The sequence below is a fragment of the Dryobates pubescens genome, chromosome 31, assembly GCF_014839835.1.
Source record: "Dryobates pubescens isolate bDryPub1 chromosome 31, bDryPub1.pri, whole genome shotgun sequence".
NCBI lineage: Eukaryota > Metazoa > Chordata > Aves > Piciformes > Picidae > Dryobates > Dryobates pubescens.
The window spans coordinates 11,854,255-11,981,957 of NC_071642.1; the positions used below are offsets into that span (position 1 = coordinate 11,854,255).

Sequence of the window (127,703 nt, forward strand, 5' to 3'; positions counted from 1 at the left end):
TGTAAACAAATCATTGACCTTCCTATGAGTGTGCAGCTGTTGACCTGAGGGCTCCTCTGATTGATCCTGGATTTCCTGGCAGCGTGGAGGATGCTTTGAGAGGAGGGCAAACACTTCTGTGCTCAAAGGCTCCCTGTGGAGCAGGGCAGGTTGTGTTTTGTCTATAGAATTGTGGAACAGGTTGGAAAAGACCTCCAAGTCCTTCTAGCCCAACCCTGGCCACTACCCCTCCTCCCCAAGCGCCATTGTCCGTGTGGATGGTGTGGACATCAGTGCCCAGCTCCAGCCCAGGCCACTTGCTGCAGAGCTGGCTGAGGCTGAGCTGCTGCTAGGCAGCCTGTGAGAGTGCCAGGCCCCTGTGCCTAGGCAGGGCTCTGGGTCTGTGCCCTGCCTGGCTGTGCTGGGCCGCTGCAGACAAGCGGTCTTACATCATCTGGCAATTATGATATTCAGATTGCTCTGTGAAGTGCTGCAAGGCCACAGATGAAATGGAAACTGTTATTAACGAGGCAGTAACCACCTCTTGGAGGCAATAAACCTTTTCCCTCTGAATTGGAAGTTGACTTGCCCTTATTAAATTCAGGCAATTCACTGCAGAAGGACAGGCAGCTCTGCTCCACAGTGAAGAGGCTGCAGCAGGACAAACATCCTGGCCTGGCTCAGCAGAGTGTGGGCAGCAGGGGCAGGGACTGAGCCCTTGGACCCTTTTCCAACCCTGGCTGTTCTGTGTTCCCAGGAAAGCACAGCTGAAGCTTTCTGAGTTTCAGGTGATGCCAGTGAGCCTGGGGGGGTCTCAGTGGTGTCATCTGAGCCCCATCCTGGAACAGACCATCGTGAGTGGCTGCTTGTGCCCCTGCTGCCATCTCCTTCACTCAGGCAGCAGCAGAGCAGATTCCCTCAGCCAAGCAGAGCTGCACAGCTGGGACAAGATTCCTGCCTTTGCCTCACTCTGAGGACTTCACCCTCTGTGCTGCATGTGCCTTGAAACTGGGCCAGGTGCCCCTGCAGAGCCCTGAGCACAGCCCTGACTGCCCTGGGGAACTGAGGACTGCTCAGCTTGTCAGCTTCTTGTGCTTGTCCTGCGGCTAGGGAAGGGCAGCAAGAGAAACAGAACTCAGAATCTTCTGACAGCTTCAGTGCAAGTGGCTTTTGTGTGCTGTCTGCCCATGGAGTGCCCACTGCAGACCCTGCCACGTGTCTCTCGTGGCACTGTGGCTGTTCTCAAGGAACAAAACTTCTCCTTTGATGGTCCAAGCAAACACTGACTGCATGAGAGGCTGTGGAGAGCGGCTGAGCCGGGCTAGAAATGAAGGACAAACACTTCCTGCACTGGTTGCACCAAGAAGGTGGCCACAGGCCACCCTCCTTCCTTTGACTGGTAGCCTGTGACAAATTCCTCCCCTCCAAGGTGCAGATTCTCCTGATGCTGGTTGGAGACTCTCCCCTCTGCAGCCTGCTGGCTCCAGAGGCAGCAGTGGCAGTGAGAGGTGTGAGACTCTGTCCTCACCAGCTGCCACCTAACTCTCTGCCTGCCTTTAACTGCAGAGGTTCCTGCTGCTCGCTGGCTCTCCCCTAGGAGACTCTCTGTGTTGCAGCAAGCAGCAGCCATTAGTCACAGCAGTGAGGACAAATGCAGGGCTGAAATGGGAAAGACCAAGCTCCTGCGTTGAAGGCAGTGGAAGGCAATGTGGCCCTGTCAGGGTAATTAGCATGATGAGCAAAAGTGACCTTTCCAACAGGGAACATAATTGCACTGTCATGGCCCTTTATGTGACCTTCTCTAAACCATCCTTCAGTCCTGCTAACGAGAGCTTGGCTCTGCGTGGCGGCAGCCAGGGTGGTGTGGGGGATGAGTGGCAAGAGCTGGAGTGCAGAGGTGCTGCTTGCTGACAGCAGAGTCCTGCTCCTGGGACTGCTCCGTGGGCAGAGCCTCGCAGGACCTCCTCTTCCCCTTCTTGAGGAGTGCTTGCCCAAGGGAACAGAGGCCCTCTGCTCCTGTATCTAGCAGTCCTGAGCAGAATGCCGGGACAGAGCCCAGCAGGAACCTTTGCAGCTGATCCTGACCCCGGCGTGGGGGTTTTCTCCTCCTGCTCACTAATGGCAAGCCCATTCCCTGGGAAAAAGACACTAACAGGGCTGCTGGAGAGCTGCCTCTCTTCTGTTTAGCACCAAGTGGCCTGGAAAAGTCATTAATTTTTCAGTGGGACCTGGGGCTGCGTGGGAGGTGCTGTGGGAATCTCAGTTTCCTCGCCTGGCACTGCCAGTGAGGGCTGGCATTTGAAAGGGGCTCCAGCAGACTCAACAGTTCTTTCCCTCTGCAAGCCAAAGATATTAATTATTGAGCCTGTTTTCAGAAAAGTGGCTTTTAATGGTGGTTTAGAGGCTGGTAAATGGTTTGGCTTTCCTGTCTGGAGAGGATGCCAAAAGAGAAGTTGCTCAAGGCCTGAACATTCAGTGTAATGAGACCACAGGGGATAAATAGCAACAGCCTGAGCACCCCAGAAGCAGACACAGGACAGGGCTGCTGGGGAGGGAGGCCAGCTCTGAATCCTTTGCTGTGCTGTGGCTACTCTGCAGCAGCAACATTCTGCAAGTTGCTGAGGAGCACTCAAGCAAATCACTGCTCCTGCTCGGGGGACTCTGCCTGTCCTCAAAGCTCTCTCTTGAGCACTCAGACTTCTCTTGGTCACAGAACTGTTCCTGGTTGACCAGCAAAGTGCTGCAGACCTGGGGGCCTGGATATATGGCATCAGCTGTGGAGGAGCCAGGGATCTGCAGAGCAGAAGTGCTCTGCTGACAGGACTCTGGCCTGGTCAGGTTGTTATGGAGCAGCTCAGTTTGGAGCTGTGCTTTCCCTCCTGGCAGCTGCAGGGGTTTGTGCTCCTCTCCTGCTCCAGATCTGATGTGCAGCTCTAATAACAGCAACAGGTTTGCCTTTGTCATCAGACTTCCCTGCCTGAAAGCAGCCCAGGCTTTGCTCTTCAGGGATATTCCTCTTTCTGGAGATGAGGTTGGGAGAAAAGAATTGGAAATACTCCTTGCAACAAAAGTATTAAAGAGTTCAATTTATTAAGTTAATCAAAATACTGCTAAAGGGAACTCGATCACAGGCAGCCCCCACGGGGAGAGGCTCTGATTAGGAAGGGCTTCGTGTTCCCAAGAGAGCAAAACCATTTCTGAGAGCTGCAAGCTGTCTGGGAAGGAAAGTCCTTTCTCATGCCAGACAGCAGGAGCAGGACAGCCACTGCCCTGGTGCTGCTGGCCACACCATTGCTGATTCTTGGCCACCTGGGCACACCCTGGCTCATCTTCAGCTGCTGTCAGACAGCACCCCCAGGTCCTTCTCTGCCAAGCAGTTCTCCAGCCGCTTCCAGCAGGCCTTCTGTGTCCTGACACTGAGTGGTGTGGCCAGCACTGCCTGCCCAGAGGGGTTGTGGAGTCTCCTGCTCCAGAGAGATTCCAAACCCACATGGGCACTGTGATGCTGGGCAAGCTGCTGTGGGTGCTCGCTGGATTGGGCTGGATGATCTCCAGAGGGCCCTTCCAGCCCACACTGTGCTGGGATGCTGTGACTCATGCCATGGAGGCAGCTCATGCAGTGTGTGGTCCTGTTGAGCTTGTCCCCAAGCTCAGCTTACGGCTGCTGAATCACTGCTGGAGTTTCTCAGGTGAGTTGCAGGTGGTTTGGTTTGTGCCTAAGGCAACCACTTCTGAACATCTGCAGCCACTTCTGGTGCCCACCGCGGGTTCTGTAGCCTCCATAAGTACATCAGGAGCTCTTTGTCTCTGTTCCTGTGGGTTTGGAGACGAACAGATCCTCTCCTCCTCAGCTGTCTGCCTTCTCTGTGCTTTGCTTAATGTGCTGCTGGAGCCTGGGATTTCCCTGGGACCAGCTCCGTTGGTTTTTCCTGAGAGCAGCCCAGAGCCTGCAAAACTTTGCAGTTGGGGTTTTGCTTGGCTCCCTGTCAAAAACCATGCTCTGATTTTACATGAAAAGCTTCTAGTTAGGCAGGAGGTGATAAAGCAAATTGGAGCTTGGCAGGGCTGCTGGGGCTGTTAAATGCCATCAGCTCTGCTAATGATCCCAGGCGCTGCCAGGGCCAGCCCTGCACCATCCCAGGCCAGGGGGCACAGGGGGCTGTGTGTGCAGGCTGGGACACACCTGGGCCTGGCTGTTGGGACAGATTTGCTCAGGAGTCACTGAAAACCTCACTGCAGCCCAAAGGTACAAATGTAGACACTGCAGCCCCAGGAAGGTGGTGGAGTCCCCACCCCTGGAGGTGTTCAGGCAGCCTGTGGCCATGGCACTGGGGGCCATGGTTTGGTGGCCATGGAGGTGCTGGGTTGATGCTGGAGTGGATGAGCTTGGAGGGCTGCTCCAGCCCAAACAGTTCTGTGGTTCTGTGGCTCTCACAGGGGTGAGAAGCAGCAAGTTGACAGAAGCAGGTAGAGAGCAGCAGATCTTCCCACCCCAAACACAGCTCCTGGATTGTCTGGGTTGGATTTAAGATGATTTAGCACTTTCCAGGAGAGCCTGCAGCAGCTGACAGCAAAGATGCAATGCCCTGTGCTGGCTCTCCTAATGCAAACCCAAGGATGGAGCTCTAAGCTTGTGCCTCCAGCAGAGGCATCAGGAGGGCCACAGTGAGTTAAGTCCCCACACACTCTCCTCACTTGGATCCGAGGGGCTCCAGCTTCCTTTCCAAACCACACATCTTGTTCCTTCCTCCAGGACAGTTTGGGCTCTTTCCTGCCCCTCTCCTCCCCCCAGCCATCACCTTGGCCAGTTCACACTGCACACACTGACAGTCTCTAAATACCAACTGCTTATCCCTGGGAGCCCTCCAGGAGCTGCTTTTTAATGGATTAACTCTGACAGGGGCTGCACTCCCACAGTGTTTAAAATATACAATAAGTATATTACAGACTTTTAAAGCTATAAATAAGATTTATACACAACCCATGGGGATTTTCCATTAAAACTTCATAAATCACATTGTACATTATCCTTTCTAATCCTCAGCCTGGCAGTGGTAGGCACCAGGAAATATCTTTAACCCTGTAGACAATTGCTGATAAGCAGGTGTGAGAATGCTAAGGAGAGCTTTCATGTCCTCTCTGTTGTCTATCCCTACTGCTTTGGGTGGTTTGCTTCTCTCCCTGGCAATTATTTGCAATATTTGCAGCTATCTCCTGGCCCTGCTTCACCAGCTGCAAACCCAGGGGCTCTGCCTGGCACAGGTCCAGTGCAGGCCAGCAGCTCTTTAGCTAGAGCCTGGACTCGATGATCCTGAAGGCCTGTTCCAACCTGGTTAATTCTGTCCTATCCTATCCTATCCTATCCTATCCTATCCTAGAGAGGTCCCTGCTGTCTGGGGCTAGAAGACAACTTTCCCTCTGCACACCTCACTCACTCTCACCCCACTGGTTAAGCTCTTCCTCTGCAGTGGATCCTGTGGAGCCTGCTCTGCCTGAGCCTGCTCTGGCAGAGGGGGGGCACTGGAGGATCTCCAGAGGTCCTTTCCAACCCCTGCCATCCTGTGACTCTCTCATACCAGGAAAAATCTCTTTCCTGCAAGAGTGGTCAGGGGTTGGAACAGGCTGCCCAGGGAGGTGGTGGAGTCCCCATCCCTGGAGATGTCCAAGATGTGTGGCCATGGCACTTGGGGCAGAATGGGTTGGGTTTGAAGGGACCTTAAAGATCATCCAGTTCCAACCCCTTGCCATGGAACCTAGGGTTAGAGTTGGAACCCTGACCCAAACCCTCCACTAGCCCAGGCTGTCCAAGACCTCATCCAACCTGGCCTTGGGCACCTCTAGGGAGGGGACATGCACAGAACCTCGCTGGGCATCCTGTTCCAGAGTCTCAGCACCCTCACAGCAAGGAGCTTCTCCCACACATCCAATTTACTTCTGCCCTCGCTCAGCCTAAAGCCATTACCTTTTATGCCATCACAACCTGCCCTTGTGAAGGTGCCCTCAGAGCTGGTGGTCCTGCACAGTGCCTGTTACCCCAGAAGTCTCTTCCTTAGCTTCACAGAGCTGATGTCAGTTCCTGCTCAAAGGTGAGAAGGTTGCATGGAAGAACCATTGGCAGCTGGCAGCCTGATGGGAGGGTGGCCAGAGGATGTCCCACTGGGGGAACCACTTGAGGAGTGCTGGCATTTGTGCAGCAGCATCTGCTTGTGCAGCCCAGCAGAAGGTGCCAGATGCTGTCTGTGCAGCAAAAGCTTCTCTGCTTTGGCATCTGTGCCCTGCAATTTACAGCTCTGCCTCACAAATGTTGGGAGGGGAAAGTCCCATGCTGCTGAGAAGGGACTCAGCTCAGTGATCTCTGTGGGAGAGGCTCTTGTATGACCTCAGGTAAGCTCTCTCCCCATCTGCAGAGCAGTCTGAGACCTCCAGAGATTCCTGCCAGCACCTCCAGGGCTTCAGGGCAATTCTCTCTTGTTCTGTAGATCTTGGACATAGGAAAGTGGTTTGATTTACAGAAGAGCATCAGGGACCTCTGCCCTGCTTTTGCCTTCAGCATCTTTGGGGCCCCTCACTACAAGTTTTGGGCCTCTGACTCCAAGAAGGACACTGAGAGGCTGGAGCAGGGCCAGAGAAGGGCAAGGAAGCTGGGGAAGGGTCTGGAGAGCAGGGCTGGGGAGGAGCAGCTGAGGGAGCTGGGGGTGTTCTGTCTGGAGGAGGCTGAGGGAGACCTCATTGCTCTCTACAGCTCCCTGAGAGGAGGCTGGAGCCAGATGGGGGTTGGTCTCTTCTCCCTAGTCTCAGGTGATAGAAGGAGAGGAGATGACCTGGAATTGTGCCAGGAGAGGCTTAGGATGGAGATGAGGAAAAATTTCTGTGCTGGAGGAGTGGTCAGGGATTGGCAGAGGCTGCCCAGGTGGTAGAGTCCCCATGCCTGGAGGTGTAGCCAAGGCACCTGGGGACATGGCTCAGAGAGGGGAGAGCAGTGCTGCAAGTTCTGGCTGGGTGTCTGTGCCTGAGAGTGCAACAGAAATATTTCCCCTTTGGGATCTGCTGCAGGAAGCTAATATGGCTAATGAAGAACCTAGAGGGCTAATAGGCCCTAAATCAGGCCTCCCAGCCTGTTAATTATGCTGCATAATTATTGGAGATTTGCCATCATCTTTTTAATCTGGTTGATTAATAGGCAGCTCAGCCAATCACAGCCACCCAGCCACACTCCACTGGTGACTGACTGTCAGCTGGGAAATTGCAGAGGCATTGGCCAGGCAGCAGAGCCCAGCACATTCATCTGCAGAGCTCCACTCTGGGCTCTTGCTCTGAGGAGCTCAGGGGTTGGCTGTTCACAAGCCCAGGGTCTTCAAGGAGAAGGGGCAGGGTAGGACCACAGGATTGCTCTGAGCTCATCCAGTCCAACCATTCTCTAGCTCTGCCAAGGCTGGGGCTAAGCCATGGCCCTGAGCACCACACCTCTCTGGCTCTGCCACCCCTCCGGGGATGGGCACTCAGGTGGTAGCACTCTAGATGAAAGGCCAGAAGCAGGCAGGGGAGCCTGGAGATGTCTAGCCCCAGAGAGGAGCTTCTCCTGCCTTGCCATGGCCATGGTTAAGCAGAGCCAGGGTAAGACCTGAGACTCTCTCCCAATGCAACCAGGATTCCAGCTGACCATAACTGCTCTCCACAATGGGAATCTCTCAAGTGGCAGCCAGCAGGGATTGCAGTTTTAGTCTCTGTGTCATAAACCCCAAGTAGAAGAGGTTGGAGCAGGATTGCTGACAAGCTCTTAGCTGTGGTGGCACCAGGACAAGGACATAATAGAGTGTGACAGAGAAATAGATTTTCCCATGTACAGGATGTGGATGGTGGTGGAATCAGTTGGCCCAAAATCACCACAGAAAATGGATTAGATCATTGTGTAATGAGAACCATAATTTTTGCAGTGGCTTCTTAGCATGCTCTTGACAACATAATTAACCTGGGAGAGGTGAAGGCAATGAAAATAGAAAAGAAACCTGTGTCATTATTGGCAATAAAATACAGACAGAAAGTTACAAGATAATGAAAAGCTTCATCTCTGCCTGCCTGGCACATTACCCCCGCTGCACCCTTCAGTCCAGTGCCCAAATCCCTTTGCTGGCATCAGTTTGAAACCTCCTTCTTAAATTAGTTTTAAATGATTTGTAAGATTCACAGGATGGGAGGGGCTGGAGGGGACCTCCAGAGATCACAGAGCCCAAGCCCCTGCAGAGCAGGGCGCACAGGAAAGCGTCCAGCTGGGGCTTGAAAGCCTCCAGAGAAGGAGATTCCACAACCTGTCTGGGCAGCAAGAGAGAAGGGACGTGAGCCAGACATGAGGAACAATTTCTGCCCCCAGAGGGCTGTCCAGGCCTGGCCCAGACTGCCCAGGGCAGCGGTGGAGTCCCCAGCCCTGGAGGGGTTTGAAAGCTGTGGAGATGTGGTGCCGAGGGCCATGGGTGAGGGGCTGCGGAGCCCTGCCGAGAGCTTCTGCCCCCCCGGCCACGGTGATCCCGGGCAAGCTGTGGGTGCCCTGCTGGAGCTGGGGGTTGGGCTGGGTGGCCTCTGAGCCCCCTTCCCACCCCCACCTTGCTGGGCCTCCGTGACACGTGTCCTGTGAGAGCTGTTCCACCTTGCCAGGAGGGCTCTGACCTTCCTCCTGCCTTGCAGTGCTGTGGTGCGAGCGCAGAAGGCAGAGCAGCTCTTCCCCGGCAGGCTGCAGGGAAGCAGCCCCCCGTGGCTCTGTTTAATCTCCAGCCTCTTTCTAGCCCAGCAGGGAGGGGTAGGCAGGGTGGGGACGGAGGACCGAAGCCATCCCAAGCCCTCACCAAAGGGCTGGGACGAAGCAGCCAATTACTTGGCCTGGATCTGCACTCCTGCAGCCCCAGGCTCTCCTGCTGGGATCCAGCCCTCTGCCTTTGACAGCAGCAGCGGGAGAAAGGCACCTGGGGAGCTGGAAGCAGCATGCAGGCCAATTTCATACCTGTTAGCAGGAAGGAGAGGGTGAGGGGGTGGGAGAGAGACATCACAGAGCCTCTCATTATCTGTTGACAGGAACTTGATCTTGCCGTCAGAAGTGCGGCCGGGGAGAGGCAGCCGACGGAGCAAATGGAAGCCGGGATCGGCACTGGGGAAATGGGGCCAGAACTGCTCCTGTGTAACCAACACTGAGCCATGGAATGTGGAATCTGGAGCTTCTGTTGGATCCCAGCAAGGCTCTGTTGGAAAATAGCGAGTGTCTGTTCCTGAGGAGCAGGCTGGCTGGCTGCACACCGAGGCTGGCAGCTGCCTTCCCCTGCACATGCCGCGGAAAGCCCAAAGGGCTGAGGTGCACTGCAGGGGTCCCAGGCTGCCCTGGGCTCAGCTTCAAGTCTCACAACCCAGGACAAAGCCGACGTGAGCAGAGTGCTGAAAGAAAAGCTCTGTGCTTGGGGGTCCTTGTGAGAGCTCCAAAGCGACCACTTGGGTGGGGTGTCTCGGATGGGGCAATGCCATCCTGGAAGCCCTGCTGCTGGTGGCCAGGAGAGCATAAGGTGAGCCTCATGTGCAGCTTCTTGGGCTGGCACAGGGCTGGGTGGACCCTGTGGACCTCTGGCCTGACAGAGCCTCTTTCATTGTGCTGGTGTAGATGATCCTGCTCTGGCAGGGGGCTTGGACAGGATGATCTTTCAAGGTCCCTTCCAGCCCCTGAAATTCTGTGATTCTGTGAATTGGCAGTGGCTGCCCTGAGGGAGGGCAGAGGCATTGCCACCCCAGCCCTGAGAGGGGACAGAGGCATTGCCACCCCAGCCCTGAGAGGGGACAGAGGCATTGCCACCCAGCCCTGAGGGAGGGCAGAGGCATTGCCACCCAGCCCTGAGGGGGGACAGAGGCATTGCCACCCAGCCCTGAGGGAGGGCAGAGGCATTGCCACCCAGCCCTGCCTGTGCTGATCCGGAGCCTCTGCTCCCTGCGTGGGGGATGTGCAGATGGTGTCTTTTACACCTCCTCTTCACCAGCTTGGGTGTAGCTTAGCACATTCTCCCTTGCCGTCCTCCCTGGCTCTGGCAAGGCTCAGACTCTGGGTTTCAGTGTGTTTGGGTCCTGCAGATGGCTGAACAGCCAGGAGAGGGCAATTAAACCAGGGCTGGTAATGACCGCGGTGATTAGATGGAGCCGGGGAGGCAGCAGGAGTGGGGACAGTGCCTGCTCCACAAGTGACCAGCTTGGGGTTTAACCATCTCTGATTCACTTACAGACATCTTTCCTGCTGCCAAGAGCAGCTGAAGGTCGAGGTGGGAAGTGAGGGAAGATATGCTCGCTCCTGCTGCCTGGCTGGCCCTTCTCTGCCACTCTGTCCCCAGCCTGGAGCCCTCAGGGGGTTGCTGCGACCCAAGTGCAGGACTCGGCCAGAGCCAGAGGCACTGAACCAGGAAGGAGCAAGGAAGAGGAATGTTGGCTTTGTCCTGGGCTTTGAGACTTTAAGCTAAACTTAAACGGAGTTTTCCTGTCTTCCCCTGAAGCCTTGCAGGCCAGCAGTTATCTGAAGAGACAGAGAGGGGCTGGATCCTCACCAGAGCTTTCCCAGGCACCAAGCATGGCTGCACTGAAGTGCCAGGGCAGCTGCTCAGTTTTAGGAGGTCTCAGGTGGACATCAAGAGCAGCAGGGTGGCCTTTGCCCTCAGTGCCTCCTCAGAGTGCCTGCAGCCAGGGCTGCAATTGCACAGCATCTCAGAGAGGCTCTCTCGGGGCCCATCTCTGATCGGGTTGCTTGTCCTCTGTCCTTTTCTAACACAGCACCATCGAAGTTTGCTCTCTCCAGCAGCTTGAGAAGAAAGATCTGCAGGAGCAGCTCACCAGAGGGTCAGCTGTGAGGGTCCAGCGGGGCTCTTCCAACCTCAGCCACTCTGGGGGTGAAGTTGTGAGGTTTGGCCACCCTCATCCTGCTGGGTTCTGCATTATTGGCTGCGTGCAGGTGGCTCAGGACTCTTTTGGGGGCTATATTTAGCAGATTAGATTATCAGAGTCAGGCTGCCCTGAGATGCTGGAGGAGCACAGACATGGAGGGCAGCAGAAATGCTTTTTGTGAGCTTAATTCCTGTCATCAATTTCCTGTGATTATTTCCTTTCCTTGCTGCTGGGGTGGGCATGTAGCTGGGAAGAGGTTGGCTGTGGGTTGTAAGCACTGCTGGGCTGCTGTGGCTTTGGTGTTTTAGAGAGATTGCAAAGAAGGAAGGAAGAAAGAAATGCATCTGGGCTTGCATCCAATTGGATTACTGTCAGCCACGTCCTGCTGAGAAGGGAACAGGCAGAGGTATTGATGGTCACTGAAATGAGATGGAACAAAGGAGACAACCTGAGCAGGGAAGCAAAGGTAGCTCTGAAAGTGCCTGTGGTTTGGTGGGGCATTATTCTGGGCTGTCAGAGCTTCCTGCACACCTCTGTCTGCCAAGTAATCCCCTTCCCTTTTCTTTCCTTCTCCTTTTGCCTCAAGGACTTTCATTATTTCCTTTTTCTTTTTTAATCAGAGTGCAGCTCTGCTTCTTTCCTTCTCCTTTGTGCCTGGGGAGAGGCTGCTGCTCCTCCCCTCTCTACCATCTGCAAGATGCAAAGCCCTAGGCCCTAGGGGGTGTTGGGTGTGTGGAGGTAAAGGCCTCTCAGTTGTGTCCTTTGTCTCTGGCATTACATTTTCTGTTTGTCTCCTGGGTACTTGCCATCTGAGCTCCCAGAGGGGAAATGTGAGGTTTCTTCCCCAGAGCTTGCTCAGTGAGTCACCAGGTCTTGCCTGAGTTAGCTGCCTAGGTGCAAGGGGAGATGGCTCCAGTGCGGTGCCCGAGGGGCTGCCCAGAGCCCAAGCCCACCTGTAGCCAAACCATCCCAAACCACACCAACTCCAACCACACCTCTGCAGGCTTCACTGGGGCTCTGGGCTGATGTCCCTCTGACTGGAGTGGCTCAGGAGCACACATCCAGGCACTTCAGTCAATGAAGGTGCTGTGGAAATCTGTCAGCTGTGGTATTGACCTTGGCTGGTCCCTAGGCTGGGCTTTGATTTCCCTGGTTTTGTGTAATGGGGAAATTGATGCCTTCCTTTCTGATTAAAGCTCAAGGTGTTATTTATGGAAGCTCTCCCCTGAAAGGTGCTGTTCAGGAGTGTAAACTATTATTATTATTTCTCTAAAGCATGTTGCCCATAACTCACAGCCCACAGAGCTCATGAAACATGTTAGCTATGCAGCCTTCATTTTTCATCCTTATTTATTAATGCCTTCTGAGAGCACTTGAGATAAGTGTTTGGAAACCTGCTTAGAGCAGAGTCGTATTTTGCCCATTTCCCTTTAACTGGAGGAACATTGTTTTCTGATTTTAATCATCAAAATGAAATGCTCCTAATAGAGCAGAGAAACCCAATTTCCTCCAGAAGCATTTGCAGCCTGATCTGGCTCAGATATTCCTGAGATCACCAGGGAGTAATATCTTGGGCACGAGGAAATGTTCTGCAGGACACCTGAAACAAATAGAGCTGTGCTGGACAATGATGTGCTTAGCACCATTGACTTTCAGCTGGATGGAGAAGATGCTCTCTAATGTCCAGTGTCAGCCATTAACCTTCACAGCCACAGAGCTCTTCAGTGCTGGGTGCAGAGTGTGCATCAGATGGAGCCCTTGGAAGGAGGCACCTGGAGACCTCTCATCTGGAATCATAAAAGCAAAGAATCTCTAAGCTCATCCAGCCCAGACACCAGCCCAGGACCACCACAGCCCCCAAACCATGGCCGCAGGTGCCATGGCCACAGGTTTCTTGAATGCCTCCAGGGATGAGGACTCCACCACTGCCCTGGGCAGCCTGTGCCAGGCCTTGGCAACCCTTCTGGGGAGGAAACTGTTGTTCATGTCCAACCTAAGCCTCCCCTGCTGCAACCTGAGGCCATTTCCTCTTGTCCTGTCCCTCCTCTTGTGCATTTCCGACAGGCTGAGGCTGCAGTTCAGTGAAGCCTTCTCTCCATGCCTTTGCCCTCTGACCATTCTGTTTGTGCTGGTAATAAACTTGCTGCTGCATTAGCTCAGAGTTAACCTCACCTCCCCGGGCACCTCTGTGTGCACCATGCACAGAGAGAAGGTTTGGAGCGAGCCCAGGAGTCCCCTGCAGTGCTGACCAGCAGGTTGTTCCCCTTCTGGGTTGCAGGCAGCTGAGCTCCTCTCCCCCCTCTGCCCCCACCCCTCTTCTCCACAATCTGAGCCAGCATCTCTTGATTTTTCAATATATATGCAAACAAATCCCAGACAGTGATTTCATGGCCACTGCTGGCAGAGTCCATTTGGAGTCACACAGCAGCAGGCTGGAGAGCAGGGGATCAAACAGAAAATGATGTTGGCAGCTCACAGCCATGGCTGCTGGGGGATTAGGCATGGTGGGATCAGAAGCAAACAGAAGACACTTGAGGCAACGCTTCCCAACCTGCCCAGGTAGCTTTGGGAGCCTTTGGCTTTCCTTAGACCTGTGGAAGGTCCCCCCCTGTGACACTATTTTTTCTGCCATGGAATACAGGTTTGCAGGCACTGAGATGCCTCCTGAGGTCTCCCTGGAGCCTGAACAGCCCCAGCTGTCTCAGCCTGTCCCCACAGGTAAGGTGCTTCAGCCTCTGATCACCTTTGTGGCCTCCTCTGGACCCTCTCCAGCAGCTCAATGTCCTTCTCGTGCTGGAGGCCCCAGAGCAGGACTCAGCACTGCAGTACCCATCCTGACTCCTTCAGGAGCTCACCAGCAGTGTTCCATGAGCAGGTTGGGTTTGCTGTTTGTCCCTCCACTGTCCAAAGGACAATAAAAAGGGCCAGGTTCTAGGTGTTCTGCAGAGGGATTATTTACTGCCCCGTGGTGGCATGCATTAAATGTTAACAGACAATATCTTGCAGATTTACTGTAGGAACCTACTGCTGCTGCACTCTGAGCCACTGGGTGAGAATGAGAATTATTGCTAAGCATGATGAACAGCAACAGCATCTCCTGATAAGTTTGGCCATAACTCAGCATTTACTGCAGGTCACCACTGCAATGATAATGTGAAGGAAATTAATCTCTGGCCCTGGTGGAATGAATGCAGGACTAGCACAGGGGTGCCTGGCACTCAGATGAGGCTCAGCCATTAGGCAATGTGTTGAGACAGAGCTCCTGCAGCCACTGGAGGCTGGGCACCTCCTCTGCAGCTCAGATCGTGGAGCCACAGGATGCTGCAGGCTGGTTTGTGGAGAACTCTGAAGCACAGCTGGGGTTTGAAGGCAGAGAATACGTTTAATAAGTTGGAGAATCACCATCAGCCTTTTTGTCTTTCCCTGGTAAATCTCACAACTGGAAATAGTTAATCAACACCCAAAAAAGTCTCAGCTAAGGCATTATCAATTTCTCCCTATTCCCACTTTTCCCTCTGCAACTTATTTAGAGGAAGGATAAATTTAGCCAGGAAGAGCTGTGCCTAAAATGATCTTGTTCTGTTCCTTTACATCAAGAAGCACAAATATAACCATCACTGCTTATAGGCAATCAAATATAGCCACAATTAGTGATTAAGTGCTAATTGACATGGATAGGCACTCAGTGTGGTCTGGGCCAGGCAGTGGGGAAAGCAGGGAGCTGGAGCAGCTCTTCAAGCTCACCCAGTCCAACCATTCTCTAGCTCTACCAAGGCTGGGGCTAAGCCATGGCCCTCAGGAGCTTTTAAACCCCTCTAGGGGTGGGGATTCAGCCACCTGCCTGGGCAGCCTGTGCCAGTCCCTGAGAAGCCTTCCAGAGAAGATCTCATCCCAGGCTCATTTTTCTAACAACCTTGCTTGTGTCTGCATAAAACTGAACAAGGTGAAACAACCCAGAGCAAGGCCCCTGATAGCCCTGGGAAGGTGATTTGTTACCATCTCAGCCTGTGTGCAGTCCATGTGTAGCTTGCACACTGTGGGTAATTAAAAGGCTTGGAGCTGTAGCACTCCATGATGAATGCCCTGGGCAGGGGCTTCAGCTCCTAATGCTAATAGGAAGTGACTTGCTGTAAGCGGTGAGCAGGGCTGGGGTACCTCAGGAGTAATAAAGGCTGCTCCAGGCACATTGCATGGCTCCTTGACTCATTAATTATAGCTGCCCAAAGTGGAAAGTTTGTAATTAAACATATAGTTTACTCTTCTACTTTTGGATGAAGTAAATGAAGGTAATTAGATTGCTTTGCAATTAGGCATCTGGAGCGCCTTCCAGCCTGCTGAGGTGTGTGGAGCAAGGAGGCTTCCCTGCATGGGATTTTGTCTGGAGCTGCAGTGTGCAGTGCTGGCCTGGGTAGCACTCAGCTTGCTTCCCCTTACAGGTGGATGCTGGCTGCTCAGAAGCAGAGGTGTGGAGGGAGCAGGCAGCTTCCCTTGCTCGGCAGGAGCTGCTGTGGGGAGGAAGCCAGCCCCATTGCCCCCTTCACGGACTGGTGAAGGGAGCTGCAGGGAAGTGCTGGAGCTGAGACTATCAGAACACACAACTGGCAGCACACAAAAAAAGGAGCTGAGGTGTTGCAGTGCAGGTTGGGAAGGCAAAAGAAAAGGTTATTGGAATTGTCTTGGATGGGAAAGATCTTTTCATTGGGGACAACAAGACAGGACTCTCTTTCTTTTTCCCCCTCCCTTTAAGCCATGGAACCACAGAATCACCAAGCCATGGCCCCAGGTGCCATGCCCACACATTTCTTGAACACCTCCCGGGATGGGGACTCCCTCCACCTGCTGCCCATCCTTCCTCTCGCTCTCATGTTCTTGCTGAGCAGTTTTCTACCTGGCAGAGGATGGGAAAGGCTCTCGAAATGCCTCGTTGGAGGGAAGAACCATCCTGGTATGATAAAAAGGAACAGAAAAGGAAGGTTCTGGTGTCTTTTCTTTCTAATTTGCTGACAACTGTGGCAGCCAGGGCTGGTGGTTGAATCACCTCCATGTTTGAACTGCGTTTGGGTTCTATTCCATCAAAGCTGTCCAAGAGAGGGGAGGAGACTTCCCAAGCTGTACACACAGGTAAGACACGCAGGAGCCCCTGGTTTGCAGTGGGAAATGAGCCTTTAGAGGAGGCTTTGTGGCTTTGAAAACCTTGATGTTGTTAGCTTCATGCTGGAAGGAGCCCTGGAGTGGTTTCATCTCTGCTACCTTAATTTGAAGAAGAAAATCCTCCTAAAGGTAACTTCACCATCGTTTGCCACCTCCACGTGGGGAGGCTGTGTCTGATCATTGCAGACTATTGAATCCACCTGACAAAAGCAGAGCAAGACCCAAGAGTGGGAACCTGAAAGCAGCCAAGTTGAGGCTAGAGATGAAATTCCTGTTTTAAGCAGCCTGAGTTGTTAACCCTGGGAATCACTTGGCAGGTTCAGTCTCACTAGGCTCTGCTGATGCCACCAGAGCAGCATGGCTGCTGCACACAGCTCTGCACTAATTATTCCAAGCTGCTACTGGAGAGCTGAAGCTACTGGGCTGGGAGGGAAGGTTGCTCTTCTCCATGCAGATGTGCTGCTCTCTTGGACCTGTCAGCCTCGCCAGGGCTAATTGGGCTGTGTGCAATTGCTCTCTGCAGCTGGTGAAGGTTCAGTTCAAGAGCTGTAGCTTAAAAGGAAGTGGCAGGCATGGCTGGAGAGTTTCTGCCTGCTTCTTAAAATCAGAGAATCTCAGAATCATTTGGCTTTAGATGGTTTTTTGGTGTAGTCACATCAGATTCTCAGTGTCTATTAATACCTTTCACATGGCTGGCCTCAGGCCAGTGAATACACAGCAGCAAGGCTCTGGTCCCTCTCAGGTTCATATCTTCAGCTTTGCCAGGAGGAATGAATCCTCCAAGGAATTGTGCAGAATCAACACAAGGTCCTTGGGTGCCACAGGTTGCCCTGGGCTGTTTGTTGCAGCAAATCTCTTTGCAGGAGCACACTCTGGCAGTTGGCTCTCTCTGGATACCACAGCAACCTTTGCCAGTGTCTCACCACCCTCATGGTGCAGGACTTCCTCCTGATACCCAACCTCAATCTGTCCTGCTCCAGTTTCAAGCCTCTTGTCCTATCCCCACAGGCCCTTCTGAACAGCCCCTCCCCAGCCTTCATATAGGTCCCCTTCAGATACTGAAATGCAGCTCTGAGGTCTCCCTGGAGCCTTCTCTTCTCCAGGCTGAACAGCCCCAACTCTCCCAGCCTGGCCCCAGCGCTGCTTTTCTATGCTCTGAGCAAATCTTAGCCATCGAATCTTCTACCTGCAGATGGCTCCTGCCATGGAGCAGAGCCACCTCAAGCCAATGAAACCTCTTGTCAAAGGGCAGAGCTAACATCCCCCTGCACGTGGTCTGCTCACAGCTCCCTGGCTGCTCCTGGAGGTCACAAATCACAGTAACTGTTCTGGTGAAGTTGTAAAAGAGAAGCTGGAAATCCTGCTCAACTCAATGAGCCATTAAATAGTTGACAATATTCTTTATAGGAACCTAGAATAGTTAATTAGTCCCCAAATACAAATGGTGAGCATGAATAATTACCATCATAGATCCCAATCAAGACAGCCAAGGCTAGATGTGCAGCTGGCATAAAGAGACCTGGCTTCAGGAGCAGCTCCAGCTCATACCAGTGGAGACTGGCCCTGAGAGGTTGAGTTTGTGCTTAAGCTACAGAGATCCTAGACAAGGACACCTTGGATCCTGCCCCAGTGCTGTCACTGACTTCCCATAAAATCTTCAAGCTTCTCTCTATCAGTTTCCATTGAACACCAGGAAAAACATCTCTGGGGGTGCTGGAGCCCTGGAGCAGGCTGCTCAGAGAGGTTGTGGAGTCTCCTTCTGTGGAGTGATCCCAACCCCCCCTGTCCGCTGTGATCTGGGGCAAGCTGCTGTGGGTGCCCTGCTTTGGCTGAGGGGCTGGACTGGGCAGTCTCCAGAGCTCCCTTCCAACCCCACCATGCTGGGATTCTTTTAGGATATCCACAGCAAGGTCTTCATTCCCTAAAAGCTTCCAAGTGAGGGCACAGCTGAGGTCTGTCTGCACCTCTGAGCAGCTGTTCTTTGAACTCCAGTGTGTGACAGAGATGGGGAATGGAATGGAGCCTCCAGCAGCGATGAGGCTGCTGAGGAGCTCTGTCTGTCTGGAGCACTACAAGATTAGTTAAGGAGAAGTATTTTCCTGTACCAAAGCCATTGTTGTTATAGCAAATCTAATATCCTGAAATGAAGAGAGAGCCACAAGCAGCTGCAATGGAGCAGCAGTGAATTGAGAGGCAGCAGAGGCTGGGAGCTTTGTATTGCATTTCAAAGAGCTGACTTTAAGTGAGGGATAATTTGACTAAGACACCGTGAGGATTTTTTTCTGCATTAATTTTAGAGCCAGGTCTGAAATGGTTGGGAAATGGAAGCATCTGCAGAGATTTGTACCAGCAGAGAACCTGAGCAGCAGCCCCAGGGGCTTGGTTCTGCCTCACCCTGAGCCAGCAGCCCCAGCCCTGGCACTGCCCATTCCCCCTGCCCAGCAACAGGCTGCAGGATGCCCTGGCAGTTCCATGCAATCCCCAAGGCCAACTCAGGAGGGTAAATGAAGGCTTCATTAAAAGCTGACATAGGAATGGAATTTAAATGAATGCCCTCATTAATGCTTTTGGTTTGGCCCAAACAGGAACCTTACTGATCCTCCTCCCCCCTTTGCAGCACTGCACTCACCTCAGCAGTGACCAGTTTTGGCTCCTGTGGCCCCAGGCCTGGAAAACATCCTCACTGAAAGCTGCATGGAAGCCCACACCCAGCTCTGCTGCTGCCACGCTGCATCCTGGCCTGGGTAAGGGATGGAGTTAAGGATTTGATCAAATAAGGTGCAGCTATGGGGGAAAGTTTGCTTCAAACAGCTTCACTTAACCTCCTGCTGGAGTGAGCATTAGCTCATTCTCCTGGAATCCTGCTGGAATGAGCTCTCATCAGTGTTGGGAGGTCTCTCTTATGGCAGCAGTCTTGGTGGGGTTGGTTTCTTTGCAGCCATCTCTTCCTCACGGTCAGGAAGAGCCAAAAGGCTACCAGAGCAGCAAGCTGTCTGCAGAGGAAGAGGAGAGCAGGAGCAGTGTTGGAAGGCTTGAGCAGCACCTGCAGAAGGAGCTCAGCTGCTCACCTAACACCCTGGCTCCTGCAGATGCCTTTGAGAACGCAAAGAGGTTTAGCAGTTATTAAGAGAAAAATGCCCTGGGCCTGAGGAGTCATCACAGGAGGTGGCTTGGAGGTGGATTCAGGCTTTGGCTGAGTGAGATTCCTGCTGCAATCCATGAGGGTCCTGAGCCTGCTGCAGCTCGGCCGTTATTGATCAGGGGCTGATAGATGAGCCCGGAGCTTTGCAGCAGCAGCAGCTCCTGTCTGTGGATGCAGCTTTCTCTCTCCAGGGGGGTTGAACTGGATGACCTTGAAAGGTCCCATCCCTCCCAAGCCATGCCGTGACTCTGCAGTGGTCAGGAAGCCACCTTGCCAGGCAGCACCTGGGGGCATCCTCACCTCACTATGCCTGGCAGCCACCGAGAGGGAAAAGCTCCTGGCCTGCAAAGCTCTGGCTAAATATGGCAGCAGGCAGGAGCAGGAGGAGGAAGGGAGCTGAAGGAGCTCACTCACAGTTGGCATCAGTGCTCAGAGGTGGAGCTGAGAAGGGGCCCTGGCCCCCAGGCTCTCTCCCTGGCTGTCACTCCTTCAGCCAAGCTGTCACCATCCTGCTCCAGGCCAAGGTGGGAGGCACATCAGACATGCTTGGAAGACTCACACCCATCCAAGGTGACAGAAAGCCAGGGGCAGCATCCTGCCTGGAAAAGAAACCCAAAAAGCTACTCCAGATCTGTCTCAAAACCATCAGCTGCACAGGGCAGGAGTGATCGTTCCACCAGCAGAAAAGCCTCCAGGAGAGTCCTGGGGTGTCAGCTCTGCAGCCCAGCCTGGGTCTTGGGCATCCTTTGTGGGCAGTGTTGCTCAGTTAAGCTGTGACAAATTGACCAGGAAGCTGAGCCCTTAAAGCTGTTGTGGGGCTGGGAGGTTAGAGCAGGCAATAAATACCCTGGACCCAACGTTGTGGTCTTGCTTCCCTTCAGCTTCTGCTTCTATCTCTCCTGATGCAGCTCATAAACCCAAAGGCTCCAAGCACCCACAAAGGCAACTCTCAGGTGAGAGAGCCTGCAGAGCACCGAGGAGATGACAGCAAACAAAAGAATTAGGCTGTATCACCAGCGAGAGCACAAGGAAGTGAGGTCTGAGATGGCCTCCCCTGGGACCTGGAGCCGACATGGACATACAGAATGCTCCTGAGAGCCTTCCCTCCCTGCAAGGAGCCAGGCTGCAGACAGCCAGCTCTGAGAGATCTTCTCCATCATTGCTATGAGTCAGGATGGCCAGGGGCTGTCAGAAGCACTCAGCAGCATTGCTCCCGGCCAGACACCTGTGAGCAGTCTGCAGCAGCGAGCAATGGGTGGTGTGAGTTCACTGACAGCTCACAAGGTGCATGGAGGCTGAGCACATTTGTCAGCCTTGGCTGAGCCTCTGCCCAGGCACGACTCAGGCACCTTTGTCACTTTAAGGGAGTTTATTACTTTTTAGTGAACAGCAAGGAGAGAAATAGGATGGAAGGAGACTCATCAGGCACTGCAAACCCAGCTGAGGTAAGCAGAGCAGCAGAGGCACTTTGGAGCTGTGGCTTCAAGTCGTTGCTGCTCTGCAGGCACAGATGCAGAGAAAGCTCCTGGGAAGGGCCAGGAGCACCACCAGGAGCTGTGGGGGGCAGCTGCCAGGTGTTAACTCTTCCTGTGGCACTCAGTCACTTGTCACTATCAACTCAAACTTTTGTCAGTGTTTCCAAGTGGAAAAGAGACAAAAAGCTGGATGGGAGTTTGGGCAATCTCAGACTGACTTAGAGCACTTGACTGGTGCCTTGCTCCATGCTTTGGGTGAGCCCATGAGGCAGCTCCATCAGATGCTGGTTGCTGAAGGCGGTTAGGAGATGGAGAAGGGCCAGGAAAAAGTTCCTGCTGCAGCCTGTGGGAAGCTCTGTGAGGCAGAGCAGCCTCTTGTCCTGAACCAAGCCACGACCTCCCCAGTGTCTGCCCACCCTCAGAGCAAAGAACCATTCCAGGTCAGGTTGGTTGGGCTCTGCGCAACCTGCTGCAGTTGGGAACGTCCCTGCCGACCGCAGGGGGTTGGCCTAGAGGAGGGCTAAAGGACCCTTCCAAACTCTGCCATGAGTCTCTGATTCTGGGATGATTTAAACCCCAACTGCCATCAACTTTGGCTGAAAGCTGCCTGTTGGCTGGGCCTGCAGCTCTGCCTGCTCACACAACAGAAGCCTTGGTGTGGGAAAGAAAAATTAATGTGCTGCATCATCTGCTGAAGAGGGAGAACAGCTCTGAGGTGCAGACATAGCAGGCTCATTATGAGCACTGTTAGTTAACCATAAAACTCTGACTGTGAAAGCCAGCAGACATCTGCCTCGTGTCCAGACCATCTCCTCACGGGCTGTAGACAACCCACCCAGGCTGTAGACTCCTGGTCTGCCTCCAGTGCTGCTGCAGACGATATGATGGAATCATAGGATGGGTTGGGTTGGGAGGGACCTTAAAGATCATCCAGTTCCAGCCCCCCTGCCACGGGCAGGGACACCTCCTGCTAGCCCAGGTTGCTCAAGGCTTTCAGCCTGAGCCCCCAGGGGAGGTGCTCCAGCTTCTGATCATCTTCATGGCCTCCTCTGGACCCTCTCCAACAGTTCCCTGTCCTCCTTGTGCTGAGGGGCCCAGAACTGGACCCAGCCCTTCCATAAATATGTAACTCCCTGGCACACCAAAGCTCTTCAGGCTGTGAGAAGAGAAGGCAGATCACCCAAACTCTGCGGTCCTGAACTCCTGCCCTGCCCTTAGTGGCTGCAGACATCTCCTGTCCTTGAGGATGGAGCAGCCTGCAGCAGTATAAAATATTCATTTCCCTCCCTCCTTTGACTCTCTCCTGTATGAATTCTTTAGAGCCAAGGATTATCTCTGGCCGTGTTCTGCAGCACAGAGCCCAGCAGCTGCTGTAATAAATGTTTGTGACATTCTCAGACACTTTAGTCAGACAACTCCTCCAGTTGGGGACATTTGTACGTTTTAAGGCAAGCACAAATTTACTTCTCAGAGGTTTCTGTGCTTCTCATGTTAATTCCTGGGTCCCCTTGGGGCTGGATGAAGCTTTAAGTAATCCCCAGGGTGCAGTGCAGGCTCCTGCATGCTGATGCTGGCAGAAGTGTGCCCTTCCTGCTCCTGCTGTGGCAAGATGTGGTGCTGGACCCAGGACCTCTACTTGATATTATCCTTCAGAGGTGAGGGAGGCAACAGCCTTGGCAGAAACCTGGGCTGAGCCAAGATTTCAGGACTCTTTCCTCAGCACTTTGAAGTGCCAGCATCAGCCCAGCACCCCTCAGCTTGGCATGGAGGCCTGGGCTGGTTTGAGGTGGAAGGGATCATCCAGTTCCAACCCCTGCCATGGGCAGGGACACCTCCCACCAGCCCAGGTTCCTCAAGGCCTCATCCAGCCTTGAGCACTTGCAGGGAGGGGACATCCATCACTCACCATCATTGGAAGTGTTTAAGAAGAGACTGGATGAGGCACTTGGTGCCATGGTGCTGGGTGATAGGTTGGACTTGATGATCTCAAAAGTCTTTTCCAACCTGGTCTGGTCTGGTCTGGTCTGGTCTATTCTATTCTATTCTATTCTATTCCCTATCCTATCCTACCCTATCCTATCCTATCCTGTCAGTGCTGGTTTTCCTGAGGCAGACCTGGGTCACTTCAAGGTCTGTGCCTTCCCCTGCACAACTCTTCTCAATTTGCAGGTCATAGAGTCCCAGCATGGTGAGGGTTGGAAGGGACCTCTGCAGGTCACAGAGTCCCAGCATGGTGAGGGTTGGAAGGGACCTCTGCAGGTCACCCAGTCCAGCCCCCTGCTCCAGCAGCTTGCCTGGGATCACAGTGTCCTCAAGATGCTTCTCCTGCTCGTTTGTCTGCAGGGAGGGTACAGAACAGGAGCACTGAAGTGTGTCCTGTACACAGGCTCCACTTTCATCCACAGCAGCTACATTTAGCCCTATCTTAAATCAAGCCCAAACAGCCTTGAGAATTTTGCCAGCACATCATCTGCCAGAGGTCTTTCTGCCCCAATAAATCTGTGCACACCCAGAGCACGCCAAGGGAAGGATCCCACCCCTTGACTTCTCCTTCTAACAAAACATTGGTTTGCAACAGGGCCCCAGAGCCATCACCTGACACAAATCATCTCTTCCCTTCCCCTGGTCCTGCCTCCCCACCCCGTGGTGGAAGGGAGGACAGAGGCACCCTTCAGGCTGTGCCATTGTCTCCGGTGCAACGGTGACATCTCAGCACCTCCTGCTTCCCAGGGCCATTGAATTTTCACCATGTCTCTGAGTCAGCCCAGAGCAAACTCCATCAGATGGATGCCTTGGCTGCCGCATTTCCAGCCCCCCTTAAAGAACAGTGAAGGATTTAGGTGTCTGTGGTCCAGACAGAGGTAGACAACACATTTGTTCTGCTCTCTTTGTACCAGTGGTGTCCCAAGGACCCGACTGGAAGAGAGGAGAGGCAGATGGAAGGGGAGTGGTGATGAAATGCAGCCATCCACAGGTCAGCTGTGGCTGAAAACACGAAGAAGTGTTTGATTCCGTGAGAGAACCTGCAAAGGTCTGCTCTGCTCTGCTGTCACCTCACCAGGAGTCCAGCTCTGGAGCCCTCAGCAAAGGAAGGACATGGACCTGTTGGAGTGGTGCCAGAGGAGGCCACCAAAAAGATCCCTGTGAGGCCAGGCCGAGGGAGTTGGGATCCTTCAGCCTGGAGAAGAGCAAGCTCCAGGGAGCCCCAAAGCATTCCATGATTCCATGGCTCTATGCCTGTGGATTGGAATGGATTTTGGAATAGATCACCTAAAAGCTCCCAGCAGCCTCGTGGGGTGCTGGGGTGGGAGGTGTCTGTGTGGCAGCACCGTCAAGCTGGAGCTGAGGAAGCAAAGCCAAGTCTAAACCCATGCCAAGGATTTCAGCTCCCCAGAAATGGCTCCTTACACCTCCGGTCTCTGGGGAGAGAGGAAAGAGAAATGAGGAAGGCAGGAGGCAAGAGCAGCACAGACAGATTGCCTTCAGCTGCTCTTTTTCCCTCTGCTTTCTGCCCGAGAAAATGGAGGTGGAACAGCTCCAAAGGCAGAGCTCAGATGAGCCTTGGTGCTGCCAGGAGAGGCCTTGGGCACTGAGCACACAGGGGCAGGAGGACCTCATGTCTGGGGTAGCCTGGGCTGGTGGGAGGTGTTCCTACCTGTGTCAGGGGGCTGGCACTGGGTGATCTTGAAGGTCCCTCCCAACCCGCCCCATGCTGTGGTTTGCTGTTGCTAGGGGAAGGCTCTCAAAGGTTCAAGGCTGTGTCCAGCTCCCACAGTGCAGTGAGGCTGACTCCAAGGGACCTCTTTTTCCTCCCTTGCATTCAGCATTTTCCCAGAGGCTGATGTTAGCCACAAATTCCTCTTTCCTGGAGCCTGGGATTGGTCAGGACTGGCAGAGGGTCTAATGGTGTGGATGGGGAGTGATGCATCAGACCACACCTGGCCAGCTGTTCCCAGGGTGGTTTATTGTTACCCTGACCCTCGATTGCTGCACTTCCCTCGGTGCTGCTGCAGCTTCTCCTCCACTCCCTGGCAGCAGATAGCAGAACAACAGTCTCCAGGGATTCCTTTCTTTTTTCCCTCCCCAAGAACTAACTTCTGGGAAGAAATATAGTTCCTAATGAATCATTTATCCACTTCATTAGGTGTTGTCAGCAATGGAATACGAAACAGAGCTGCTGAGATGGTGCAGGCTTGCAGCAGGCCTTCGCCACCAGCAATGACTTCTTGCCCCAGAAATGCTGCTCCAGGCTCTCCCCACCCTCACTGGAAAGAATTTCTTCCTCATCCCCAGTCTCAGTCTCCCCTCTCCCAGCTCAGAGCCATTGTCTCTCATCCTGGCACTCCCAGCCCTTGTCAAAAGTCCATCCCCAGCTCTCCTGTAGCCTTCAGGTACTGGAAGGCTGCTCCAAGGTCTCCCTGGAGCTCTTGGTGGCAGATGGAGTTGGTTTAGCCTGTCCCACTCTCTGGGCAATCATTATGAGGCCAATAATTTGTGATGAGCAGGTTGTAGGAAGTGGTGTCAATGGTAACTGTGCAGGACTTTGTTATTTCAGTCCATTACCTGTAAATGAGTTATTCAGGAACAAGAAGTTCAATTGATAAAAGGCAAAAAATCAATAGGTGAGATTGTTGAGATTAATTCCTAATGGATTTCCCCCCACTGAGGTTTCCAAAAGCTTTTGTAGGCTACCTGGCTTCAACTTCAGTTTCAGTTTCTTGGAGCCAAATCCATAACTGAACTCAAGCAAAACTTCTGGAGTGCTGTGTCCAGCACAAGAAGGACATGGACCCACTGAAGCAGCTCCAGAGGAGGCCACAAGGATGATCAGAGGGCTGGAGAACCTCTCCTATGAAGACAGGGAGTTGGGGTTGTTCAGCCTGGGGAAGAGAAGGCTCCAGGGAGACCATTGCTGGCTCATGGGCAGCTTGTCCCCCAGCACTCCCAGCTCCTTCTCCATGGAGATGCTTCCCAGCAGGTCCCCCCTCACCTGTGCTGGTGCTGGGGGTTGCTCCTCCCCAGGGGCAGGACCTAACTCTGACTCCAGTGACACCCCAGCTCCTCATTTCCTTTTGCCTTTTCCTGCTGAGCCAACACTTCTTGGCTCTCCATCCTCCCACCTTTGGTTGGAGGCTCAGAGCTATCATCTGCATCCCCAAGCCCATCAATTAGCTTCTGTTTTAATCAAGGGATGATATCTTTCTCCTCGGGCCCATCAATCATCTCTGGCTTGCTGTGAGCAGCAGCCATCCATCCTTCACCTGCCTCATTACTCAGAGGGAGGTTGTGCTGCTGTGCCAGCACTGGCAGGAGATTGCAGCCCGCAGGGCGTTCCCCTCCAGCAGCCAGCACCTCGGCACAGCTTCCCTTCTTCCTCTCCTTCTTCAGGGCACTCAGGGCCACACTGGGGTCAGCTTCTTTCCTCTGCAGCAGCTCATCTCCTTCCTGCTCAGGCTGGGCAGCACCTCTTGGAGGAGGGTTTGGCATCACAGAGATTGAAATTAGATCTTAGGAAGGAATCCTTCGCAGTGAGGGTGGTGAGCCCCTGGCCTGGCTGCCCAGAGAGGTGGTGGATGCCCCAGCCCTGGACACATTCCAATCCTTTTCTAGGGTGCAGGAGGCTCAGTGGATGCTGCTGTCTGCTCCCCTGGCTGGGTGTCCCAGCACCAGGAAGCAAAGACTCCAGAGATGTGTGCCCCAGCGTGGGGGGGGTTGGATGGGGCCTCTGGAGATCATCTCAGCAGCCCCCCTGAGCCTCAGGGGCCCTCAAGCCTCTCGTGTTGAGGAGGGCTCAGGCTGCATGGGAGCTTTCCCTGCTGCAAGCAGAGGCAGGGCTGTGGTGCTGCTGGAGCACAGGAGGGTTAAGCAAGAGCTTCTCCTCAGCCATGGGAGCTGAGTGGAGAAGCAAAGATGACAAGCGTGGTGAGGCATATTTCTCATTAAAATAGCAACTGGAAACACAGCTCCTGGAGAAGAGAGCTCATTTATCATATCTCATGGCTGACACTGTGCTTTATTACCTCTGGGGCTGTAGGTAAACTTCTGTCTTGCTGGGGAGCAGAAGGAATCAGAGTGTTGGAGTTACCAAGGCTTCAGCTCCTGCTTTAATATTTCCTGACTGCTCCACTGCAGCTCCTCTTAATTGTGTGCTGGAATGGCCATGGAATCATCAAATACAATCAGAGAATCATTAGGGTTGGAAAAAGCCTCCAAGATCATCCAGTCCAAGCAGCAACCCAGCTCCACCATGGCCACCAAAGCATGGCCCCAAGTGCCATGGCCACAGGGTTCTGGAACACCTCCAGGCCTGGGGACCCCACCACCTCCCTGGGCAGCCTGTGCCAGTCCCTGACCACTCCTGCAGCAAAGGATTTTTCCTAATCTCCAACTGAGACCTCCCCTGGTGCAGCTTGGGGCCATAGCCTCTGGTCCTGTCACCTGATCCTAGGGAGAGGAGACCAAGCCTCTGGAGGCTCTGCCCTGTGCTGTGGGTGAGCTCCCATTAGCCTGCAGTGCTGCACTCCAGTCAGCCCTTTGCAAACAGCAATCAGCAGCCAGAGGCAGGCAGCAGGCTGCGGGGGGTGAGCTGGGATGCTCCTCTCCTATGCTAATCTCTTTGCTAATTATGTTTTATTGATATCATGATGCAGATGCTCCCCGCTCTCCTTGCCACTCCTGGTGCCCAGTTGCAAATGAAGGAGTCCCACCTTGGACTGAGTGACCTGAGCCTGTTGACTTCCACGGCGCTCAGCAGCACCCCCACAGCCGTCCCAGAGCTGGGTGAGTTTCTTCTTGTTCCATCACTATTACTTTATTGTCTCTCCTCCCCGGTTTGGAAGCCCTCTGTGGGTGACACTGACATTTGTGTTATGATCAATTGGCTGAGTCGTTATCATGGGGAGAGGGCCGGGGGTTCTCGTGTGTGTAACCAGGTGTTTGTCACCGCAGAATGCAGGGGGGAGCAGCAGCCCTCTTTGTTTCAGACGGCTAACGGCGCAGCTGCTCTGTCGGAACCGCCGGTAGGTGATGTCGCATTCTCCCCTTGTGATTCTTCGGGGATGCTTTCAAAGGCCTCATCAAAAAGCAATTGGAGCCTTGAGCTTGGCTGTTATCTGCAGATGAGCAAGGCTTTGAAGTTGAAGGCTGCAATCCAGGCTCTTCTAGGTGTGTGGAATCCACAACAGGTAGCACAGGTTGGTGCTGTTATGGGGGTGTGTGGCAGGAGCCAGCCTCTTGTGCAGGGTGCTGCCCAAACCCCACCGTGTTTCGTGCAGGAGCCACTGCTGGTGGCAGAGGGAACCTCATGGAGTTCAGCCAGGGCAAGGGTTAGGGTCCTGCCCCTGGGGAGGAGCAACCCCTCCAGCAGCACAGGTGAGGGGGGACCTGCTGGGAAGCAGCTGCATGGAGAAGGAGCTGGGAGTGCTGGGGGACAGCAAGGAGCCCAGGAGCCAGCAATGTGCCCTGCTGGAGCAGGGGACTTGGACTGGATGAGCTCCAGAGGTCCCTTCCCACCCCAACCATGCTGGGGTTGGGGGATTCTGTGATTTGGCTTTGGGAGGGCTGAGTGATGACCACGGCCTGGCAGGGCCCTGCTGTGCCTGAACCTTTGTTGCTTTGGTATGGCTCAGGTGCAGCAAGGGAGCAGCAGCGCTGGTGCCAGGCTGGGCTTGGACTCTGCTGCTCAAGATCTGCTTCGAGGGAAGTGCCAGCTGCTGGCAGCTGAGTTTCTTTCAGGTGGCTCCTGCACAGCCTCCCTCTGGCTTGGCCATCTGCTGGTGCTGATGGTTGGTAATTTGGGGGAGGGTTGTTGTGGAGAAGTGAGGGAGTGAGGATAGCCCTCAGCACCTGGGGTACCCCTCCCCACAAGGGACACCCCTCCCCACAAGGGACACCCCTCCCCACAAGGGACACCCTTCCTCACCAGGGGTACCCCTCCTCACCAGGGACACCCCTCTCCACCAGGGACACCCCTCCTCACCAGGGGTACCCCTCCCCAGCTGGGACACCCCTCCCCAGCAGGGACACCTCTCCCCCAGCAGGGACACCCCTCCCCACCAGGGACACCCCTCTCCACCAGGGACACCCCTCCTCACCAGGGGTACCCCTCCCCACCAGGGACACCCCTCCCCACAAGGGACACCCCTCTCCACAAGGGACACCCCTTCTCACCAGGGACACCCCTCCCCACCAGGGACACCCCTCTCCACCAGGGACACCCCTCCCCACCAGGGGTACCCCTCCCCAGCTGGGACACCCCTCCCCAGCAGGGACACCTCTCCCCCAGCAGGGACACCCCTCCCCCAGCAGGGACACCCCTCCCCCAGCAGGAACACCCCCAGCAGGGACAGCTCTGCAGCCCTGGAGGGAAATGCCCAGCCCTGGAGTTTGCTTCTTTCCCAGGAGCAGCAAAATAATGCCTCGAGCAGAGAAAATATTTCTTGGTTGACAGAAACTATTTAAATGCATAATTAGCACTGGGAGGGAGTCATTAAGAGGATCTTTATTTATTTATTTAGCTCTGATGAAGGTACTGAGTTATGGGTTGCACCAGAGCCCCGTGGAGGTGCAGCTGGGAGGTGCAGCTCGGAGGCGGTGGCGGCGCCGGAGCCGGTGTCCCCTCGCAGCCGCTGGGGGATGAGTGAAGAGCTCCCTGCAGAGCCTGCAGCTCCCAAAGCTGGCTGTGAATTCCTCAGCACTCAGAGGCTTCTCCTGCATTTCCCCAGATGTTATCCAGAGGTTAGCACCAGACTTGGTAAATCACAGAATGCATTGGGTTGGAAGGGACCCTCGAAGGTCATCTTGTCCAACCCCCCTGGAGCAGATGACCCTTGGAGGTCCCTTCCAGCCTAAAGCATTCTGTGATTCTGTTTCTTCATGGCGAGGGAGGAGTTCAGGGCCTGGATCCCAAGGGTTTGTACAGCTAAGTCTGGCTCTGGTATCCCACCTTGGCCTTTCCCAGCTGTCCAGGAACGGGAAACGTGCCTGGGTTTGCAGGAAATGGAGGAGCTTTGCTTTTTGGTAGAGAAGGTCCAGATGAAAGGTCTGAAATGCCAATGTGTCACCCCTGAGGTGGAACCCTGAGTCTGAAGCACCACAGCTACACCTCTGCTGCTCCTTTGTGGTGCCTCTCACCCTCAGGACCATGGGAAGCTCAGTGTGACTCCGATCAAGGCTGACTGGAGCCCATGAGCCCTCCCAGGGGAGCCCGGCCCAGCTCAAGTCCTCCAGCACTTACAGGCTGAACCAGATGATCCTTGGGGTCCCTTCCAACCTGGCATTCTCTGATTGTGTGATTCTGTGATCGCTGTCACCCAGGGCCTGGGTCCTCCCCTGGCTCTCCAGGCAGTAGCTGCCAGCCTCTGGTTTGTGGTCTGTTTACTCTTTTCCCATCTCTCACGTTCATGAATATTGATGGAGAGCTCCAAAATAGCCAAGAGCACTTTAATCAGAGGACTATCTGCAGCCTAATCAGGATCAGACTAATCAGGAAGTTCAGAGCAGGCTTTGACACTTACTGCAGGAGGGGAAAGTTTACTCCCAGCTCCCAAGTGGAGTCTGGTGATGCCTCTTCTGCTTCTGCCCAGTCACCAGAGGAGAAACCAGAGATTTACTGTTTGCATCTGGTGGCTTCAAGCTTCTCAGCAGGAGCAGTGAGATGCTGGATGTGGCACAGGAGGAGCTGACACTGCTGTGAGGAAGCTGTGCCAACAGCTCCATGCTGCTTTAATCCAAGGTCTGCTGCAGCTCCAGCCTTCAGGATCTCACTTTTCAAGCCAATCCTTTACAATCTCATCTCTTTTTCCTTTCATCACCTGGCTGGGGTTGGACAGATGCTGCACCCAGCTTGCAGGAGGGTGATTTGAGTGCAGAGAAGCTGCTGTGAGCTGCTTTCCATCACTGCCATCTTGTTCCAGCAGAGATTGAGTTGAAAAGGGAAGCAAGCAAGCTCCAAAATAAATCAAGGCAGAAGTTTTTGAGGTTCATCAACCTTAAAATCAGAGCTCCTGAGGGTTTCAGACCTGCCAGGCAGTGCTGTGCTTCTGTTCAGCGTGGTGCTCTGGCTGGGGCTGAGGTTTTTGCTTCCACTGTCCCTCAGGGTTTGCAGCAAATCCTTTGATAAAGTCTTCAGCAGTGGCAAAAGCTCACAGCACAGCCTTGGGTTGCAGCTGCATCTCCATGGGTCAAGCAACCAGGATGCTGCTGGGTTGTGGCTCCTGGCTTCTGCCAAGGTTTGGTGTTTCTGCAGCACTGCTCTGTAGACTTCAGAAATCAATCAATCAATCAATCAGCAACCAGGTCATGATCCTGCTTCCCCTGCAGCCAGAGGAAGGGTCCTGAGGCCACTGTTCTTCTCTCCTCTGTGTCTCTGTTTGCTGGGTGCCAGAGGATCCCAGCCTGGCGTGGGGTGGCAGGGACCTCCCAGATCACCAAGCCCCCTGCCACGGGCAGGTACACCTCCCCCTAGCCCTTCATCCTCCCCCCTGTGCTTTGCTCCTGGCTCAGCAGGGCTCACCAGTGCCTCTCCATGATACTTTCACCAAGTTTTATGTGTTTTAATTTTCTTTTATGCCTTTGTAGCCCATTTCCAACTGCTTCACAAGAGAAGTCAATGAGACAGAGCTCCTAATAAACCTGCATTCATCAATGCCTTGTTTCACTCCCTTTCATCTCTAACTACTACCCAATCCCTTGGACAACTGATGCTGGCAATTAGACCTCTGCTTTCTGCTCCTGATGAAGGATTAATTAAATCAGAGCTTTTCAAGACTAGAACAAATGCAGGAACATTTTTTGGCAGTTTCCTCCTTTTTTCAACCTGGATCCTATTAAATCAAGACACCTGGCAGAGAACTAACATCTTGCCCTGAGAGAAAACAATAAACTGAGAGTTATACACTGGAGCCCTATGGAAAAGCTTCTTTTGCCTTCCCAAAACGCAAATTGTGGAACAAAACATTGAGAGAGTTTGTTACTCTCCACCCAGTGCAGAGTGTGCAGTCGTGGAATCAGAGAATGGGTTGGGTTGGAAGGGACCTTAAAGATGATCCAGTTCCAAACCCCTGCCATGGGCAGGGACACTCCTACCAGCCCAGGCTGCTCAAGGCCTCATCCAGCCTGGCCTTGAACACTCCTGGAAGAGGGCAGCATCACCAGGGCTGTGTCTCAGGAGCTCAGCTTTGGGACCTGCTTAGCTTGTCTTGAAATATGCAAAGTCTCCGCTGGTGTAGCAGATGCTGGGGGAGACCTTCTGGCTCTCTACAGCTCCCTGAAAGGAGGCTGGAGCCAGGGCTGTGTTGGTCTCCCCTCCCTGCCCCTGCTGCCCACACTGTTGGGGTTCAGCCCAGGACAAGCTGGCTCTGGGCTGGCAGCACTCGGTGGCAGCTCATCTCCAACCTTTCACCCTCCAGCATCCCCAAGTCCTTCTCCTCAGGGCTGCTCTTCATCCCCAGCCTGGACTGATGCTGGGGGCTGTCCCAACCCAGCAGGGCCTTGCACGTGGCCTTGTTGCACCTCGTGAGGTCATGAGGCTCAGCCTCATAGATCTCAAGCATTAAAAACTTCCTTTCAGTCCCTGACTCCCTGCCCCATCCCTGTAAGTGGATCTCTGCAGGGTCTGGAGGTGCCTCTTGCTCTGCACTCTGCTGCTGTTTATCCTCAGAGGCCCTGGAGTCTGCTTCAGCATCGCTGCTCTCTAAATATAGCCACAGCAAAGTGTGTCAGCAGCAGGAGCCACCCTTGGCTGCAGGTAAGGCATCTCCCAGGGCTCAGAGGGCAGAGCTTCCCAGTGCCAAGCGTGGCTGCTACTGGGAGCCACTTCTAGTGGGGTTTTGCTCAGTTTCAGACCATTGGGACTGTCCTCTGTGGTCTTCTGGCTAATACATAGAATACATAGAATAAGCCAGGTTGGAAGAGACCTTCAAGATCATCACATCCAACCCATCAACCAATCCAACACCACCCAAACAACTAACCCACAGCACCAAGCACCCCATCAAGTCTTCTCCTGAAAACCTCCAGTGATGGCGACTCCACCACCTCCCCAGGCAGCCCATTCCAATGGGCAATCACTCTTTCTGTATAGAACTTTTTCCTAACATCTAGCCTGAACCTCCCCTGGCGCAGCCTGAGACTGTGTCCTCTTGTTCTGGTACTGGCCGCCTGGGAGAAGAGACCAACATCCGTCTGTCTACAACCTCCCTTCAGGTAGTTGTAGAGAGTAATAAGGTCACCCCTGAGCCTCCTCTTCTCCAGGCTAAGCAACCCCAGCTCCCTCAGCCTCTCCTTGTAGGGCTTATGTTCCAAACCCCTCACCAACTTTGTTGCCCTTCTCTGGACTCATTCCAGCAAGTCAACCTCCTTCCTAAACTGAGGGGCCCAGAACTGGACACAGGACTCGAGGTGCAGCAATGTTGCACCTGGACTTGAAGATGAGACACAGATAGCTGACTCTTGCCACAGGTTGTGACTTACAGGAGGCTGTGACACTGCTCTATGGTTTCCTCAAAGCCTTCTCCTCAGAGTCTTGCTCTGCACATGCAAAACCAGAGTCTAGAATTGTTCAGGCTGGAAAGGACCTTTAGAGCATCAAGTCCAACACCACCAAGTCTACTCCTAACCCTTGTCCAACAGGTCCATGTCTCTCCTGGGCTGGTATCACCCAGCGTTCCAGCACCCCTGCTGGGTTCAGGGTCTGCTTGGCCCCATTCAGAGTAATGCCAGGAGTGACTCTTGGCCACTCATCACCAGACCAGCCCCAGACCACCTCACAAAGAGAGCTCTGGTGCTTTGCAAGGCCTCATGTTTCCACAGTACAGCAAAAGCAGCCTTGCAGGTCAGGGGTAGCAGAAATGACCACAGCAAATCCTGTGGAAGGTTGTTCAGCTGTGGGGGGTGGAGGGAAGAGACAAGTCCCTGCTCTGCTCCTGTCCCAGCTCACCCAGCCCTTGACAGGCCAGGGGGTGATGGCTTTAAACTGAAGGAGGGAGATTCACACTGGAGAGAAAGAAGAAATTCTTCACTGTGAGGGTGGTGAGAGTCTGCCCCAGGCTGCCCAGGGCAGTGGGAGCTGCCCCATGCCTGGAACCATTCCAGGTCAGGTTGTTTGGGGCTCTGAGCAACCTGTTCCAGCTGCAGATGGAAGCAAGTAGCAGCTGAGGGCTGGAGCTGCATCATTGCCTGCAGCTGCAAACGCAGGACTCTGCAGCCCTCTGGTGCCCAGGAAACAGATGGGAAAAGCAGAATTTGTGCCAAGCATGGGGAAAAGGACAAGGACAGCCCAGGGTGAGGGTCCTTCACCTCCTGCAGCCAGGGATTTCTAGCCCGGAGCAGGCAGGAGCACATCACCTGAGGGCAGGGACATGAGCTGAGGCTCTCAGGTTGCTCCAGGGCATGATCTAACGTGGACCAGTGTGTGCCTAGGTGGCCAAGGAGACCAGCACCATCTGGCCTGCAGCGGCAGCAGCAGCGCGGCCAGCAGGACCGAGGAAAAGATTGAGCCCTGTGCTGGGCACGGTGAGGCCACACCGCAATCCGTGGTCTCTGCAGCCCTCTAGTGCTCGTCATAGATGAGAAAGCAGCGCGCTGACAAGGGAAAGGGACAGGGATGGCACAGGGTGAGGGTTCTGTCACCACTACCGAATTGTTCCCCTCTCCCTTGTCCCTGCAGCAATGCCAGCAGTCTCCTGGTGTCTGCAGCAAGGTTTCCTCAGGAGCTCCCTGACCCCTTCCTGCTGCAGTTTGTTTATTCTCCAGAGCAGAACAGAACCATCCACACCTTGGTCATCTTTGCCACCCCTGGCTTTCACCTGCTGCCAGGACAGAGCTCCAGCTGGGATCTACCCAAACAGCTGGAATGCTTCAACAAGCTCCTGGCCCACAAAACATGGCAGAGAAGGGCACAGGGAGAGCTTGTGGGTGGGAGCCACCAGCACCTAGTGTGGAGGCGATTCATGAACTTTCAGCCCATGGAAGGGAGGTTCAGTTTAAGTCCCCTCCCAAAGGACATCCCATCTCCTCTTCTCCTGCCTGCCCTGTTCAGCTACGGTTTTCCACACTGTAGGAAAGTGGTTTGATTTATAGGAGAGCATGAGGGACCTCTACCCTGGTCACCTGCTTATGCTTCCATCATCTTTGGGGCCCCTCACCTGGGCTCCTCACTCCTAGAAGGACATTGAGGGGCTGGAGTGTGTCCAGAGAAGGACAAGGAAGCTGGGGAAGGGTCTGGAGAACAGGGCTGGTGAGGAGCAGCTGAGGGAACTGGGGGTGTTCAGCCTGGAGAAGAGGAGGCTGAGGGGAGACCTCATTGCTCTCTACAGCAACCTGAGAGGAGGTTGGAGCTAGGTTGGGCTCGGTTCCTTCTCCCTAGTATGAAGTGATATAACGAGAGGAAGAGACCTGGAATTGCGCCTGGAGAGGTTTATCACGGGCGTTATCCCAGGAGAAACCTTCTCCTCCCTTTCCCGGCCGCTCAGCGCCGGTCGGTACCGGCACTGCTGCTGTTCTGGTTGTCACCACAGGGAGGCGACAGCACCCCGGGTCTGGAGCTCCAGGAGCGGCGCCGCTGCCCCGCGCAGGCTGCTCGGTACCTGCGGAGGTGTCAGAGCCAGGCGGAGGCTCTGCTCCAGCAGCCCCAGAGCTTGCGAGCAGCTTCTCCTGCCTCTGTGAAGTAAAAGAGCCGGGAGTAATGCGACTGCTCCACACCTCTGATCTAACCCTAGCCTCCCGAATCCTCTCCAGCTGTGGTTCTGGAGCGTGCCCTCAGTGCTGGGGGGTTGTGTGTCTGTAAATTGAGTTAACCTCTGATGCAGCCTCAGTTAGAATCTAACTGGCAGCTGCTGTTGGGGGGCAGGGAAGAACGGGGTCCAGTCTCTGCACCATCAATGGCCCTGGTTAAATGACACTGGAGCATTAAAAGAAAGAAGGGAGGAAAGTACTTGGCAATACTATAAAATGAAATGAGAGGCTGAGGGGTAGGCCAGGGGTAGCTGAGGCTCTCTCTTCCTGTGCCCTGACATTTGCAAATCATTGCACTTAATGAAACATTCACCAACTTCCCCTACTCCAGGAAGAAGCCAGCTACTCGAGTCCCTGCTTGTCTGTCTTTCATGCTTTGCTCTGTTTTTCATTTGCTGCCAAGAATTTGCTTTGCCCGGGTCGGGAAATGCTGGCACAGCTCAGCCAGCTTAGCTGCAGGAGCCAGAATCCAGGTTGTAGTCAGCCAGACTCCCGAGGAGAGAATCTCTAGCCTGGGGCTTTGGCAGCCAGGACACAGGTGGGCTTTCAGAAGTTCATTTCAGGGCCTTTTCATGAATACTTTTCTTCTTCAATAACCTGGCCTCAGATCTAAGAGTGCTCCCCAGTCCCCATCTTGTCATTTACAAGATCCTACCCATCGAGCTGTTTCTCTTCTTTGCCTGGGATGGCTGAAAGAAACTGGAGAGGAAATTCATCCTCATGAGGGTGGTGAGGCACTGGAACAGGCTGCCCCAGGAAGTTGTGGAAGCTTCAAGCCTGGCAGTGCTCAAAGGCAGGTTGGATGGGGCCTTGAGTGACCTGGCCTGGTAGGAGGTGTCCCTGCCTGTGGCAGGGGGCTGGAACTGGGTGATTTGTTAAGGTCCCTTCCAACACAACCCTTCGGCCAGAGGAACTGCAGGGTTTGTGCCTAGGAACACTGACTCCAGCCGTGTGCCAGTACAACATCTGAACATGGCTGGCTGGGGCAAATTAGTGCTTTGTAAATAACAAAGCAGCCAGCAAGCTCCAGCTGGCAAATCTTGTCCATATCCTCTTGCTCTACACATGGCCATACTCTGAGCTGCAGCTGCAGGTGCAGAGACATGCCCAGGGTTAAGCTCTGAGCTGCAGTGTGCACATGTTGAGTAGTTTAGATGGACACATCTGAAGAGAGCTGGGAGCAGAGCAGATCACTCTGGAGAAGGGTTTCTCTGGCTGGAGGGAACTGGGTGTAGCATTACTACAGCTCAGTGAGTAACACCCTGGTGTGTAACAAATCCATGGGCCACGCATTCTTGACGGCTGACAGATCGTCAGGTCCTCCTCGCCACAGTGTGCTGCAGGATACTGTGGCTGAGGGTGGTATCAAGTGTCCTGATGTCTGGAATCCCGGCTTGCAGAGAAGAGGTTTATTTGTCAGAGCAAATTACCAGTCATTAATTCTGATGTATATTACTCAGCCACTCAGAGGCAGCAGTGAAGATCAAGGCAAATCAAACTCCCTAGAAGCGCAGGTGGGAGAGTCTGCAACAGGGGAAGGTCTTCTGAACACAGGGGAGGGATCGTGGAATCATTTCAGTAGGAAAAGACCTTTAAGATCCTCGAGTCTGGCAGTGCCTATCTCTACAGCAAGCCTGGATGGAGGGAATCAGAGAGAGACAAAGAGACCTGCCCAGGGCACCACAACAGCTGAGCAGCAGAGCTGCCCCAACTGCTCCTCACTGGTAATGGAACATAACAAACAGCCATTAGCTCCCTGGATTTTCGTGCCCCAGTGCAATGAAACAGCTGGCTTGGTTCTGAGATGTTCTGATTGACCACAGTTCCCTTTGCCTTTCAGGAGAGATGGGCAGGCAGCACACAGCAGGCACAAAAGCCTCCCGGATCTGGTTACTGACGGCCCCAGAGGGATGCTGAGAACCTGCATCTCCTCAGCTCGGACCGAATGCTTGGTAAGGAGCCTGCCGCTGGGCCTGGTATTGCTGCTGCCTGGCTGAGGCTGGTAGGTGCTGGTGGACATCCTGCACCACAGCCAACTCAACCAGCGGCTCCAGCCTGGCTGGGGCTGGGACATCAGAGCTGCCCCGCAGGGTCCAGGTCCGTACACGGCTTGTGCCGGTGGCACCAGTTTGAAGTAGTTTATCGAGTCCCAGTTGCAGCACTAGAGTCAAGTGGAGGCTGCCGTCAGCGAGTGCCAGGCCAGTCTCAAGGAGAACATTTCGTCCCCTGCAGAGCCCTGTGAGCACCTCTCCAGGCGCCTGGGCTGCTTTCCGAGCGCCCGGGTTGTTTTCTCGGTTATTAATGAATTACCTTCAAAAATCTGCATTCCTGAGGCAGCGGCGCCGGGAGAGGGGCAGAGCAGCCCCGGGACGCAGCCGCCCCAGCCGCCCGCCCTGCCCGGCCCCTGCCCCCGCGCTCCTCCCCCGGCCCCGGCGCGCCGGCAGCGCAGGGCTCGGCTCCCGGGGCGGGGCGGCCCGGAGCAGGTGACCCCCGCCGGGGCGGGCACAGCCTCCTCCTCCCTGCTCCCTCCCTCGGCTCGGAGGGGCAGGGAAGTTGGGCGCTGTCGGGAATTGCCGGGGCATGGCGGAGCGGCCCAGGGCGGGGGGTCGCAGGCAGCGCCGGGGGGCGGCGGCGGGCGAGAGGCCACGCTGAGCCGAGCCGAGCTCCGGGGAGCCGCGGGCGCCGGCATGGCTCGCTGGATCCCCACCAAGAAGGAGAAGTACGGGGTTGGTGAGTGCCAGCCCGGGCTGCTCGGGCACCCGGCGTGCCCCTCCCTGTCTGCTCTCCGCTCCTTCCCCGCGGCTCCTTCCCCGGAGCCTCCTCCTCTCCGGAGCCATCTCTCCCATTCCCGGAGCTTTTCTCCCTCCCCGGGACATAGCTCCCCGCACTCTCGCTGCCGATCCCGCGGTCCCCCAGCCCTACAGGCTGCTTTGCCTCCCCCCTCTCCAGTGGCTCCTTTTCCCTTGAAGCCCCTGGGTCTCTTCCCCCCCGAGCAGTTTCTTCTCTGTGCTGAGTTTGTGCTCTCCTGCAGTGCCAGGTTCCAGCAGCGGCTGCTCGCTCTGAGCCCCCAGGGATGAGGCACTGGTGGGTGCCCACCTCCCCCCGGCAGCTCCGGGGTGCCGCAGCCCTGCGGCTCGGGGCGGTTTTGCCTTTTCAGCACAAGTGACTGCCGCTGTCCCCGAAGGGAGACGTGGCTGGGACGTGCTGGCAGGGCGAGAAGGCTGCAGAGAGTGAATGCAGGACTGGCAGGGGCAGATCTTTGCAGGGGTGGAGATCCTGACAGTCAGGGGGAGGAACAGTGAGAGCTGAGCTGGTACCTGTGTGTGAGAGGAGGTGCTGAGTGCTGGCTCCCTGCTCTCTAGCAGGAACATGCCAGAGGTGTCCCTGACGACTTCTCCTTTTCTTGAGACTCCGTCACATTGAAACCTGCACAGTTCTGAGGCTGCTCGTGAGAACTGAAGAGAGAAGAGCAGGCAGGAAACCACCAATGACACAACTCCGGGCAGTTTATTTTCATGAGGAGTGCTCTCTGCCCCTTGTGCTCCACCGCGGGGCTTCCTGATGGGAGAAGATGTTTTGCTTTGATGCTTGCAAAGTGTTAACTGTCCTGACTCCTACAGAGTTAGAGTTGTTCATTCCAGCTGAGCCCAGGAGTTTGCAGGTGAGGAGCCTCATCCTGCAGAGTTTTGCACAGTCGATGGGAAATTGTTACTCCGATTCGAAGTGGCTTTGTGGAGAGGCAGATCAGTTCTTGCAGGACTGTGGCTTAAGCTTCAGAGATCCTGTACCCAGCAGAACCTTATCAGCTTTCTGCTCTGGTAGCTGGGAGGGTGTGGAGTGCTGCACGCCCTGAACTTTGGCTCCTTCTGCAGAGGTAGCAGCCTGGGGCTGGGCGAGGTTCCTCTGCAGCAGGAATTCAGAAAGGCTGGGGTTACAATCAAGTACAATCCATGGTGGTAGTGGCTGTGCTGCATTGTGGTGGAGAGCTCTCAGCACACCTTGAGCAAGGCTCCTGTACCTCAGGAGTGGCCTTGGGTAGTGGATGAGTCAGAGGCACTCCTGCAGCTTCCCCTTTATTGGCTTCCGGGAAGGTTTTGTGTGCCGGCTGGGGCCAGCTGCTGCTGACAGCTCCTGACCCAGAAAGGGCACAGGAGAAGGGGAAAACTGCCTGTTCCTCATGCTGCCCATCAGAAAGTGTTGGTGGGACATCCCCTTTCCTGTGTGCTCAGACAGCTGTGTGAGGAAGGGAAGCCTGGGCTTGCATTTAATTTGCAGCCAGAACCGATGGGGTTAATCCACAGGCACCCAGCAGAGTTATTTCTGCAGTGCCCAGCTTTATCAGGAGGGGGTTGATGCATGGCATTAATGGGATCAAAATTTGGCTGCATCCCATGCCATGCTCAAGCCTTGTGCTCACCTACCAGCCCCTGCTGGCTTTGTGCTTCACTTGGAGAAGCTGATGAGGTCTGAAGGCAAAATGTGAGCTTTTGGGGCCACTCGTCTGTCTGCTGACCAAGATGCCTCTTGGTGCCAGTTGTGAAGGTGGCTGTGGTGCCACTGATCTCTATGACACAGGCCAGCAGATGGTAACAACTTCCAGTCCCTGGTAGCTTGGCTAAGTTGATAGCTCTGAAGTGTGAAGATGCAAGTTAGGGAATCACAGAAACACTGAAGCAGGAAAGATCTCTGAGGTCAGCACTTGGCCTTGTTGCACTGCAGTTCAGTGTTTGTGTGGCTGTTACTGAGCTGTGCTTTGGAAACTAATCTGGAGCCACTTGGAGTCATCTAGCCACAGCTCTGTAAGTCACAGCAGCAGAGTCAGGAATTCCAGGAAGCAAACTGTGATTCAGGGTCACTTGTCTGAGTTTTGCATGAGAGTGCAGTAGGGCTTGTGTCCTGCACCGTGCTCTCCAGGTCTGATGAGTGTGGGTTCAGGCTGGTTTGCTGCCTCAGTTGGTTAGGCTGCAGACTGCCACCCTTTACCAATCTGCTCTCACCCTGGGGTTTTGCTTTTGGAGCAGGCTGTTCTGGTAAGCTGACAGGAAATTGCCCCTGATGCTTTCTGGCCACCTTTGGAACCCACCCTGGTTCCCTGCTGGAGCTCAGGCCTGCTCTGGCCATGGACAAGTGTTTACTCAGTCAGAATCCCATGTGGTGGCTGAGGGGAGCTCAGCTGCCTCACACCTCAGGAATGGCAGCAATTGTTCAGAGGTGAACCAGTGCCTGCCAGCGAGGTCATGATTTATGTGAGGAGAAATGCAGAGGATCAGAGAGGAAGAGAGAGTGCTGCAGGATGAGATTTTCTTACTGATGGTTTCATTTGTGAGGACTTCTGATGTGCTGAGCCATCCAGGCTTGGCTTCACCTTCAGACCTCGTAGATCTTCTGCACAGCTGTCTGGCAACCCAGGCTGTGATCAAAGGGGTTCCATGGCATTGGTAGAACTCCATCATGTAAACTGGGGCAAAACTCAGATTTGCTGCAACTTGCTGCCTGCCCTCTGCCTCCTGTTCCTGCAGAACACTTCTGCCTTGAAACTCAAGTCTGGTGGTGTGCAGCAGGTTCATGGCAAGGGCTCTAGAAGGATAGACAGAAGGATTCCTACTGCAGAAGTGATTCTCTTCTTTCCATTAAGGGCTGTCAGGGATTGTGGTACATTTGCCAGGAAGCCTGCTGATAAAACAGGGACATAAATCTGAATTATTAAACAGCTTCCTAGGTGGCCAGTCTGTGGTTGCCTTCGGAAATGGGAGAGGTTACAGAGTGCCGGCTGAGCTTCAGTGATGGAAGTGTCTCTGGTACAGTGCAGGCTGTCCCTCCTCAGAAGGCCTCCCAGGATTAGAGGTGGGGAGCACTCTTTAAAGGGTGAATTGCTCAGGCAGCCTCTTGAAGCTTTCAGGGAGGTGTCTGGCAAGATGCCAGAACACAGCTAGAAAATCCCAGCAACTGTTCCATGGAGATTATTGTTTGGCCACGATTTTGCTGTCCAGTTTTTGGAGGAGCTGCTGCAATGAAAGTGGCTGTTCATCAGGATACAATGGAGATAATCATTTGTTTCTGCTCTTGGGCAGCTTGGTACTTTGATCCTCTGTAATCACAAACCAGTTCTTGCCTTCGGCTCTAAAGTTCTTTTTCAGAATGTCCCAGGCAAGTGGTGGCCAGGTCGTTGTGATGGAGAATGCAAGGGCAGCTGAAATGTGAGAGCTGATTCCTGCAGCACCTCCACCCTCACTGCTCTGATGATGCTCTTGGGGCTTCAGGCTGCAGAGAGCTTCATGTAAAGGAATGAGGTAGCTCCAGAAATGGCAGGGAAGGCTGCAGTGAGTGGTGCCCAGTTCCCAGTCCTTTACCTGCCTGCATCCTGTGCAGTTTAATGGAGATTGATTTGCTTACTGCAGATCTGGGAGTCGTTGCCAGTAGCTTGTTCTTCATCCTCCTTGGCAGCACAGGGATCAGTATTACTGTTTGGCTTTATTCCTTCCAGAGAAGGACCCTTGGTGCCCAGCCAGGATTTCTTGCTCATCCTTTCAGCACTGTTCTCCTGTTTGCTGTTTGCTTGTTACCTGAGAGAGGTGGCAAGATATAACTCTGGGATTAAAGGGCTCTGGAAGTGTGAAGCTGTGGGTCTGGCTGTGCAGCACCAGGTCTCTGCTCAGAGCTTTGTGTCCCTTTGCAGTCCTGAATCAATGAAACTGCAGGCACTCAGCTGAGCTGCTGGCCTGTGGAGAGTGGGAGCTGAAGGTGCAGAGGCAGCTGAGACCCTCTGGCTATGCACAGCAGAGATGCTGCTGGAGGCAGCCCTGCCAGCACCAGGCAGCTCTGGTGCAGTGCAGGTGGCAGCATGTCCCAAGGCTCTGGAAGTGCAGTGGGCCAAGCTGTGCTAAGACTTCTTCTCATGCCGGCTGTGGTTGATTCCTTGGCCATTGTCTTCCAAGTCTGCTGCTCCAAAAGCACAATGAAGAGATCACGAAAGACCTTCGGGGGATCGAATTTGCATGACACCAGAGGGGTAACCTGAGCACAAACCAGGCTCTGATTCAGCTAGAATGGCCAAAGTGTTGATTCTGTGACCATGTGGTGGTAGAGGCCATATTCCAGGGCCGAAGGATTGCTCTGAAGGACAGGACTATGACTTAACATCCTTTGGGGAGGATACTGATCCTTCGGGCTGGATGTTGCTGCTCACATTTCAAAGAGGCAGAATAAAGCTGCAGGGCTTGAAAGATCCACACCTTACAATAATGTCAAGCACCCTCTAGCCTACTGAGATCTAAAAGCCACCTGTCCTTCGGTATCTCCTTGTAGCCTTGCCAGCAGATGGAAAGGAGCAGCCTTGTCTTGTATCCTGTGTGTTGGGGAGGTCACTGTGCCACAGGGAAGGCAGTTGAATGTGCATCTTGGTAGGTGAGTGCAGTCATCAAACCCACCAGGTAGATGTGCCTTGTGAAGCTAGAGCTGGTAAAGATGCAGCTGTGATAGCAGCAGGATCTGAGGCTGCTCTGGAGTGCAGCAGTAACAGCCCTGGCAGCTGCTGCTGCACCTTTCCTCCCTGAGCCAGCTTCACCCTGCTCAGAACTGAACCTCCAAAGCAGGAATGGCAGCTGGTGTCACTGCCACCTTCTGTGCCAGCTGGAGGAAGGTTGGCTCCATGAACAACAGCTGGGTTGAGACCCACTAAGCCAAGGACCACCTCCCAGACCCCACAGGCTTTGTGTTGTCATCTTTCTGCACTTGGAATCTGCTTTTGGCTCCTTAGTTCCAAGCTGGGTCTCCTCCTGGGTCTCTGTTCGTTCCACATGAGCTCTGACATGCTGCTGCATGTTGCTTGCTTGAGTCAAGCAGATCTGAAGCAGGCTGCAGCCTCAGAAACTGTTTTACACCTCAGTATTTTATCAGCCTTTTTGCCTCTGAGCTCTGGCAGGTGGGCATCATTCTCCCTGCCTGCAGGTGGAGGCTGGCAGAAGCCAAAGGGATTCCTCCTCACCACAGCCTGGGGAGTCTTGCAGACCACCCTTAGTGGTGGAGGTGCAGCAGAGTGTGGGTTGGTGCCCTACAGTGCAATAAATGTTGGAGGGGAGGATGAGTAATGGGAGTCCTGCAGACAGGAGAAGGTGGAGATGGGTTTTTTTCCCTTTCTAGTCACTGTCTTTTGCTTCAGCAGTTCTGAGCCCTCTTGGCTTCCCTGATCTGAGTCTGCTCAGAAGCTCTAATTAGAAGACTTGGGCTAATTTCTCCGTGGGTCTGCCACTTGCTTCAGAGCATTCTTGTGGCACCAGCTGTGGTTTCTGAAGCCATAAGAGACCATTAGCTCATCCAGCTGGAGCACTTGTGTCATGCTCATGGAGCCCAGGGGCTGAGGGTGTAAACTGGGGGTTTCTCTAAAGCAGGCCAGGCTTGAAGAGATTAAACCTGGAGCCTAGGTCCTGATGCCACCCCTGACAGAGCGAGACAGGAGCATCCACAAGCTGGTGATGGCATCACTGGGAATCATCCCCAGTCTCAAGTTTGGAAATTAGTTGGATTCAACCTGTGCAGGACAGACTCTGCCAAGCCTTGGCTGCTCTGCCTGTCCCAGCTCCAGGATGCTGCTCTCTTACTCAGAGGAAGTCAGGAAAATCTGAGCAGGCTCTTGGCCAGCTGTGCTGGGCAGGCACTTCCCTGTCCTGGCAGGTGAGCAGCAGCAGCCTGCTGTTGGAACAGGCTGAGCTTGGAGCTGGCAGTGTGGGAAGTGTGCTGAGGACAGTGACTCTTCCTGCTGCTCCTGCTCTTCCCATGGCTCTCAAAAGCAGGGAATGAGCAAAGGGACAGTGAGGCTGTGCCCTGCCCTCCTGCACAGGCAGCAGTGCCTCTTCTGTCAGTTCAGTGGCCTGTGTAAGAGCAGCAGGCTTCAAAATGTTAGGGATGAGTAAAAGCCCTTCCAAGTGTATTCCTGTGTGTGAGGGCAGCCTGGAGCAGTAAGGACAGAGGATGTTGAAGGTTCACCTCTAGCTCATCAGCTGTTTGCCTCTGGAGTCTAATGATGGCTGTTAATGAAAGCATTTCCAGCCCCTGATCCTGTTACTCTGGATTATTTGCATTCAAAATGCTAAGCAGTCACTGGGAACTTTGCAGATGAAGCTGAACATCATCCCTAACCCTGTCAGGAGCAGTCACTGCTGATCTAGCAGCCAGTCAGTGGCCATGGGACCAGGGCTGACTGCCCCAGACATGGCAGTCTTGGTGCCCTGGTTCTTCGTTTCGCAGACACAGATTCCTGGGCAGTTACCAGAAGGTTTTTGCTCCAACATCAAAAGGCCTTTGTTCCTATGGAGAATGAATTCCTTGGGCAGTTCCTTGTTGTTTAAATAAAGGCTCTGTTTTTTGGGTTGCATGTTGGCAGCAGAGAGCATCCCAGCCCTCTCCAAACAGGGCTGTTCAGCACAGAGGCTGCCTGGGTGCCTGGGAGAGGCTTTGACTGCAGCTGAAAGATGCCAGGAGATGAACTCTGCCTATTGCAACAGCCCTGAATGTGAGCCTTTGTTCTGGGCAAGCAAGGCACAGCCCTGTGCTATCAGATAGTGGTGGGGGCAGCCTGCAGAGGGTGGGATGTGGCATTTGGAAGTGGTTCTGTGGCTGATGGGTGGAGGGCTGAGTGTTCTGAGCCGGCTCACAGATAGCATCTCACAGGGACTCTGTTTTTCAGGCCAATAGTCCATGTTTTGAATGCATGTGAACAAGTTCTCAAGGGAAGGATTCAGTTTCATCCTGCTTTGAGGTCTGACACTTTCTGCCTCCTTCACTTCAGTGTGGGACTGAAGTGTCCTTTCCCATCCCTGCAGTCTGGCTGGTGGTGGTGTCTGTGGTGCCTCAGAGCAGTGTGCCCCTGACATCCCCTGTGCACACCCAGTTGTGCAATGCCTTTAGAGTCTCTTCTCAACCCACTTTGGGGAATCCCCTCCTGCCCTGAAGCACAAAAAATGCTTCTCCTTATCTCCACCTGCATGACTCTGGCTGCTGTCATCACTTATCTGCTGCCCTTTTCAGATCAGCCCTGATGGTGACTCCTCTGCCCTTCCCTCCTCGTGGATTCCATGGGCTGGAGACACAGTGGAAACCCTCAGTTCTTAAACTCTTCACTCATCAAATGGGGGGGCTGTAAATTAACCCCCACGGGACATTGCCTTTGTTCTGCTCAGAGAATGTGATCATTGAAACAGATCTGGGACCTCCTTCTTGTGGATCCTGTTTTCCCCCTCTGCCTGTTTATTTAGATTAAATTTGCTGGACTTCAGTCTGCTTTTCATTCAGGCTGATAACAGTAACAGGATCAACCAGCCTGAAGTCAGTTTCAAAGGAGCAAATCTCAGCTGAAGTTTAACTTGAAATGAAAAGACTTAGCCTGAGCTGTTCCTGCACTGCTGGGGACAGAAGGCTCTGTATTTTTTTTCCTCCTTCTTCTTCCTTTCTTGCTGCTCTCTGAGGATTCTCTCTGAAGGGTGTTTTTTTCCATGCCATGTCCATGTTTGTTGTGTGCAGCTTCCTTTTAAGTCTGGAAGAGGTCAGATTAGATACACACAATGCAGAGGAGAGTGAGCAGCTCTCAGAGCTGGGACTGCTGGGGACAGGGCTGGCTTCGAGAGCAGCAGGAAGCATCCCTGAAGCTCCCAGGGAAAATATGCCAGCAGTTGGCCTCTGCTATCCTCCAGCAGCACCACTGGGCAGGGGACTGCAGGGACCCTCTGTGCTTGCTTAATTCAGCCTAGCAAAGCAGGGTGCTACAGCCCCTGCCTGGCTTTGTCTCTGGCCATGAGCGTTACCCAAATGTTTTGTTTTTCTCAGACATTGATGGATTTGTACTTCTGGGCCTGTTCTCAGAGGCATTTTGGGTGTCCAAACTGCATACCCAGGTCAGCAGTCAGCTTCTAATGTCTTGGCCTGCAGCAGCACTGTGAGGAGGGAAGGAAGGTGGCTGCTGCAGCAGCCAGGGCCATAGGAGCAGGAGTCCGGGAAGGTTCCTGCCAGCCTCTGGCAAACAGGCAGAGGTTCGGGCACTGAGGGCAGGGTGGGCAAGGGCCAGGGCCACTGCATGATGCCAGCCCCTGCAGCATGAGGCAGTGAGCATCTGCCCCTGGTCAGGGGATTCACATCAGTGCTGCTCCTGGTTATTTATAGCTGCAGGGTTAAGGAGAGCCAAGAGCAGTGAGGTCACTTCCAGCGCGGGGAGCCGCAGGCATCTGCTTGCTCTGGGCGCTGGCCAGGAGGCACAGCAGCTCCTGTGAGGGCAGCACAGGCATCCCATGGGAACTTCCCAGCACAGGAGCTCACAGCTTTATTTATTTATTTCATCTGCAGGGAGACTTCTTCAAATACAGCCCCTGGGAGGTCTGAAGAATTTTCCCAAAGCCCCTTGCAGCCAATGGTTCAGCCTGGAGCCCTGGGGGGGTGGTGTGGCAGAGCAGCAGCTCAGGCACTTGCTGTTGTTCTGGCAGTGCCTGGGGATGCTCCACTGGGGTCAGTCCAGTGCAAAGCCAACAAAAATGGCAATGATGTGACTGAACATCAGCTGAGGTGAGAGTGGCCTTTGCTGGGCAGGTTGTCAGTGAAGTAGAAGGCATAGAATGGCTTAGGGTGGAAGGGACCTGATGGATCATCTGCTCCAACCTCCCCACCATGGACAGGACTGTCCCCTGCCCTGTGTTCTCTAAGGCAGCAGTCAGACTTGGTTGGGTGTTAAAAACCTTTCTCCTCACAGGAACTGATGCTAGGATCTGCAGCTGGAGCTGGCAGGGACTTCTCTGGTGTGTTACATCCACAGGGGAGCTCAGGAACTTGAGAGAGCTTTTCCTAAATGCTTTGCTGCCTTCAGCAGCTGCTGTGATCCCAGACTCCAACTCTGCTCACCTCACACCTTCCAGGACTGTTTCTCATCTCTCTCCCCTCTCTTCCCTCTCTCAGCAATCTACAATTACAATGCTGCCCAAGATGTGGAGCTCTCCTTGGAAGTGGGTGACACTGTGCACATTCTGGAGATGTATGAAGGTAGGTGCTGATCCTTCCCAGCACTTTGCAGTGGGTTTTGGAAGAAACAATGATAAACCAGGATTCTTTTGGTTTTAAATAACACAGACTTCAGATCTAGGCTTTGAGCTTTGGGTCCACCCAGGAGCACAGAGCTCACTCTGCAGTGTTTTCTGCATGTACTTGATCTTTTGGATGGCAGTAAAACTGCTGCTCTGGCAGAGGTTTGTCAAGGTGAGAAATGCTCCTGGCTGCTCAGTCCTGGTGTTACACCACACCTGTTTGCCCTGGCTCCTCCTCACCAGGCCAGGCACTGGTGTAGTCCTGTGGAGCAGCTGCAAAGCAAGGATGATTTCTTTAAAGCAGCTTTTAACTTGAATTGGTTCTTTGATCTGAGACAAGGGAGGCAGTGGATGAAAGAAAAGCAGAGTGCAGATCTGATTGTTCCCCAGGTGATGCAGGTTTAACCCCAAATATCACCAACTGGCAGAGGGTGGTTTGGAAGGCCTCCAGTTTTGGAGCTTCCTGGCTTTTTTTGAGGTTGTTTCTCCAGGGTTCTGCTGGGAAGCTTTTTGTAATCCACAGCCCAATGTCAAACGTCTTGCAGCAAGGAAACGAGAATGAGCCTGGTGTGTTCCAGCCTCCTCCCTGAGCCAGGCTGTTTGGTGAGGATTCCAGCATGGAGCACAGCCACTTAATTACTGCAGGGGCTGTAGGAGCCACTGCTCCCCGTGGAAAGCTCAGTCCTCTTTCCAAAGCCTGAATTCAATCCTTTTCACCAGCAGCATCGGTTTGAAATGGACTCAGAGCACAAAACCTGGGAACAGCAAGCTGCTTGTTTAGCAATTTGTTCTTAGCCAGTTGTTCTCTTTCCACTTGGCTTTGACCTTGACGACGAAAACATCCCCCGGTGCCTACAGCCAAAGCAGCTGCTGCTGGTGTTCCTGCACTGATGTGTGAGTGGGGAGTGTTTGGCAGGGGAGGGAGAGAGGCTGAGAAAGGCAGAGCTTAGGCACTGGGTTTGGAAAAGGGCACGAGGAAGAGGGAGTGCCAGGGCTGAAACTGCCCTCGGGAGGAGGATGCATCTTGTCCTTCCCAAAGCTCACCTTAAAACCTGCAAATTGTGATGCTGTTTGTTTGGGAGGAGATTCTCCTGCCTTGCTGGGTCTGCTTTTCTTTTTCTGGGCCATCAGCTTTCAGCTTTGTTTCCACCTCTCTGTGGGTTGTTTCTGAGCTGTAGTGCTCTCACAAGAAGCTTTTTCTGTTCCTTCTCATGCTAATGATGTACCCTTGGAAATCCAACTCCAGGCTGATAAAAGTGGGCTTTTGTTCCTCTAATCACTGTTCTTATCTGGATACACAAGTCCTGATGTAGAAGAAGTTTCCATTTATCCAGGGCGGTGGCTCTGCAAGAGGAAGGGCTCAGAGATGCCTTCTGAAGTCATTCTCTAGTCAGTGTGAGTGAGCCCTGCAGCTCAGCTCTGCCTGAGGGCAACCCCTGGGCTGTCAGCAAAGCTCTTTACAGAATCTCTGGATCCCAGGGTTTGGAAGGGACCCCTGGGGATCATTCATTCCAAGCCCCCTGCTAAAGCAGGGTCACCCAGAGCAGGCTGGGGTCCCTGGGCAGCCCACTGCAGGGCTCTACCACCCCCACACCAAAGAAGTTTCTCCTCATGTTCAGATGGAACCTTCTGGGTTCGTTTGTGCCCATTGGCCCTTGTCCCTTCCCTGCCTCAGGATGCACAGGAGCACCTTTGTGAGCTACCAGAAGGTTCTCAGGGCTGTTGCACTGCAGTTCACTTCCTCTCTGCTGGTCCCCTAGAATGTGCTTCCCTTTTCTCCTGGCTGAAGGCAGCAGGTTTGCACTCCTCAGCCTCCTTCAGTGGAGGCTCTCTCTGCATCAAACAGCCTCACTTGACAGCTCTCTGCATTCTGCATGTGAGCTTGTGGCTGGCTCCAGCCTGTGCAGAGTTTGGTCCTTGACAGGAGGCAGCAAGGGTGAAGCTTGGGCTGGGTTTTGATGTTAACAAGAAATGTTATCTGCCCCTCAGCTGCCTGAAGAGCTCTGAGACGCAGCTGTGATAGAGCTAAGCCACAGCAGGGGATGTGTGAGGCAGAGGGCATTCAAGGGAGTTAAAGTGCAGGCCAGAGGGTGTGGATGGAGCTTGGTGACCCCTCTGCCAGGCAGGCTTCTCATGGACCCAGAGCCAGTGCTCCAGGCTGGAAGAGGAGCAGAGCCCTTGTGGTTGAGCACATGGCCTGGGGCTGCATCACTCTGCATGGCTTTTCCTTATCTCAAGTATTGGCATCTGAATAATTTTTCTTAGGTCTTCTGACCTTTTACACACTGCCTAAAATCCATGCAAGGAAAGGTGGAACTGAGGCCCTGTGCCCTGAGCAGCCAGACACAACCCCCAGCCTTGCTGATGGTTCTGTGCTGTCTTTGTGTAAGCAGACTTCAGCTGGAAGCAGAGAGCACTCAGGCACGCCAGTAGCCTGTCCTGCCTCTGGAGCTTTAGGCAGATTTTGCTGGGGTTTAAGAGGAAACCAAGCAACCCATGGAGGGCTGCCCAAAGCTTTTGCTCCTCTGAAGGGGATGGATGAAAATTACTGACAATCAGAGCAGAATCCTGGACAGGCAGCACAAGCTGCTTGCTGACACAGTTTTGCTAACACCCAGCATGGTTTTGTGCAATGACTGCAGAACAGTTTACAGAACTGTGGGTGAGGCCAGGAGCCCCTTTGAAATGAGGAGGCTGTGGTAGAGGAGGGCTGAGCCTGTGTCCAGTGTGTGGGAAGTGTCCTGGTTGAATTCCATGAGCTTTGTATCCCACTCTGAGTAACTTGTACTTGTAACTTGTACAACTAATTACAACTTAGGTAAAAATAGAAGCTAAATCTTCTCATCCCTAATCCAATGCCTTATCCATGGCTCCATGGTAATCTCACCCTCATCCTCTGGAAGGACTGGAATTTCTTATTTCTTCCTGAGTTACTGCTGGGATATTGGGTTTTGCATGGTCAGGCTGAGTCACCTTCTGAGTGCTTGAGAAAAGGGACAAGACTGTGCTTAGAAAAGAGCAAACACAGCTCCCCACACGCACTCAAGCCCCAGTAAAACCCCACCCTAAGCTCTGATTCATGGGCAAGGGGTCTGGGATCCATGGTTCTTCATGGAACCTTCTTTGGTAAATGTATGAATACGTGGAGGGGTGGAAAACACAAGAGAGAACAAATTGCACTCAAGGAAGCCAGCAGCCCCCAGCCTCCCCTCCCCTCCTCTTTGCCTGATTATTGCCTTTGAGCCCTGCAGAGCAGGAGGGGGAGGTTCATGGTGGGAAAAGAGCCTTCAGCCCTGCTCTTGGGACCCAAGCCTCCCACAGAGAGAGCAGGGGTGTCCATGGCCAGCTGATGCTGTAGGGACACAGTGGGGATGCCAGGTGCTTTAGACAGGAGAGGAGAATCCTAACTGCTTCTGTGTCTGCCCCAGGCTGGTACCGAGGCTACACGCTCCGCAACAAAGCGAAGAAGGTAAGGCCTCACCTCCCAGGGACCCTGAGCTTGATCCTTGCCAGCCCCTGCTGCTGCTGTCACCTGCTCTGCTGGGCCTCCTGTCTTGGAACCATGCAGGTCTCCTGAGCTCTGTGTCCTCCTCCTCCTCAGAGACAGAGACAAATGCCCCTGAGCAGCCTGGTTCAGAGCCACTGTCTGTGTGCTGTTCCCCTGTGAGCAGGAGCAGTGCAGCCTGAGCTCACAGAGCTGCCTGTTGCACATCTGCAGCACAAGGTTATTGCTTCATTGTTATGGGCTGGGACCTGGACACATCCAGCATTAGTTATGTGTGATGGTAAGGGTAGAGTTTGGATTTGCCTTGGAAAATACTGCCAGATTATGCATGCAGGGCTCCCAGACAGACCTGGAGAGGTCTGTGAAACAGGTCTGAGAACTGCATGGAAATTGGGGTTCCCATAGGAATCCTGGCACCTCTCATGTGGTATCTTACTTCCCAGTCCCATTTTTGAGTCATAAAGGCAGTGAAAAGAAAATGGAAGAAGACCAGAGCACTTCTAGGAGGTTTCTCTTAAGTAAAGGAAATTTGGGGCTGGTGCAAACCTGCAGATGCTGTGGTGTCACAGCAACCCCCACAGCACTCCAGGCTGGGGGCAGAGTGCCTGGAAAGCTGGCAAGCAGCTGGAGATGAGCCAGGGGGTGCCCAGGTGGGCAAGAAGGCCACCAGCAGCCTGGCCTGGAGCAGCAGTGGTGTGGCAGCAGGAGCAGGGCAGTGATGGTGCCCCCGGACTGGGCACTGCTGAGGCCACCCCTCGAACACTGGGGTCTGGGCCCTCACTGCAAGAAGGACATTGAGAGCTGGAACAGGTCCAGGGGAGGGCAACAAAGCTGGGGAAGGGTCTGGGGAGCAGGGCTGGGGAGGAGCAGCTGGGGGTGTTGAGCCTGGAGAGGAGGAGGGTGAGGGGAGACCCCCTGCATGGGAGTGCAGTCACTGATGTCTGGGTTTGCTCCTAGGGCATTTTCCCAGAGACATACATCCACCTGAAGGAGGCCACCGTCAAGGACCGGGGGTAGGTTGGCACTTCTGGAGCTCTGCTCTTGGGCCCCAAGCCAGTGGAATGCTGCTGCCTCTGGAAACAAAGCCCCAGCCTCAGGAGTGGCTGCCATGAGTGCTGCTGCTCTGTGCCCAGCACCAGTGCCAGGCTCTGGTGAGAGAGCTGCAGAACTTTTGTCATGTCAGAGCACTGCACACCAGAGAGCTGCTGGCAGAGGTGCAGCTCTGCTGAAGCAGTTAGCAGTGGGGCAGGTCAGCCAGGCTGCACTGCAGCTCCTCTGGGGACTGCTGCAAGTCATAACAGACTCCTGCTGGCAGCCAGCAGGAGTGTGGAGTCCTTCCTGTCTTGGAAAGCATCTGAGGAAATGACTTCTCCTAGAGCTGGCTCTGGGCTGACTGCAAGGAGGGGCAAAGAGCAGAGGCTGTAGAAAGTGCTTCAGCGGTGGCCAGGTGGCCACTGCAAGGGGTGACTGTTCCAGAGGGGGTTTCTGTCTGCTCCTGGTGTTTGTGGAATACATCCAGAGGAGAGCAGGACACGAGGAACTGCACCACACACACAGCTGGAGGCTGTGTGTGGGAGGAGCAGCCGAGCCCCCTGGGCTGTGTGAGTGCACTGTGACACCTTGGGTCTGTTCTCTGTTCTCTAGACAACATGAAACAGTGATCCCAAGTGAGCTGCCCCTGGGCCAGGAGCTGGCCTCTACCCTGAGGGAGTGGGCAGTTATCTGGCACAAGCTCTATGTGGTAAGTTGGGGTTCATTGCATGACTCAGGAGATCTGAGCCTGGACTTTCTGCAGGGCCCTTTAGGACTTGGAATGGAACATTTTGCAGACTGTAAAACTCTCATGGGTGCAGAGTTGGTGGTGAGAGGCTGGAGCTGTTCTGCTCTGCACTGGGCAGGCTGTGTGGGCACACAGAGCTGTGGGTTAGTCCTTGCTGCAGTGCCCACTGTGCCTGGGTGAGTGTGTGGTGCCAGCACTGGTCAGGTACCAGGCACCCTGCTGCCAGCTGGCTGAGGCTGTCACAGCTCACCAGGAGAGGCAGGGTGCCCTTGCCTGCCCTGGGTGAGGGGTGGGTACCTCAGCTGTGCAGGGAGCCATGGTGGTGTTTCCACAGGACCTCTGCTTCCACAGTGCTCACAGCTCAGGCAGGTTGGGCAAGGGCTGGGGAGAGGACTGGGGCCATGTGTGGAGGGGGAAGATTTGACTTGTCAGAAGTCACATCAGATACTTAGTTCTCAGGAGGGCAGGGGACAGACCTCATCTGCTGATTCTGTCTGGTGGCCTGACCCAATGATGGTCACCTCAGGAGACCAGAGCCAGGGCAGTGCCTGGGCTGGGTGGGCTTGCTGAGGTGTCTGAGTCCTTGCTGAGGCAGAGCTGAGGCAACAAGGAGTTGCCTTCTGTGGAAGGTGATTATTGAGCCACATTAACAAGAGTCAAACTTGATTTTTCTTCAGTTAGTAATAATTCAGGCTGCTTACTGTGTGCTCTGAGGCTTTAATTAAGGTGAGGGAATGGGTTTTAATTAGCTGTAAGCATTGTCAGAGCAAGCTCTCCTCTGGAAGGTCTCAGCAGGCCACAAGTGTGTCTGGTCTGTGTGCCACCAAGCCACAAGAATTTTCTGCAAAGCAGCCTTCTGTGCCTGCACTGCTGTGTGAAAAGAGAGGTTTGTCCCTGGCTGCTTTTTCCTGAGTGACTTTGGGATCCTAGCCTCAGAATCTAGTTTTAGTGAAGAGCAAAAATCTTTGATGTTGCTGTGCTTAACCAATGTAAGTCTTAAAATAGCCCTGGAAGATGTTGTGGTTTGAACTGGCTCTGAGTGGTGTGAGCTGCAGTGAGTAGAAAGAGAAAATCAAAAAGTCAGAGGAGGAAGGAGGTGTTTGAGGAGAAAAAGGAAATACAGAAGCTGTGAGTCCCTGGCAGCATTCCCCTTCTTCAGGTCCTGTGGTTTGCAGCAGGCATTGCACCAGGGGAGGCATCTCCACTGCACAATGAACCTAAAATTCTCTCTTGGACTGAGGTCAGCCCAGGGCTGAAAGCAGCCATCAGGTCTGCCCAGGACTGGGGCTGGAAGCAGCCATCAGGTCTGCCTGGCTCAGGCATGGAAGGTTACCCAGCTGGGCCAGGAGGTGTCTCAGGGCTGTGGCTCAGAGCTGTCCTTGTCCTCGCAGGACCACAAGACGACGCAGTTCCGGCACGTGCAGCAGCTGACCTACAGCCTGATCGAGTGGAGGTCACAGATCCTCTCTGGGACCCTGCCCAAGGATGAGTTGGCTGAGCTGAAGAAGAAAGTCACTGCCAAGATTGACTATGGCAACAGGCAAGCTCCAAACGGTGTCTTGAGGGCACCTGAGGCCTCTAAACCCCACAGAAGGCTCTCGGTGGCTCTTGATGCCAGCAGCCATGCCAGGGGAGTGCTGGCTGAGGCTGGCATTGTCCCTTGGAAAGGCTCCAGGCCCAGCTTTCAGCTCCCATCCCTGCTGACCAGCCTGGCAGGGTGGGCACATAGCAGTTGGTTCGTCACATGCCAGCAGTCTCTGTGCCCTGGCAGGGAAGCTCACCTGCCTCAGCCCTGCAGCAATGCTGGCACCTGATGGCATTTCCCATCCAGCACAGCTTGTGCCTGGCTGGGGCCAGTCTGTGGCTCTGTCAAACTGCTTTAGCAACAGCTGAGCAATGAGGTTCTATAGGCCCCCAAAACTCCATCCTGCACTGGTTTGTACAGGACAGGGACTGTGTCCGGAAGACATCTGCCAGGCTTGGGTCAGATAAGTCAATGAACAGGAGAGGAATCGTTGATGAGCCACAGCCATGAGCTGGGCAGAGACACCACTGCTACTGCTGTGGTTTGTGCTCCTGCAGTCACTGTTCTTAGCTGTTGTATTGTGTCCTTTGCTGACTTCCCTGCTGTTCAGGATCCTGGGCTTGGACCTGGTGGTACGAGATGACAATGGGAACATCCTGGACCCAGATGAAACCAGCACAATCTCTCTCTTCAAGACCCATGAGACAGCATCCAAGAGGATTGATGAAAGGATCCAGGAAGAGAAGGTACATCTCTTGTCTTTTTCTTCCTCCAGCAGCTGCCACCCACTGCATTTCTGCCTTCCTCTGGCAGCAGAGCTTTGCCCTGGTGGTGTTTAATGGAAGCTCTCTGCCCCTTTGCAGTCCCTGCAGCAGAACCTGGAGCTGCGAGGGCAGCCAGTGTTCACCACCACTCACACCTACAGCCTCTACGTCAACTTCAAGAACTTTGTCTGCAACATTGGGGAGGATGCAGAGCTGTTCATGAGCCTCTATGACCCTGAGCTCTCCAAGTTCATCAGGTAGGGCTCTTCCTTGTGGAGGCATAGAGCGATCCATGCACCATGGTGGTCACTCTAGAGAAGCCAGAGGAGCTTAGGAAGGAGGAGCCAGCAGCTAACCCTTCAGTTCTGTTGCTTGCTGCCCCAGTGGTGATTTGGGAGTTAACTTCAGAGGAGACACAGAGCGAAGGTGCTGAGCCCATGCTGAGCCCTTGCACTCAGCTTCTGACTGCTGGGGATTTCTGTGGTGCCTTAGTCACAGTCCCAGCCTGTGGGGTGGTTTTGCTCTTTGTTTTGCTGCTGGGGTCACTGGAGGCTGTGTTTGATTGATGGCTCCCATTCAGTCTGCATGGTTTGCTGTCAAGTCAGTGCAAGCTCACACCAGGAGTTGGGCATCTTGTACCAGCAGGGAAAGGTCTGAAGAGCTTCACCAGGGAAGCCTGGATGTGGCAGGCAGCCTCTGTCTCCAGCACTGCAGCTATCAGCTGAGGCTGTGCAGGCAGAGCTCGCTCACTCACACCCTGCCTGCCTTCTGCCCTCTGGAATGAGTCACTTCAGAGTCACTTCTTCAAATATTCCCAAAGGAACAAAGTGCTTTTGAGCTGTTTCCAGGTATAGGGAATGCCAGTGTTGATTCATTTACTCATTCAGCTCTTCCCCACTTCCTTGGCAGTGAGAGCTACCTGGTGCGTTGGGGCAGCAATGGGATGCCCAAGGAGATCGAGAAGCTGAACAACCTGCAGGCAGTCTTCACTGTAAGTGACTCATGCCCTGGAGCTGCTTCCTGTCCTGCAGACAGCCCAGCTCTGGCTTCTTTCCCTCTCCCTTCTCCTTCCTCCATGCAGCAGGGAGAGAGGTGTCACATGGAATGATTTAGGCTGGACAAGACCTTTAAGCTCACTGAGTCCAACCAACGTCTGCTGCTAACCCATGTCCCTCAGCACCACGTCTCCAAGGCTTCCCCTGCAGGGCTGGGGATACAAGCAGTGCCCTGGGAAGCCTGTCCCAGGCTTTAACATCTCTGTCTCCTTCTTTCCCATTCCTAAAGCAGGCTGACATGACTTTATTTTGCATCTTTCCTAGGATCTGAGCAGTTCTGACTTGATCAGACCCAGGATCAGCTTGGTGTGTCAGATTGTGAGAGTGGGGCACATGGAGCTGAAGGATGGGAAGAAGCACACCTGTGGGCTCCGGAGGCCCTTTGGGGTGGCAGGTAGGACAGCTTCAGCCAGTGGGGAGAACAGCAGGGACAGGCAGCTGGGCACTGGGAAACACATCGTGGGGGTCAGCAGAGCCTGAGAGCCTCCCAGGGTCAGCATCTCTGTCCTCCAAGTGGAGACAGTCAAGACAGAGCAGAAGCACAGAATGGTTTGATTTCAGACCATCCAGGCTGGGGCTGAGCCACAGCCCCCAGCACCACATCTCTGTGGCTTTGAACCCCCCAGGGATGGGAGTTCAGCCACCTCCCTGGGCAGCCCATGCCAGTGGTGAAGAGAGTGGTGCTCTGTTGTGCCACGGGTGGCACTGCCCCAGCGTTGTCTGCATTCTGATGGGGCTGTGTCCTTCAGCGATGTGACGCAGCTGTGTGATGACCTTGTGTTGTTGCAGTGATGGACATAACTGACATCATCCATGGGAAGGTGGATGATGAGGAAAAGCAACATTTTATTCCCTTCCAGCAGTAAGTACCTCAGAGTTCAGCACACGTTGGCTCGTTCAGAGCGGCTGTCCTTTGGAGAAGGACAGATTTGTCTGGGGGCCTGGCAGTGTCCCAAGGTCTCTGCACACAGATTAGCTTATGGCAGCACTCAGCTCTTTGGAGGAGAAGGTTTTTGTCAGCCCTCTGGAGCCTTTGTTCCCCTTGGCTCACAGGTCTGGCTGATGAGCTGCATTGCTTGGGGAGCTTTGGCACTACATCTGCACTACTGGGTGCCCCTCTCAGCCGAGGGGGGCAAGAGCAGCACAGCGCCCAGCAGCGCTGTGAGGTCCTGGGGTGTGACCTCCAGATGCCTGTCCTAGAATGAGAGATTCGGGGCAGTCCCTCTGGGCTTGTACCGGGGAAGAAGAAAACCATCCCAGAGGCTCCTTGAAAGAATATTAACCCTTGTGTGGAGGAGGGGCAGGTGCTGGGCAGCCCTCCTGCTGCAGAGCGCCTGCGGTGACTGTGCCTGGTGTGCTGTGCTGCCCAGGGTCACCATGGAGACGTCTGCCCGGCAGCGGCAGCTGATCATGTCCCCCCTGCTGCCCTCCCACGGCGTCGGCGAGAACGAGCCCCTCACCGCCGTCTTCAACAAGGTCATCGCAGCCAAGGAGGTGAACCACAAGGGGCAAGGTGAGCAGCTGGGGCAGGGCAGCTCCCCTGCCGTGTAGAGGGGAAGCGGTGGGCAGTGGAAGTCCAGGGATCAAGGCTGGCTGGAGCCTGCTGCCTCTCCTGAGCCAGGCTGTGTGTCTGCGGTGGTGCCACCGCCGCACGCTGGGAGGTAAGAGATAAGCCAGAAGCTGTCCTGGCCTGTGGGAGCAGCCCTGCTCTGCCTGCTGGCTTCTCTCCTAGTGATGCAGGAGTTAAAGGTCAGACTCTGGGGTGGATGGAAAACACTTCCACCGTGGCTGGTTGCATGTTGGAAATGGCTGTGGGCTTAAGCTGCACTGTTCAGGATTCTTCTGCTCTTGCCCAGGTGCGGCCTCAGGCACCACAGCCTCTGTGCTGGGCTTGGGAGATTCCTCTTGAGGTCTGTGGTGACAGGTTGGACTCGATGATCCTCGAGGTCTCTTCCAACCTTAGTGATACTGTGATACTCTTGCCCAGTGAGGGCTCAGCAGTGGGGAGAGGGAAGTGGGCAGGTGAAAAGCACCTTGGGGTGTTTAAGGAGCTGTTGCAGGGGGATCAGGAGGAAAGGTCTCTGTCAGGCTCAGGTTTCCTGGGGCTGTGCATTCCTCAGTAAACCAAGTGTTCCTTTTTTCCTCAGGTCTCTGGGTCTCCCTGAAGCTGCTTCCTGGTGACCTAGTGCAGGTTCAGAAGGACTTTTCCCACCTTATAGACAGATCAACTGCTGTGGCTCGCAAAATGGGGTTCCCTGAGATAATCCTTCCTGGTAGGTCCCTGGTGCCATGGGCTGAAGGAGCCAGCTGGCATTCTGGGCCTCCTGCTCTGCTCAGGTTTATTTTAGAGCCAGCTGAAGCCTTGTTTTCATCTTTCTTGACCTTTCCAGCTGATCTTTTAATATCTTTTTGGCCAAGAGGTGCAAATTAAGCTTGCTTCCTCAGACTGGGAAATGATGCTGTGAGTGCTTGTGGAGGAGAGTTCCTGTTCAGTCAGACACTTTTGGTGGGTGTAGCTTAGACCCTGCTCTGTTCAACCCATCCCAAGTGCATTTGGCCCTGCAGAGCTCAGTACACTTCAACAAGTAGCACAAAGACACAGATGTGTAAAGGGGAGAATGGTCCATCTGCAAAGGCTGGGCCTAGTTGGATGCTGAAGGAGATGGGATCAGTAAAGAGTAAGGAGAAGGCTACGGTGGGACCCAGGGGTGGTAACTGTTCAGCTGCAGAGCTGGGGGCAGGCAGCTGAAGGAGCCCTGTGGCTTGCAGGGGATGTGCGCAATGACATCTACGTCACCCTGCTGCAAGGAGAGTTTGACAAGGGGAAGAAGAAGACTCCCAAGAATGTGGAGGTCACCATGTCTGTACATGACGAGGATGGAAATCTCCAAGAGGTACTGTGGCCCTCGCAGGAGCTGCTGGCTCTGCCAGGTGACAGCGCTGCTCCCTGGGCTCTTGGTTATCAGCTGTATGCAAAGCTGTGTGGTAAAGCAACGAGATCCTGGAGGTGATCTCAGGGGCCAGATCTGGACACCTTCCCTGAGTTAGGTTTGAAATTAAGAGAAGGGAGCAAATCCTGCAAGAAATTCTCAGGTGCTGTGCTGTGCAGTGAGTTCCCCTGAGTGGGAAGCACAGGCTGAGGAACTCTGCCAGTTCTGTCTTCTGGCAGATTCTGACCCCAGCTACTTGCTGCTTTCATTCCAGACCTTACCTGTTTTTTCCCTGCCTCCTCTTATCTTTTTGTCCAAAGAAAGCTATCCACCCTGGAGCTGGCTACGAAGGGGTCTCTGAGTACAAGTCTGTTGTGTACTATCAAGTCAAGCAGCCCTGCTGGTATGAAACTGTGAAGGTAGGATCCTGGCATCTGCACCCTGGCCAGGGAGTGTGTCAGTAACAGAATGGTCTGGAAACTGGGACCACAAAGAGGAGGAGGACTTCTGGAGCACCTCTCCTGTGATGACAGGGTGGGAGAGTTGGGGCTGTTCAGCCTGGAGAAAAGAAGGCTCCAGGGAGACCCTAGAGCAGCTTTCCAGTACCTGAAGGGGCCTCCAGGAGAGCTGGGGAGGGACATGTGACAAGAACTTGGAGTGACAGGACGAGGGACAATGGCTTGAAACTAGAGCAGGGTAGATTTAGATGGGACGTTAGCAAGAAGTCCTTTGTTAGGAGGGTGGAGGAACACTGGAACAGGTCACCCACATGGGTGGTGGAGGCCCCATCCCATGAGGCATTGAAGGTCAGGCTTGATGGGGCTGTGAGCAGCCTGCTCTGGTTGGGGATGTGCCTGCTGACTGCAGGGGTTGGACCGGGTGGCCTCTAGAGGTGCATGCTGTGATTCTGTGGCGTTGCCTGGAGCTGCAGTGCTGGTGCTGGCTTCTGATGGAGCTGTCACCTGCAGGTGTCCATCGCCATCGAGGAGGTCAGTCGGTGCCACCTGAGGTTCACCTTCCGCCATCGGTCCTCACAGGAGTGTGAGTGTCAGGAGACCTGCAGGGCACCCACACAGGCTGCCCAGGACCACGGTGTCCAGTCCAGAGGAGACTCCACCACCTCTCTGGACAGCCCGCTCTGGGGCCCCAGCACCCTCACTGCCAGTAGCTTTGCTGTGCAGCTGCAGATACCAAGACCCTTGGGATGAGGGGGAAGGGAAGAGCTCTGCTGTGGGTGCAGTTAAATAAAGGAGAAGCTGCATACAGAGAGCTGTCACATGGACACCACAGGCAGAAGTAAGACCTCTCCTGATGAGGATTCTCTTTCTGCTTGCAGCCAGGGATAAGTCTGAGAGAGCTTTTGGCATGAGCTTCGTGAAGCTGATGAACTCGGATGGAACCACGCTGCAGGATGGCAAACACAACCTGATTGTCTATAAGGTGAGCTGCAGCTCCACTCTGGGGTCACCAAGCAAAACAGCTCCCTGGGCTGCCTCTTTCCCAGCAGGGTCCTCAAGTGCCATGGCCACACATTGCAGAGAGCAATGAGGTCTGCCCTCGGCCTCTGCAGACTGAACACCCCCAGTTCTCTCAGCTGCCCCTCACCAGCCCTCTTCTTCAACCCCTCCCCATGCCAAGGTGTTTAACCCTTCTCTGGCTGTCCCTGTGCTGAAGTGTCTGCAGGTGAGAGCTGCAGGAGGTCAGCTGAAGTGTGCTGGGTGTGGGCAAACTCTTCCCTTCGCTGTGTCCCAACAGGGTGACAACAAGAAAACGGAAGATGCCAAATGCTATTTAACTCTTCCTTGTACCAAAACGGAGGTAGAGGAGAAGGAGGGCCCCCTGGGGAAGAATGTGGCCAACTTCACCCCCACTAAAGACAGCACCAAAGACAGCTTCCAGATTGCCACTTTGATCTGCTCCACCAAACTGACCCAGAACGGTAGGTGTCTGGTGCCAAGAGCCTCTCCTGCCTGCTCTGTGTGGTGCTGCAGCCACAGGGGCAGCTGTGGAGCTCTGATCTCTCTCTGCCTGTGGTTTCTGTCCCTGCCAGTTGACCTGCTGGGGCTGCTGAACTGGCGTTCCAACTCCCACAACATAGCTCACAACCTGAGGAAGCTCATGGAGGTGGAAGGAGGAGAAATCGTCAAGGTATGCATAGGGATTTGAGTGCCTTTGTCATGCAAACACTTCTGTGTGTGCCTGGTGCTGGCCTTGAAGAGCTGATTGTGTTGCACCAAAAGCTGCCTCTCTAGGCTGGGAGCCATTCCAGCTGCTGAGCAACAGGAAACCAAAAGTTCTGCCTTGCCCCAGGAGCTCTCAGGGAAATTCACCAGGACAGGAGTTAAATGTTAGCAGGGTGGGGGAGATGGTGGTGGCTTTATTTTCCCTGTGTCCTGACCAAACCAGGCAGATTCCAAGCCTAACCTTGCACTTCAGTGGTGGCTCTGGGCCTCCTTTGTGAACAGGAAGTTGCTGGGGATCTGGGAACAGAGCAGGTCAGAGCACCATGGGGAACAGACCTGAAACGTGGGGGGCACACAGCGAAGAGTCTGCTGAAAGGGGTAGGGAGTGGTTCCTGTGGTTCCAAGTGTGGATGGTTGGGACTGTGGCAGGTGATGGCTTTGCACTGCTGAGCAGCTGCAGGAAATGCTGGGGTGCTGCAGAGCAGGCTCTGTGTGAAGTGTCCTGGCTCAGTGCTGTGCTCTGGCCCAGGCATGTGGGAGCTGCACAGGCAGGGCTCAGTGTGTTCAGCAGGTCTGCTGGCTAACAAGGCAGTGGAGCAGGAAACTGGGACCCCTCAGGGCTGCTGATAAAAGATCCTCTCTGCTCTAGTGAGGGACAACAGCTTGATGAACAGGACAGGCATGCGAGTGGATGCAGGGCTGAGATCCCTTCCTCAACCTTTGCTGCACAGCTTTTACACTTCAGCTGGGCTAGGCTGCAAAGGGAAACCCACCCCAATGAGTCTGCTCTCCTGCAGGAGCCCAGAAGCAGTCCTTTTCCCACCCTTTTCCTCATTTCTTTCCCTCTAGTTCCTGCAGGACACCCTTGATGCTCTGTTCAACATCATGATGGAGATGTCAGAAAATGAAACCTATGACTTCCTGGTGTTTGATGCCCTGGTGAGTGAGGCCTCTGCTGCTTTTAGAGCCACATCTCAGCCTGGTCCTGGTGCTTCCTTAGATAAGTGTCTGGCGTTGCAGAAATGAATGACCTTGAGACAGTTCTGGAGGCCTTGCCAGGAGCTGGGGCTGGAATGTCCCCCACAGTGATGCACATCACTTCACTTACAGGAGTCCTTTCAGCTGCTTGCAGCAGAGCAGGGGACAGGAGGGGAAAGCTCTCTTGTCTGTCTGAAGCACAAAGTGAGGGGAGCTGTTCATGATGGAGGATATGTGGCAGTGGTGGGCATGAGCCTACAGACGCCACACCCTCACCCAGCAGGCCTTTGTCTTGCTGGGCACAGGTCGTGCTGGGTTGTTTCTCTAGCAGCAGGAGTGCCACAGGCACTGCCCCTCATGTGCCAGCAGTGGACAGAGCTGCACAGCTCCAGCAGAGCTCAGGCTCTGTCCATCTCCTTCCTTCTGCACTTCTGGCAGGTGTTTATCATCTCTTTGATTGGAGACATCAAGTTCCAGCATTTCAACCCTGTGCTTGAAACTTACATCTACAAACACTTCAGTGCAACCCTGGCATATGTGTGAGTATGGTGGGCACAGCCCCACAGGCTGTCAGCTGGGTGAGAGGGGCAGCAGGGGCCAGGCAGGAGTGCGCAGGACACAAGCAAAGCCTCTGGCTGTTCCTTTGTACCCTGTCCAAAGTTTCTGTTGTAGGAATTTTCTCTGTAAGGAGAAAACCCTGCCCCCATGGGAGACCTCCCTCTCCCTCTCCTGCTTCAGGAGGGCTTTGTGCCCTGCACATGGCAGTGCAGACACCTGGAGAGGTGTCAGTCAGTGATGGTTTTCCAGCTTCCTGAGCACTTCCTGTTAGGCCTCAAAGGCAAAAGCCAAAGGTTTCAGGAGCCTCTCCCTGTGGTCCGTTCCTTAGGCTGCAGTTCTCTCTGGGATGAGGAAGCTGCCCCCACACAGCCCCTCACAGCCTCTCTGTCCTTTCTCTCCAAAGGAAGCTGACCAAAGTGCTCAACTGTTACGTGGGGAGTGCTGAGGACTGCAGCAGGACAGAGCTGCTCTTTGCCGCTCTGAAAGCCCTCAAGTACCTGTTCCGCTTCATCGTGCAGTCACGAATCCTCTACCTGAGGTGAGACCGAGCTCCTTCCATCCTTCCACAGAGCTACTGCAGCCAGCACCCTGGGGGGATGTCCTCAGCATATTCTCATCCTTGAACTACTCAGAGGAGGATTTCTCTGCCCTAGTCTGCAGCTGGAGCAAAGAAGCTGAGTGAAAATCCCCTTTGAAGGGGAGAGTCCTTCAGTCACCTGTAGCCTGCTACAGGCAGCACTTGGCAGTGCTGGAGAGGAACCAGTTAGGTGTCAAAACCAGGAAGCCATGGAGTGGCCTCCTTTGGAGGAACTTTAAGAGGTTACGGCACAGTTCCTTGCTCGGTGAGAACAGCACATTGTGCACTTAGGGGATGGCCACTGGCAGTACCTTAACACTTGTTTTAGAGATTTCCAGCAAGTGTTTGGAATCCTTCCCTCATCTTTGATACAAAATGAGCTCCTGGATTCTGGGGAGCCAAGAACCCAAGCAGGCAGTGGAGTTTAGGAGGTGCAGCCTCTGCCTTGCAGCAGGTCCCAGCAGGAAGCCACTGCAGAGCCTCAGCTGCTGCTGCTTTGCACCTCGTGTCTCTGCACTCAGGCTGCACTCAGTTCCACAGGATGCAATCCTGCTCAGCTGCTGTGGCACTGCTGGCCTGGCTCTGTCCCTGACCAGCCCTCCCTGCAGGTTTTATGGGAAGAGTGAGGATGGGGATGAGTTCAACGATGCCATTCGCAGGCTGTTCCTCAACTTCAACCTCCTCATGGACCGGCCCCTGGAGGAGGCTGTCAAGATCAAGGTGAGGTCTGCTGCAGCTGCAGTTAGGGTCAGGTGCAGCTGCAGCTGCAATTAGGGTCAGGTTCTTGTGCTTTTTCTTGCAGGGTGCAGCTTTAAAGTACTTGCCAAGCATCATTAATGATGTCAAGCTGGTGTTTGACCCTGTGGAGCTCAGGTAACCACACTGCCTGTTTGTCCTCTAAACACAGGGGAGAGTTTGGGAGGAGTCTGGGAACTCCTAAGAACAGTCCCCCGCTGAGGTGGTGATGCTCATCCTGTCTGTGAGGCCCTGACAGGAGGCCAGTGCAGCTCAAAGGGATCTCAGCTGCTCCTTCTTAAGCGCTTTGAGATGTTGCTGAGGACCCAAACGTGAGGCCTGAGGAGCAATGAGATGTTGTGCAAACAGTATGGCAAAGGCACAACCTTGGCCAGCGAAGCACAAGTTGGATTGATTCAGGAAGTTCCCAGCATCAGGGGAGTTCTGTTCTCTGCCCTTGGGGGCTCTGCCCAGCCCCTCCCAGCCCTGGCTCCCTGTTCTGACAGCAGCCAGACAGCAACACAAAGGGAATTTAATTTAATGGAATCTCAGGCTGCAGTGAGTCATCTGTTGGTGAAGGGGGCATCTGGAAGGGTATCTCCTGCTGCTGTCCATGGCAGTGTTTTACCTTTCTGCTCTGCTGAAGCTTTGCAGACTTCTGCTTTCATTTCCTGTGGAAGAAGCCTGGTGGCCTGCTGCTGGCACTGAGGGCAGGCAGCACTGCCTGGCTCTGCAGGTCTGGGGTGCCTTGGGGTGCAAGGTGCACTAGAAGAGTGCAAGCAGGACCTGCAGGTTCTGTATCCTGTTTGCTTTTAGTCAAAGTCCTGTGCTAAGTTCCTTGGCACTAAGTTAGGGCTCTGTACTCCTCTTCTTGGAGACCACTTGCTGGTAAGGTGTCCATAATGACAGAGGTGCCTGTCCTGCCTGAGTGCAGGGCACTGCAGGTGTAGGTCGGGGGAAGGTGCTGACCATCTGCTTGTCTGTGGTTTGCTCCCTCAGTGAACTCTTCAGCAAGTTCATCCAGAGCATTCCTGACAACCAGCTGGTTCGGCAGAAGCTGAACTGCATGACCAAGGTGGTGGAGAGCGACCTCTTCAGGCAGGCTGGTGAGTAGCAGACTCTATGTGCTGTGGGGGGCCACAGCCCGCAGAGCAGAAATGTCCTTCAGACATCATCAGTGGTAGTCTGCCCTGAAATCCATCCTCAGAAATGCATCTTGCCATGGGGAAGCTGAGGCTGTCCTTGCTGTGCAGGCTTTCTGAATGCCTAGGACGAGGCAGAAGATGGCAGTGCCCTGTGTGGCTCCCTCTGCTTTGTCAGTGGCAGCTCAGGTGGATCTAATCCTGTTTTGGTGTCCAGGATAAAGCTATGAGCAGGCTGCTGGGTGGTGCTGCTGAGGAGCTCACTGAGCCCAGCAAGCTTGGTGCTGTTTGCTTTCCAGAGTGCAGAGACGCCCTCCTGCCACTGCTGGTAGATCAGCTGAGTGGGCAGCTGGATGACAACTGCAGCAAGCCTGACCATGAGGCCAGCTCACAGCTGCTCAGCAGTGTTCTTGAAGTCCTGGACCGGAAAGATGTGGTGAGCATCAGCTGCTGAGGGTGCAGCTGAGGGTTAATTCTCCTCTTGAGAAGGTGCAGCACAGAAATGTTGTCAGCTTGGGCTTCAAAGAATGAGGAAGTTCTGCTCCCTGCAGGAACTGTGTTGCTGTGCTGGATGGTTCTGTGAAACTCCTGCACACAAAGCAGCTGTGTGGGAAAAGGAGCCATGAGAGGTTGGGTGCATGGTGATCACTGCAGTACAGAGGGAAACCAAAGAGACCAAAATGTTGTTTCCAGCTGCTTTGGTGGCTTGTGAGTTATTTGAAGCAAGTCCTGGAAGTGTTTGGTTTCTGTTATCCTCCTCTATGAAGCAGGGACAGCAATCATTATTTGGTCAGGGGAACAGAGCCATGGAAATTGGTTCTAAGCTGCTGTTTTGGAGGAGGGTTTAAGGTGTTCAGGGACTCCAGAGCCGAATCACAGCACCTGGGCCAGCTCAGCTGTGCCAGGCTGAACTGGCCAGGCTGGTGCAGGGCAGTGTTTTGCTGGCTCTCCACCAAGTGCTCACCGACAGCTCGTGAGCTTTACAGCTCCTTTGCTGCATCCTCTAACAGCAGTTAAGCACTGCCAGGGCAGTTCCCCCTCCAGGGAGCTCTCTGCAGAGCACTCCAGCTGCAGCACTGTCTCAGTCTCTCCTTGCACCCGCAGGGCCCCACTGGGAAGCACATCCAGCTAGTGATGGAGAGGCTGCTGAGGAGGATCAACCGCACGGTGATCGCCATGAGCAGACAGTCCCCGCACAGCGTGAGAGCCTTTCTGCTGCTCTGGAGGAGCAAACTGAGCCCTGGGGAGCAGGAAATGCATACAGAGACTTCACCTGGTGGTGTGGGGAGCTGCGGCTGGCCTGGGGCACAGACTGAGGGCAGGACAGAGCCGGGCAGGGAGCTGCTTGGTGCCATTGCTGGGGCAGAGCTCTGAAGGCAGCTGCCTCCCTCTGAGCTCCCAGGGCTGCACACAGGATAGCAACCAAGTGCCTTCTTGTTCCCCTCCTAGGGCATCTTTGTGGCCTGCATGACAGCCATCCTGAGGCAGATGGAGGACTCCCACTACAGCCACTACATCAGCACCTTCAAAACCCCCCAGGACACCATTGTAAGTCAGCCTGGCTGGGGACCAGCTCAGCCACGAGCAGTGGCACTGCTCCTGAAAGGCCATCCCAAGGTGTCTGCAGTTCCTTTTGGGTGCCAGGCGATCCCTTGCCCTCTGCAGCTGGAGCTGCCTGTGATCTGCAGGGCAACACAGCCACCTGCAGGGCACTCATGGCTGCTGCCCAGGCCACCAGCTGCACTGGCCAGGAAAAGCATCCTCTGGTTTGAGAAAAGCTTTTAGAGTTACCCAGGTAATGTGGGGGGAAAGAAAGGCAAAACAAACAGATTGAGCTGTCCTGAGCAGGCCTCAGGGCAGAGCCTGGAGGATGTTTCCAAGAGCCCTTTCTCCTCTCCACGCTGGTGCTTGCCAGCTCCTCAGAGCAAGCTGCTCAGCACAGCAGAGGCTTTGCCTTGCTGGGGATCTTTGCAAGGTGGTTGCTTTGTAGTCCAGCTAATGCCCCAGAACTCCCAGCAACCCAGCTTAATGCAGAACAGCACAGGCAGATTTAATTACACTGATCCATGTGGGGGGAATCATTGCTCCTCCTGTAACTGAATGGAGGAGATGTCAGAAATAATTCAGTTACTGGAATGAGAGCTCCTGCTGGGGAGGTGCAGTGTGTGGATTGCTGAGCAGTGCAGGTACTGATCAATGCAGCTGCAGACATTTGCCTTTCCCACTCTTTTCCCCAGATTCACCTTGGTGGTTTTGTTTTCCTGCAGGACTTCCTGATGGAAACCTTCATTATGTTTAAGGATCTGCTTGGGAAGAATGTGTATGCCCCTGACTGGATGGTGATGAATATGATGCAGAGCAGGTAGGAGGCTGCTGCTGCTCTGCAGCCTTTCTGGTGCTGCAGGGAGGGTGAGTGGCACAAGCAGGTTGTGAGCAGCTGGAGTTCACAGGCTGTGAACTTCAGGGTGATCTGAAGGAGGTTTCAGCAGTGAGGTTTCAGTAGGTGGTGCTGCTCCCATGCCCTGCTGCTGCTGGAACTCAGCATCTCTCTGCCCAGGGAGCAGCTCTGCCGTGTCCTGCCCAAGCGCTGTGGAGAAGGACAGGGCAGGGGCAGCTTCTCTGAGTGCTGCAGGGGTGGGGACAGGCTGAACTTCAGAGAAGCCACCAGCTGAAGTGACACTGCACTGCCTGGCACATTAGGTGACCCTAAAAGTGTTTTCTGTTTCATCTGCCTCCATCCTGGCTTTCTTTTGCTCAGAAACAGAGGAGTCACTTTCCCAGAGTGTCCCTCTGCTGGAAAGGAGGTGAAACACCTCCTGGAGGAACAGCTGCCCGGCTTGGGAGCTCTGCTGCTGCAGCCTGAGCTTGCATCTAGGAGCTGTAGACCCAGCCCTGCAGGGTTATTTTCCCTCCTGGGCTTTCTCTCTTCCAGGGTTTTCCTCCGGGCAGTGAACCAGTTTGCCTCTGTCCTCAACCGGTCCTTTCTGGGTCAGACAACCTTTGAACTCCAGGTAACAGCTCCATTGTTCCTGCATTTTCATGTGGATTCCAGCCCTGAAAGGCAGGAGGAACAAACAAATCCCACTGTTAAGAGGAGATCATAGAAGCATGAAGGCTGGAAATGCCTCTGATCAGGAGCACAGAGTCCAACCATCAGCCCAACACCACCAGCCCGGCTGCGCTGCTCACCGCTTTGCCTTCTGCTGCTTCAGGCTTGTTTCTCTTCCACAGCTCTGGAACAACTATTTCCACTTGGCAGTGGCCTTCCTCACTCATGAGTCCCTCCAGCTGGAGACCTTCTCACAAGCCAAACGCAGCAAGATCATCAAGAAGTGAGTTTGGAGTGCAAGGGTTCCAGGCCTTTAGCTTTTGAGAGCCTCCTTTGTGCCACCAGACCCCTTGGGGAGGGCTGAGGCATGCCAGGGAAGTGCTTGGTTAGAGTGGTGAGAGGCAGCAGACACCACAGAATCCAGCTGCAGGGAGCAGCAGGGCACATCCAGGCTGCTGTCAGGGTGTTAGGGACAGAGCAGCAGGTTTGGTGGGTTTGCCACTGGATTTCCCTGGCAGCTTTGCACAGGTCATGTCCCTGCACAGGTCCTGCTCTGCTTTTGCTCTCTGATGCTTTCTGTTGCAGGTATGGAGACATGAGGAAAGAAATCGGCTTCCGAATAAGGGACATGTGGTACAACCTGGGTGAGTTCCAGCCAAGGAATGGCCCCTGATCAGGCTCTCAAGATGGGTTTCAAACCCTGTCTTGCTTTCTAGAAGCTGCTCAAGCATAGTGTGGGGAGTGGCACTTCAGGCTCAGCAGCCTCAGAGCACAGCCTCTGTTTCTGTAGAGCTCCCAGAAGCTGATCTTGGCCCGTGTCAGCTGCCCAGACAGTTGTATAGGTTCCTCACCAAGGTTGTTCTGCCATGGGGAGGGCAAGAGCAGAATGTTGAGAGCCTTTGTGACCTGCAGCATGGTGTGCAGCTCAGCTCAGCTGCTCTCCTGAGCTGTTCCCGGGGTTGGGAGCTGCAGATGTGCACAGCAAATGTGCCCTCCCCGCAGGGTGTCTGTGGGTTGTGGTCCATCCACAACAGCTGCTTCAACATTCAGATAGCCAGATCCAGCCCCTGGCACTTGTCTGACTCTGACTTGCTTGCAGGTCCCCACAAAATCAAGTTCATCCCAGCCATGGTGGGCCCCATCCTGGAAGTGACGCTGGTGCCGGAGCCGGAGCTGCGCAGGGCAACCATCCCAATCTTCTTCGACATGATGCAGTGCGAGTTCACCTGCAGTGGCAACAGGAGCTTCCCCATGGTGAGGGGCTGGGGGCTGCAGCTCACCTGCAGTGGCAACAGGAGCTCCCCCATGGTGAGGGGCTGGGGGCTGCAGTTCACCTGCAGTGGCAACAGGAGCTCCCCCATGGTGAGGGGCTGGGGGCTGCAGCTCACCTGCAGTGGCAACAGGAGCTTCCCCATGGTGAGGGGCTGGGGGCTGCAGCTCACCTGCAGTGGCAACAGGAGCTCCCCCATGGTGAGGGGCTGGGGGCTGCAGTTCACCTGCAGTGGCAACAGGAGCTTCCCCATGGTGAGGGGCTGGGGGCTGCAGCTCACCTGCAGTGGCAACAGGAGCTCCCCCATGGTGAGGGGCTGGGGGTTGCAGCTCACCTGCAGTGGCAACAGGAGCTCCCCCATGGTGAGGGGCTGGGGGCTGCAGTTCACCTGCAGTGGCAACAGGAGCTTCCCCATGGTGAGGGGCTGGGGGCTGCAGCTCACCTGCAGTGGCAACAGGAGCTTCCCCATGGTGAGGGGCTGGGGGCTGCAGCTCACCTGCAGTGGCAACAGGAGCTTCCCCATGGTGAGGGGCTGGGGGCTGCAGCTCACCTGCAGTGGCAACAGGAACTTCCCCATGGTGAGGGGCTGGGGGCTGCAGCTCACCTGCAGTGGCAACAGGAGCTCCCCCATGGTGAGGGGCTGGGGGCTGCAGCTCACCTGCAGTGGCAACAGGAGCTCCCCCATGGTGAGGGGCTGGGGGCTGCAGCTCACCTGCAGTGGCAACAGGAGCTTCCCCATGGTGAGGGGCTGGGGGCTGCAGCTCACCTGCAGTGGCAACAGGAGCTCCCCCATGGTGAGGGGCTGGGGGTGCAGGGGGTAGAACTTTTCAGCAGAGCCAACAAACGAGTGCTAGGCTCAAGAGAAGCTTCACTTTGGTCCTGAGGGGAAGTTTTCACTGCTGTTTCTGAGGACTTCTGCAGCTTCCCCCTGGGGAGCTCAGGCACTGCCATCTCTGCTGGCAGGCATTGCAGACAGGCTTCTCCCTGGAGATGGGCAGGAGCCATCCATCCAGAGGCAGCTACCTTGGCACTTCAGGCTCTTGTCATCTGTGACATTTGTCTCCCTGAGCAGAAGACTCACAGCAGCTCAGCCCCAGCACATGGACAGGGTCTTGCTTCCCTTGGGGTCATCACTCTCTAGTGTGGCTGGCCCCAGGCTCGGGGGGGGTTGGAATGGGGAGAGGGAAGCAGGACTTGGGGCTTGGCTTTTCCATTCCAGTGGTGTTTATGTGCTGGCTGCAGTTGTAGCTGAGGCTGTGCTTGGCCTGCCTGCACAGATCAGGACTTGTCCTCCTGGCTGGGCAATCACCCAGGGCCTGGTTCTTGTGGCACTCTTTAGCAGCCAGCAGTGTTCTGGTGGCCAGAGCGCTGTGACTTGCCCTCCACTGGTGGCAGCTCAGCTCCCCTAGGGTGAGTGAGTGACCATTCTGTGACCTGGCTGCTGGAGTGCTGCTCCTTCTGCTGGCAAACCTGCTGATGGGCAGGGGAGAAAGGGGAGAGCTACTCTAGAGCCTGACTTCCAGAGGCTGCAGGCTGGGAGGGAGGATTGGAATTTCCTTCCTCCAGTCCTGGCACTTTGGCTTCCTACCATTTGTGTTCTGCTCCAGCTGTGAACATGTCCTCTAGCCTGGCTTGTGGAGCCAGGGGGTGATGGTGAGGAGGCTGAGAAACAGCAGCCACCAGCACTGCTGATGCTCAGACCACACTCCTGGGGAGTGCTGTCTGTCTGATTGGGGGTTTTGCCTTTTCAGTTTGAAAATGAGCTGATAACCAGGCTGGACCAGGAAGTGGAGGGTGGCCGAGGGGATGAGCAGTACAAGATCTTGCTGGAGAAACTGTAAGTGCTACAGAGACCCTGGGACCCTTCTGCAGCTCCCTGGCCTGTGTCTCTAGGCAAGCAAACCCTAGGGCATTACCCCAGTGGCCAGGGAGCAGAGCATCTGGCAGTGACACCAGTGCCATGCAGATACTCTGAGATACTCTGAGGCTGGTTGCTCTGAATGATGCCTCTGGAGCAGCAGCTGGCACGATTGCCCTAAACTTGGAGATGAAAGCCAAGAGGCAGGTGCCAGACGGGCAAGGAAGGGGCTTGTGAAGAGCTTGGGGACAGCAGGCTCAGGGTTAATGCAAAATCAGAGCCTTCTTCCAGCACCAAGAGTAGAAGAGCCCAGGATTTGGATAAGCAAGGCAGGCTTTGGCCTGCCCTGTTTGGGTGTCTGGGGGCTGTGGGGGGCTGCTCGGCACTGCCAGGGTCTCCAAGCAAGGAGTGCATCTGGCTGTGAGCTGAGGGCCCTGGGTGGCCCACACTGGAGCTCAGCTGCAGTGCACCTCCCCTCCCACAGCCTCCTGGAGCACTGTCGGAAGCACAAGTACCTGGCTGCCCCTGGGGAGGTGTTTGCCCTGCTGGTCAGCAGCCTGCTGGAGCACCTGCTGGACTACAGGACCAGCATGCAGGAGGAGAGCAGGGAGAACCGCATGAGCTGCACAGTCAACCTGCTGGTGGGTGCCGGGGCTGGGGGCTGGCCGGCGCTGGGGGCTGCCCGGGGCCGGGGCTGGGGGCTGCCCGGGGCCGGGGCGGGAGACTGCCCGGGGCTGGGGGCTGCCCGGGGCTGAGAATGGGGGCTGCCGGCGGCTGCTGGGGGCTGCCCGGGGCTGCCCGGGGCTGGGGGCTGCCGGGGGCTGCCCGGCGCTGCCCGGGGCTGCCCGGGGCCGGGGGTTGCCCGGGGCTGAGGCTGGGGACTGCCCAGGGCCAGGGGCTCTCGGGGCTGCCAGGGGCTGCTCGGGGCTGCCGGGGGCTGCCCGGGGCTGGGGGCTGCTGGGGCTGCCCGGGGCCAGGGGCTGCCTGGGGCTGAGGCTGGGGACTGCCCAGGGCCAGGGGCTGCTCGGGGCTGCCAGGGGCTGCTCGGGGCTGCCGGGGGCTGCCCGGGGCTGGGGGCTGCTGGGGCTGCCCGGGGCCAGGGGCTGCCTGGGGCTGAGGCTGGGGACTGCCCAGGGCCGGGGGCTGCTGGGGGCTGCCCGGGGCTGCCCGGGGCCGGGGGCTCTCGGGCACTGGCGCAGGGCTGTCTGTGCCTGGACGAAGTGCCCCGCAGGGCCGCGGCTCGGCGGGCTCTCTGGAGGGGCGGTGCCCGCCGGGGGGTTCTCATGGCGCTTTGGCTTTCTCCTGGCAGCATTTCTACAAGGAGAAGAAGCGAGAGGACATCTACATCAGGTAGGGAGCTCCCCCAGCAGCCTTTCGTCCTGCTGCAGTTCTGCACACAGGACCCCGCGGGGGCAGGGGGCAGCCAGCTGGCAGCTGCTGTGCCTTAGGTACCTCTACAAGCTGCGGGACCTGCACACAGACTGTGAGAACTACACCGAGGCAGCTCACACCCTGCTGCTGCATGCAGAGCTGCTGCAGGTACTGCTCCACAGCCGCTGCTGGCTTCCTCTCTCGGGGGGTGGGGGTTCAGTGGGAGGCAAACAGCTCAGAGGAAGCAATTCCCTTCTTTATTCTCTTTTCTCTGATGTGCCTTGGTGTTACCCAGGCTCTGGTGGCCACCAAGGAGCTTCACAAGTTTGCAGAGCAGCTCAGTGGATGAAAGCAAGGAGTTTGTTCCCTGCTCTGGGTGGAACAGAGCTGTAGTGAGCTGGGAGGAAATGCCCATGGCCAGAGTCATAAGACAGAGCTTGTGCAGCTCTGGGGGAGCAGTCTGAGACACCCTGGCCTAAGCCACTGCCATTAGATTGATCACCCTGTGGAGCTTGCAGGGTCAGGCAGTGCCCCTGTGGGAGCCCTTGAGCCGGAGGCACCCCAGCTGTGCAGGGGCAGCCAGTCCTCTACCCCACTGGGAGGCTCTTCTTAATTGGGTGACAGGTTGGACTTGATGACCTTTGAGGTCTCTTCCAACCTTTTTATTCTGTGTGACTGGAAATGGTGCAAGTTCAGGTGAATTCCTGAACTGACTTTGAAGGAACTTCTGATGTTGGAAAAACTTTGCATGGAACTGAAGCTTTCTGGCCGTGTGTGCAGGGGGAGAGGAGGATCAGATCTTCCTAGCAGCCAGCTGGAGGGGTTGCAGTTGTTCCTTGCTGGCTGCTGGTGCCCCAGCCGTGCTGTGAGGTGCAGTGTGTGTGCATGCCTGTGCTCTGTGCCACTGCACAGCTGCCTTGCCCTGGCTGCATCCCTGCAGCCCGTGAGGGTCTGTTCACCTGCAGGTGCTCCAGTTGCATCAGCTTTGCCTTTTCTCCTTCTCTCCAGTGGTCTGAGAAGCCCTGTGTGCCCCACCTGCTGCAGAGGGACAGCTACTACGTGTACTCACAGCAGGAGCTCAAGGAGAAGCTCTACCAGGAGATCATCTCCTTCTTTGACAGGGGCAAGGTGAGTGTCCTGCCTGAGGGGAATCAGCTGAGCTTGCTGCTCCCCTGCCTCTGCCATCGGCTGCTCTTGACTGAGTCTTGCCTTGTGCTTGTGCTCTTCTTCCCCACCTGCCTCCCTTCACCCTGCCTGGAGATGTGGGAAAAAGCCATTCAGCTGAGCAAGGAGCTGGCTGCCATGTATGAAAACAAGGCCTTTGATTATGAGGGACTTGGTCACCTCCTGGTAAGATTTTCTCTCCATTTTCAGCAGGCTGCTGGCTGCTTAAGGTGATGCTGAGCAGGAAAAGCCCCAAACATTTCTGTGAAGTAGTTCCCATGGCTTTTGTAAAGCTCAGCTCTAGGATAGTTCACATTCTGTTACCAAGTGTGGGTTTGACCCTGTAACCAGCACCACCACCTCATGTGCAGATGTTTGGCATTCCTGATGTTAATCAAGGAAGGTAACCTTTGCATGGTGCCTTTTCAGGCTCCATAAATCTCATCCCCTGGCTGTTCCTGTGCTGACACCGCTGTCTGAGCACCGAGCTGCAGGAGCAGCTGGGCTCTGAGCACAGTGGTTCAAGATGCAACCAGATGGGTTTTACGTTCTTCATGTGAGAGTCATCTGCTCAGCTCTGCTGCTGCCAGTTCTCTGACATTTCTCCCCCTTTGTCCCTGCTCCCTTCCAGAGCACACTGATGTGGGGCTTGTGCTGCAGCAGTGCAGAGCTTTGAGGACCCTCCTGGAGCACGAGGCATTGTCCTCACGGCTGCCAGCTGGGACATGAAGTTGGCTCTGGCCCAGACAAACCAAATATTGAACCAAGTCAATGGATTTGAGATCCTGTATCAAAGAAACAAATGTGCAAAGCCTTCTGTGGGGGAGAGCTGAGAGATCAGGAGGGGTCAGTGGGAGCGTGGGCAGTGGGCACTGACTGCTGCTGACCTTTTGCCTTTCAGAAGAAACGAGCTGCTTTCTATGAGAACATCATGAAGGCCATGAGGCCCCAGCCAGAGTACTTTGCTGTTGGGTACTACGGGCAGGGCTTCCCCTCCTTCCTCCGGGTAAGAGTTGTGCAGCACTCAGCTGCTGTCTGTGCCTGGGGATCCGCAGCCAGCTCCCACCGGGCGCAGGCTGGCGAGGAGCCTGCAGCCCCCTGCCTTGAAGAGCACTTTGGCCACATCAGATCAGAGCTGTGGCTGAGGTTCCACGAGCTGCATGTGTGATCTTGGAGTGCTGGAAAGCAAGGCCAGGGTCAAGAGCACTGTGTGTGGGGCAGGGAATTTTGAAGCTTATCAAGTTGCCATCGCAGGGTCTTGACCTGAGAGCTGCTGTGTTCAGCCAGCCTGGTTCCTCTCTTCTACCTTCTGACTGTCTGCCCAGCAGGGAGACAAATCCTTCCTGCCAGCCAGGCTGTGCATGGTAGGAAAGTTCCTTCTCACTGCTCTGTTCAGTGTTAATTCCCTTTTCTTCTGCTACCCACAGAATAAAATCTTCATCTACCGTGGCAAAGAGTACGAGCGAAGGGAGGACTTCAACCTGAGGCTGCTGACTCAGTTTCCCAGCGCTGAGAAGATGACCAGCACTGCTCCTCCAGGAGAGGAGATCAAGTCCTCCCCTAAACAGTGTATCTTTTGGTTCTGGTGTGCCTTGGCACGTTCAGGATCTGCCTCTTCCCCAGAATAGCAGGGCTGGTAAGCAGTAAAATGCAAGGAACTTACAGCTCCTGGGGGGCTTTGAGATCAGGCAAGGGGCATGGGAATGAGACTGTCCAGAGCTGCAGTGGTGAGCCCAGACCTGCTGAGAGAGAGGGATTGGTGTTGGCAGAGTTAAGGGAGCTGAGGCTGGGGTGAAAGCCTAACACTGCAGGTCAGCATTTCTTGTGCTGCCTTCTCAAGCAGGTGGTGCTGGCTGCTGTAGTTTGGTGTTTTGAGGGGCAAGAGGTGAAATGCAGCCAAGGGGGGTACAGGGAGTGGCAGCTCTCCCCTGGCTGCAGTTTCCTGGCACTTCTGAGGTCACTGTCCTCTGATTTTTCCCTGGGAGTCACTTTTGGAGGAGTGTGGAGTGATGATGTTGCTGGAGGTTGCTGGCTGAGAAGCCTTTCCCTTGCCTGCTTGTGCTGGGGGCACTCCCAGCTGTGTGCCACTGCACACCACGAGGCCTGAGGTCCTCTGGACTCTGGGCATGGTCAGCAGCCTGGCCAAGATGTTTCAGATTCTTGTTTGTGACTTCCAGTCAGCAGCAGGCGTGCTGCTGGAAGATGCAGATGAGTACAAGCCATGTTCCTGGGCTCCCAGCCTGTGTTTCAGAGGTCAGGCTGGAGCCTGATGGTCCATCCTGGCTTCCAAAGCCTGTGCACAAAGGCACAGCCCAAGCAGTGCTACCAGATGCTGCTCCTGCAAGGAGCCTGCCAAGCACTGAAGCCACACAGGAAATTAAAATTCATTCAAGACCAAACTTGGTATCAAAAAATGCCTCTTCTATTGCTGCTTTGTTTCAGCTACTTCCTTTGCATCTGTTTGTCTTTGTTCTGATGTTTTTGGCCCAAGATGAACCTGAACTGCAAAGTTTGGAGTCAGATCTGAACTCTTCCAAAAGGTTGGGGGTGTTGGTTCCGGGTCTCTGGCCTCATTCTAAAGGGGAGCAGCTGCATAGCTTGGATTTGGTACAGGTGGTTCTTGGATCCCTGCAAACACCTCCAGAATAGCTGTGCCCAGGTCACTGTTGTGCTAGGCAGGGGAGGTGGGGCTCCAGTTTGTCTCTGATTTCTGCCTTTTTAACCTCCTTCGTCTCAGGTTCCTTTTTGCTTTTGCTCAGAAGCTCTTCCTTGCCCTTCCCTGCTGAAGTGCCTTCTTGCTCTGGTTGTGCTATAAGAGTGAGCTGGAGCTACCCAGTGAGCTGGGCACAGTCCCAGGGCATGCAGGCTGCACTGGGCTGGTGTTCCACCAGTGCCGAGCTAGAAGCAGTGGCACACAGCTTCCCAAGCACTCAGCAGTGAGCTGCAGTGGATGGAAGTCCTGTGGAGCCCTTTGGGCTGCTGAGCAGCAGGCAGCAGCTCAGTGCCTGTGAGTGCTGAGGAGCCAGCAAGCAGCCCCTGCAGCCATGGCAAGAGCAGGGAGCTGCTGAGCAGTCTTTGACACTCAGGGAGCGCAGGAAGGGTATTGCTCTCTCTCCTCTTTCCCCTGAAGGATTCACAGTTTCTCATCCTTAACTGCAGCTGCCCAGATGTGCAATGCTTCATTGTGAAGCCTGTGATGAACCTGCCGCCTAATTACAAAGACAAACCTGTTCCTGAGCAGATCCTGAAGTAATTTCTCTGCCTTTCCCTCAGCATCTCCTCTGTACTTCTCTCAGCTAGCCTGGGCACGGGCTGGGGCACCTTGGTGTCTGCTTTTGCAGTCCAGTTCAGACCTTGTTGTTCCTGGGAGCAAGCAGCAGAGCACTGCTGCGGGGAGGGTGAGAGGTGGCAGCACTCACCACTGCCTCTCCTTCCTCCTAGCTACTACAGAGCCAACGAGGTGCAGCAGTTCACCTACTCCCGACCCCTCCGCAAGGGAGAGAAGGACCCCGACAACGAGTTTGCTGTGAGTCCTCTGCTCTTGGTGCCGCTCTGGGGCTCTGTGCTATCAGGGGGGGGTCCTGTGGGCTGATTTGTGTTTGGTGGCATTTTGAACACCGCTGTCACGATGTCCTTTCCCTCCCCTGTGGCACACAAGGAGCTGTGCTTCACCTTGCAGTCTTTGCTCAAAGCCAGTGACAGGACTGAGGGCTCTGTAGCTGCAGCACTGGATCGAGGGTCCACAAGTGGTGTGGTGTCCAAGCACAGCTCCCTGCAGCGTCCAGCTGTGTGTCTGGCAGGCTGTGGGCAGCCATCCTTCAGAGGCCAGACTCTGACCATGAAGGATCAGTTCAGCTGCTGAGGTGTGCAGTGCTGTGTCATCTTCCCTTGCTCCTGTGCTCATGTGGATTTGTTCCTTCTGCCCCAGAACATGTGGATAGAAAGGACAACCTACACCACAGCCTACTCCTTTCCAGGCATCCTCAAGTGGTTTGAAGTCAAGCAGATCACAACAGTGAGTTCTGGCGGGGCCGCACCTCGCCCCCTCCTGTGCCGCACTGCTGCACTCAGGGCTGCCTGGGGATGTGGCACAGCAGGAACCCCCCAGCAGAGGTGCATCCCCTTGGCGTGCTTGTCCTTGGATGCCATCCGCAGACAGCTCTACCCAAGGCAGCAAAGCTCTGCCTGGGCTGTCTGGAGAGCGCTCAGCTCTGCAGCCTGCTCCGAGCCCTAAGCTGTTCCCTCAGGCTGAGGCCCGAGAGCAGCGCAGCACAAAGTGCTCTGCTGGGAGCCGCTGGCTGCCCTTGGCGCAGCAGGGCCGGCTCCGCGCTGAGCGCCGGCGACTGAAGGCCGTTGGCGCTGTCCTGTCTGGCAGGAGGAGCTGAGCCCCCTGCAGAACGCCATCGAGACGATGGAGCTGACCAACGAGAGGATCAGCAACATGGTGCAGCAGCAGGGCTGGGACCGCAGCCTGCCTGTGCACCCTCTCTCCATGCTGCTGAGCGGCATCGTCGACCCTGCCGTCATGGGCGGCTACAGCAACTACGAGAAGGTCTCTGGGGGGGCACAGCAGCCAGGAGAGGGGCTCGGGGGGGGCACAGCAGCTACAAGAGGGGCTCTGGGGGGGCACCAGCTAGGAGAGGGGCTCTGGGGGGGCACAGCAGCTATGGACAGGCCTCTTGCATTTATCTGTAGTTCAGCCTGGGGGCCTCTGCAGTGCTCAAGCCCTGAAGCCTGGGGGGCTCCAGCTCAGCTTCAGCCTCTGCTCAGTGTGTGTCCTGTAGCTGTGTCTGTGTGTCCTGTAGCTGTGTATGTGTGTCCAGAGCAGGAGAGAGAGATTTCCAGCAGAGCCCAGGTGGGAACCCCCACCCCTGCAGCATGCAGCTATAGTGCTGTGCACTGTGAGCTCCCTGGGCTCATCCCCAGGGGGGACAAAAACCTGGCCCTGGCCCTGCCTTGTGGAGGTGCTTGGGCAGCGCAGGTAGGGCAGAGCTGATGTTCCTCCACTGGGTTTGTGTCACAGGCTGAGGCAGAGGAGGATTTCTCCTTCCAGCAGAGAATGTCTGTGAAGCCCTGCAGCAAAGGGAATGTTCAGGGAGAGAGCCCCAGTTCCCCTCCAGCCTCAGTCAGTTGGCTTCAGCTGAGCAGGGAATGTTCTCCCTTGTTCTGGCTGTGACTGACTGTACTGCCTGTCCCCAGTATCTGATGCTGGTGTTCCCAGCACAAGGGCCTGCTCACTTCCATCAGCTGCATGGATGGTGTTAAAAGCATTTAATTCTTCTCAGATGTGTTCCAGGCACATGGAATGAAGTGCAAAAGCTAAATGGCAGAGGGTCTGATTTATCTGGGATCCAACTCTGCTGCTTCCAGAGGAGCTGCACACTTTGCCAGGCTGAGCTTGGCCCTAGAGCCTCCCATTTCATGAATTAAGGTTGACATCAAGTTTAGAATTACAAAAGTGGGAGATCAGTTGAAAGTGGGAACCAGAAAATCTCTGCAGCCACATCTGGAAGTACTCAGTGCTGGGTCACATTTTCCTGTTTCAGCTGAAGACCAGCAGAGGACATTTGGCTGTTGTGGGCGGCTGAAATGTTGAGTTTTAATTGTTCTGCTGCAGCCAAAAGGCAGAGTCTGCAGTTTTGAGATGTGCTTTCTTGCAAGAATTAAACACTTTCAAGCAAACCACCCCCCTGGGAGCTGCTGGACAGCCCTCTCCCAGGCTGACCTTCTCTTGACACCAGAACCCTGCCACTGGGCCTGCAAAGCCTGGGACACACAGGTCCTGCTCATCGAAGGCAGGACAAGGAATGCAGGCAGAGGCTGAAGGAGATCAGAGAGACCTTTCTGAAAGCAAATGAAAAACTGGGAAGGTTTTTATCTAGGAAAAAGAAAAATTCTTCTGAGCAGGAATTGTGATGCAGGGCAGGGGCTGCAGCACAGGGTGGGAATGGGCACCGCTGTAAGGCTGCAGCCCAGGGCAGTGTATTTGTGCTCAGCTCTGAACCAGCACCAGATCCTGCTGGTGAGAGCTAAACACCTGAGGAGCTTTGGGAGTCAAACCTCAGAGGACAGGCAGGAGGTGTCCTGCTCTGCAGCTGAGCTTCTTTGGGTGTCTGTTCTGAGATACTGAGTTCTTTTTGATCTGAGAGTCAAGGGATTGGAGCTGCTGCTGGCATCTGAGCAAGGAGTGCTGCAAGCTTGGTCGTGCAGATCAGCACTGGTTGTGAGAAGGGAGTTGGAGCTGAAGAAAGGCCTCCCCATGAGGTCCCTGTTTGGGCTGAGCTCTGCTTTACTGAAGAAATAATTTGGGGTTATTTTTTCTAACAAAAGAAACTCCAAAGTCTGCTTTGTGCCCAGTTCCCAACAACCAACCACAGTCCCTCAGCCCTGTGTCAGGGAGGCAGTAAAACCTGGGTTTAATCTGAGGAGTAATGGCATTGAATTGCTTTAGAGCTCAGAGCTGGCCGTGGGAGCCGGACAGGGTCTGATTCACCTCTCTGCTCTCAGGCCTTTTTCACAGAGAAGTATATTCAAGAACATCCTGAAGATCAAGATAAAATTGAGCTGCTGAAGCACCTGATTGCTCTGCAGGTATGGTCCTGGGAAGGGGGTGGGAGCACTGCGTGTTGAGTGCAGGTGGAACCTGAGTGGGAAGAAGGAGCTATGGGAAGTGATGGAGAAGTGTTCCTGTTCCATGAGCACATGGAGCTCCTGCAGTGTCCTGAGCCAGGGCCTGAGCTGCCACCTGGTGCCCTGGAGCAGCAGAGCTGATTTGTCCTTTTGTGGCTTAGCTTTGTTCCTCCTTCCAGATGCCGCTGCTGGCAGAAGGGATCAGGGTGCACGGTGAGAAGCTGACGGAGCAGCTGAGGCCCCTGCACGACAGACTGGCAGCCTGCTTCCAGGAGCTGAGGAGGAAGGTGGAGAGGCAGTACGGGGTGATAACTCTGGTGAGCCGGCCTGGCTGTGCCAGGCACACAGCTGTGCCCTCCCTGCCGTGCCCCTGCTGCCTGGCTCACCCAGGTGTCTGCCGCAGCCTCCCTCGCTGAGCGAGCGCAAGCCGAGCCGCTCAGGCTCCGTGGTGCTGCCTTACATCCTCTCCTCCACGCTGCGCCGGCTCTCCGTCACCTCCCTGGCCTCCTCCGTGCTCTCCACGTCTTCTGCCTCGTCTGACAGCACTTCCTCCAGGCCAGGCTCCGACGGGTCAGTGCTCAGCCTCTGCATGTGCCAGGCAGCAGGGCCCTGCCTGGACTCACCGCTGCAGTGCAGGCTTCCTCCTTGCAGACCTGAGGTGCATCCTACACGCAGCCAGGCACCCCCCTGTCTGCCTCTGGCCCCCATTGTCTGCAGGGTGCTGCAGGGGGGGTCGGGTGCACACCAGTCCAGTTTCCCAGCAATGCTGAAAGCAGAGGTGTGAGATCCCACAGGGCTGGGCAGTCTGCTGTGCTCTGCACAGGGCCACGCGCTGGTGCTGCACAGCTCCTGGTGTCGCTGCTCTGGATATGGAGCTTGCAGCTGTGCTAGCCAGGGAGTGCAGGTGCTGGCTCACAGTCGCACAGCAGGCTGAGGCATGAGGTGCAGGCCTGAGGACTCTGTGCTGTGCACAGGCAGAGCTCCATGGTCACAGCTCAGGCTTTTGCAACCAGCTCTCAGGCAAGCTGCAGGGTCACAGTGTGTTGACACCTGGAGCTTTAAATGGCCAATGGGCTCATGCCTCATGGCTTCTCCCTCTTTGGGTGTGGGCCACAGCTCTATTCTGGAGCCTCTCTTGGAGAGGAGAACATCAACAACTTCCAGAGCTGAGGAGCTGCCCATGAAGGATGATGCTGACAGCAGGATCTGCAAGCTGAAGCGGAAGGAGTGGAGTCTCAGCAAGTCTCAGGTCATTGTGGAGAAGGAGCCAGAAGTGGAACTGACCTCCAAAATGGTAAAAAGATGTCCTAATAATAACAGAGTCATAAAGTCCAGAGCAGGAAATGTCAGTTGCTTGCCTGGGTTTCAGCCATGCCTCTTGCTGGAAACTTCATTACATGGTGGGAGCGGTTCAGATCCCAACAGCTTTGCTCATCTCAGCCACTCCTCTCTCGTAGCTGGAACACAGCTGGGCACAGCTGGGCTGCAGCATGAGGCACTGATGTTCCATCCAGGTGGGAGTGGGAGGGGAGGGCTGAGTGGGAGGGGAGGGCTCCCTGATGTGCTCAGCACCACCTAGAATGGTTCTGGGCTTTGGAGCAGGCAGACACTGCTAGCCCAAAATCCAGCTGTCAAGCCAGATGTTTAGCTGCTGTCACTCAGCATCACTGCACAGATCAGATGTAGTGCAAGGTGGACTGGGAGCTGGAAGGAGGTGGTCTGGTAGCCAGGTGACCAGCTTGGGTCTTTGGAAAGCTGTTTCGTGCAGGCTCTGCTCTGCAGCACACCTCTGGGGGCAGGAGCTCGCTGCTGGGGCAAATTATCTGCAAAGACTGCATGAGAGAGCCTGGGGGTGCTGTGATGGAGAGTGTGCTGGGGGCCCTAGGCAGTGAGACTGGCAGTGGAACCCAGGATGATCATCTGGTCCCAAGTGCTCCATGTCACCCCAAGCAGGGAGCACAGGCAGTGTCCTGGGAGCAGTCTCGGTGCTCCCTGCTGGGGCTCAGCCAGGCCAGGGCTGCGTTTCACCCCAGTGCAGCTTCCTGGAGCATGGTGATGCCTTTGTGACAGCTCTGATTGCCTGTGCAGCAGCCTTGCTGACTGCTGAAGCTTCTCTCTGCTCTTTGCTTCAACCAGGGCATGTCTGGGAAAGCACAGAGGCCAAAGAGTCTTCAGCTAGGAGACAACAGACTGACTCTGCTTCAGGGCTCCTCACTCCAGCAGCCAAGCACTCAGAGCCCACCACCCATCACTCCCAAAACCCCAAGAACCCAAAGTAAGTTCCACTGTGGAGCAGTTGCCACATCCTTCAGCAGCACCTCCAGGAGCAGGAATTAGAACAGATTTGCTGAGGCAGCCCCACTGGGGAGGGAGAGGAGGAGGAGGGAGGAGCTGCTCTTCAAGTAGTTCCCAGAAAGTGGCTCTTTATCTTCGTGGAGGTGTTTGTTCGGTAGCAGCATCTGGCAGGGTTATCAAAGCATTGCTGTCATGCTTGGAGCTTTATCTCACTTGTCAGAATTGGTCTCTCAGATGAATTCCAGAGCACAATTTTTATCTCTAGTTTCTTTCTTCTCCTGTGTGGACCTGTGGGGAGATGCACTGAACCCCACCGTGGACATCACATTTCATCAGTGTGGATGCTCCTAAAGGCATCCAGCCAGGTGGTTCAGCACACACCTGAGGAGTATCTGCTGAGAGTTCCTGGGCTGGGAGTGCAGCAGTGCAGCATGGTGCTCCTCAGCAGCTCTGTGGCCCGGGACAAGCCCTGGAGGCTTTGTCAGTTAATGAACAAGAGCTCCCCTGATGTGGCAAGGAGCTCCAGGCAAAGCTGCTCTGCAGCTTGGAAACTCAGCTGAGAGCTGCTGGCAGATGGGAAGCACAAGAGGGTGAATGAATCTGCCTGCAAACTCTGCCTGCTCAGTCCCTTTTCCATCCCTTTTCTGCCTGCTCTGATGCCTTCTCTTGGTGCTTCCAGGCTTCCCCTCGCTGCAGGCTGATGGGCTGGCGACTGCTGCCTTACCGAGCAGCCCACCTCCCCCTCCCCCCAAAAGCAAACCCTACGAGAACAGCAACCCCAGGAGCTCTGCAGAGGTGAGGAGGGGAGAGCTGCTGTGGGGCTTTGGAAAAGGAGACACCTAGGGAGATTTCCCAGCTGCTTCTAGGGTGGTGCTGCTGGAAACACATCTGAGCATCTCACTGCTTCCACTCCCTGAGCCCATAGCCAGGCTGCAGGAGCAGCTGAAGAGATCTGCAGCTAAAGCTGGAAACCAAAAACTTTCTGCTTCTCTTAGTTGCTGCAGACCTGTCCTTGTTTGCTCCTCATCCACTGCATGTGGCATTGAGGGGCCAAAGATCTGAGCCTGAAAGAGGCATCAAGTCCTGCAGAACCCTCTGGGTTTGCTTGGGCCAGCAGGATGCCTTAACTTGCTGTTAATGGTTTCCCCTATCTGTCTTTGGTTTACCTTCTCAGGTTGCTCCACCACTCCCCAGCAGACATGAAGCCAAACCTCCCCCCCCACCCCCCAAAGCCAGAAAATCCAGCGTGGTGTCTGCAGAGCAGGGACTGCAGTGAGGATCTTCCCTGCCTGCTCCAGCAGAACACCCTGGAGTGAAGTGGCTGCTTGCTTTCCACGGACCAGCTGGGGCTGGGGCCCTCCCCTGCCAGCCCAGCCACAGCCCTGGGACTTTGCTGTGGGGAATACCAAGAGGAGCTCTTGTGGCTGCATTCCCTGCCCCCTGGATTGCCTTTCCAGTGCTGAGACCCCAGCCACAGAGGCTGCCCTGCTGCCGTTGCTCTGTCTTGGGTTTGTCTGTCCCGAGGTTTTCTCACTGCTGCAATTCCAGCAGTTCATTCCCAGTCTGAACCTGGCACAGTAGTGACTGGCACCAAAGTTTGACACAAGGGAAGCCCCTCCAGTGTGAGAGGTGTCTTGCAGGGTTTTCACACCAGTTGACTGCAGCTTTGCAGCCCTACTGAGGCTCCTTCCCCTCCCCCTGTGCCTGCAGCACAGCAGATCACAGCCATTCTGAAGCCATGGAGCTCCTGAGGTGCCAGGTGCTGGGCTGTGATCTGCAGTCTCCCAAGGTCCTTGAGTGCAGGCAGAGACCTGAGCATTGTCAGCAGGAGCCTTTGCCCTGCAGCCCTCAGCTGGTTCAGGTGAAGTGCAACCATTCTGCCTTCCACACTGCTGCACGGTGGTTGCTGCTCCCAGGGGAGAGTTCAGGCTCCCAAGGCCTTTGTCAGAACCTCACTGCTGAGCCTGGGTTTAACACTACAGAGCAGTTGGTGTTCCCCCCTGAACTGGGACCTGCTTGCTTTGTGTTTGCTCCAGACCTGGTGCAGTGCTCCAGCTTTGTGCTCCCTAGAGGCTGTCAGAAGTTGCCTCTGCACCCCTGCTCTGCTCTCTTGTCCTGCACAGGGTTCATCACCTTACTGAACCCCTGAGCGTCTCTGGGCCTACTGAGAGCTATCCTCAGCAAAGTCTTTTCCAGGCAAACCCCCAGGCAGTGCAGTTCTGGGGGCTCTTGTTTGGGCTGCAGCAGCTCTGCTCTTCTCACACATTCCTTTGGCTTCAGTGTGGCTCCAGCTAGAGCAGCCTGCAGGAGCTGCCCTTGCTCCGTGCCTGGCTCTGCAGAGCAGATTGCTCTCAGCACAGAGCTGTCCTGGATGCGCAGCACAGGCTGGAGACCCTCTGGAAGCTGCAGTGCAGTCACATCAGATCCATCCACAGTGCTGTGCTGTGGCACACCAGCCACTGGTGCTGGCTGGTGCCTCCTCAGGGGAGAGCTTTGAAGCCTTTCTGGACACATTGCCCATGGCTCACCTCTCTCTCTGGTGCAAGCTGTCAGCTGCAGGTTGTGTGTTTGGACACAGACACTGCTTGACTTGAACACCACAGGGTTTTCTTGTCTCATTTTCTGTCCACCTCTTCTCTGTCTTCTGCTGCACATGAACTGAAGGAACCTCTGCAGCTCTTCAGTTGGCAACTTTCTGACTGCAGGCAGCACAGCAGGATGTGGTCTGGATCTCAGCACCTCCTGGTCCCTTGTGCCATGCCCATCCTGCATCTGCCTTTACCTCACTCTTGGCTGCATTTCCTTTTCAGGGCAGCTTTGTTTGAGCTCCTTTGGTAACCACTCAGCAGGAGCAAAGGAGCCTTTGCTGCAGTCCCAGATGATGCTGTTTGGAGCAGACAAACCTTTGGGTATTTTGGGTCCCTGCTTTAGTTTCTTTAACCATTTCTGTACCTTGTACCTCCACCAAGGATTTTCTTTGGTCCCTGCACAGGAACTCCATGGGGTCTGACCTGGGGAGGGGCTCAGCTGCCCTGTAGCTGTGCCTCAGCCTGAGGAAACTTGGCTCTGGTGCCTGTTTTGCAGACTGCTGTCAGGAGCAGAGTGCTTGGCACATGCATGGTTAATTGTCCTCTCCCTTCCTTGGGGGCTGGACTAGATGATCTTCAGAGGTCCCTTCCAACCCCTACAGTTCTGAGAGTCCTTCTCTGCCTTGGACCATGCAGCTGCCAGTGCTACACTTCAGCTGGTGGAGGACTTCTGTCCTCAGGAGGAATCTGTGCTGGAGCTTCTCATTCAATCCTGTCCTGCTCTGTCGATTCCTTTAAGCACGTGGCAGCTCTAACCCACAGCAGGGGGAGAGGGGAGCAGGCAGCTCTGCACTGCAGTGGGCTGTTGGCTGCTGGCTCAGGAGAGGACACTGATCCAGTGGGAGCTGCTCTGTGATCTGCAGGGCTTGGAGAACCTGCAGCAGTGACCTCCACACTGTGCCCCCCAGATCTGCAGTGAGGTCAATGCCTCAGATCCTCACTCCTTATTTATTTTTATACTGTAAATGGAAATAACCTCCTTCAGAGGCCTGTGACCTGCTTGTGATTGGTGTTGATGGTGAGAGCCTTCCTGACCCATTGCTGCTCCCTCTTGCAGTTGGTTCAGTTCATTAAAAACTTCTCTTTCTTACTTCTGCTGTTGCAGACCAAATTATTTAGTGGGCCAGGGTGAGCTTTTCCTAGGACTAGGAAAAGTAAACCAGGAAAGGGATTTCAGTGATTTTGGCAGGAGAGCAGCGTCCCCAAAGCACAGGATTTCACCTGGTCCTGCTCCTGTCAGTGTCAAAGCACCTTTCAGGATGGGCACTGAGGAGGGTACCCAGAGGGGTACAGAGGAGCTGAGCCAAAGGTGAAAAGCTTCTCTTGGTGCTGCCTTGGGCTGACTGCTGGCACTGGAATCCCTGCAGACAGCTGGAGCCTGGGTTTTGCAGGCTTTCTGTGTTTCAGGCAGAGGTGAAGGCCTCGGCAGGCTGCAGCCCAGCCCCAGTGAGTGGCTTTAATTGCTGGCATGATGAAGGTTTAGTGGCAGCACAAACCCTGGGACATGTTTGTCTTCCATCCAGGAGGATGTGGATGTCACGGAACAGCTTTTTGTGAGTGGTTTGAGATCCTGGAGCTGATGGCTCAGTGCCAAACCTCTGCAGACTGCAAACATCACCTTGGCTTCCCCTATTTCTTTTAGCCCTCTGCAGCTGAATCAGGAACCAGAAGAGCTTTTAACCTGGCTCTGGGGCCAGTGCAGGAAGGGAGCCTTGGGAAGGGAGCCTGCACCTCCCTGGGCCAATGGCATCTCAGTCACTAACTCTGTAAAGCAAGTGCACAAATGGTCCTGTGTGCAGAATGTGGCCACTTGCAAATAGCTTTTCCCAATAAATTATTGAAGCAGTGACGCCCCAGAGCACAGGGGGCTGCTGCAGGGGGAGGGGGCTGCATTTGCATGAGGTTGTTCCTGTGTGACTGGGGCCAGTGAGGCCAGGCAGTGCCTCTGTCCCTGTGGGGCTGTCCCACCCCAGGTGCCCACTGCAGGACACAAGGCAGCCCCCATGCTGCTCTGGATGTGTTCTCTCTTACACAGAGCTGGAGCCCTGCACACAGTCATCTCCTGCCACTCAAATGCAGCTTCAGAGTCTTTATTCACACAACACAAAGTAAGCAAAAGTCATTTGAAGAGGAATTGGTTTCAACACAGCTTTGAAATCTATTCTGGGTCCCTTCTTCTGTTGGGCTTTGTGGGTTTAAATCTTCTTTGGCCTGGCTTCTACTCCCATCAGCCTTTCCTGAAAACACACAGCATGGACTTGATTTAAAGAGGAAAAAGAACCTTGATGATGGAATTGTAAAGCCCAGGCAGATTCAGACTGTGGTCTCCATTGGAAGGATTAGAATGACCCAGGTCTGACCCAACATGGTCTCTCTGCCACCTGCCATGGTCTGCAGTACAATGTAACCAAGAATGGCTCTTTTCACCCCAAAGTGCATCACCAGCTTCCCGTCTGTTACTGGCTGCACCACTGCAGCAGCTCTTGGAGGCCACCCCGGCAGCTGTTGACAGCAGCTCAGGGCAGGAGGCCTGAGCCTGCACAAAGCAGCAACCTGTGGAGTGTCTCTGGGGGCTCCAGCAGCTGGCCCAGAGAGCAGAGCTGGGCTTGCCAGCGGCTGGCAGGGGCAGTGCCAGTGGCACAGGTGCCCTGTTGGCCACCTCTGGGCACCTGAGTGCCCTTCAAATGGAAACCACCTTCCTGTGCCCCAGCCTGCTGCATCTGGGCCACCCCTTGGCTATTTATTTCTGTTCTTGCCCCTGAGTTGAAGCCTGAGGTGTTTGGGGCAGCTGCCCTGTTACTTGTTCCCCTGCAAGGTGAGGTTTGGGCTGTGCTCACTGCCAGCTTCTCCAGGGAACGATGAAGAGGATTCTGCTGTTGCTGAGCCCGAGCCCTCACTCAGGCTTCAGTGTGAACTTGAAACTTTTGGTCTTGGCTCCAGAGCCAAAGCCCAGATTGAGTGTTCCAGCTTCCAGGACAGCTCAGAGGCACTGCAGACCATGGTGACCATCTGGCTTGCTCAAGGTGTTGCTGTGTTAATTAAAGAGCACAGTTTTGCTGGGGAGGGCTTCCTGTGGCAGGGAGTTTGGATGTGGAGCTGCTGCTGTCACTGCATTAGAGCATCTAATGGAAAATGCATTTCCCAGTTAGGGACTTGGGGAGCAGCAGCTTCCATATGGCCTGGCCCTTCAGCTGGCAAATCAGCCTTTGAAGCTAAGCAGCTGTGAGTGCTGCAGAGATTGGGATGGAGGCAGAATCTGTTTGACTTTTGTCTTTAATGTAGTGAGCAGTGACATTGCCACAGCAGGAGCCTGGGAGGAACGTCAGAGGTCCTGGGGCTGCAGCTCTGAGGTGCTGCAGATAATGAGGGCAGAGGCACTGCTGCCACATGTGAACTAACATGCATGCCTCTTCCCCCTCCATCTCTTTTCTCTTCCCTCCCTGTATTTGCCCAGCCTGGGCCAGTCCTCTCCTTCCCCAGAGTGACAAAAGGAAAACCATTTTCCTTACCATGGCTTCCTGCAGCTCCCTGGAGTGCTGGTGGGAGCCTGGGCAGCCAATCTCCTGCAGCTCCCCCAGGTTGTCCTTTCCATTTGCAACCTGCATGGGCAGCAGCACAGCCTTCAGGAGGGCAGCTCTCTGCTAGAGCAGCTCTGGCCTGCCAGGGCCTACAGGGGCTGCTCAGGAAGCTGGGGACAGACTTTTGAGCAGGGCTCTTGCAGTCTGGAACCTACCTCCTGAAATGATTCCACCAGGTTCTCAGTGCTCCTCTTCCCTCCTGGCTGCAGACCGTAGGACCAGTGCTGAGCCAAGCAGATCCCCACAGCCAGCACAAACAGGACAGCACTGACAGAGATCTTTGTGGACTTCTCCATCCTGTGAGAGAACAAAACATCCTTCTGGCCATAACAACGTCCCAGCTCTGTTTTTATCTCAGAGAATGAAGAGGTTACATTTCTGGAGCCCCAGTTCTGTACTCCAGTGCCTCTGTCTGAGCCACAGCTGGACTGAGCCCCTCAAAGTCTGCATCAACTCATTAGAGAGAGATTTAACATCTGAACATTTTGGATGGAGATCTGAATTAGGACTTTTGAGCCCCCATTCAAAGTTTAGGATGTCTGGACCTCAAACATGCAAGTCCCTCTTGCCAGTTGAGAGAGGTGCTCAGCATAGCCACTCTCTCTTCTCAGGTCCCTGCCCCTTACAGAGCCCTTTGCAGGCTCCTAACAGGCACCTGAGAGCACCGAGGCAGTGGAAAGGGAGCTGGCATCTCGCAGAAGGACCTTACCTGCTCGGGGGAGAGGCTGCAGGGCAGCTCCAGCTCTTTCCTTGAAGCTGTGCTGCCAGCCTGCCTCTTCTCTCCCTTTTTATACACAGCCCCTCCACCACCCAACCTTTCCCAGCAGGGGACTTCACCTACCTCTATCTCTGCCGTGCAGCAGAGGCAAAGCTCATAATTGCCCCCCCGGTGTGGCCGTTTCAGCTCCTCGGTGTTCTCTGGCAGCCACAGAAGTGGCCTCCGCGCCTCGGGAGCCTGGGGAGCTGCACTCAGCCCCAGCCGGCTGCTGCTGCCCCTGTGCAAGGCACAGACTTCCCTTTCGGTCACGTCTGGCCCCAGACAACCTGACCTGGGCTGCTTCCAGGGATGGGACAGCTCCCACCTCTCTGCCCACCCTGGGCCAGGCTCTCCCCACCCTCAGGGTCAGGAATCTCTTTTCTCCAGTCTGACTCTCCCCTCAGTGTCAGCAGCCTGGGTGTCACAATGGAGTTCCAGCAACAGGACTCGGACCCTGCTGGGCTCTGGGATTTCTCAGGGGCTGTGCCCTTCATGCTGGAGTTGCCAGGAGTTGGTAACCAGCTGGATGCAGGAGTCAAGTTCAGTTCTTCTGCCTGCAGAGCTGTGCTGGTTTGTAGCCCTTGGGCAGCTCTTTTGCCTTGCTCTGTGTGCAGCTGAATGCTTCCTGTTCAGTGCTCTTCAAACATCCTCTCCCTGCTCCCTTGGCCTCTTGGAGACCAATGGATTAAAAGTAATTTAACAAGTAAATAATGTGAGGAGGATTTAGTGGCTCTAGCAGTAATTCTTCCTGCTCTAATGCTCCTCCTACTCATGGCAGGGGCAGACACCATTTAACTGCAGCTGATGACCCAATCAAGCTGTGAAAATAGTTTGTTTCCGTGGGAGAAAAGTTGCCTGGCGTGGGCACAGCCCTGCAGAAGGGAGATTTCCTCTCACAGTCTCTTAGGGCTCCTTCCTGCCCTGGGGAGCACAGCAAAAACCAGGATTTAAAGAGCAGCAGAAGATTTTGTTCATCCTGGGGGAGATTTTCCTCTGTTTTTCAGACCTGAGGGTGGTGGATGCCAGCTTGCCAGAGCTCCAAGTGCAGCAGACCTTGTCTGGGGAAGGGCAATCCCAGCACCTACTCTGGGCTGCTCAGGAAGCCTGGCTTCGTGCAGGCCCAACCCAAGAATCAAGACCTCTTCTTTGTCAGTTTTGGAAAGCAGCATCCCAGCATCCTGCAGCTGAGGAGACTGAGCTGGGCTGCTCCTGGGGTGCTGCACAGCCCTGACCCCTGTGTGCTCTTTGTGTTGTCACTGCTGTGCCACAGGCCAGCCGTGGTCAGTGCCTTTGACGCCGAGCAGTTCACTCGGTGTGGGGCAGAAGCAGCTGGGAAGTCAGAACAAGGCAGAAGCCCCTGGCAGCTCTCAAACTGAACCTATCAAACACTGCAGCAACTCACCTTGCTCTTCCACCTGGCTGCCACTCCTGGGGGCCAGGGAAGACTGGGCCTGGGCTTTCACAGATTGAGACAGCTCAGCCACTGCTGTGTTTCACACTTTTATTAATGCAACTTAGATGAGCCTGGAAGCTGCAGTTTCTGAACAGGCCACTCAGGGCCTCACACAGCTTGGTTACAGCAAAGAGGTACCCTGGGTGCATCTGTGAGTGGATCACAGAATCACAGCAGGGGCTGCAAGGGACCTCCAGAGATCATCCAGTCCAACCCTCTGCCAGAGCAGGACCACCCAGGGCAGCTCACACAGGAACACATCCAGGTGGGGTTTGAGTCTGCAGAGCAGGAGACTCCACAACCTCTCTGGGCAGCCTGCTCCAGTGCTCAGCATCCTCACAGGGACAAAGTTTTCCCTTCTGTTTCCCTGGCACCTCCTCTGCTCCAGCTTGCCCCCAGTGCCCCTTGTGCTGTGCTTGGACATCCCTGAGCACAGCCTGGCTCCAGCCCTGCACATCTTTATCCCCAGCAATGAGGGCAGCCCTCAGACACCTCTGCTCCCAGCCCCAGCTCCCTCAGCTACGCTCACAGATGTTCCACTGCCTGCAGCAGCTCTGGGACTCTGTGCTGGACTCCCTCAAGCAGTTCCCTGAGGTCCTTCTCGAGCTGAGGAACCCAGAACCAGACACAACATTCCAGATGTGCCAAAGGGGCAGGAGAACCTCTCCAGACCTACTCACCACAGCCCTTCAAATGCACCCCAGGATGCTCTTGGCCTTCTTGGCCACAAGGGCACACTGCAGGCTCCATGAAACTCTTCTGGCCCTCCTCCTACCCTTGCCCTTGTTTGAGTTCATTCACTTTCTCCCCACAAAGCTCTGCAGCCTGTCCAGCTCTCACTGGATGGCAGCACAGCCTGAGGGCTGTCACCACTGCTCCCAGTTTGGTGCCATCAGCAAACTTGCTGGCAGTGCCCTCTGTGCCCTCACCCAGGTCATTTAGGAATAGACTCTGGTCCCAGTACTGACCCTGAGGGACTCCACTGGACACAGGCCTCCATCAGACTCTGCCCCACTGACCACAACTCCCTGATTTCTTCCCTTCCCTCAGTTCCCACCTCCCTCCCCCATCACCCAGCACACACTGCTTCAGTCCAGCTGGGAGGATGCTGTGGGTGTCAGATGCTTTCCTGAGATAAATAAACCACATCCACTGCTCTGCCATCCACAGTCCCCCTGGGGATGTCCTCATCAAAGGCTCTCAGCTGGGTCAAACATGACTGGCCCCTGGTAAAGCCATGCTGGCTGCTCCTAATCACCTCTTATCCAAGCACCAAGGAGAAGTTGCTCCATCACCTTCCCAGGGGTGAAGGTGAGCTGAGGCTTTCAAGCTTTCAGCAGCTGCATTTTATTCCACATCAACAAGGTCACAGGGGAGCTCAGTTTCAAGACAAGGCCACAAGGCCACTTCAGTGATGTCCAAGGACAGGCCAAGGGGCACTGGGTGCAAGCTGGAGCAGAGGAGGTTCCAGGTGAGCACAAGGCAAAGCTTCCTCACGGGGGGTTCAGTCTCTGCCCTATCTGACGCTCTGAGACATGTGCAGAGGTGTCAGCATCTCTTCAAAGATGGCTCCTTTCACATTGGATCCCCTCAAGTTAGCTTCTTGTAGATCACAACCTGATAGATCACAATTCTGAAGGGCAAAAGAAAAGTCACTGTTAGCTGAACACACCCAGAGCTTGGTGCAAGCCTTACCTGAGCCATATTCTCCCAGAGCCCACAGGCACTGCCTCAGGTTCAGTGCAAGCTCCCAGCCCCAAGCAGGCTGTGCAGGGGCAGCTGCTTTGTCCTCCTGATAGGAGCAGCAGTGTGCCACTGCCAGCAGCCAGCTAAGATTCCATCTCTGCTTTACAAATCCCAGAATCCCAGCATGGAGGGGTTGGGAGATCATCCAGTCCAACCTCACTGCTCCAGCAGGGCACCCACAGCAGCTGGCCCAGGATCACAACAGCCAGGGGGGTTGGAATCTCTCTGTAGGAGACTCCACAGCCTCACTGGGCAGCCTGCTCCAGGCCTCCAGCACCCTCACAGTAAAGGAATTTTTCCTCCACTTCAGACTTCCCTCAGTCTGCTTTGAAGCTCCAGAACTCAGGCCAAAGCCAGCAAGCCTCAAACCTGGTTAGGTAGTGCACAAAGTGTAAAGTGAATCCAAACTCACTTCCAAATCAGTTCCTGCCAAGGTTGCTCCTCTGAGGTTGCAGTTCTTGAGTTTGGCATTTTTCAAGGTGGCCACTCGCAGGTTGATTCCTGTCATCTGGCTGCCTTCCATGTCAACACCTTTCAGGTTAGCCCCTGAAGCACCAAGAGCAGTTCTGAGACAAACCAGCTGCAGAATGCTGCTTGCTCAGAGTTGTGAAGTAACAGAAGTGACTTGGAACTGAATGATTTGTCCCTGCTGCCTGCAGGAAGGTTGGTCTAGGTGACCTCTAAAGGTCCCTTCCAGCCTAAGGCACTCTGGAGACATGGGTACACACTGTCCAGGATGTGTGGCCTCCTCTCCTGAGCACCTGGCTTACCCCAGCCTGGCCTCTCACACACCACAGCCTCACAGATCACCCATCAGGCAAAGAGCTTCTCACCTTCCAGGTTAGCTTTCAGGCCTGATGGATCTTCAAAATTGCAGCCTTTCAGAGATGCTCCCTCAGCATTGGAGCACAGCATCTTCACCCCCTGCAGGTTTGCACACTGGTGGAGAGACAGCAGTGAGAGGTGAGGATGAACAGCCCTCAGCAAAGCATGGCTTTCACTTCTGCTGTGGAAGTGAACCTGCTCAAGCACAACAGCCTCACTGCTCTGAGGGCAGGCAAGAGCTTGCTCTAAGCTGCCTTTCCTGTCAGCAAGAGCCAGGCTGTCCTCACCCACTGCCCTTTTCCATGAGATAGCTTCAAAAAGCTCTGGCAGTGATCTGACTGAGCTGCAGCAGGCACCACAGAGCTGCAGCAGGCACCACAGAGCTGCAGCAGGCACCACAGAGCTGCAGCAGGCACCACAGAGCTGCAGCAGGCACCACAGAGCTGCAGCAGGCACCACAGAGCTGCAGCAGGCACCACAGAGCTGCATGCCTTCCACCTATCTGTTAGTCCAGTTCCTCCTCCTTTCAAACAAGCCAAAGACAGCCCAGCCTGTGCAAGCCAGAGCAGCTCTTACATCAAGCACTGATCCAGAGAGGTCAGCTCTCTCCAGGTTGGCACAGCAGAGGTTGGCATGTGCCAGGTTGCAGCGGCTCAGGTTGGCCATCTTGAAGTTGATGTAGCGAAGATCCAGGCGTGAGAGATCTGCTCCACTGAAATTGAGTCCCTGCACACAAGAGAGCAAAGCCCAGGGGTCACAGAAGAGGAGGTGCAGCTCTGAACCCAGCTGGCAGAGTGGTGCAGGGGAGGCTGTGCTGCAGACAGAGGCTGCCTTGTCTCACCTGGCAGCGCAGCTCAGACTTGGTCGGGGTTGCCAGCAGGAACCGGACAAACTCCTTGCGAGATATAGGGGAATGGTCCTCAGCTGGCTGGGAGTTCTGTTGGGAGAGGTGGTTAAAAGCTACCAGGGACAGCACTGTGCTGTAGCTTGCCTGGAAGGACAGGACAGGTGCCCTCATGGGGGAGAGGAAAGAAGTTACCTTAATGGCTATTTCTAGCTGTTCAATTAGGGACTCGATCCCAAAGAACCTGGCTTCTTCCAGCACTCCTGGAACAAAGCAGCAGGGGTCAGCTCCAGGGGGTCTCCAACAAGGGGCACTTCTCTTAGAACCACACAATCACTTGCAAAAGCTCTTTAAGCTCACCCACTCCAACCATTCTCTAAGTTTACCAAGGCTGGGGCAAAACCATGGCCCTCAGCACCTAAAGTCTGTGGCTTTGAAACCCCCCCAGGGACAGGCATTCAGCCACCTCCCTGGGCAGCCTGGGCCAGGCTTAGGGAACTCTTACAGGGAAGAAGTTTCTTCTAATGTCCAACTTAAGTCTCCCCTGGGGCAAGCTGAGGCCACTTCCTCTCATCCCATCACTTGCTCCTAGTCACCACTGACTGGAGCAGGCAGTGTACAACCACACCAAAAGCCAACCAGGAAGGTCAGGGGAATCCATTCTTACTCTTGGAGCAGCATCAGTCCCCTGGACCTTCCCTGCATGTCAGACCTTATCTACACTTCAGAGAGGCACAGAGCAGCTGCTGGAGTTCAAGGAGCCCTACAGAAATGCATCAACTGGTAAAGCTGACAGCAAGCCAGGTGCTGCTGGGTGTAACTGGACAGAGGAGGGGTGAGCTCGCTGGCAGCCAAGAGCAAACACCAGCTCTGAAAGGAGCATTTGGCTAGAGATAGCAAGTCCAGAATCACTGCCAGACACGGAGCCACCAGGGAGGGGGTTTAATGCTCTGAAGACAAAGAGGTTTGAGCAGCAGCTCCTCACTAACCCCAGCAGGCAGAACTGCAGCGCTGAGCACAGCACACCCCCAACCACTCAGGTGAGCACAGGCAAGCCCCACTGACCTCAGCATCTTGACCTGAGGGCAAAGTTTAACTTGTAAAGGTAAGAATGGAGGAGATGTCAGACAGGCAGTACCTACCTAGCAAATTAATGCCATCATTTACAATGAGCTGTCCGTGCCGCAAATAGTTCAAAATGGGCTCAAAATACTCAGGGCTGCGGTCAATGAGGAATGCTCCTCTAGGATCTTGCTTATTTCCCCATGCATCTGTTTCCACAACATATACAGCAGCAAATGGCAGAGATTAGCAGAAGGGCACTGGCTTCACTGTCAGATGTTACTACCAAAGGGACTGAAACATTCCAGCTGAAGGCAAAACGAGAGGGCAGCAGGAATCACCTTCCAGGAGCTCACTGCTGCTATCAGCAGACCAAACCTCTCAGCACACACAGCACTCGGTGCTGGGATCAAAGCAGCACTGAGGTGTGGGTCTGCCTCCTTCCCTAGGCACTGCCTCACACCCTGTCTGCTCCCTGACTCTCTGGACAAATGCCAGCCAGGTGCACAAACCAGGGGAAAATCCAACATGAAGCAAACACAGAAGGACCCCAGCAGAGTGACTGTGGGTGGAAGGGAAATCTTCAGTCTGTGAGGTGCTGAGCATGACATGGGCAACAGAGAAAAACAGTTCAACCCCCACAGTTCTGTGTTCTGCTTTGATAGTTTAACCTATTTTGGATATTCTCACATGAACAAGTCTGGCTCTCACAGTGCCTTCTGCCTGTTTTGCCAACTTGTGGGCCTAAACCCCAAGGTTTGTTCCACTGTACCAACCTTTATCTTTAAACATGTGGGCCAGCATGCTCTCAGGCTCCTTGTTAACCAAAGTGCTCCTAGAAAACAAAGGCAGAGCAGTTTTGGTTTATTTCCAGCACAGAATGTTCCCCTGCAGACACAAAGCTGCTGCCTCAGGGTGTGATGTGCATCCCACCAGCCCCAGCACTCTGCTGGCTCCATTTCACACACTGTGCTAACACTGCACTGCTGACCTGAGGCACCACAGAGGTATTTCCAACACAAAGCACTGCGTTACCTGAGCTCTCCAAGGGTAAACCCAGCTCTGCTCAGGCTCTTCCCCACTCTCACTTCATGTGTAAACTCCTTCAGACATTCACTTGTTGCAAACACCAAATACAGAGAAAGCTGCACAAGTCCAAGACCTCCACAGTCAGTTCTCTCTCTGGCCCTTTTGCAGGAGCATCTGGAGCCTCACCCACTGCATGCCCACTGCCAGCTGCATGAACTGAAGCTCCTTAGGAGCACAAGCAACCAGCTGCACTTCTACCTTGTGGTGGTGAAGTATCGGCCTCCAACATTGAGGGTCAGCCAGTCCGTGTGGGACCCCGTCAGCTCCTCCTGGGGTCTCCCATCAGTCTGGGGATCTACACAGACCAAGAGACAAGAAGCAGTAGAAAATAAGGAATATTTCTGAAACCTCCCTCTGGTAAGAGGCAGCTTCTGAAACCAACTGAAAATAAAACCTCAAGATTTATATTAAAGCAACCCAAAACTTCTGCTAAACAGGAAGTGAAGCACAAGAATTACACAGACTCACCAATGAATGGTTCCCCTTCACACACAAACAGAACATCATCATCCCTGAAAGGGGAAGGGGCAGGGGAAGAGGAGGAGAAGAAAGAAAGCCAACATTAATCATAATCATTTGCTCCTCTGAATGAGAGCAGAGCCTCTCCTGCAGCTAAGTGCTAAGCAGTTGCCATTAGCCAGAACTTCACTCTCTGATTTTTGTCTTCATTTTGCAGGTTCCAGTGGACTGTACCAGCAGTGACTCCACTAGAGAGGTCTGCACCAAGCAGGCAGGGATCACTGTTACTCAACCAGTTTAGTTCCACACAACAGTTGTTTCTCTCCCCACTCTTGGAGTACTCTGTGAAGCCACAGCACCTCTGGGCATGTGGGCTGGCAGTGATCAAGTCTGGGTTTAAGGAAAGCACTGGTTATTGATTAAGGTCAGAGGATTAATAGGCCAGGAAGTCTCTTAATCCACAGCAGTGATTTGAGCTTGATTGGATGAACCTTACCTAATCAAAGCAATATCATCAATGAGTCCTCCCTTCCCATTGTACACACTGGTTGCTTTGATCCCCAGCTTGCTGCTAGCCACAGACAGCAGGTCTGAGAGAGTCCCATAGACAGCCACCACCTGTGGAGAGAGGGAGCTGTAGGCACTGCCTTCCCTTGGCTCCTGCCACCTCAGACCCATTTCCAGAGCTATCAGGATCTCCACAAACCAGGGAGGTAGATGGGAATGGATCCTTACTAAAAAAAAGGCAACAGAGCACCTTTGATGTGACAAACATCACTGCCTTAGGGGTGCCTTGCACAGCTCACCCCAGCCTCAAGGCACTGAGCTGGCAGCAGCAGTGGAGCAATCAATGCTGGTCCTGCAGGAATTGATTCCAGTACTCATCTCTAGTCTAAAGAAACGTTGCTAGCTGGTGTGTTCCAAGCTTCTCCCGAACCGACTTCCCTCTCTCTAAAAGCCAAAGATCAAACTGCTGTCACATCAGCTGCCTGCACCGGGACGGGGCTGGGAAAGATCAGGGACCACGGAGAGCACTTGGGACAAGTGGACCAGTTTTAAAGCCTACAGAGCTTTGAAACAAGCGAGCAGGGTTTCAGCAGGGTCGCTGCCCGGCTCTCCAAGCAGCGCCTGGCAGGGCACAGCTCTGACACCCTTGGGGTTCGATTCCCACTCTCCCCAGCACACGAACCAACAAGGACGACACGAAAAGGGCTTTAACTGCGCCCCCAGCAAGTCCTTGGCGTGTGGCGATTCCCCGCGGCGCCCCCAGGCTGAGAGACCGCGGGGGAGGGGGGCTCGGCGGGGGGGGTGGTGTCTGCGGGGGGAGGTCTGCGGGGGGAGGTCTGCGGGGGGAGGTCTGCGGGGGGAGGTCTGCGGGGGGAGGTCTGCGGGGGGAGGTCTGCGGGGGGTGACTCCGCGCTGGCGTCCGAGGCACAGAGACTAGGCCCGGGCAGCCAGCCCGGGTCCCGACCGGGGGCGGCGGGAGCAGCGAGGCTTCCTCTGCCGCAGCCACGGGCACTGAACGCCGGCTGAGGGAGTTCCCACAGCCCCGCGGCCCCGGCCCGAAGCCCAAGCACGGGCTGTTCGCCGGCGGCTGAGAGGAAGGAAGAAAGACTCCTTGGAGAGGGTTAGGGCAAGACGGGGGCGGGCGGACCCTCCCCGCGGGCGGCGGAACTCCCCCTCCCCGCCCCTCACCTTCCCGTTCCGGGGGCTGCCGTTAACGAACAGCGTGACCCGCCTCATCCTGCGGCGGCGGCGGCGGCTCCTGCCCAACCCGGAAGGCAGCGCCCCGCTGACCGACAGGTGCCGAGGCCAATCGCGGCCAAGCCAAGACCTTTGACCAATGAGAAAGGCGTTCTGCTGCAGGGGCGGGGCAAGAGGGGAGGGAAGAGAGAGCGGGGGGGCGGGCACTGCCGATGGCCAATCAAGAGCCTCAGTCTAGTTTGAGCGGCAGCCGGCTGCCGTGTGGGCGTGTCTCGTGAGCGGGCCGTTAGCTCTCCCAACAGAGACGCCGTACAGGTCGGAGGGCTTTTGTGATCGTTCCGCGTTCGGGTGCTAAAAAGTCCCTCCTGCCCGGGAGTCCGCGGCACGGAGAGCGGGGCGGCACAAGGCCGGTTCCCGGGAACTACTGTCCCTCTGTGCCCCTTTGGCCGCGGTGCCGCGCGGTGCTCCGCGGTGCCTGGCGGCCGCAAGGTGTTAGCGAAGGTGGGCGATGGCGCGGAGTGATACACAGCAGTGCGGCCCGGTTTGAATGGCGGCGGCGCGCGCGCCGGTCGGGGAGCGCTGGGCGGCGCGGGCGGAGGTGAGCGGCCGGGGGGCAGCCGGGGGCTGTGCCTGGCCGGGAGGGGAGCGCCGCGGCTGCGGCTAGGGGCTGAGCGCGGAGGGAGTCGGGGTGTCCCGGAGTCACCGCAGTGGGGAGTCAGCCCTGCCCCGCCGCGTTTGGCGTTAACGAGCAGGCCTCGCTTGAGGGAGGCGCCGCGGACGTTGGTTGGTCTGTTGCCCTGGGCAGCGCTGCCACCGCGCTCCTGCAGGAGCTTCTGGCATAAGCTTGGTGCCGTGCTGCCGCCGGGCACCGCTGCAGTGGCAGTTGGCATTTGCTGCTCTTGGACATCTAACAGCCCCCCACGAAGGGATCCTTTGAAAGACCGCACAAGACAGTCAGTAGATACGAGCCAGCAGTGCCCAGGTGGCCGACGAAGCCAAAGGTGCCCTGGCTTGTATTAGAAACACGGTGGGGAGCAGGGAGGGACAGGGAGGCCACACCTTGAGTGTTCAGCCTGGAGAGGAGGAGGCTGAGTGGAGACCTCACTGCTCTCTACGGCTTCCTGGAGTCCAAAGTTTTCCAGCTAGTATCCAGCTCCTACGACTTGTTGCAGCACTTGCAGTAGCAGTGTGGCAGTGTGAGGGACGTGAAGTGTAAGTCTAATAAGGAATGAATGCAGGGCCTCTGTTTCCTCCCTCAAGGAACATTTCTGCTGCAGGGTTCTGTTGCCGTTTGTCTCTACGGTGCTGGCCTGTGGTGTCTTTCGGTGGAGCTTACTGTAGATCAGATTTTCCCTGTCCACTGCCCTGTCAAACACCTTGTTCCAGGAAAAAAATCCAAAACTCTTAAGTTTGGTAGAAGTTTGGGAATGGGAGTGAACTATTAAAATATCTTTCTCCTTTTATTTGATAGCTTTTTCTGTCCTCCAGTGAGACACCTGACTCAGTCTTTCTTCAAATCAGTCCCTAGCCATGCACAGAAGACTGAAGGATGGAAATTCTCTCCTGAGAGCTCAAGACAATGAGAACACACACACAGAAGAAAAGGAGGAGAGCTCTTGTCCTGAGCTGTCAAAGGACCAGGAGATTTGCAAAGGCATAAAGGCATTCAAGGAGAATTTAGGCAATGGGCAGGAGGTGCAGCTGCCAGGAGTCCCCCTGCAGCACCCCAGAAGATGTGGCAGGCGCTCGCGGCACACCGGGGAAGGTGTGGCCAGCTGCCAGCTCACCCAGTGCCCTGTGGGCATGCTGCAAGGGGGTGCTGCTGGGGAGCATGCCTTGCCTTTCAGCAGTAGGGAAAATCTGCCAGGAAGCAGCCCTCTTCCTTTGGGGGAGGAATGCTGCCTGACGCCCAGGAGGGACAAAGCAGAAGGATCATCTGCCTGTGGGCTCTCAGCGAGCCAGGGGCAGACACCTGTGGGCTTTACACCTGCAAGAGTTGCTGAATTTGGGCTCACCCAGGAAAACTTTACTATAGGTAAGGCTGGTGTGGCTGGTGACTTGTCCTTCTCAGGGGACAGCTGGAGGTCATGTAGCCAAAAGCTTCCCCTTGGGTCAGGTGCAGGTTGTCTGCCTTTAGGGAGCAACCTGCTTTTGCTCAGGAAGGTGTCTTGAGCTGAGCAGCTCACTTTGGATGTCTTGGTTTCTCCTCTCCTGTCCTCACTTCAGGGGCATCTCCAGCTTCACTGAAATTCAGACGAAGAGCAGGCATTGGGGCGCGGGGCTCACCGGAGAACAACAGCCTCATTCAGTTCCTTGCCCAGCAGAGAAGCAACAGGCAGAAAGAAGCTTTGGCTCAGGTGAAAGTCTCTCAAATTTCTGTTGTGCCAGTATAGGTCCCTCAGGGATCAAGATGTGCTGGCAGGAAGGGAAGGGAAGGCAAGGCAAGGCTCAGGAAGCAGCCATAGCAGGAACCATGGCTTCAATTTTGTTGACTTTCCATGGACTCTTTACTTCAGAGCCAGGGGATGTTGGGAGGTTGGTTGTGTAGAGCATGGGGGCTTTGCTCCTTTACCTTTACTTTCCTACCTTTGACATGCTTGATTGTTGCCAGTTAGTGTTGATAGTTCATAGTGAAGTAAATCCCAGCATAAGTGACTTGATTTTTAAGCAGGCTCACCCTTCAACTAGCACAGACTGTCAGACACCAAATTCTAGGGCTGCTCTGGAGGGGTAGGCTATGAAAGGCAATAAAGCTGAAGAGATTCTTGACACAGTTCCTGATTTGCATGGTTTTACTATGAAATATGAGCATTTTCTTCTTTTCTGAGTCTATTTTCCGTGCCAAAGTGCAAAGTGGTAAAGCCTGTGCTATCCTGGGGACACACAATAGTCTGATGAGGTGAATTTTGTTTTGGCAGGTCAGTCCTTTCAAACATGTCAGGCTGCTGAAGGACAAGATAGACACCTTTCAAACATCTTTTAAAGCAGTAGAAGAGGAAACTGGCACCCCTGGACTGTCACGAGTGGCTGAGGCCTCCCAGGATACAGGCTCCTGTAAGCTGATGTGTTCCTGGTGCATGCCTGACCTTAAACATTGGGGCACAAGACAGGAACACTTAGCACAACCAAAAACCTTTCCCTTGTAAGGACTGTAAAGTCTCTGGGTGTGGTTAGAGGAGTTTTGCTCATTTAAAGCTAATTGCTTGGTTCATCCTGAGCAGTGGCTTTGTGAGTGTCTCAAGACACCAAGGGTAAAGGTGGCAGCAGGTGCTCAGAGGGGGATGGAGGTTTTGGTGGTGTGCATTTGTCATTCACCTGGCTAAACGCTAAAGTCTGCAGCTCTCCTTCAGGCTTTAATGGTCCGTTCTGTCTGCTTGCTCTAAAGGTTTCAGTTCTGAGCACTGCACTAGAGATGCTGGAATGAATGTTTTATCAGATCTGAGCAGAGAGCAGGAAGGGAGCCCAGTGTGTGATGGAAGCAGTCTCTGCATCTCCCCAGCACAGCCCAGCAGGCCTCCGTGGGCTGAGCGTGCACAGAGCGGCTACTGGCTGCCACCTGTGCCGAAGAGAACACCAGAGAGGCAACCACTGGAGGGAATGCAGGTTGGTCACTGATTTACTGACTCCTGCAGTCATGGCTGCAGAGCCAGAGGTGAATCTGGTCCTTCAGTAATGATACTCTTGTCTAACATGCTTAGTGACTGACTGCTGTGAATGAGGAACAGCTGAATGCTGTCAATGCTCTCTCCTCCCTGCCTACCTGGGAAGCTTTGTTGGAAGCTTTCCTGTTAGGAGAGGATCCATGTTGAGCTTCATTCCTTTAGAAAACCAGTAATGGGCTGACTATTAAATGTTGTTGACAGAAAAAGTTCTTTTCACTTGATTTGAGCAGAGGCAGTAGCTGAGATGGTACTGATAGGTGACTGTCACTTGCTAGGAATGCTCCTGTGATGCCCTTGATGGAGGAGGTGAATCTCCTGCAGTCTCCAGCTGTGCAGAAATCCTTGAAGCACTGCAAACAGGTCAGATTCCCCTTTTGGGGTTTGTGCAGGCAGATCATTATGTGGGACCATAAGGTTTTGTCTCTGGTAAATCCAAAGAATGATTTGTATCTACCTCTGGGGTAGCTCATGTGTGGCATCCTGCTGCGTGCACTGGAAAATAAGGTTGCCAAGGAGAATGGCTATTGAAAAAATAGCAGTCTGTGTTTTTAATTGCAACAGAGGAAACTGAAAGACAGAGCTCTGAGAAGCCAAAGAAGAAAAAAGTTACTTTTGGGCAAGACCTGAGCCCAGAAATCTTTGATGAAGCTTTGCCTGCAAATGCTCCGCTGTGCAGGGGAGGGACCCCTGTGCAGCTGCACAGGCACAGCAGCCCTTCTGCAAGGCTCAGTCTCACTCAGGAGCCATTGCCCCAGCCCAGCTTCGATTGCTCTGAGGTAAGTTTGTAGCTGTTTGGTTCTTTTTTTCCTTGAAGTCATAAAAACAGCTTCTTAGTCTCTGTGAATGCTCAGTTTCTGCTTAATGTTTTGGTTTTGAAAGGCAATTGCTGAGCTGATGAAACAGTCTGCTTGAGGCTTGGGGATGGCACTGGGAAGTGCTTCTGAGCAGCATTTTGTCCTGTATAAAACTGAGTGCTGGTTGGACTCAAAACAGTTTTGCCTTGGCTTATTCATATCCTTTTGATTTTGCATTTCTTTCTGCCTTATGTAGCTTCTTTAAGGACAAAACAATTTTGTTCTCTTACCTGGCTGTTCCAAGCACTGCTGGAGCAGGGCTGCTTCAGTCTGTCTGGTGTAGTGCATTGCCAAAAGGTTGCCTTTTCTTGTTTAAAGGATTGTGACCCTCTTGAGGGGGTAGTGCAGGACGCTGTTGCTGCAGATCTTGTGCCTGCTGAAAATGCAGAAGGTAAGTTCAGCTTCTGGTTCTGTCAGTAGATAATGCAGCTCTGTCCCTGGAGATGCAGAGATGGGGATCTGCTTCAGCTGCACTCAGATTTAGTGCCCTTGTTCTCTTCTAAAGACCTCTGCAGTCGCTGCAGTGTTTCCCTGCTGTGGGTTCACTGGGGGTGGTGCTTTTCTGTGCCAGTGGCTGAGCTACTGCTCTGAGTAACTCTGCTCAGGGTCTTCAGGCCGATATTGCAGCCTGGGTCTTAACAAGCAAGACAACCACAAAACAATTGAAAAGGGCTTGTGCAAGTGCCAGCATCTGTAGGAAACCTCTCCAAGTGCTGACTGGTTTACCAAACACTCAGAGGTTTTAACTCTTTTCTGAAGTGTTTGTTAAATCTTGCCACGAGTGGGAGCTCCTCAGGCTGAGCTGACTGAAGACTGCACGAAGTCAGGAATGGTGTGGATTCTCCTCAAACGTGCTGTCACTTTCTGTGCTGGTATTGAGTTCTCTCATTTTCTGCATCCCTAGCAGCAGAGACTGGCAAGCCTGACAGGATGAGAACTCGCTCCTCTACGAAGAGGAAGGTAAATCTCTGTAGAGGGGGTGCCTGGGTTGCTTAGGTTTTTAACTTCCCAGGCAGAATCATTCTCTTTTTCTACCTTCTGATGCTACAAAAATTTTACACCCTCAGCTAGGAGGGCTGGATACATCCAGGTGCGTGGAAACATCCCTGCCAGTGCCGGTACTTGTCTTAGGACATCTCATTTCTGAATGTGGTTTTCATGCACAGTTAAGTCTTTTCATGTTCCTCAGCAGTGCAGCACCACCTCAGAGGGGCCTGATGCTGGCATCGCCGCTGCCACAGCTCCTGAGAGCGCTAAGGATAACCGCAGGCGGAACAAGCATCCAGACCAGAACACAACCACGGCTGCTGCCAAAAAGCCACGAGTAAGTGACAGCCCTCTGCAGCTGGGGCCTGCTGCCTGCTTCCTCCCACAGGTGTCCTTCCTTGTCTCCTTGGCATGGCTTTGTCCTACCAAAGATTTCTGAAGGCTCTCAGGTTTCCTGCTGCCAGGGAAGCCCTGGTGTCATCCTTTGCTGCAGCGCTGCCCCGGGGCTGGGGGGCGGCAGCAAGGGGATGCAGTGCTCTGCTCTGCCCTTTCAGAAGAGAAAACGTGCAGGCTGTGTGAGAAGGAGAAAGAAAGTCAAAGCATCTCTGTATGGGGAGAGAACAATGGCTTCTAGGAAACCCCTTCTGAGCCCTGTCCCTGAGGTTTCAGAGTGCTCCTTGTCTCCAGGCTCAGCACTTTTTTCAGGTAATGTGGTTTTGGGGTTTGTTTGGCCTTGCTCTTTTGGTGACTTTCAATTTTTTATTTCAAGTTGTGCTCAAAGATCTGATGGAGTTGTGAGCATAGGTAGGGCCCAGTTGTGCATTTCACACTGTACCTTGCCTCTGCAGCAGTAGAGTCCAGAGGATCAATAGTATCCAGCTGGATAATTGTAACTCCTGTGGGACTCGAGTGTGAGCGCTTGGGGCACTGATATTCCCCCAGTCTCTGGAAGTGCTGAGTTGGGTGTTAGGAAAGGGATGTGCACTGGGGCTTCCACATCACTTCTCTGCAGTGGGTTCTTTAGAGGGTTGCTTTGTTGAGCTAAGATCCTGTAAAGCCTCTGCTGTGATATTGCACAGGAGACTGTGTCCATTTACCAGTGCAACCTCTTGTCTGTTATGATGCAGAGGATGTGTTCTCAGGTGGCACCAAGCCTGGAAGTGCTTGGAAGGATGTCCAACAGAAGCCAATGGCTGAGAGAATGAGAGGCCAAACCACCTGTGCAGCTGATACTTCTGGAAGCTCTGAGGACCTGGATGTGGCAGAAGGCAGCAGTTCCCATGACACAGTGCTCCAGGTGTCAGGTGGTGATCTGGAGTCTGCTGCTGGCACTGAACAGGAGGTAACTGAGGTGCTTAAGGATACTGCTAGGAAGTCAGGATTGATCCTGATGCTGTCAGATCAAAAAAGGGAAGGGAAAAACCATGATTAAGCAGGGGAGCAGGCTGCTGGAGAGCCCATGGAATCTCCATCCTTGGAAGGAGATTGCAGAGCTCATTGTCAGGCTCTGGAGCAGATTCCAGCCTGTGGATTCTGTGTGGTTGGTTGGGGTCCTTTCGATAACGTCCAGACTTGATGTAGCAGATGTCTAGTGTTCAGCTCTTTGAAACCAGGTTGGATGGGGCCTTGAACAGCCTAGCCTGGTCTAGCAGATGGTGTCCCTGCCCATAACAGGGGGTTGGAACTGGGTGACCTGTAAGGGCCCTTCCAACCCAAGCCAGTCTGATCTGCCTTTTTATTTTCTCCCCAGTTCTCCCACACTGTGCCAGAGGCCAGGGCTGGCTTTGATACCTCTGACTGTGCCCCACAGGGTGAGCAGGCTGCACGGGCAAGAGAGGCAGAAGAAAGCACTTCCCTGATGGAAAACAAGAGGTTAGAAGGAGATCTTCTCAGTGAGGCAGAGTGGGTAGCTGGGCTGGAATTCCTGGAGCAGGACAGAGGGGTGCATGAGGGTGCCAGAGGAGCTCTGCAGCCACAGCAGTGTTCTGCCAGAGGGCGTCGAAGGAGGAGAACAAGAAGCGGAGCTGTTCCTTTTCCAGCTTTTCAACAGGAGGACACAACTGAAGACAATCTTCTGCTGCCTTCTTTTCATGTGGAAGAATTCTTAGCTGCTCCTCTTGATTCTTTTAATGTGGAAGAATTCTTGTCTGCTCCTCAGCCAAAACATGACCCCTCAGAGCCATCTCGTGGGGCAGTGAGAGTGAGGCGCAGCATGAGGCTGCAGGAGGATGCCCAGAGCGAAGGCCTTGCCTGGCTTCTGCTGCCCGAGGAGATGCAGAGTTGTGCTCCCCTGCTGGCTCCTGCTCGCAAGCTCAGGAGGAGCACAACTGTCCTGAGAGAATCTGAGAACCTTCACCATGGAGTGCAAAACCTCAGCCAGTTCCCAGCAGCAGGGAAGGAGAACCAGGGCTCTGCACACCCTGCTGCTGCCTGCCGGCGGCCACGCAGGAGGAGCCTCTACACATCCACCCCTCAGGGGGCAGCAGCTGGGGCCCTGGCACACAGAAGGAGCATAGGCGGGGGCCGAAGCCACTCTGAAGAGGCAAAAATTCCTCTTCACAGTAGCTAACACTTAGCAAGGGTTCTGCTGCCTCTGGTTTTCTGAAGGGAAGGTCAGTGTCAGACTCCTCTGTCCCATCTCCAACTCCCTTCTCTCTCCTGCCTTTCCTTAGTTTTTCCTTACTCCATGGATAGCTTAGAACTGCTGTTCCTTGTCTTGATGCCTAAAATACATTCACTCAGATTAATGTTAGTAAAAAAACCCAACAACTCTTAAACCTTTGTTGTCTAAACCATGAATTAAAAATAAATAAAATGAGAGTGGGGCTGTGGGGAGTGGAGCTGTCCTTCAGTGCTGGAGGGGCTCAGGGTGTGCTACAGGCACTGTCTGTTGTTCAGGACCTGTCTGCAGAGTCAAACCTGCATAAAAATAACACTGTTCTGCTTGCTTTCAAGCTTTAACAGCAGCTGTATTTTATTTTTGTCAGTGTTAGAAACAAGGCCACAGAAGAGCTCAGGTTTCACTGGGGCTGCACTAGGACAGTGTGAAAACTGAAAGCCACATCACAGGTTAGGGGTTGGAAGGGACCTCGAAAGCTCATCCAGTTCACCCCTTGCCATGTTCCTCTGGCATCTCTGCTCCAGCTTGCACCCCTTGCCCCTTGTCCTGTCATTGGACATCACTTGAGCAGAACATGGCTCCATCCTCCCCTCACTGCCCTCACAGGCACTGCATCCTCATAGGCACGACTGAGGGCGCCTCTCAGTTAAGAAAATGGGGAGAGGGGAAAAGAAGCCACTGCAGGATCCCAAGAGTAGTTTCAGCCCTCAGGAGTGGGCAGAGAAAAATGTTCAAGCTGCTCACAGGTAGATGAGCAGTGGAAATAAACCCAAAGTGCGGTTGGGTGTTCTTTAAACTGCTCTGCTTCAAGAGTGGGAGGTAAACTGCAAATCCCAGTGTTTGAACTTGGAATCAGGCAAGGTCTAATTTCACCGAGTCCCAGTAGAGAAGGTGAAGCTGTGCCTGTGACTTACAGACAGGGCTAATGTATTAGTGTTGTAATTAAGTCCTGTAAATTGTGCATAGCAGAGCAATTAACAACTGTAGCCAGGCTGGGGGGGGAGAAGGAAAACCTGTGTGCACTGGGAGTGAGGGCATGGAACACATTCCCTAAGTCCAACCTGAAAAACCTGGTGTTAGTCTTGGGTTCTTTCCAGTGACCCCTTGACTCCCATCTTCCTGCCCCCTGCACAGAGCTGGGGCTGGTCAGCTCTGCCTGTGTTTGGAAGGCAGAGGAGACAGCTCTGATGAATGGCTTTTATTGTACAGCATTTCAGACCCTTCCTGGCTGCATTCGGATGGAGTGGAAAATGTTCTGCCCTGTGCTGCAGCCAAGACAAACACAACATATTCCCTGAACCTGGATCTGTGCTTCACTCAAGCTGGCAGCAGTTAGAGCTCTGCTCTGAAACAAGAATTCAGTCTGACAATTTTTAGGCCTTGTGCAGCTGAATGCAACAGCCAAAGAAAATACTAGGGGAAAAATTCAATAATACAGATATTTACAGCTTGCAGGTGGCATTAATCTTTGGGGTGCTTGGTGTTTAGATTTCAGAATCCCTCTCAGCTGGGAGAGGTGGGGGTTGCAACAAAGAGATATATTTTTAGATATAAATTAGGGGGGGGTTAATGAGAATGGTCTTTCTGAAGAAAATCCATTTTATGTGGCTCCCTGTTGGGTGATAAATAGTTGTGATTCAAGGCTTTAAAAGTTGAGGGCCTATCAAGAAACTGAAAATTTTCCAAGCACAAGACCCAGCAAAGAGCAGTGAAAGCTCCTGACAGAAGCCTGCTCTCCCCTGACTGCTTTCCAGCCTGGCTGAAGTTGGGTTAAAAACCTTCTTTAAGGTGCAGGCTTACTGCTGGTTTTCAGCAGTGCCAGCCAGGGCCTTCTGTGCTGTGCAATGGGTTTTATAGCCTCAGCATCCCTCGTTGTTAGGAATAACAACAACAACTACTACATGGAGCCAGCACTGCCTGGAGGCCTCTTGAGCACTGTAACAACGGAGGACTAAAAGTCAATGATCAAAGCAGGCCCTGTGCCTGGTAGCTCCCAACCCCACCCCACAAGCAGCAATCCCTGTGAATAAATACTGCAAAACTTGTCCTGTGTTCAGCAGCCAGATGAGCTTCACTTGTGAAGGGATTGACAACATCATGAGAGACTCCAGGCAAGGTGTCCCACAGCCTGAAGAGAAGTTGCAAGAACAAATAGTGGTTATTCCTGGACAGCCTTTATGATGTGGGGAACTAAGCAAGCTAGGGAGCAGGAAATTGGAGGGTTTGTTCCCTCTGGGCTGGGGCTGTGCTTGTGCTGCTCTTGAGTGAAGTTACTGCTCAGGCTCCTTGTTCTTTGTCTTTGCCAGAGCTTGTGACATCAGGGTGAAAAACCCAGATCTGAAATCACCATCCATTAAATCAAGGGAGTTACACTGAAGATACTCTTTGAGGCCATGCTTCCCTGCCATAAATAACCTGCCTGTGGCATGCAAATGTTTAGACAAACAAATGCACTTCATTCCATGAGCAGGAGGTCAGCAACACTGAGCTTTGGTAGTAAATAATATTCACTAATGCAGATCTGTTCAGGTTGTAAGGGAATTCACATCTGAACTGTGGCTTGGGCGTGCTGAGTATCCTCCTGTGTGCTGTTGAGGAAGAAGGAGCTGTGTGGGTACAAATATTAATGATTAATAAAAAGCTCCTCTTGCTCTCCCTTCAAGGGGAAAATAAATCTGGAGTACCCATGGACTTGCCAGGAAGGCTTTGTGAGGTTTATGTAAGCAGTAAGTAATGTAGCTGTAGTTTATCTTCATGTGAGCAGTAGATAGCAGGAGCTGTGCAGAACAAGCCTCAGACCTCCTCCGGACGTTTGCCTCTTGGGTCTCCCACTGCCTGCTGTGCCTTGCTGAGGTCTCCTGCATTGCTGCGCTCCTCTGCCTCGGCTTTGGTGTCTGCTGCCTTCTGCTGTGCCTCACTTACCTTACTTCTGCCTTCCCAGTGCTTCCTTCCCTTGCTTAACGTCCTGGTGTCCAGTTTGTGCCAGCCCCCAAAGTGGCAAACTGCTCCAGGGAGCGATGGTCCAAGAAGGGAAGGGAAGCAGCTGGCAGCACAGGAGGTGTGCACACAAGATGCTGCAAGTCCAACATAGGAAACCTTTGCTGCCAGCAACTTTTTCTGGTGCTTGGCACAGTGCCTCTTAATAGAGCCACAGAAAGCTTTAGCCACAGCCAGATCCGTGGTGCTGAGTGCCTTGGGGCTGCACCTTTGTATGGGAGCTGAAGCCCTATAAGGCTGGAGGCAGAATTCAGCTGAGCAGCTTCACACCGACGCGGAACAGCCAAAGCCTTAAACAGTTCCTCTTATTAGCCAGGAGAATCTCTGCTTCTGAAAAGGGCTTTTTTCTCATTCCACCAAGGATCAGCAGGGACTTGGGGTGGTGGTTGAGGAGAAGTCTTAAACTAAATCCTCAAACTTTCCATTTCCATGTTTTTAGGCTGCCTCTCCCCTGCTCTCAGCACAACTCGTGGGCCTGTGCCAAAAGCTGTTTAAACAATATTAAGATGTTTTCTTCAAACTTCTCCCTAGGAAGATACTCTTTTTCAAGAGGAATGTTTTCCCTGGAGCATTACATCATGAATTGGTTCAGTTCTTGGAGTAAGAAATTGGACCAAATGGTGGAGAGGGTCTCCAGGGGAAACATACTTCTGCTGTTAAGTATTCCCCCCAGAAAGCTTAGAAACCGCTTACACAGAACCATTCTGTCCACATTTAGCCTTTCACCTTGCTGCAGCTGAGCAGAGGCAGGGGGGGGTTAGGCTTTTGTAAGGAAACTTGAACCTCCTTTGGTTTTGTCATTACATTTCCCCCACTCTCAACTGTGTCTTGTGAGCTGAGCTCTGGCAATGGCCAATCTCATTCCTGACAGCAGCGCTGCAGAATGCTGCATTGGGTTTGTGTGCAAACTGTTCATGAAATCTTCATTACCAAGGCTTCCTTGGAAACTCCCCACTTTGGGCTCTTATGTTTTGAGGATTAAAGTAAGAGGAAGCTCTGAAAAGAGCAGAGGAGGGAGGGATTTGGGTGGGTGAGAGGGACAGCAGCCATGTGAACAATGTCTGAGCTCTTACAGCTCTGTGTTTCCTCTCGCATTCCTCTTGCAGCACTGGAGGCCCTTGCTATGGTTTCCTCTGTCAGCTGAAAGCCTCAGAAGGAGAAGTGCTCCCCTTTGAGATCAGCTCAGATGGTTGGGTTTCTACCTCGGCAGTTCTGCTCTGTGGAAGCTGGCAGGCTCACAATGAAGGTCCACATTTTGCTTTGTAGGCATTAAGGACCTAAAACCACACTGCAGGCAGAAGCTGGATTTGGAAAGCTTTCATTTGTTGACCTGGAGCTGACACAATTGCCTTGCAGGATCTAAAATGAAGCTACCACCCTGTGTGATACAACAGAAGAACAAACATGCCCCAGGCAGGACACTCAGTGGCTCCTGACGGGCTTGACCTGAACCATGGAGCTGAATTAGGAGCCTCCTGTGATAGTCCTGAGTCATGTTCCCGTCAGTGTTTTGGGCAATGTTCTGCTGTCCCAGAACTCTTGATGGGCAGAGAGAGAATTTTTGTATCCCAAATCTTTTGTCTGGCACCTTCAAACACTTCTTAGAAAACCAAACACAAGCAAAAGCTCAGATGAATTCTCACCACACTCTGCAGGCACAGGAGGCTGAGGAGAAGGTCAGGCCCTACAGAGGCTTTCTCTGTCCCCAGCTGATGTCTCTCTAGGCAGTGGAGTGGGCTTGGTGGATTTTTAAAGAAAAAACTCCCAGGCAGATGGAACTGTTCCTGGCCAGGACCACTTGCTGGTCCAGCACTACAAGTGGAACTGGCACAGGACTCTAAAAGACTCCTGCCAACGTGTATTTAAATTATGTAATCACATGAAGCAACTAATTGCACTGTGCAGCCTTCTGCTGCACCCAGGCCACGAAATCCTGGAATAACAAAGTGTCTGCAGGTAGTGCAAGGTGGTAAGAAGCTCCCTTGGCATTGCAGAGGTCCTCTTGGAGTTTGGTGCCTCAGGTTCTACATCTGCACAAGGAGATGTCCACCTCTTGTGAGCAGTGGGAAGTGCATTCACAACCAGCAATGAGCTGGTTTTAACTCTTTCTGTGCCAATTACATCTCTGCACAGGGGTGAATCATTTGATGGTCAGCAGCACTGATGTCCCTGCTGCTCAGGTGCACAGCAACAGCCCCAGTGCCTCAAGGGTGCTGCTGTCAGAGCAGAGGAGGCTTGCAGAGCTTTGTAAAGCCCTTCAGATAATGTCTTTTATATCTGTGATTGATTTATTTGATATTTATGCAGTTGGCAGTGGGATTTGAAATATAACATAAGCACTTCCTGAGATGTCAGTGCTGCACTGTTAGTGGTCTGCACAAGGCTGTAATTCATATCTGCAGGTGCTTGCTCTGCTATCAAACACTGCACTAACATCATGCCTGTGGAATCCGGCCCTCCCCAGCGGCCCATTTGTATCCTGATATGCCCACATCTTTCCTATGTGTGTTTTTCTTTCTTAAGGAGCTCTCATTTCCTCCAATAGGATATGTTTTATTTCATCCTTTTTCCTGCACTCACTCATATTAATGTCACCACACTCACTGGTAATGGCTGGGCTGGGCAATCGCCCGTGCAGCCCCAGAGCACGGCCTGAAACCCAACGCCTGGACACTTTGTCAAGCAATGGAGGGTGGCTGAGGGAAGGGAGGGCAGAGCTGCTTTTTGGACTCTGATTTGAACTTCCCCCGTTAAAGGTGCGTGGATCATGCTCAGCACAGCCCATGGCCCCTGCTTTGTGCTCCAGGACAGGGCAGGTGTCCCGGGGTGGGAGTTTTCTGGGGTCCTTCTGCCACATGGTCTGATGGTGGTGACCTGCCTGCCTCCTTTGCTGTGCTTTGCCTACCCCTGGTGATGAGCACACAGCTGGGGACAGCAGGGCTGGCAGTGAGCTGCATGGATGCCCTCAATGCACAGCTCTAGCACGTGGGGATGGCCTCACACCAGCAGGGCCGGGGCTGCACGCCTGGACACTGCACTCTGTCACAGCAGGGAACAAAACACAGCCACAAATGAGTGCAAGGTGGAAATAATCTTTGAGGGGAGAGGTGGAGGGGAATGAAAAGTTATTAAAAGCAGAAGAGATCTCAGGGAACTCAGCTTGGTGCCATTCTCATGAAGAAGCTTTGAATACAGCAGGGAAAAGGCATCGGGAGGAATTACCCAAAATGGGTGGCACAAATGCGAGCAGAAAGTAATTCATCAGCTTTGGAGGCACTCAGCTCAAACTGTGAGCTGGATTTGCCTGACCTGCATTGGGGAGCAAGCGTTAATGAAAGGGCCACAGCAGCTCCTGGCTCCTTCAGTTCGTTCATTTCCCACTAGATGTCTCCGGTGTAAAAACTAATTAGGAATCTTCTTGATTGAACTGGGGAACAAAACAGGATGAAGCTTTACTTTTTCTTTTTCCTTTTCTTTCTTTTTTCTTTTTAATTATTTTTATTTCTTTTCCAGTCTGCTGCTGCTGTGCAGAGTGCAGCTTAACCCTTGAGCCTTCTCCAGTAACTACTGCAGGATGACAAGAGGCCACTCAAAGGATGCACTTCGTGGAATGCTTCAGTTTTAGGGGTTTAATACTAGAGAGTTGTCCAAGTGTTGTGAAAATCAAATCTTTATTCCCACCAATTCTTTGGCTGCTGCCTGGAATATGCAACTCATCTCCCAGCTCTGGTGACACCAGCAGCAGGCTGTGAACCAGCCCTGGGTTTTATTTAGCACTCTGTTGGCAATGCTGTGTTTGAGCTTGGACCTCCCTTTGGGATTTCTCTTTGCAGAAGGCTCTGGGTGAGCTTGCAGAAGAGTTTTCTCTGAAGTGTTTGCTCTAAACAGATCCCAGGATCCACCCACATGGATCCTGCTGCAGGGCTGAGGCTCCCTCCTAGAAAAACCCAGAGTTTCTGTTGGCATTTTTCTGTGGCCTGCAGATGAGGAGCTGTGAGAAGTGTGGTAGCGCTTCAGTATTGGAGAGTCAGGGACCTGTTGATTTCTCTTTCTTTGCTTTTTGAAGCCTGGGTCTTGATACTCTCTGTGTGCTGCCTTTGCCCTGCCATGCAGTGTTGTTGTGCCTGCATCGAGCAGCTCTGTCCCGGCTGCTGTTGGGGGTGGCACTGGTTGAAGAGCACACAGTCAGCCTCAGACATCGCCAGCAGGCACCTGTCCTGTTTAGGCTGCCTCTCCTCAGCTCCTACATTTCCTTCTTTATCCTCTCTCTCTGTGCAGCCTGTTGTGTTGCCTTCCACACTGAACCCTGCTCTTCAGCCTGGCCTTGGCCACAGCGACACACAGTCCCAGCACTCTGCTGGCAACCAGTGAGCTCTGTGTGCATCTGCAGCACCTCTCAGAGTCCCCAGGCTTGACAGGGATCTATGGGCACTATTTTAATTAGATAATAGAATAATTTCACATGCAATTGAAAGTGCTGCAGGGGAAGCAGGGGGGTGTTTGGGAAGGTGGATTGTAATTACCCGAGCTGGAATTCGGCCAGGATGCAGAGGTGAGGCTTCAGAGGGCACCGAGGGACCTGCAACTAGCACAAGTAGTTAAAATCTCAGCTAGACTTCTGATTTGAAAGATGCAGCCTCACAGCCTGGTGCCCCCACAGAGTCCTTGCTCAGGACTGAGCACAGCTACCAGAAAAAGCCACAAGCAATTTTCCACAATAAAGGCACAAAGGAAACAGAGGTGACTGTGGGACTGGGACTGGGACCGGGATTTGTTCTGCCCCAGATTGTCCTTGGCATTTTCTGCTACACTTCCCACAACTCACAAAAAATTGAGTTCAGCAGGAGCTGGTTCAGGGAGCTGAGATTTGAAGTCTCGTGGCTGAAGTGGTCATTTGGTCATGTGAGAGACCTCAAAGACTTGGGCATTTGGCAGCATTTTCAGTGGAAGATGAGCACAAGCCCTGAGTGACCTAAAAGAGGGTGAGGGCATAAAATCTGAGCCTTAATCAGACTGAGAAGTCCAGGGCTGGTTCAGTTCTCAGTCCTGGACAAGCTGCTGGTATCATTAGGGCACTCTCTAACTTTTGCTCTCTGGGAAGGACCCTTCTGATTTTGCTCTCTGCTGCTGCTCAGGCAGATATAAGCTCCCCTGTGCTGCAGTCTTGGTGGCTCTGTGGTACAATAACCAGCACCCTGCCATAAGCCTTGTGTGAAAAATGGCCTGAGACTGCTTTACAAGTCCAGAGAAACACTGCTGCAGGGGTGACCCCCGTGCAAGGTCACAGATGTTCTGCATGGTGGGGGAAGAGCTGGTTCCATGTGTGCAGGCCAGGAGAAGTCTCTGGCTGCTCTCAGCCTTTCCCTCGGTTGCTGCAGTGCTGCCAGCCGGCTGCAGAGCTCTACACAGCCTGGCAGAGCTCCCTGTGGAGGTGACACAAAGCAGGGTCGTGGTGGCAGGCTGGGCCCAGAGCTTCCTGCTCCCTTTCCCTTCACTTTGCACTTAAAATAAAAACCCCAAGTTTTACATGCCCAGCCAGCCACATAGGATGGAATTCTGAAGGATAAAATGGAGCAGGTCTTGAGGAGGTTTGTAACTCAACATCAGTTTGGAAACTGCCTAAATGTGCGGAAATTCACCTGCAGAAATGGATCTGGAATCACTTGGATGATCTCTCTAGTCTCCCCTGCATGCCCTTGAAAGCTTACCTGTTGCAGATGGGTTTCTGTGACCTGGCTTGGGTTCTTTCTTTGCCTAAATGTGAGTGAGGCTCTGCTGGGTTCTGAGCAGTGGCTTGTGGCCTCCCCCTCATATCTTCCTTGTTTTTTCTGACGTGGATATTGCTATCATCATCCTCCTGCTCTCAGGCTGGCACCAATGCTTACAGGAGCTTTACAAGAGAGCATCTCAACCAGAGTTAATTTCTAGATTCTGCACTTAGAGAGCTCAAGGGTTTAGTAAATCAAGGTCAAGATATCAGCCACAATTTCTTCTGCAGGGAAACTGAGGCAAGAAGATTTTTCTGGATTATATGGCAAGTGATATAAATGTGTGAGCTGTTTGTACTGGAAGACTGCTGAGCTGGGCTGACCTTGTGATCTAAGGCAAGAGGCATAAATCTCAAAGGCTGGGATTAGGAATAACAACTCCTACAAGCAGAGTTCCCCCTTCCTTCTCCTGCTGCTTGCTCTTGTGTACTGGTGACTTGAAAAGGGCTGCCAGGCCTGAAAAGCTCCTAGTTTACAGAATTAGTCAACATAGTCCTGTGGCTTGGCATTGCATAAATTACACCAAACACTTTCATCCCTGAGCAAGCTGTAACAGGAGGGGAAGAGCCAGGAGGTAACTCGAGTTACAACTGTTAATGACAAAAGAAAACTTGGAGCTGCCTTTCCAGTGCATGTTAATTTAGTGGCATTTAATTTTTTTTCAGTTAGGGTTTTCACCTCTTGACCACTGCTTGATCCATGAAATTGCAAAGCAAACCCTTTGTTTGCCATTGGTACAAGAGGTTCAACTGCTTTCCCTGCTCTCTGTCATCCCCCCTTACTTCTGGGCCTCTTTCAAACTGATTAAAGCACCTCCGGGTCTAATCCACGCTGTTCTCTCACTGCATGTCTCAGTCAACAAGCAAATATTGTCTTTATCTTAAAAGCAAACAGCCAGCAGCTGATGGCATGAAGAAGAGGAGCTCAGATACTCCAGGAGGGACGATGCTAGGTTTGCGGAGAGGGCGACTCGGGGCCTTGCCCTGCCGGCTTCCGGCCACTAGATAGCGACAGAGAGCCGCCGACAGAGACCGCAGCGCGCCGGGCAGGCTGCGGCGCAGGCTTCTCCCCTCTGTCTTAGGCACTTAAGGGTAGAGCCTAGAGTGACCTTTGCTGCCTTGGGCTCTGTGGAGAAATATCTCAGACATGTGCAATGTGCCTCCTTTGTTTAAATAGGCGCTGTCAAGGTGTTGTAGGCTCTGTTATCCAACCCCCCCATGGAAGTTCACCAGCAGAACAAATTTTCTTGTAGGTATTTTATCTGCTTTGCACATGTAGAGCTGTTTGGAGAAGACTGCCCGTGCCTGGGTGGAGGGGAAGGCTGCATTTCCAAGGGGAAGGTTGCATTTCTAAGGGGAAGGTTGCATTTCCAAGGGGAAGGCTGCATTTCTAAGGGGAAGGATACATTTCCAAGGGGAAGGATGCCCTTCTAAGGGGAAGGATGCATTTCCAAGGGGAAGGTTGCATTTCCAAGGGGAAGGATGCATTTCTAAGAGGAAGGATGCATTTCCAAGGGGAAGGATGCATTTCTAAGGGGAAGGATATATTTCCAAGGGGAAGGATGCACTTCTAAGGGGAAGGCTGCATTTCCAAGGGGAAGGATGCATTTCTAAGGGGAAGGATACATTTCCAAGGGGAAGGATGCACTTCTAAGGGGAAGGATGCATTTCCAAGGGGAAGGATGCATTTCCAAGGGGAAGGTTGCATTTCCAAGGGGAAGGATGCATTTCCAAGGGGAAGGATGCATTTCCAAGGGGAAGGCTGCATTTCTAAGAGGAAGGATACATTTCCAAGGGGAAGGATGCATTTCCAAGGGGAAGGATGCATTTCCAAGGGGAAGGATGCATTTCTAAGGGGAAGGATGCACTTCTAAGGGGAAGGATGCATTTCCAAGGGGAAGGATGCATTTCTAAGGGGAAGGATGCATTTCCAAGGGGAAGGCTGCATTTCCAAGGGGAAGGATGCATTTCCAAGGGGAAGGATGCACTTCTAAGGGGAAGGATGCATTTCCAAGGGGAAGGATGCATTTCTAAGGGGAAGGATGCATTTCCAAGGGGAAGGCTGCATTTCCAAGGGGAAGGATGCATTTCCAAGGGGAAGGATGCACTTCTAAGGGGAAGGATGCATTTCCAAGGGGAAGGATGCATTTCCAAGGGGAAGGATGCATTTCTAAGGGGAAGGATGCACTTCTAAGGGGAAGGATGCATTTCCAAGGGGAAGGTTGCATTTCCAAGGGGAAGGATGCACTTCCAAGGGGAAGGATGCATTTCTAAGGGGAAGGATGCATTTCCAAGGGGAAGGATGCACTTCCAAGGGGAAGGATGCACTTCTAAGGGGAAGGATGCATTTCCAAGGGGAAGGATGCATTTCCAAGGGGAAGGATGCACTTCCAAGGGGAAGGATGCATTTCCAAGGGGAAGGATGCACTTCTAAGGGGAAGGTTGCATTTCCAAGGGGAAGGATGCATTTCCAAGGGGAAGGATGCATTTCCAAGGGGAAGGATGCACTTCTAAGGGGAAGGTTGCATTTCCAAGGGGAAGGATGCATTTCCAAGGGGAAGGTTGCATTTCCAAGGGGAAGGATGCATTTCTGAGGGGAAGGTTGCATTTCCAAGGGGAAGGATGCATTTCTGAGGGGAAGGTTGCATTTCCAAGGGGAAGGATGCATTTCCAAGGGGAAGGATGCATTTCTGAGGGGAAGGTTGCATTTCCAAGGGGAAGGATGCATTTCCAAGGGGAAGGATGCATTTCTGAGGGGAAGGTTGCATTTCTAGGGGAAGGCTGCATTTCTGAGGGGAAGGCTGCATTTCTGAGGGGGAGGATGCCTCAGCCCTGACCTTAGAGCTGTCTCTGATCACTTGTGTCATTGCCCAGCCCCAGTTTCCCCCCTGTAACATGGGGATGCTCCTGACTCATTTTGGTGAGAAGCTCTGGGCTGTCCCATTGCTTTGTGAGGAAGATGCTGAGGCTGCCTTGTTTGCTTGGGTTTTAGCAGGTCACACATGAAGGGAGTCAAGAAGCAGAGCCTGCTGACAGCTGCTGTGGGGTGGTAGAACACTGTGGTGTGTGTTTGAGGATCAAAAGCATGGACAATGTGGGAAATGCCTTTCCTGCACCTGCCCTGGAAGGAAGATCTCCGCTGAGACACCTACATCGTCCAGCTGATGTATCAGCAGAGCCGGAAGGTTAATCCCACTTTTGTCTTCAGGTGGACTTCAGCAGTGCCCACTAGAGAGCAAAAGCTGCCTGTGATACACCTTCTGTGCTGGCCTGAGGCCATTGCCTCTGATTCCTTCACCTGCAGAAGTGCAGGCTGGAAACGTGGAGTCCTGCCTGTGTCCGTAATTATTTGCAACTGAGAGCATCTTGTGTCTTCTCTTTCTGCAGACTGAGCTGTAGATATCATTTTTAAAACAACAGACTCCTGGGGGGGCTGGGAGGGTGTATAGCCTTCAATAATTAGAGTAGAAAGTGCCAAGGGACATGACAAATGAACCTGCACTGAAAGATGGGCTGAATATTTAAACTGAACACACACAGCTGGTGAGCTGCTTTTCCACCATGAGCCCAGAGCCTGCTCACCTTGCTCAGGACAGCCCTTGTGGTGAGCAGACCCAGGAGCTGCAGTGGGGCTGACCCACAGTGGCCATAACCATGGATCTGATGATTCTGTGATTCTATCTGGCTTGCATAGAAATCATCTTGATATCAGAATGGCACTGCCTGATTGAATCCAACCAGCCCTGTGGGACCAGCCAGAGAGGTTTTGTGAGGCACTCTCAAGTCTTCTGGCAGCAGCAGTTTCACTCCAGGCAGAGACCCTTCAAAAGCCTGAACATCCAAACCAAGCAGAGGAGGCAGCCTGAAAGCCAGGCAGGCCTGTTTGTGGCTGGCTTCTGGTGTATGACAGTGAGAACCTTCAGCTGTGCTCTCAGGCTCGGTGTGTGCAGAGGCTGCTGTGCTGGGGGAACTTCCAGAAGGTGCTTTGGGAGGGCTCAGTCCAAACCTCTGTGGATGGCACATCTGCTTCACTGCTAATCTACAGAGCACTCACTGGAGGCCTGGGCATAGCTGGATGTGGTCTCCTTGGCTTTGCTGGGGTAGATACAAAGCTCTCAGGAAAAAGAGAGCTCTGCTCACAGACTGAGTCAGGGAAGCCACCTCCCACCCTGTTCCTAAAGAAAAATACTCTGCCTCCAGGCTCCTAACAGATGGCCTCACTGCTCCTGTTCCACTGCCCATGCACTCTGTGTGTGTGCTGAAAGGAGGAGATGCACTTTGCAGCTACCAACTCTGAAGCTGCAGGGACAGGGGGAATGTGTGAGTGGGCATCTGAACACAGACATGTCCTTGGGATGGGGTTCTCACAGGGTGTGTTAGGGAGGAGATCAAGGCTGCAGCAGTAGCTTGGTTTGTACTGCAGTCTGCCTTCCAGTCAGAACTGGTGATGATGGCCACAAAGATGGTCCAAGGGCTGGAGCACCTGACAGCATTTTCATGTGAGGAGTTCCTCATGCTAAAATGTGGCCATGACCTGAGAGCTGTAAGAGTGCTCTGGGGTGGGGAGCACGTTGGGGGCACTGAGGTGACTTCCCCCCTGCTCAACCCCTGAAGATATGAAAAGTAAACTCTGTCAGCTGGGTGCAGGTTTGCCACCCCCGTGCTGCACTGTCTAGATGCACAGAAGGGGCTCTGTTGGCAGCATCATTTACCTCGGCAGCGCTGGGAAGTGTGAGCTTGTGGAACATATGGGCTGCAATCTCGGGGCAGAGCAGCCTGTGTGAAGGATGCAGCAGCTCAGAAAATATTCTTGTTTTTGTCAGTTTGAATACAAGCTGCTTAAAACTGAGCTGAAGCAAAACACAAATTCCTATGGCTTGAGGAAAATGCTTTACAGTGCCTGCCTTGAACAGATCCCTCCCTTCTTCCTCAGTCTTGTTACATTTCAGTGACTGCAATTAAGAATAAAAAACCCAAGGCAGACCCAGAAAAGTTTGCTACTCTAAAAAGCATCAGTCTGGCACAGGGAAGAGATGAAGCTCCTGCCAAAGTGCAGTCCATGAGAGCATTCCTTCCCTGTGTGAATGAGTTCCAAAGACCCTGGCTCTGGATGGTGGAGAGCCCTTTCTCTACTGTCAGTGGTATGCCAGCGAGGCCAGGGGTCCCCTGCTTGGAGGGTAAAATGTCCTTTGCATACAGGGTAACATCAGGCAGAGATTCTGATCCAAACCCTGGTGCTTAGAGGAGACTCCACTCATGTCAGCAAAGGTTAGTTTGTTGCTTTCTGAGTAGCTAGAAAGAAGTGTTGTGATTTTCACAGAATCATGGAATTATTTCAGTTAGAAAACTTCTCTGAGATCAAGTCAAGCATCTCCCTAACACCATGGCCACCAACCCATGGACCCAGGTGCCATGCCCACACATTTCTTGACCACTTCCACCACTTCCCTGGGCAGCCTGCTCCAGCTTTAATAGGAGATGAATCTTCAACTCTTGAAGAGTCTGATCCTGTGTGACTGAAACCAGTGGGAAACAGTTCCAGTGCTATTCTTCTACTTGTTCTCCATGCAGGAGCAACACCACAATGGAGCTGAACCAAACTCAAGCCATTGTCACCTCTTTGGAGAATTTGTTTTCCCTTGGAGAAAGTCTTCCCATGGAGAAAGTCTTCCCATGCCTTTCGCATTATTGTAACCGACAACTCTAAGACACTGTCTAATGTTAATTCTGCTCGTTGCTGCCAATTATAATCAGAGCTAGTCAAAATAAACAAATTAAACAAATAAACATGTCAAAACATCTCAGTTGTAGAGAAAATAAGCCAAGTCTGAACTCTCTGCGTGCCGTGGCGGAGCCGGCGTGCTGCAGACTGTAAAATGTTCTCTCGCAGCTTTCTCCTCTTGCTGGGGAAAGAGAAGCAAAGGTTGGGTCAGTTTAGAGTTACAGTTTAGCTCTGCCCTGCTAAGGAGCCTGCAACCAAGACCAAATGAAACCCAAATGTTCCTTTAGCTCCTTCACCCACCCTAATGATCGTCTGCTGCATGTTTTAAACGTGGGTTGGTTTTGTCTTTAGGGCTTGGGGATTTTTCTGAGCGATTCTGTGCTGTCAGAGTGCCAAGATGCTAAATCATTGTAGGATCTGGACAAGATGCAGGTGAAAATGTACCAAATGTGGATCTGCACTTCACTACAAACCACACTGCTGCTGTGACAGTGCAGCATCCAGGAGTGCAACACTAGGCCACTGACATGAGAGAGCAGCCCAGCCTGGGGGGAAATCCATCACACATGCTTCTGCTGCACGGGGTGGGCATCAGACCCTGCATTTGCTAAGCAGTGGTCATGGGAGGAGGGGGCAACATTTTGGGGCTGGGCTCTTTTTTAGTGGTATGTTAACCTTAAAAATCTGTTGTGAGGTTAAAGGGAAAAAGCTGTCGCCTTGGACAGGTGGTTCTTGTAAAGAGCTGATCTTTAAAGTGCTCTCTCGCAGTGTCAGCTCCCAGCCTCTCGCAGAGATAAAGCTGCACTGCAGGTGATGCTGGGACTCTTCTGCTGGCTGTCACACAGCTCTCCAAGCCAGCCCCAGGCTCGCATGTGGAAAGGGACCTGATTTTTGTGATGTGAGACACAGGCACCAAGGAGCTGTTTCAAATGGCAAGTCAGCACTGGGGCTATGAGATGCAAAGCTCAGAAATGGTGGCCCTGCTTTTGCAGCTCTTAGAAGGTCCCTGGTTGGGTGCAATCAGGAGGCAACTGCTGCTGGCACTGCTCCTGGGTTTCCTTGGAAGAAACAACTCTCTGTTGTGAGCCCACTGGGCTCAGGTATGCCAGGTGTGGAGGCACGAGGTGGAGGGAGACCTCCCTAATAAAAAAGCAGCAAATGACCACAGAGATTGCTTGGCAAATGCTTGCTCCTCCTGCCCCTATGTTGGGACCTGCAGTGGGGTTTGCTCTGCCCTAAAGGAAAACAGAACCACAGAACCATTCGGGTCTGAAAAGGCCTCTGAGGCCATCAAGTCCAACTGTCAGCCCAACACTACAATGACCACCAGCCCACGTCCCCAGGTGCCATATCTACAGGTTTGAACACCTCCATGGGTGGTGACTCCCTGTTCCACCCCAGACCCAGGCATCTTCCTTGAGGTGTGTTTGACTTTGCAAGGCAGTTTGAAGAGAGCCTGAGTCCCCCACAGCAACACACAGGACTCTTAACTGGTGAGGTTCTTCCTTCTCTCCCTCCCTTCCTTTGCTTCCCCCCACAATGTTTTTCATGTAGCTAGGGCCTGGGGAGCAGAGGAACACTGTGCCTTTGAAAGGCTGTGTGCTGCAGACAGTCCATAGAACCTGGGTTATTAACAGCCTCTCACAAGACAGTTATTTTTGGAGTGGCCTCTGAGGAGGCAACCTCTTGGAATCGAGCTCATTTATTCTGCGTCTCACTGTCCTGCCATTTCCTGCAGAGAGAGGGGAAAAGTGAAACCACATGTTCCGAGGAGCGAGCGGAGGGAAGCCCACCGAAGACAAATGACTGCTCCTCTCCCCTGGCAATCAGTCAAGGCCGGGCTGGGAGCCAGCCCAGGTGTTCCCAGGAACAATGCAAATCGCAGCTGATTGTGCTGACAGATTCTTCTGGTAATTTCCTGTTGTTTGGCATCTTCAGGTTACGTTCCCACAGTTGTGGATGCTGACAAAGTCCGGGGCCTTCAAATCCACCTTGGAGCTGGAGGCACAGGGATCCTCCCTGCGTGTCTCCCCTGCGGCCGAAGCCTTCGCTCGCAGCCCACAGATGTTTTAATTTAATTCCTTTTGCAAAATACAAATTTTAATGAGTCTGAATTTTCAAAACTATTTGCACCTGCACCATCTAGAATTTCTTGGCAGTCCCCCCACCGCTTTTGCCAGGATTCCTGCTCGTTCTACCACTTCATCCTACCACTTGGAAGGCTTTCCTCTTGTGCCTCCTATTATCTTCCACATCAGGGCTGCTCAAGACACCCTCACTGATGGAAGAGAGCCTTGAGCTGGCCACAGGAGGGGAGGAGGCTGAGCTGACAGCTTGAGATGCTGCCAGCAGGGTGGTGTTAGAGCGAGGGGTGGCCTCAGATAGCAGGTGCTGATTCTGGACCCGCGGTGAAGAGGGCTGCCCCCAAAGAGAGCAGCGAGGCAGAGGAGGGCAGGCAGGCTGAGAGTGATCTTAGAGCTTGGTGCACTCCAGTGTGTCAGGAAGTTATAAATACTGCCTGGGCTTGCTTGAGCAACTCACATTCTGGGATGGTTGGTTTTTTCTGAGTTGGAATGGAGCTGGATGGGCACCAGGGAGCAGCAGCCCCGGGTCCGTTGTCTCCTTTATTCTCGGTGTGCATTCCAAGTGGAGGGAGAGCAGAGCACAGGGGAGGTTACTGCAGTCTGTATAGAGGGGAGGGGGGGTCCTGCCCAGCCTTTCCTCTGGGTATTTCCTGACAGTTTATCTATTCCTAGAAGATAATTCTGAAAGCAACTCTTGAGTTTTGAAGTACTTTGCAAACCTTCAGCAGTTTCTGGTGGTTTGTTGGTTTTTCTGTAGTTTCAAGGTTCATGCCAGAGAGCTCTGACTCTGAACGGATGTCCTGCCTTGGCTGGGGAATTTTCCACCTTTTTGTTGTCCTTAGAGGGAGGAAATTTCTCATTATCTGTGGGGCAGGTGAAGCAGGACTAAGGCTGATCAGAACCACCCTGCTTTTTAATTTGCTTTTCCTCAGAAAATTGTGGGTTTAGCTAAGTGAAAAATTCTGACCCTCGAAAAACCAAACTCAACAAAACCCCAGCCAGGAATCTCAGGCAGGTCTTCTTAGTCTCGTTTGTTGGGGCAGGGGATGGATGGATCTTTAAGCAGACTGAGGAGCTACTGCCCTCAGGTTAAGGTAGCATCAACTGTGCTGGGCTGCTCACGAAGCTGTCAGGAGCTGTTGAGGTGCTGAGGTTGTGTTCAGTATCCTAAAAGTCCCTTTCTCTGAGGCCGTTGATCCACTCCTGTAAACAACTCATAAAGCCTCTTCTGCCTCCCGGTAGGACCAGCCTGATGCACTCCTCAGCTGCTTGCTGGAGATGTCTCTGGTTTAGGCTTGCTGACAGCCCTTGCAGGCCCATCGCAGCTCCCTTGGTGCTAATGGCTGTTCCCAGGGAGTGCCCCGGGGGGATTTGATGAGCAGGTTAGGAGAAAGAGGGAAATCATCTTGTGAACCGCCCCCCACCCTCTGGTTTCCATCAAAAAAGCTTTTCGGTGGAAATCTTCTCCCAGCTGGAGTGTCACCTTCTGTTCAAATCCCTAAAATTAGCCTGAGAATCTTCTCTCACTTCGACAAATCCATGCTGTCTGCTCGCTGGTAATTACCCTTCTGGAGCAGTGGCAAAGGCAGGCACGTTTGCAGAGCTCTCTGAAGATGAGAAGCCCTCCTGGCTCCTCGTGGTCCTTGCACGCGTTGGCAAATGGGTAGGCACCTGGGAGATGCAGGAGGGTTTGAGATGCTTCTCCCCAGGAGCAGAAATGTGCCACCCATGCTGTGAATCCACCTCAGTGATTACTGCAGGGCTTTGGCTCTGGGGAGCTGCCAGCTATCTGCCCACTCAGCCTGACTCAGAGCCTACTGAAGGCAATTAGAACCTTGTCACTAATTACCAATGGGATCCAAAGTGCCTGGTGGTAGCCAAATCCTCCAAGTCCTCCTGCTTGTGGGCCCCACTTTGGTGTACATCTCTGCAAGGAGGCTACAGTGAGGTGGGGGCTGGTCTCTTCTCCTTAGTAACTGGCAATAGAAGGAGAGGAAATGGCCTCAAGTTGCACCATGGGAGGCTTAGGTTGGAGATAAGGAACAATTTCCTTGCTGCAAGTGTGGTCAGGGATTGGCACAGGCTGCCCAGGGAGGTGGTGGAGTCCCCATCCGTGGAGGTGTTCCAGAAACCTGTGGCCATGGCACTTGGGGCCATGGTTTAGTGTCCATGGAGGTGTTGTGCTGATGCTGGACTGGATGATCTCAGAGAGCTTTTCCACCTGAGACAGCTCTGTGGTTCTTCCATGCATCCCATCCCCCTGGCTCAGGAGCTGTGGTGAGTCCCGAGCACTGAGGGCTGTCCCTGGGAAGGCTGTTCCCAATTATTGGTGTCTCTGGGTGCCTGTGTAAGACCAGGCAATAAATCCTGCGGGAAGATGACATCTCTCCAACAGGACCTCGCTGTCTCCTAATCGATTTACAGGGAGTGAGCAACATGGAACCCCCCAGCCCCCATCAATCAGGGCTTCTGCTCTGATTTCATCCTGCTAATGGCATGCTGGGGGCTCGCTGGTGTGGGCTGGGGGCTGCAGGCACTGTGATTTGCAGTTTCTTGGTGGCCCTGTGGAGCTCTGCCACACGTCAGGCGTGGGAGGGCTGCCCTGCTCACACTGCCACTGCTGAGCACTCTGTTTGCAGAGGGTTTGGTGAGGGCTCTTGAGCTCTCTGCTGTTTTAGAGAGCTCTGTGGCTTTTTCTTTCTTGTTCTTAATTTTTCTTTCCCTTTTTGGCTCATCCTTACTGACCCAGACCCCAGTCTGGGTTGCTTCCTCCCTGGTGAGCAGTGGGCAGAAGATGCTCATTTCTGTTCCATGCTCCTGTTGGCCACCATTCCCTCTCCCTGCACCCCCACTTTATCTGCCTGTTTCCCTCTTGCTATTTATCTGGAGCCTCCTTTTTCAGGACAAGGACACTCTGTCCCATTTCTTGGTCAGTGTAATGGGTTGGGGCAGATCCCCTCCCCACCACAGGCAGAAATAACGACTCAGACAAACGGATTGCAAAAGTGATGAAAGTTTAAATAGAAAGCAGTGAATGTTACAGAAAACCCAAAGCGCAGTGACAAAGAAAGATCCCATCCCCACCTGAGGGTGCATGCAAAACCCCCAGGGCTCCTTCTTCCCCCTCCCTCTGCTGGGCTAGTCTCAGCTGGCCAGGCCTGAGACTGCCCATCCCCCTGTGGCCTTGGGCCTAATCAGGCCCATGGCCGGGAGATCTCTCCCCCAGTTACCAAGTCTCGGAGAGGGAAGGAAAGAGGAAGTGCCAGACCCCACCGCAAAATTTATAGTGGTGCAAGGGATTATGGTAGAAATACCTAATTTCCTGAGTCCACCCACTGGGATGGACTTCTGGACACAGGAAACACCCCTGGGGCAGAGGGCACCCAGCCCAAACTACGACAGGAGCCACCCTTTATTTCATACCATAATCCTTGCACCCAAACATGTCATCAGATCAGAAAACTTCTGATGACATGTCCGGCGGAGTCCATATCTTCATCTGGGCATCCACTCAAACAGTCTCTCATTCAGGCTCAAGCATCAGTCCATTCCAGTTGTTCTTCCTCATGTGATGGAACCTCGCAGCGACGCAGTCCTTCTCCTGCAGTGTGAATTCCTTGTGGACTCCTTGGGACATCCTGGTCACCTGGAAATACCTCACAACTTCTCAGCCAAGCCTTTACTCTCCTATTCAGCGGCAAATTCTCCACCCCTGGGGCAGGCCAGTCGGAACAATCCGGCTCCACGACTGCCTTTTTCAATCCATCCAGGGTGCCGCAGCCAACCGCTTTCACGCGGACCAAAGCTACACGGATGCATGTCAGAGGCACTCCGCACCCCCCGGCTGGGCGCTCGCGTACCGAGGCAGGACAGCATCCGGCTGCACAACCTCCACCCCCGGCAGAGGGAGGAGCTGCGCCACAGCCCGCTGAAGAAGCAGGGAGGCGGAGCCAGGTGCTCGGCGCCATTTTCGGAACACGTCCGAAAACACCAGGGAAAGATTTACAGCTGCCACCGCCGCCTGAACGCAGCCCAGCTCGGGCGGTGCCGCCGCCGCCGCTTGAACGCGGCCCGGCCCGGCCCCCGCCGTCTCTGTCGCCG

At 54.0% G+C, this 127,703-nt stretch overlaps 4 protein-coding genes across 5 annotated transcripts; 3 read left to right on the forward strand and 1 right to left on the reverse strand.

The window, feature by feature from the left end:
* The first annotated feature begins 37,923 nt into the window (after positions 1–37,923).
* On the forward strand, positions 37,924–84,109 carry DOCK5 (dedicator of cytokinesis 5). The gene is made up of 52 exons (XM_054175034.1): positions 37,924–38,106; positions 47,311–47,394; positions 50,864–50,904; positions 51,898–51,953; positions 52,585–52,681; positions 54,112–54,260; positions 54,856–54,991; positions 55,109–55,266; positions 55,919–56,000; positions 56,329–56,458; positions 56,854–56,926; positions 57,435–57,577; positions 58,212–58,337; positions 58,834–58,958; positions 59,315–59,413; positions 59,963–60,035; positions 60,331–60,434; positions 60,750–60,933; positions 61,045–61,142; positions 62,027–62,116; positions 62,594–62,694; positions 63,117–63,251; positions 63,899–64,010; positions 64,093–64,163; positions 65,025–65,131; positions 65,467–65,603; positions 66,272–66,367; positions 66,617–66,715; positions 67,435–67,529; positions 68,100–68,178; positions 68,399–68,499; positions 68,802–68,860; positions 69,316–69,470; positions 71,238–71,323; positions 71,829–71,985; positions 72,654–72,694; positions 72,793–72,883; positions 73,724–73,843; positions 73,976–74,065; positions 74,781–74,885; positions 75,307–75,448; positions 77,047–77,128; positions 77,321–77,405; positions 77,808–77,894; positions 78,255–78,431; positions 80,387–80,470; positions 80,689–80,826; positions 80,913–81,079; positions 81,626–81,803; positions 82,646–82,784; positions 83,484–83,599; positions 83,979–84,109. Exons 1-52 carry the CDS (start codon positions 38,064–38,066, stop codon positions 84,078–84,080), a joined length of 5,625 nt encoding a protein of 1,874 aa, XP_054031009.1. The 5' UTR covers positions 37,924–38,063; the 3' UTR covers positions 84,081–84,109.
* A 7,599-nt stretch (positions 84,110–91,708) lies between these two features.
* KCTD9 (potassium channel tetramerization domain containing 9) lies at positions 91,709–98,977 on the reverse strand. Of its 2 annotated transcripts, XM_054175031.1 has the most exons (12): positions 98,901–98,977; positions 97,702–97,823; positions 97,215–97,258; positions 96,945–97,041; positions 96,434–96,492; positions 95,738–95,866; positions 94,791–94,858; positions 94,593–94,688; positions 94,328–94,477; positions 93,760–93,865; positions 93,339–93,472; positions 91,709–92,813 (listed from the first exon to the last, which is right to left on the reverse strand). In XM_054175031.1, the coding sequence occupies exons 1-12, from the start codon at positions 98,946–98,948 to the stop codon at positions 92,697–92,699; spliced, it is 1,170 nt and encodes a 389-aa protein (XP_054031006.1). In that variant the 5' UTR covers positions 98,949–98,977; the 3' UTR covers positions 91,709–92,696. The 2 variants fall into 2 exon arrangements, with proteins under 2 accessions (XP_054031006.1, XP_054031007.1); XM_054175032.1 differs by lacking the exon at positions 95,738–95,866.
* Positions 98,978–100,384: 1,407 nt separating this feature from the next.
* LOC128898741 (cell division cycle-associated protein 2-like) lies at positions 100,385–102,611 on the forward strand. Its single transcript, XM_054175033.1, has 4 exons — positions 100,385–100,944; positions 101,136–101,266; positions 101,828–101,963; positions 102,295–102,611. The coding sequence occupies exons 1-4, from the start codon at positions 100,440–100,442 to the stop codon at positions 102,522–102,524; spliced, it is 1,002 nt and encodes a 333-aa protein (XP_054031008.1). The 5' UTR covers positions 100,385–100,439; the 3' UTR covers positions 102,525–102,611.
* On the forward strand, positions 102,544–106,981 carry LOC104301256 (cell division cycle-associated protein 2). Its single transcript, XM_054174933.1, has 9 exons — positions 102,544–102,561; positions 102,847–102,931; positions 103,133–103,347; positions 103,744–103,816; positions 104,330–104,385; positions 104,615–104,749; positions 104,967–105,117; positions 105,540–105,754; positions 106,163–106,981. The coding sequence occupies exons 1-9, from the start codon at positions 102,544–102,546 to the stop codon at positions 106,979–106,981; spliced, it is 1,767 nt and encodes a 588-aa protein (XP_054030908.1).
* Positions 106,982–127,703: the final 20,722 nt, after the last annotated feature.

Excerpts from the sequence above, each read along its gene's own strand:
- DOCK5 (XM_054175034.1), top strand. The coding sequence starts at position 38,064 with ATGGCTCGCTGGATCCCCACCAAGAAGGAGAAGTACGGGGTTG. Across the intron at positions 47,395-50,863 it reads CATTCTGGAGATGTATGAAG|GCTGGTACCGAGGCTACACG; the intron begins GTAGGTGCTGAT and ends TGTCTGCCCCAG. Across the intron at positions 58,959-59,314 it reads AGGATGGAAATCTCCAAGAG|AAAGCTATCCACCCTGGAGC; the intron begins GTACTGTGGCCC and ends TTTTGTCCAAAG.
- KCTD9 (XM_054175031.1), bottom strand. The coding sequence starts at position 98,948 with ATGAGGCGGGTCACGCTGTTCGTTAACGGCAGCCCCCGGAACGGGAAG. Across the intron at positions 97,824-98,900 it reads GCAGCCCCCGGAACGGGAAG|GTGGTGGCTGTCTATGGGAC; the intron begins GTGAGGGGCGGG and ends CTCTCTCCACAG. Across the intron at positions 93,866-94,327 it reads TCTCTGGATCAGTGCTTGAT|TGTGCAAACCTGCAGGGGGT; the intron begins GTAAGAGCTGCT and ends TCTCTCCACCAG.
- LOC128898741 (XM_054175033.1), top strand. The coding sequence starts at position 100,440 with ATGCACAGAAGACTGAAGGATGGAAATTCTCTCCTGAGAGCTCAAGAC. Across the intron at positions 101,267-101,827 it reads AGAAAGAAGCTTTGGCTCAG|GTCAGTCCTTTCAAACATGT; the intron begins GTGAAAGTCTCT and ends TTGTTTTGGCAG. Across the intron at positions 101,964-102,294 it reads CTCCCAGGATACAGGCTCCT|GTTTCAGTTCTGAGCACTGC; the intron begins GTAAGCTGATGT and ends CTTGCTCTAAAG.
- LOC104301256 (XM_054174933.1), top strand. Across the intron at positions 103,348-103,743 it reads CCAGCTTCGATTGCTCTGAG|GATTGTGACCCTCTTGAGGG; the intron begins GTAAGTTTGTAG and ends TCTTGTTTAAAG. Across the intron at positions 104,750-104,966 it reads CTGCTGCCAAAAAGCCACGA|AAGAGAAAACGTGCAGGCTG; the intron begins GTAAGTGACAGC and ends CTGCCCTTTCAG.